Source organism: Dioscorea cayenensis, unplaced genomic scaffold (genome assembly GCF_009730915.1).
Source record: "Dioscorea cayenensis subsp. rotundata cultivar TDr96_F1 unplaced genomic scaffold, TDr96_F1_v2_PseudoChromosome.rev07_lg8_w22 25.fasta BLBR01001573.1, whole genome shotgun sequence".
Classification (NCBI taxonomy): domain Eukaryota; kingdom Viridiplantae; phylum Streptophyta; class Magnoliopsida; order Dioscoreales; family Dioscoreaceae; genus Dioscorea; species Dioscorea cayenensis.
In genome coordinates, this window is record NW_024087964.1 from 99402 (window position 1) to 222196 (window position 122795).

A 122795-nucleotide genomic window follows, 5' to 3' on the forward strand; every position below is an offset into this window, starting at 1 on the left:
CCTTCATCTATGCATATAATGTTTTAATCTTTGCTTGAGGACAAGCAAAAGCTTAAGTGTGGGGGAGTTTGATAAGTGCTTGTGCAATAATAATATGGGTGTATTTATATTACTTTCATACAGGTAGGGTTGTAAGGCCGATTATGAGAGAAAGAAGCCAATGTGGGTCGTAATGCACTAATTTGGAGGAAATCTTGCTAAGGTTCAAACGTGAAGACATAGGTCGGGTTCCAAATGCAGGAATGTGTGCCAATCTCCTCGTACTCGAGTTAGCACAACTATTTGGAGGGGCACAAGGGCAGTCACATTCAAGCATTCTGACTTGTGCATATAAAACAAGATCTCCACCAACATGTCCGTTATTAAAGAAGCAAGGCGATCCACGACGTAAATGTGTGCCTGTTTGCGTTACCTCGATGAAAGTATGGATTCGGGAGTATTTCAGGCCAATACTGTAGCATGATATTGTAGAAAACACTGTAGCAAAAGTATGTGTGATCTATCCTACCTCCACGTTCCAAGAGTTCTTTGCGGCCATAGTAGAGTTAATGGGCTAAGGGATGACCTCCCGCTAGGGCTTAGTTGCGAGTGCAACGGAGTAAAGCGTTAAAGTGATTTTAACACCTAGGGGTTAATTGTGGCTAGGGATCTTCAACCTAGACCACAAGGTTAGGTCTATACATAGGAATATGGTTTATCACTTGGAATCCCTAGAGCTTATTGCAATTATATGCGAGTGCGAGGTTCAGAGGTTATTCAATCTCTCCTCCGGGACATGTATAGAGTTAGGCATGGTTGACCTTAGATTTGGGATTATGTAATTAAGGATTTCCATGACTCATTGTTGTATCAATTAGGAAGTATAATAGAGGGTTCTTGCACTTGAAACGATTATCCTAGGCGGATCAATGTCTGGGTACGCCATCTTTATCGATTGCCTTACTTTCTCCTTTACTTGTGCTCTCTATCTTGTTGCTTGTATTTTTGTTATTTCATATTTTATCATACTTATCACTATTCATCTTCCACATTAGTTAAGAAACAACTTAAGTGTCTTTATTCCCTACTCTCTATGGATATGATACCCACTCATCTGGGATTATTACTTCGACACCCATGCACTTGCGGTTTACACTCATATACGGACGTGTCAGTCCCTGTGTGATGGAGCGTGCGACAGGTGCTTCTGAACATCCCACTCTACAGTGGATTGCCGGCACCAAGTTGTGTGCCTTACATGCTCGGGGGTAGGTCATGTTGCTGCGCGGTGCCCGGTTGAGGATAGGAGAAGCCGGAGAATGAGAAGAGTTCATGTGAGGTCTAAGCTAGTGGGTAGTAAGGTTGCGGACTCGGAGAGGACTGAGGTGAGGCTGGCCAAGGTTGTTGTCCTCTCCTTGGTAAGTGGATTTGTCAATGAGGGAAGTGTTCTGGAGGTCATCCCTTCAGTCCTCACCATCAAGATGGCTGGTCCTATAGTGTCGCTGAATGAGACCTCCTTCATTATTCCTTTTAAGAAGCGGAATGAAGTGAGGGATGTGGTGAAGCTTGGGACGTTCGACATTATGGCAAAGGATGGTTAGTGCACGGTTAACCTGGCTCACTGGACAACAGAGCTTGGGGTGCTAGGTCATGATGATAGAGATGGACTGTAGGTGATGATATGCAACCTCCCCCTCCATGGTTGGTGCTCGAGCATCATCGAACGAGTTCTGAGACCTGTGGGGGAACTGATTACCCTGTTTAAGCTGTCGAAGCCACATAAGAGGTTTATGACGGTGCTAGTGTAGTGTCGTCGGGGGATGGTGTTGCCACTTGAACTGGACTTCTTGTTCGGTATGAGAAGGTACCAAGTGTTGATCATAGAAGAACAAGGGTCATTCCCGCCGTTTGTTTGAGCAGTTGGGAAGTATGTCCTGCCGGAGGTTGCTGAAGAGGTCGAGGCCAGTCGATGGTGTAACGGTTCACACATTCGGTCGCTAGGGCTGAGAAAGACAAATAGCCAGAGGTCTCAGCTCTGATAGAACGGATGGCAAGGGCTGTAAGGAAGCGGGAAGTGGCTATTAATAGCTCGGTGGAGTTGCAGAGCAGAAGCGTGTAACGGTCGAAGAGTGGTGGTCGTGTTATCATTCTTCAGAGACACGAGGAGGAGATTAGGGGGAAAGGAAGGCTCTTATGTCCCAGCCACCGTTGGTAGAGCGTAGCTTCCATGGAAAGGATCACGGCATCCTGCAAGGGGTGTTACTGCTGGTTGTGCAAAGCTCTCGCGGTGGTTTGTCGCAGGGAAGCCCCCAATGATTAGCAAACCAAGCTCAGACCGGAGGTCTATGCAGGTTGTCTGGGTCGCAAGGAGGGGCTCAGATATCCAAGAGAGTTAGAATAGAATACAGTGACAAGGCGAAGGTGCTTGGCTCGATGGATCGACATATCAATCGATGGCGGGTCCACACTCTTGCGTCACATGTCTCTGGTCAGGTTGATACACGTGGTAAGCCAGGAGTGGTCAAGGTTGTCTCAAATGTTGAGGCTATCAGGTCCAAGATTGATGCAGTTGTACCAAAAGTGATGGTGGACCAGGATCAGGTTAAGCTGGCTAGGGTGAAACAACATGGCCTGGGCCATACTGACTCGTTGGACAGGATGTGGGATGGTGGTGGGTCTTCTATAGGGCTTGAGATGGAACCAGATGGGCCTCCAGCTGGGCTTGAGAAGGACCCTATTGCTAATGTGGTGGGCCAGCAACTGGGCCTGGGTCAGGATGCCATGCAGGCTGATGAAGAGAATAGATTTGAGGATCCAGTAATTTATGAGGTGAACTCTGTGCTTAATGCCTCTCTTACATGCAGCGGGCCTAGGGTGGGCCGGGAAGTGGGCTTGGGCTCTCAAGTGGATCAATCTAAATCTGGATTGGACCCTAAGGTGGTGGATGGGCTTGGTGTTATTGATGTTCCCTCCCATGTGGACTTTAGTGATATTTCTGTACAACCAGACGTGATACCGCCAGCAGGTTTTGCATGGAAATTCTCAGAAGGGATGTGGGCTCCTTTTTCCTATGGTGAATGGACAGAGGGTTGTCTCGAATAGCGTGCCAAGTAAACTAGAGCAGGGGGACTCGCATTCTGCTGATAAATTATCTTCGAATCTGGAAGGTGACTCGGATGAGTCGGTTTCAAAATTTGAGAGAAATCTTTGAGAACTAATGCCGGGTTTTTAGAGTAGCAGCCAATCGGGTCATCATGATCCTCCTATGGGCTCTAGGAGAAGCGAAAGACAGAAGAAGCCATCGTCAAGATTTAATGAAGAGGCAGGGTTTATTCCTGAACCGCCTAGATCTACAAAGAAGAAAATGCTTCAAGAAGGGTCTTCAAAAGGTACTATTTCCAAACCTCTACTTCTATCAGATTGGTCAATGCTCAACTTTCTAGCTATTGTAATGCTTGTGGTATTGATTTCACCGAGTTGGCTAGTGTTTGTCTGAATATTCTACATATGTTAGAGTTAGCACGATCTACCAAAGTGCTAGGCCATGCGGAGACCTCTACTGAGGTCCGCATTTCAGATCAGTATTCATGAATATTATCTCTTAGAATGTTAGGGGTCTGGGGAGGCCCGTAAAAAGATTTCTTGTTAAAGATTTCCTTAGTCTCCAATTTGCTGAGGTGTGTTGTTTGCAAGAGTCCAAATTAGAATCGATTTAGCAAGCTATGTGGAGGAAGATTGGAGGCTCTAAACTGGATCAATTTTTGTTCGCGCCAGCTAAAGGGACTGCTGGAGGTTTAATTATTGGGTGGAATGGCGCCACCTTAGTAGGAAAGTTAGAGAAGGTGAGGGCGTTTAGTCTCACGGTGGAATTCTGTGACAAGCGTGACACTTTCCTCTGGAGATGCACTGCGGTTTATGGCCCTAATGTTGGAGCTCTTAAACAAAGTTTCAAGGAGGAGCTTAAAAGTTGTGGGGGTGATCCGCTGATACCCTGGATAATTTGTTAGTATTTCAACGCCATCTTCTCTATTTAAGACAAACCATTTGAGAACCCTAATCTTCAAGAGATTCGTGCTACTAACCGGTTTAAGTGGGATTTTCGCCTATGTGAACCACCTACAGTAGGAACAAGATACTCTTGGACAAATGGGCAGGCGGACCCTATATGGGTGAAACTGGACAGATTCCTTGTGAATAGCCCCTGGTCTGATTGGTTCCCATGTATGTTGCAAAAATGCCTTCCTCGACTGGGATCTGATCATGACCCTATTCGGCTAGAAGTGGGGGGATATTGTTCTACTCCGAGGTCATTTAAGTTTGAGCTAGTTTGGTATATAGCTGAGGGCTTTAGGGATCTGGTTCCACAGTGGTGAGGAGAGATGGCACCTGTGGGCTGCAAGGCTTTCGTGATATCCAAAAAGCTGGCAGGGCCAAGAAAACATCTATGGTTGTGAGCTATGGATAGCTTTGGATCTATCAAACTCAAAAAATTAAATTTGTTGCAAGAGGTGGAGAGCTTGGACATTCTTAAGGAATCTTGGAACCTTATGCCTAATGAATTAGCCCTTGAGCAACATCTCTTACAATCATTGGAGACTGTTCGTAAGAAAGAGGAGATCTAATAGCGCCAACAGTCCAGGCTTCAGTGGTTGAAGGATGGTGACGATAATACAAAATTTTTCCATGTGATGGCAAACAGAAGGAAATGTGACAAAATTTTTCCTAGAATTAGTCAGGATGGGAGGCTGATTTAGGATCCAAAAGGAATTGGGAGGATTTTTGTGTTTCGCTTCCAGCAGCAATTCGGCAGTAAGCGGTCTTCACGCTTTAAAGTGGATCTTTCCAAGCTCCTGGCATATAAACCTCAAGTGGAATTGGCTAACTTGGAGCACCCCTTTACAAGGGAGGAGATCAAAGATGCGGTCTTCAGTTTAGGGGGAGACAAAGCTCCAGGCCCGGACGGGTTCCTGATACACTTCTTTAAACATCCATGGGAGATGATCAAGGAGGATATTTTCAAGCTGTGTGAGGATTTCTATTTTGGTAGGGCTAATTTGAAAAGGATCAAGTGGGTGGACATTGGGCTCATCCCCAATGTGGAGTCTCCAGAATGCCCGGGGAATTACAGACCAATCAGCCTTATCAATTCATCCCTTAAAATTGTCTCTAAGATTTTAGCTTTACGGCTGGGCAAAGTAATGGATGAGCTAGTGGATAATGCTTAATCTGACTTTTTGAATGGCCGATGTGTTCTGGATAATGTGGCTACGGTGGAGGAACTGATCTTTAGTATGAATTTGAGAAGGCTGCCTGGGTATAGTTTGAAAGTTGATTTTGCGAAGGCTTTTGATCTCGTGGATTGGGAGTTCTTGTTGGAACTTCTCAAAGCCAGGGGATTCGGGGCTAAGTGGCTAGCTTGTATCGAGAATATCCTTTCATCCACTAAAGCTAATGTGTTGGTTAATGAGTCGCCAAATGGTTATATTCGCTACCAAAGAGGATTGTGTCAGGGGGATCCGTTATCTCCGCTATTGTTCATTTTGGTTACGGATGTGCTTAGTGTGATGTTCAATCAAGCCCTGGAATCAAGGGTTCTAGTGGGTGTGTCGTTGGGCCCTTTTAAAAATAGATGCAATCTCCATTATGCGGATGACCTGCTAATTTTGACCTCAAGAGGACTGGAGGATCTCAGAATTGTTAAACTTATTTTATATCTCTTTGAAGGTCTGTCGGGCCCGCAAGCTAATTTTTCCAAGACATGTCTGTACTCAGTCAGAATGGGAGTTTTACAGATGAGGTAGCTGCCTTAACTCTAAACTGTGCAATTGGACATCTCCCGATAACATAATTGGCCATACCAATATCTGGTGGTAGGCCATGCAAGCAAGATTTGGAGGGGATTATAGCGAAAGTGAGACAGTGTATGTCCTCCTGGAAATGTAGACATCTGTCTATTGGAGGTCGGCTTATGTTGGTTAACTCTGTTCTTTCTGCGATTCCAACATATTGGATGTTTATTTTCAAATTGCCTGCTTGGGTCATCAAAGCGATTGATCAAATTAAAAGGGATTTTTTATGGTCGGGGCCGGATATTAACAAACCGGGTTGTAGATTAGTGAGTTTGAAGATCCTGAATAATCATAATTGGGGAGGGACTGAGGTGATCCAATTTAACTATGGAGGTGCGAGGTGTAATTTATTTCCTTGCCTACGCAGGTAGTGGTGTCAAATGGGTGTGCCGGCACGGCCCGGCACGAGTTGGGCCGTGCTTGGCCCAAGCACGGTGCTACAGTACCGTGCTCAGGCCAGGCACGGCCCATACCCCGGGCCGTGCTGGGCTAGGGGTTTGCGGCCCGCTTCGGGCCAACATGGCCCGGCACGCCAAATGTAAATTTTTCTTTTTAAAATTTTTTTTTTGGTATATTTTTTGTTTTTATAGTCAATAAGGCTTTTAGTTCTATGTTTTTGAATTTTAGTATATATTTTTATATTTTTTTTTAGCAATTTTAGGGTGTTTTTTTTATATTTTTGGCTTTAAAATAAAAAATATAAATATAATATAACTGGGCCGGGCCACGTGCTGGGCCGACCTTGGTGGTTGGCGGGCCGTGCCGGCCCGGCATGATTTTTAGACGGGCCGTGCCGGCCCGAGCACGCATAGTGCATGGGCCGTGTGGGCCCGCGCCGGGCCGGCCCGTTTGACACCACTACGCAGGAGGGTGTCATTTTTCTGGAAAGGTGTCTTGAGTATGCTCTCCCTACTTTAAGATGTTGCATTATTAGTGAGGTCTACTCAGGCACTGAGACCCTTTTCTGGAAAGACCGATGGCTTAATAGTAGGGCTCCAATGAACGTTTAGCTAGATCTTTTTAGTAGAGGCAGGCAGCATGATGTAACCTTCAATGAGCTGGGCCATCTGCTAGAGGAGTATCCTTTCTATGAGGAGGCAGACATGGTGCAAATCTGTGAAAGTTGGAGGGCACAAGGGCAGGATGAGAAGGATATAAAAAGATGGTCCATCATTGGTAATGGTGTGTTCTCGGTGAAATCTCTTTACAATTTCTTAAACGATGGGGGTTTGAGGTGCGAAATAGCGAAGTTCTTTTGGAAAAGCAAATGACCCAAAAAGATCAACACTTTTAATTGGTTGGTTTGGAAGAATAAAATCTTATCGCTAGAAAACCTGGAGATCAAGCATTGCAACAAACTTCCAACTGCTACGTGTGCGATGTGTCATGCGGACGTCGAGTCTGTTGACCATTTGTTCCTTAGGTGCTCATTTGCTAGAGAGGTATGGAGCTACTTCTGCAGGATGCTGCTTCTACCTGAACCTCTGAGCTCGATTAGTTGTTTATGGGTTGATTGGAGATGTTCTGTGAGACCGGTCCTTAGGCTTGCTATGGATTTAGTAATCAAGGCGTTAGTTTGGAATATTTGGCTTGCGCGCAATGATAGAATTTTTAATGCTAAAATTCTTCCTGCACATTACATTGTCCTAAGTATTAGTCGTATACTTCTGTCATGGTTCGATGCTCTTGCAGATAACATCAAGGTGAAAATGGAAGATCCATGGCTATTGTCAGGCACAGCCTTGAGTTCCTTGATTCAAGGAGCCAGTTGGACAGGGATGGCACTACTGCTGAGGAGGCACCCTACCGTCAATTGGGGTAGTCTTTTTTCTTTTGATATGGTTCGGACGATGACCTTTATCCTCATGTGGTATGTTTTGTTCGCTCTTGAATCACTTCTGGTAGTGTGAGCGGTTTTGTTGTATTTGTGTTTGTGTCATGTATGTGATCTTTTCAGTTAATTGAAGTGGTTTATTCATCTTTTTAAAAAAATATATATTATATATGACTATTGTAGCTATTTATCACCGGTTTTTTTACTTAGTTTGTTCTCATCCACACATTTCAGGTGGACCACTAGTGTTATTACAGTATGTGATTTTTGTTTTAGTTGTTTTTTTTTTTTCTCATACAGTAATGTTCATTTTTTTAATAAATTTTATGATTTATTCGCATTTAAAAAAATTGTATGCCTATATATAAGTCATCATGTATGTAAGTTATAAATGACTACAGTAATTTACGCAGGCGAGTATGTAATTAATAAAATTATCAATTAATTTCCTATTACCACAAATCCAACAAAGGAGCTTTCACCCATCCCTAGCTCTATATATGTATGATAGTGTTGCCTATTTTTAGAGCGCGCCCAGAGAGAGAGAGAGAGAGAGAGAGATGGGTGAATCTGTGGCCTCACAAGTGCTGCATAAACTTACAGAGTTGGTGGTACATGAAGCCATCTTCATGTTTGGAGTGAGAAAGAAGTTTGAGGGGATGAAGGCAGAGCTCGAGTATATCAAGTGCTTCCTCAGGGATGCTGATGCCAAAAAAAGGAAGAATGAAACGATCAAGAAATGGGTGCATGATATCATTGACATGTCCTACCAAGCTGAGGATGCCATTGATTCATTTCTCCTCTTGGTCCAGCAGCCCACACAATTCCCCTGCTTCCTTGACTGCATCACTAGGTATCTTTTTCTTTTTCTTCTTTTTAAATTGTTTTCTTTTTTAAATATGTTAAGTATTTAATCATATTGTCATTATACCTTTTCAAAAATAAAAAATAAAAAAAAAATATAGCTAAGCAATTAAAATACTTGACTCTCACATTGGAGGTCCAATTTGACTCCTTCCTAATACAGAGTGGTTCTTAATCTCAAGTTTCAACTTTTGATTTGAGAAGAGAATAAAATATCAATTCACCTGTTGTAGTTGTAGTAGTGACAGTATTGACCATAAATGTGATAAAATTATGCAAAACTTGGAATATAAGAAAAAACAAACAAAAAAAAAAAACACTTCTGGACGCAGCGAAAATTTTAATAAAGCCTAAGGAGACGTTATAAATTTAAGATAATCTCGCTTTCTCTCAAGACCCTTATACAAGTTTCCAGTGAATCTTTCTGGTCCTCACAGTTAAGAGAACGCTCTACATACATCTTAGTGATAAACTCCAAATTATAATTTTAATCAGATTGAAAATTTTAAATGGACTACTTCAATTAGATTTTTGGAAGAATTATCATAAATCTTTATCTTTACATGGAAATTAATACTCTTATAAGTTGGGATTACCACATAAATTCAAGCGGCACTAGCGTTATTTATTCTTCATGTCATATAGCATACATACTTATTTCTCAATAGTTGAAGTATAGCAGAAGAGGTAGGCAAAAATGGTTTTAAAAAATTTTATTTTAAACCTATAAGTTAATGGAATATTGGAGAATTCATTTTAATAAATGCAACAAGCACAATAGTTAAGATGTGCGCAAGAAAGAAATTGAACATCCAGCCTTGTGCTCTCACCCAGCGGTAAGGGATTGGGTTGCAAATTCCCTCCCCCATCGGGGATCCCCCAACGTCATATAAAATGAACCCTAACTTATAATGTTTTGGGTGGAATGTGTACACCAAACCACTCACATGAAAGCGAATACCTTCTTTATTGAGCTAGCCCAATATTAGTTATATGAGAGAATTTTCATTTTGTCCTATATGTATGCACACACAATTATGACTATATATATGTGTAATTTAAGACATACAAATATAAAACCCTGACATGGTGAGTTACATTATGGCTTATGAATTAGTTAGCCATCAATCTAGAAAATTAGATTCTGTTAATTGCAATTTGAATTCATTTGGTTACAAATTTATCAATAGTAATATTTATGAATTTGATTATGTTATGTGTATCTCTAATCTTACTCTAATTAACAAATATCTTGGGATCATATATGCAATAGTTATTATGCCTTTCTTTTATTTCACTTTAATTAGAAAGTATACTAGGGTTATATTCACATACTTTTGTATTTTCTCTTTTGTAACAAAAAAAATCATTTATAATATTAGAATCTTCTATAGCATGGACAACAAAATTAAATTGTGGTGTTAATGATCGAAGTGTTTTTTTTTTTTAATAATAGTGACATCATTGGTCATATTTCTATAGATTAACATATTGGTTACAATTATAATCACCCAAGAAAAATAATCCAGAACATGATTCTCTTGATCCCATTCAAAGAATTTCGAATTTTAAACGCAAAGCTTGAGGCTACTATATCTAGGCTTTTAATAATTCGTTTTGGTAGAGTCCTATATTTGTTTTGAAGTTTTGTTGTGAAGAATAATATCCAAATTCAACAATCAATTGCTTGAATAGTTTTTAGCCTTTAAATCCTTCAATCTTAGATATTTTATTTCAATTTTGTCTCTGACGTGTCAAGATCCATTCTACTAACTCCATATGAGAGGACTTAGCAATAATCTTTAGATTTCAAGAAGTTCATTAATATGATTGTCATAGGGTTTCTTCGCATGCTCGGGAAGGTCAGTGCCTTATCGAAAGAAGATGGCCAAGGAGGTCAAGCTACACCAAAATCCAAGTCCAAAGAAAGTTGATGTTCGTACGATCATCCAAGCGGTGCGAGAGAGGCACACATGATCGAGGATCCTAGCCAGGAGTGCCGAGCAAGCATCACATGGGCCAGTGTCACGTGTGATAGTGTGCTTATCGAGCAGCGCCCAGGGAGTGATGCATATGGCAGAGGGACCTTGATCGAGAGTGATCATGATCGAGGGAAAGGCCGAGGGGCCAAAGACTGGCTAAGTGTTGGCCAATCAGCCGGGTCAATTATAAGTACCGATATTATACGGTCAATTATCTTGATCATGCTGGCGTGAGAGGGCTCTCGCCCAGCCATAAGCCAAGATAACATATATAGGTGTGACCTGGCCCAAGATATGGGCAAAGATATGGTGTGGCATGGCCTAAGAAGTGGGCAAGGCATGGCACGACATGACCCAAGGCGTGGTCACAACATGACGCGGCATGGCCCAAGGCGTGGGCGTGGCATGGAGCGGCATGGAGAGGGTCACATCGGTATGACGCAGGTGGCAGGCTGACGCAGGAGGGGTGATGCGGGATAACGCTGGCGGTATGGCCGGTATGGGCAAGAGAGGTTATCTCTTTGCCTTTGTCTATAAAAAGGGATGAAGAGCAAGTGAAGAACATCATCTTGGGCTTCCTTGGAGAGACGGACTTCTTCCTTGGAGTTCTTGATCCTTTGATCCTTGGTGGGTCATTGGGCATCCCTTGGTCCTTAGTCTTAGGGAGGTTAAGACTTTGGGCTACCTTCATCCTTAGAGGGAGTGGGGGTGAAGGGCTTGGCCGGTGTTGTTAAGGCTCATGGTGTAACCTTGACTTCATTCTAGAGAGTTTCAGTTTTTCTCTCTTACCTCTAGTTCTCCTCTTTCTTGTTTCCTTGTCTTGTGGGTGTGGTTGCTTGTATCTTTGCTTGTAGGGGCATGGAAGTGTGATCCTTGGGCTTAGGCTGGGTTGGTGCACGCAGTGCGTAGCCAATCGCCGCACGGGTCGAGTGACACTTAGTCAGTCTCGTGACAATGATCCCATGATCATAATGACCATCAAAATGAGAAATCACAAGCTGTACAAAATTATCTAATGCCATATCTGCTGATATAAGAAAAACAAGATTACAGCCTTACATTTTCTCCATTAAAACAAGTAAAGGCAATATTATTGGATATGTGGAAATGAGGAGGTAAGCAATGAATTTATTAATTACATACTAATATATTGAAAAAAGTAATAAGCACTCAGCTAGACAAACTTTCCATAGTCGATAAAAAGTTGTAGAACCCGCCACCACACCTTCACACTTAAACATACTAAATTAGTTTTTTCTTGTATGTGCATGGTTTGTACATACAGTGTTTTATATAGAATCATAGACCATATAAATTAAGTCGTACTAAGACTGAAATATCTAATTTTACTTAAACTTAAATTAATAACTACACTTTAAATCATAACTTTTTTTATAACTCAAATTAATCATTAAATTTTTCTTGTTTAATAAATCAGTGATTTATCTACTTTATTCAAAAAAAATAATCATTAAAAACTAGATAATATGAACTTGAGTTAATCTTTAGCTTTAACACATTGTGGCTAGCAAGCTTGCTTGGATGATAGAACAAAGGAAAAAAAATATATTGAAAGAAGAGATAACATGATAATTTTTTAAAAGGAAATCATTTTTAGGTACATTTTATTGGATAAAATTGTTATACTAATAATCTTATGGGTTCCATAAATCCTTTGAATCTTACCAATGATATGCATGTCTTTTCCTTAACTTTTAATTTTTTATGATATTTTAAAAAAAATTAATTTAATGCATTTATGACTCTTTAAAATAAATGTGTCACTAAGTGAGGGGTCACCCCCACATGGTGAATTCCTAAAAGATCATTAAATCATCATTATTAATGCACCTATGTACTTATCCGTCCATTTGACACCTTTAAATGAACTTTACGTGCTGGGAATTAATCATCCAACCCACAGACCTCAGCCGAGGATGAGGGATTTAGGCTATGAGTCAGAACCCACAACGGGTGACTCGTTACCATTATTGCTTCTAATATGAGTTTTGAACTCGAGACTTTTTGAAAGTCTCACCCTTGATTTTCAAAATAAGGCCAAGTACCATTAGGCTATGAGCTCTTTGTCGCACAACTTAATTTTATGTAATTTTATTCGTATTTATTTACTATTAATATTGTTAATTTAGCTTATATTATTATGGAAGCAGTATCACACCTTGTCAGTTGATGGAATGGCATAGGAATGGTGTGGATATTGACAAAATAAAAGAAAGGATCAAAGAGATAAAGTCCCTTACAGCGGAGTATGGCATTCAAAGCTTAGGGGATGATGCGGAGAATGTGAATACATCACTGAGGAGAAGACACTCACCATCCGAAGCTGAGAATGTGGACATGGTTGGTCTCCATGCAATGTAGATGAAGAAATATCAAAGCAAATGATTGATAAGTAGAAACTGCAGCTTTGTGTAAGATGCATTTATGGGACTGGTGGGCTCGGCAAGATGACAGTTGCAAGGAATATCTTTCAAAATAATGTGGTGCTGACAGGATGAAGCTCACCGGAAATGTGAATCGTCTAGGTGTTTGACAAAATGCTCAAGAGAATAATCATTGTTTGATGAAATGCCTGATAGTTCTCTCCACTTGGTCAAGGGGTCAAAGAGAAAACCGGGTGAGAGAAAAGTAATGAGACCCAATCAAAACACAGCACTTCCATTTACTTTATAATAAACTATTACATACCAGCAGACACAAAGCTAGCATTCCATATAAGGGTGGTAACGGGGCAGGGCTGGGGCAGGGATGCCCGTCCCCGTCCCCGTCCCCGTCCCCGTCCCCGTCAATGGCGGGGACAGAGATTCCCCATCCCCGATTCCCCGACGGGGGAAATTCTCTTCCCCATCCCCATCCCCACGGGGATTCTCTAGTTGTAAAAATATTATTACATATTGGAACATAAAAATAACTCAACATAAATATATACATTAAATTATGTTAAGATCAAAACTACTTAATATGGGGCTCTTATATCTAATTTTAATTGTTATTAATTTAAAATAAATAGTTTATGTGATTAGCGCAATTAAATTAAAATTAGAGTTTTTTATATTATTACCTAGGCCATTGAATTTTTTAATGTTGGAAAAATTATACATATATATACACACAATATATATATATACATATATATGTATTTTAATCGGGTCGTGATCCCCATGGGGCGGGGAGGGCATTCCCCGTCCCCATCCCCATTTAGGAAACGGGGACGGATTGGCCCGTCCATGCCCCCATGGGGGAGGGATTTGGGAAATCCCCATCTTCGTCGGGTCGGGTCCCCACGGGGATCGGGGATTCCCCGCCCCATTACCACCACTAATTCCATTGGCTAATACCAAATCTAGACACCCGTTGGTCACAGCGTAACCTTAATGTGTGCCAGCATTGGTCATTCACTCACACTGAGAGATTAACCTAATTTAAATATACTTTTCTCCAAAAAAAAGCTCCAACTGCTTCAACTTCTATTAATTCACACGCCATGCTTTCCTTCTCTTTTCTTTAGAGAACCCCCATGCTGGACCGGAACAGTGCCATCCCAGCATCCATGCTGCGCGTCCTTCTTCTCACCATGCCTCAACTTCATCCCAACCACGCTGTGATCCCCCATTCCATGTATGCCCACATACGCTGCCATCTTGCCAACTTCAATCACATCTTTAACAGGTGCGAGGACATTTTCCTCTGCGCATTTGGATTGTTGTCACTCATTTCAGTGGACCAGTTGAGCTTTTGGCAAAGCTAATTCAAGATGTTACAGGTGAGGAAATAAAAAAAATTGGAAGGAATTGAAGTAGAGAATTTTATTGAGAAGATTAAAAAATCATTGGGTGAAGAAAAGAGGTGCCTCGTGGTACAGTATTGGATGATGTTTGGGAAGAGCATAAGTATGTGTTCTAGTGCGAAGATTGTTTGGGTTTGTGATGAACAGAAGCAGAGTCTTGGTCACCACCCGGTTTAAGGATATTGCCATGCAAGAAGACCCAAACCCTTGTGAACTCCGTTTCTTGAATGACGATGAGAGTGTGGAGCTTCTTCTCAAAAAGGCATTTCCGTATCAAAATGTAGAGACAAATTGTCCTAAAGAATTGATTGATCTTGCACCACAGCTAGCAAAAAATGAGGTGGCTTATCTCTTGCTCTATCTGTTCTCGGCGGTCATCTCTCTATCAAGGAGAACACTCCGTATGTATGGAAGGATCCGGAGAAGACAATGGAGTGGGCATCACAGGGAAAAGAGTGTCAAGACATTCTAGCCTTGAGCTATGATGCTCTCAAGTATGATTTGAAGCCATGCTTTCTGTATTTCAAAATGTTTATTCAGGATCATGTGATATCAGTGACCATGTTAGTCAAGCTCTAGGTTGCAGAAAGGTTCATAAAAGATGAAGATCAGGGTGAAGGTGTACTAGAGGCATTGATCCAAAGGAGTTTAGTTCAGGTCCATGAGTGAAAACCTAATGGAAGTGTCAGGACATGCAGTGTTCATGATCTATTGCTTGAACTGGCAAAGAATGAGGCAGAAAAGGATGGTTTCCTCAAAATTTATACTGGTAGAGCAAGTTCTTATACAAATGTTGGTCGTCTTACTATCTACTATAGTAGAGACAACACTGATGTGCAGATTCATGATCAGAGCTAAACGATCCTTCCTGGTTTAAGAACCCTGATGCAAATCCCTTCAATTTTCAAAGAAGGTGGTTCTCTCTTGTTTCACTCTAAGTTATTGACAATGCTTGAGCTGTTCGTATGGAGAGTGTGAAGGTGGAGCTAAAGAAGAGGGGGTAGAAGATGAAGTTTAGGAGAAGCACTAGACTTGATATTCAAACTTCTTGAAAATACAATACCAGTCTCTCATATAGAGAGAGCAGACAACATAAAGGAGTTAACCGGACAAGGTAGACTGACACAACATAATTAACATAAATAAAGACCTGACAAGGGCCATAACATAGCTCAAGACTTGACCAGTTTCTATTCTCATGCAACATAAGTACGTAGCATTCTAATACCCACACATTTACGTGACCAGCATGCACTCTGAGTATTCTCCAATAGACCAGCATGTATTCTGAGTATTCTTTAACACTCTCCCTTACTCAGAGACTTTGACTCTGAGTTGCTCAGTGAAATGAATATGTTTCTTAACTGACAGTGACTTAGTAAGAACAATAACAACTTGTTCATTAGTGCTGCAATGAAGCAGCTTGATCTCTTCATCAGCAATTAAACCTCGGATGAAATGGAATCTTGTGTCAATGTGTTTAGTCTGGCCATGCATGGCCGGATTCTTAGCAATTGCTATAGCCGACTTGTTATCACAGTAAATCACGGTTGGTTCCAATTGCTTCTCATTCATGTCATCTAGAAGTCATCTCATCCATATTGCTTGACACACAGCTGAAGTTGCGGAGATATACTCTGCTTCAGTGCTTGACAACACAGTGATTTCTTGTTTCTTCGAACTCCACGCAACAGCAGTCGAACCAAGATTGAACACCCAACTGGTGGTGCTTTTTCGGTCATCAATCGACCTACCCCAATCACTGTCTATATAACCCATAAGTTTCAATTTATCAGTACGCTCATATAACAGCCCGAGATTAATAGTGCCAGCGATATGATGCATAATGCACTTCACCGCTCCAAGGTCATGCATCGAGGGACAGTGCATAAAACGAGCTACAGCAGAGACATCATACATGAGATCAGGTCGGGTGTGCGTGAGATACAGTAGACTTCCCACTAGAATTCTGTATTTCCCAGCATTTGCATCTCCAGAACCATCATCCAAGCTGAGTTTTTCATTAGGATTCATAGGGGTTGGTTTTGTTTTACAGTCAAGCATGTTGGCTTTAAACAGAAAACTTTCAGCATATTTACTTTGAGAGACAAAGATAAAATCTCTTCCTTGTTTCACTTCCAAACCCAAGAAATATCTCAATAGTCCAAGATCAGACATCTCAAACCTTTGCATCATGGTTGCTTTAAAATCACTTATCATTTCTTGAGAAGATCCCATATAGATGATGTCATCCACATAGATGCATAAAAGTAGTATGTGAGATGAACCTTGAAGCTTTGTAAGTTTGGTATAAAGAGTGGGCTCGTTAGAGCTTCGTTCAAACCCCATTTCTAAGAAACATTGATGCACCTTGCTGTACCATACCTGAGGTGCTTGGCGTAAACCATACAAGGCTTTCTGAAGTTTGTAGACCTTCATTTCCTCTCCTTGGACTACAAAACCCTGAGGTTGGGAGACGTACACTTCTTCTTGTAGATCACCGTTTAAGAAAGTGGATTTGACATCAAGTTGGTAGATTGGCCAGCCTTTATGCATGCCAAGGGCAAGGAGTATTCGAATGGTCTCCATACGAGCCACGGGTGCAAAGACTTCATCAAAGTCGAGCCCTTCCCTTTGAGTATAACCCTTCGCAACCAACCGAGCCTTTCTCCTATGTAGAACTCCATCAGCATCATACTTTGATTTAAAAATCCATTTGACACCAACAGCTTGCTTCCTATTTGGCAATTCAACCAATTCCCAAGTCTGGTTTCGTTCAATGGAATTCATCTCCTCTTGCATGTCCATTTGCCATTCATAAGTTTTAGTAGCTTCCTCGAATGTGGTTGGATCTAGGGCTGTAATGACAAAGGAGCAAGTATTGTAGATGTCGGAGAGAGAGCGATACCTGGTCAGAGAGTCATCAGCGGAGTCTTCTTTCAAGGTTGGCATGGTATTATTTGGTGATGAGCTCTCAAAGATAACAGATGTAGTAGTTTGAGTGAGTTCTGTTGACTTTTCTCCTAACGTATCAACCACCACAAACTGAGGTTCTAAGCTGGATGAAGCTGCCCAATTCCATGCAAGATTCTCAAAGAACTTTACATTCCGATTGATGGACACTTTTCCAGTGGTGGGGTCAAGCATTCTATAAGCCTTCGTGTCTTCACAGTAACCTATCGACACACATCTTTTTGTTTTCGAATCCAGCTTTTGACGAAGATGTGAGTCAATCAACACGTGACCAACGCACCTAAACACACGCAGATGGCCAACCGATGGTTTTTCACCTTTGAGAGCTTCAAACGGGGTTTGGCCTTTTACTGCACTGGTGGGTGATCGGTTCAGGATGGTAACTGTAGCAGCAGTTGCCTCAGCCCACAGAGTCATCAGAAGATTCATCTCCTTGAGCATTGAACGCGCCATCTCAACAACTGTTCGGGTTTTTCTCTCGGTGACTCTGTTGTGTTCAGGTGTATATGGTGCCGTCAGTTGATGATTTATACCGTGAGTCTCACAATATTTAATGAACTCTTGTGAGAGAAACTCCCCACCTCTGTCGGTTCGGAGAGCTTTCAACGGTAAGCTCAATCACTTCTCTTGCATTTGCCTAAACACCTTGAAGGGTTCAAAGACGTCGGACTTCCTCTGCATAAAGTATGCCCAAGTATACCGTGAATAATCATCAGTGAGGAGAAATATATACCTATTGCCACCCAATGATGGTGTCTGCATTGGTCCAACTAGATCTCCATGCACAAGTTCAAGTGGTGCCATTGCTCGTCGTGCTGGTTGATGGCATGTTTGTTTTCCCATAGCGCATCCTTCGCAGGGACGCACGACCGCACCTAGTGCAATATTTGGTAGATCCTTTACAAGCTGGGACTGAGCTAGGAGAAGCAAACTCCTAGTGTTCAGGTGACTGAATCTTCTGTGCCAAAGTGTAAACTCATCATCTATGCTGAAAACAGCATTAGCACATGCTATGTTCCATGCATCAAGAAGGAAAAGTCGATTCACAGTCATGCGCACATGAGCCAGGATGTTGTTGTTGTTGTTGTTGTCATCAATGATTGTGCACACACCATGGGAGAAGTTGAGAGTGTATCCAGTCGTCATCAACTGGCCTACACCAAGAAGGTTACGTGCCAGCTGAGGCACATACAGAACATTAGCAAGTTTGCTTACATGTCCATCTTTTGATTCAATCACAACTAATCCAACACCAGTGACTTTCAGCTTTTTATCATCTTCTAGTCGCACCATTTGTTGAGAAGAGAGTTCAAGTGTTTCAAATAGCTCCTTAGCTCCAGTCATGTGATTTGAACACCCGCTATCAATAAACCATGTAGCAACATTGGTTTCTTTATTGTCTTGAGTAGCCATGAACAACTCTCCTTCAGTTTCTTCATCATTGCTTGTGTCTTCATCAACTAGAGCAGCCATAAACACCATTGCATCCTCACTCTCTTCGCTTTCTTTAACTTATTCTTCTTCTTTGGCAAAGTTAGCTTTATTGTACCAGCACTGAGATTTTGTATGTCCATATTTTTTGCAAATATAGCATTGGATTGGAGGTCTCTGCTTATGCTTAAAGTCTTCTTCACCAAACCTTTGTTGCTTTTGTTTGGAGTCTTCTGGTTTGTATATGGGTGTCACGACCCTTCTCTTGCCTCGACCACGGAAGCAACCACGAAAGAAACCATGCCCTCTGTTTTGGCTTCCTCGAATGCTAGTATCACCAAACTCACTGATCATAGCTTGAAAAGTTGCGTCCTCTTCTCCTGAGGACATGGTGAGTATGGTTTCATGTCCCTTGAGTGAGCTACTTAGCTCTTCAACAGTGAGTTTTCCAAGATCTTTGGCTTCCACAATGGAGGAGACAACATGCTTGAAGGTTGGGTTGAGACGTCTTAGGATTTTTCCAACCACTGTTGTCTCTTCCATTGATTCACTAAGAACTCTCAGCTGATAAACAACATCCAAGACTCTAGTTATGTAATCTTGGACCTTTTCACCATTGTTCATTCTCAATGTTTCCAACTACGACTTGAGGAAGTAGAGTTTTATAGAGAGGATTTTAGAGCATCCTTGATACTCTTTTTGTAGAATATCCCATGCTTGCTTGGCTGTTTGGGCCTCTGTGATCCAAATAAGGATTTTCTCATCCACTCCTTGTTGAATGAGATACAAGGCACTTGCATCAGCATCTCTTCTCCTTTCAATAACCTCTTCTTCTCCTTCTTCACTAAAGCCATTCTCAACAATACTCCAAAGACGTTTTGACCGAAACATAGTCTTCATTTTAAGACTCCAAAGGTTAAAATTCTCACCTTTAAAGATAGGAACACTAGTTTGGGTGGAGCTGAAGTCAACTGTGTTTTCTATAGCTCTGATACCACTGTTCGTATGGAGAGTGTGAAGGTGGAGCTAAAGAAGAGGGGTAGAAGATGAAGTTTAGGAGAAGCACTAGACTTGATATTCAAACTTCTTGAAAATACAATACCAGTCTCTCATATAGAGAGAGCAGACAACATAAAGGAGTTAACCGGACAAGGTAGACTGACACAACATAATTAACATAAATAAAGACCTGACAAGGGCCATAACATAGCTCAAGACTTGACCAGTTTCTATTCTCATGCAACATAAGTACGTAGCATTCTAATACCCACACATTTACGTGACCAGCATGCACTCTGAGTATTCTCCAATAGACCAGCATGTATTCTGAGTATTCTTTAACATGAGCTGGGGTATGTATTTCTGCTATCAAGATTCTCAAAAGAGATTAAGAGCATGAAGCATTTATGATATTTAGGATTACGAACAACTAGAGTGGTAGAGTTGCCAACATCCATATGTGAGCTTTAGAATCTACAGACCATAGACTTGAGGAATTGGTGCAATAGTTGCGAGATACCAAGCACATTGTTCAAGATCAAAACTTTGAGGCATGTACAAACTGATGCAATTTTGAGGCCACCTTCAAAACTTGTGCTACATGATCTCAGGACTCTTCAAACAGTGGCAACAAACTAGATCCAAGAATGGAAATTCCCCAAACTTCAGAAACTTAGTCTGGCAGAAGTTGACAGATTCCCTGTGATAGCACTAGTTACTCTACTTGCCGAACTTAACCAACTTGCCGTCTTAAAGATATCTTCGAGTGAATGAAGCCACATTCCTTCTAAGGTTGATCTCATGGCTTTTGAGTTTCACAACAATCTTCGATCGTTGAACTTGGAATGGAATATGGCCAGGAGGAGATGCATTCACCTTCCTGAAATATCTCACAAAGTTATATCTCCAAGAAACTCAGTAGGAGCAAGACCCAATGCCGAAATTGGAGAAGTTGCCTTATTTGGGTTGCCTCGTACTAAATAGATATTCATACGCCGGAAAAAGTATGATGTGCACTGCCGGTGGTTTTCCTCGCCTAGAACTTCTGTTCATTGTACAGCTTCACGCATTAGAGGAGTGGAAAGTGGAGGGAAACACAATGCCAAAACTTAACCTAGGAATTGTGGATTGCCGTAAGCTAAACAGACTTCCCGAATTGCAACATGTGACTAATCTTCAAACATTGGAGATGGATGAAATGCCAAAAGAGTTCTGGGATAAGTTGCAAAATGACACTGGAGAAGATTGGTAAAAGATCAAACATGTGCCAACTGTTAGTACTATATTTACTTAAATATTTTGAGTGGTACTTAATTATGGTCGTTTTTTATTTTAAGCATCGAACTTCAATTTGTATCATTTTGATTATTTAACTTTAATTTGTGTTCACCAAGAAGGTAACAAGAGGATTCCAAAGAGAATTCGATGACATTTACGCCGGATTTATTATGTTAATACTAATTTAGTGTACCATCTGAATACATAGATATGATATGCCATCAAAGAAGGCCATAAGGTCACTGGTCATGTGGCTCTCCATGTGGCTCTCCTTGGTACCCTCCCAGTGAATACAAATTAAAAATGAGTAATCAAAATGATACAAATTGAAGTTTAATGCTCAAAATGAAAATGACTATAGGACGATGCCCACTCAAAAATTTTAGCCTACTATATGTGTTGCATAGTGTTGCTTGTAAATATATATATATATGGTGTTCTATCTGTATTTTATAAAATAAATATTATTTTGTGTTCGGCTGGTTTATATATATATATATATATTGAAAAAATTGTGTTTATGTTGTCTGTAATTGTTTTGTGCTCTATCTGTATTTTGTAAAATAAATAATTGTAAATATATTGTGTTTGATATGTACTTTATAAAATAATTATTTAATTTTATATCAAATAACTTTTCAATTTACATTTATATGTGTTCAATTCCAAAGGAAAAAATTGATGGATGGGGAATCCTCAACATGGGTGGATGGGGAATCCTTAATCTTAAAGAGTTCAACTGAGCCTTTCTTGAAAAATGGTGGTGGAAAATCTCCTCTAATCCAAACAGTTGTTAGGCCAAGATTATGAAAATCAATTACTTGAAAAGAAACCCAACTAGACTCTTGTTCCTATCACCACCAAGAAATAAATCTTTCTTTTGGACAGGAATTCACCCCACTCTATTCCCTTTTATTGCATGTATCTCCAAATCAGTTAAAAATGGCTCTGATACTTTTCTCTGCTTTGATAGATGGCACTCTGGGCGAACTTTGAAAGATCTTTGGCCATCACTTTTCAATGATTGCACCTCCCCTTGGATAATTGTTCAACAATTTTTCCAGCAAATTCACTCTCCAAAGAATCTCTTTCACACATCCACTTTAAATGATTTATCCTCACTTTTAGGAGCAATTCCAGACTACTCTAGTGATCATGAGGACTTTTAAACTTTGACATTGGAAAAAAGTGGTTCCTTCTCGGTCAAATCTTTTTACAAGTTTCTCATCGATGGTGGCATGCGTAGTCCGCTTTACTCTCAATTTTGAAAAACAAGATGTCCATGTAAAATTTTTTTTATTCGGTTGGCTAGCTTGGGAGGATAAACTTCTTACCCTTACAAATCTCTTCAAAAAAGGATGTAATACTCAAAATGCCACAGATACATGTGTTCTTTGTCACAGAGCCTCAGAGACTGTGGGCTACCTATTCCTTGATTGTGATTTCTCAAAACGAATTTGGTCCTTCTTCTTACAACTTTTTGAAATTCACTCATTTTCTTATTCCACCTCTGAGGTTTGGACAACTTGAATTACTTCCTTTCACTCTTAGATTCAAATTCTTTGGGACCTCATTTCAAGAGCCATTATGTGGAATCTATTGCAGGAATGAAATAATCGCATATTTCAATGTCTCTTATTACCTTCTTTTTCTATAATGATTAAAATCGCTAATATTCTTTTTTCTTAGTTTTCAGCAACGGCAGACAATCATGAGGCTTCCTAAAAGATTAAGTGCTTCCTCAAATTCATAAGTGCTAGGGTTTCTAACCAAACCGGCGATTCTGATCAAAATCTTGCTCTAGAGTAGGTTACTCCTCTTGTCAGCCTGAGTAGGCATGTGCTCCCAGACGGTGGCTTTCGTCAACTAGGTTGTTATCTTCTTTTCCTATTTTTGTTGGTTTGCTTTTTTTGGTTGTTAAGAGCCTCACATCTGGTGAGAGCCTTCTGACTTTATCTTTTCCTTTTTTGTTTCTATTTTTACTATCTCCTTTTGAATAAATTTATGGTTTATCCACTTTCTTAAAAAAAATTGATGAAGCATGACAATAGCTTCTAGAAGACTCTTGATTAAAAGTTTAAGTTTTATTAGGAAACTTATACTATGTTTGGATTGAGGGCCAGCGAGGGAAAGTAAAATAAAATGAGGGTTTTGGAGGATCAGAGTCGGCCCTTCCCTCATTTGGATAGATATTTTTAATTTCACGAAGGGAAAAAAATGGGTTAACTTTGACCCTCTGAAACCCTCCGAAACCCCACTATTTCTGGCCCCCGATTTGGGGTGCCAGAGGAGGAAGAACCTCCTAATTTTTTTTAAAAGACCTTAATACCCTTCATTTTTTAAATTAATTATATAATGCCACTTCATAAGTTTCTTCTTTTACTTTTTTTTCAATTTAATTTTATTTTAATCAAGCATTCACATGACACTCATCACAGATCCTTGTTTTTATGTATTTTTTTATTTGTTTATTTGTTTATACGTTTGTTTATGTTGTGTTTTTTATTTTTCAATTCATTCTTAAAAGAATTTATCTCAATAGAATTCTTTGATATTCAAATTTTATTCAAAGTTCAAATAAAATTAAAATTTTCTTTGAGTAAGAAAAAAACTAATAATTATCAAATTCAACATAATTATTATGCTATGAATTAAAATATTAGAATATATTTACTAACAATATGATAAAGTGATCTTGTGATGATCCAATATAGCTGTAGGAGAAATTGATCTTCAAATAATGTATGATATACTTCCAAAAGAAAAATAAATTGTAGTATTTGAGAAGAGAGAAAATTAAAGTATAAAAATTAAAATAATAATGATAATTATAATATTTATTAAAAAAAATTATGCTTAAAGTGTGAATTTATCTAAGATATTCATAATGCATGTGTTTAAATAGAAATAAGTAATTTTTATTTAATAATAAGGGTATAATTAGTAAATCATATTATTATGTCATTTCCTTTCCTTTCCCTTCCGTAACCAAACAAAGTTTAAGAAAACTCTCTTTTCTTTTCCCTCTATAAAATTTACTTATCCAAACAATGATTGAACACGTCCTTACCTTTCCCGTACTTTCTCTCCCCTTACTCTCCCTCCCCTTACTCTCCCTCCAACTTTTGAATCCAAACACTATGTTAAGAATTTTTATTTTATTTACTATTTTTCAATTTTTCTAGACCTATAGCAAATTTGATTTTTAAGGCTTGAAAATTAATCAATCTACTAATACTTTGAGCTATTTCTCTCTAGAGCCCTATTTTTAAAATTTAATCATCTAAATGGTATAGAGTTGTCAAATCAATGGCCACTAGCACCTACATGTTAATTGGGAATTTTAAAATATATATTAAAAAAATATGACATTTTTATATTTTAGCACTTTTTAAAAAAATTATTAAACTAGCTTGTTTTTAGTTTTTTTTAATTTAATTTACTTTTGAAATTATCATTGTTTTATTTTAAACATATCATATCTTAAAAACTCATATATTTTTAAAAATATATGATTATTATTATTATTATTATTATTATTATTATTATTATTATTAAAATATAAGTATTTAAACGTTTATTAATTTAAAGTGGCATGTTTTTTTGTTTTTTTTTATTTAAATTTTTTCAAAAATTGTTATTGTTTTTTAAAAATTTTACCTTTTAACAACTTATTTTTATTTTCGCATATTTTTTAAAACAAGCAAAACTTCTATCCATGTGCTTACCTCTGCATTTGACTTTTGGTCATCGAGTAGTGTGCCATCCTACAAGTAAAATCGTTTTTAATCCAAACCATAGAACACCAAAACATACCAAAACTGTGAGGTCAATGTTCTAGAATTTAAAATAAAATAAAATAAATTTAGAATTTAAAAAAATAAGGTTTTAAAATTAAAACACAAATAGGTTTTAAAAAACATGTAAAAAATACTTTCCATTTTGATAATAATAAACTTTAAAAATAAATTGATTTTTTTAATATTAAAATCTTTAGAAAGATCAATAAAAATGGATTTATTTATTCAAAAAAATAAAAATAAAAATAAAAATGGATTTAAAACGTTTAAAAATGCCACTTTAAAAATGAATTAAAAAACCAAAAACTTGCCACTTTAATAAGTTTAAAAACGTTTAAATACTTTCTGTTTTTAAATTTTTAATAATAATATATGTTTAGAAATATGTGTTTTAAAATTTTAATTCGCTTTACATAAAACAATAATAAATTTTAATAAAATTAAATTAAATCGAAAAAATAAAAACAAGCTAGTTTAATAATTTAAAAAAAAGGATTAAAATAAAAAATTATGATATTTTTTTAATATATTTTAAAATGTCCACTCCGAGTGCAGAGTGGACATTTATTTGATTGTTTTAGAGTTATTTTAAGAAATAAAATGCATGTAGTGCCATTTAGATGATTAAATTTAAAAAATAAGACCATCGTGGGAAAAGGCCCAATATTTTGAAATTAAAAGCCCAATATTTTCCTTCAAAAAACTTTTTGCCACGAATGCTTTTTATTCAATTTTAAGTATTAGTTCTTAGATTAAAACTATTTTTAAATACATACTTATTTTGCTATAGGTTTTTTTTTTTTTTCACTCAACGTCGAAGAAATGGTAAGATGCCACTATCGGTTTAAATCATATTTTATCAATAGATTATTTGCATCCATTTATTTTTTTTTTTTACATTTTTATTTTTGTTTCCTCCTTTAATGCCATACTTTGTGGTTCACTGAATATTCATGTATTTTTTTTTTAATTTCTAATGATTAGTTTATCTGGCCAATTACTTTTTTAAAAATAATACAAGCATTTGTATAACAGTTTTCTAATATTGTTTAATTGAGTTGTTCAGTTTTTGTCTCATTTTAAATTTATTTTTAAAATTTACTTTTTAGTAAGACATAGTAATCCTTTTTTTAGGATTTAATAGGGTTAGAGTTTAGGATCAGTCTTTTTTTGAGGATTTAGGAGGACTAAAATGGTTAAATTAAAATAGTAAAAAAACTAAAAAATTTACAAGTTAATGATAGACTATTCAGGAAATTACACCATTTTTTTTTCTTTACTTTTTTCCCCTATTAAATTTCTTTCCTTTTTTTTCCTGCCAAATATTTTGCCCAATCCAAGCTCAAACCCTAATTTATGTTCACTTTCAATAATGCCAAAGTGTTTGGTGTATAAAAAATAACCAAATCCAATGAAGTCACCATCCCTTGCTCAATACATAATTTTGCTTTTGCAATTTATCCCCAATTTCATGCATTTCAAAGTAACTAGTAAATAAACAAAACCCTAATTCAAACCCTAAAATCAACAAACCTGTTCCAGCTTGTTCACAACAAACAAGCAATAATTTTTCAATTAAAGTATCCAATTTCAAGAGTAGTTCCAAAGAATTTGATGGATAATCAAAACCCTAATTCAAGAAACATGTCTTTGCTTGGTGGGATGTCATGGTCCATAACTGAAACTGGAAGCCATTAATGACCTACATTTAATGCTCACCATGTCCACCAACCATTCCATTTCACTTTAATTTTAATTAATTTTTCCATTAATTTAATCCCCCACACCTTCACCACCACCCCTCTTCTTCTCCCCCAAACCCTAACTCCTGGAAATCTGCCCCTTTTTTCAAGAAATCTGAGATCTCCATTGCCAGGTATTCTTTATTATATTAAATAATCAACATTGTTGATTTTTTTACTATTTTACTTTGTGTTTGTGTGAAGTGTTTGCTGCTTCCTTGAATTCTTTATTTTTTAATTTTTTTTTTTTTATTTTTAGTCTTGTGATTTGGTTGGAGTTGACTATGGAGGTAGTGTTTGAAAACCAGTATGAATTTGATTAGAAAATTAAGTTTAATTTTAAATAGGTTGGATTGATGGCCAGGAGTGAGTTTGGCTGGATTTGGTTGTCATTTTGAATCATTTATGCTTGAGTGCAGATTAAGTGCTTGATGAGATGCCATGTTTAAGGTCTTGTACTCTGTGCTGTGGTTGATGATCTCTGCTGCAATGCATTGTTTTCAGTTTTGACGATGTTTGCGAATTCTTGTTCCTTTTTTGACTGGTAAGCCTTTGCTAATTCTAAAATGTTTCCATTTCTATTGAAATGGTGTTTATTCCTTCAATTTGGCCATTTTGCTTAATTGTGACATACTTTATAAACCATGCTTAACTTTGCTGTTGAACCTTCAGAGGTCGGGAATTTCCATAGTTGTAAGCTTGTCTTGAATATGGTGGTGCATCGTGGTAATCCTTTTCGGATGGATATCTCGAAACCAGATAATGAAATGATAAATGGAGGGAAACATGGCCTTATCTCTTCCATGGAGGAGAACTCTGAAGATACCACTCCATTTAGTTATGGCTTCGGGGAAAATAGACTTGTAAATGATGAAAATTTCATGAAGGATGACCAGAAGGAATCAAAATGTTCTGTTCTTGCAGATGAATTTGATACTGAATGGAATCCTTTTCTGGTTGATATGTTGAATTTGGATAATGAGACTGCAACTACTGAAGGTAACATAGAGAATGGTCATCACATGGTTGATGGTTTGGAAGCCATATGTTCTATTCCTGCTTCAGAAAATGTGTGTTGTATTGCTTACCAGAATAACCCTTTTCTGATGGATATATTGAAGTTGGATAATGAGAATGTAATTGAAGGAGAACATACTCTTCCTCTGCCGACTGAGAAGAAAATCTTCGATGGTGAAGAACCCTGCAAAGATTTTGAGCCAGCTCAGTCTAGTCTTGGGCATGCAAAGGATGATGGATTTGCAAAAGCTCCATATTCTGGTGTGCATCATGGTAATCCTTTTTTGGATGATGTCCCTGAACTGGATGATGAGAATGTAACTGGGGGACACAATGGTTTTGCACTGCCTATGGCAAATGACATCTTTGAAGAAGAAATGCAACTGCCGGCTCAATGTATTTGTGATCTAGGAGAAGAAAGTTTTAAAAGCAATGAAATTAACCTGAAGAATAATCAAACTGAAGATGTGCACATTGAAGTCCCATGTTCTATTGCTAGTCCTGAATTTGATACTGACTTTGATCTTGACAAACTGGTTTCTGAATCTGAAATGGATGTTTGCAAAACAGGTTCCTTTTCTGATGAAAAGGTCAATTCTCCTGAGAAAATTGAAACAGAAATTAATGGACGAACGAGGAGTATTTCTTCAGAACTCAACCATTCTCAAGAAGATAATGATAATATTGTGATGGAGGGAGTAGCAACCGGCGGAATTCCTAGTTCACCTGACATAAGGGAATCACCAGTAAATGGGAATTCTATCTCTGTTTTTGACAAGGATGCTGAGGAGAAATTATGTTCTGGGAGATCTGAAGCAAAGGAAATTCTGGATTCCACTCACCAGGTTGTACATCATTTTTTACCAAAATTTATTTACAATTTTTTTTTCCATTTTTTTTCAGAAAAATGACGAGCGAAGCCTAGAATAACTGTAGGCATCTCAATCTGTAGTTATGCATGCGTGGATATCTTCTCGATAAGTAGAGTATTTTAACGATGCCTGTGATTTCAAATTCTCATGTTCAACATCTGTGTTTGTTGCTATAGGACAAGCAGGGGAGCTCTATATCAATACTTGTCTTCGATGTAACAGAGTCCAAACCAAATCATGGATTGGGAGGAACTACTGCTGATAACTCTGTGAAAAGTGAAGCCACTACGTTCAATTTTGACTCTGCAGGAACAAACTCAAGTAACACAGAGGAAAACAAGGAAGACAAGGCTCACCAGTCATGTAAATCTGATGTGTTAAATCGAGGGATTGAAGACACCGCAACTGATGGAGCAACAGCTTCAAATCAAAATTCAGTTCTTCATCCTAGCAGAGGAGAGTCAAGTTTTTCCGGACTTAGTTCTTTGCCTGGACCAATAATCGCATCAGGACGGATACCATTTTCAGGTAGCATATCATATCGTTCAGACAGCAGTACGACCAGTGCGCGTTCCTTTGCATTTCCCATGTGAGTACATTGTCTTCGTTCTTTTCTGTTCAATTCATCTATAGTCCAACTGAATGAAATAGCTTTCTTGCATCTGTAGTGTATATATAATTTAGTTATGTTTGGTTCTTATGTTAACTGTTAAGGTGATTTTGAATTTGGGATTCAAGGTAGAAGTTACTTCTTCAGCCAATCTGTGATATTTAAATATTTGATTTGATTAATACTGATTCAAAGTAGATACTGCAGTTATCAAAAACATGAGTGAAAAGCCAATGTATGCACTTTTAGTTCATATTAGATCCAAATTTCCTAGTTTTCTAGAAATTAACTTCAAATACTACACAAGAAAGGTAGATGTTTATTAATGGTTTGGTCCAAGTTGATAGATGACTTGAATGCCCTTTAAAATGTCCTCACATATTATAATTTCTTGTTCTTTATTCCTTTTTAATTTCTTACCAGGACAGGGACATTTATAGCCTTGAATCGAATTAACCATGTTATTTTAGCAAAAAAAAATTCAAGCTCATTAAGCTTCAAGCGAAATATTCAATTCTCGAACTATACTGTTCTGCCAGATTAACTGTGAATTCAATTTAGAGTAATATTCCTGCAAAACAATAGACATAAGTGTCAGTTGGATGTTTCAAATAATATAGGTTGATGTGCATTGTCCTGCAGTTGATAGCTTGGTACATTTTTATGTAGACGGAAGTTTACCATTTTCTTTAAATATTAGCTACTGATTAAACTAGTTATTGTCTGATTGTTGTAATGGGTAAAAAAAAATAAAGGCAGAAAGAAAAAACATTTACAATTGACTGTTCTAGCAATAGAAAATACTCAAATTTTTTTCCTTCGATGGACAGCTTGCCGACAGAGTGGAACAGTAGCCCAGTGAAAATGGCGAAAGCTGACCAGAGGCAGTTAAGAAAACAGAGGTTCTGGAGAATCTTGTTCTTTTGCTGTAGATTTTGAAACAACAGTTCTTTTTTACTCAACTGCCTTATCAGCTCCATTTCATCATACAAGATCAGCATTGGGCAATTTATTAACTTCGCCATCCAAATCATGTGTTCAGCAAATATTGTCTTGAGGAGTTGATACCTTCTATTTGAAACTGGTGTACATAATGAAATATGAGCAATTTAGAGGTGAATGAAATCCTGTTTAGTTTCGTGAGTTGTGGAGACATTCTGTATAAATTGATCATTATCTTCGTCGTAATTCAATTATTTGTGGAATATGAAGATAATTCTGATTTATACATGTCTGATTTTGCGTCATGTGAAATATTATTACTCAAACAGGGTGAGTTGGTGGACCTTTCACAAGATAATTTTATCAATACAACAGTCTCCACAATGGAGGCTTAATCTTTCAGTTCTCTTTTTTGATAAAGTCTGCGGGTTCGAGTTCGTCTCATTTACAGTAATTTGTAGATGTAAACATCATGATCAATTGCGAGTGTAACAAGGTATTGTAACCCTTTCAATTTTTACGGTGACTCGTCTTCATTTCCGTATCTTCATGCTAAAATCAAAGAAATAAAAACCATGTGAATTATGTCTAATTTCAAAGCATGGTCAATCAAACACAAGGGCACCATCTATAACTTTCTGAACATTTTCCAATGTTGTTATTTGATAAGAAGTTCATCATATCACTGAGCTACAAATGGGACAACATGAGCATTAATCTCACTACAAAAGCCACTCAATTGTTTCACATTAACAGGAAACACATTTGGTGGTGATCCATCAAAGGCAGTGCTCACAAGTAACTTGGCAGTGGCCTCTGTTTGACGCCAATTATCCCAGAATACATACTCTGTTCTATTGGAACAATATGAAGACAAGGGATTGCAAGGAATTTCAGCTTTCAAGAATCCCATTCCACAGCATGCAGCCTTGGCCTCCTTAAACCCTGCAGTAACCATCATCATTCATCAACCATAAATCAAACTAGCCAATTATGTTTTCATGTATTTATATATATATATATATATACCATAAGTCTTGGGATAATTGATGTAGTTGTTGAGTTCTCTGTAGGAATCAAAGAAGGAATAGTTCATATCTGCAAACTCTGACTGCATTTTCTGCAGTAAAACAGCAGCTTGCTCATTGAACAAAAATGAGAGTTGATTTGCTTCTATGTTGCAGTCTCCATTGCTCTTGTTCATAGCTCTTAAAGCTGGCCAGCAACCAACTGGTTCAATCCCCATGAACACAAACTTTCTCGCACCGAGATCGTATATTCTCTTCAGAAAAAAGAAATCAGTTATACGAAAAGGCATATGTATGTACGTAAAGGAGTTGATAATCTCAGTTAATTACTTTCAGTTGACCTTCCAATGTAGATATCAATAAACTGACATAGTTTGATGAACTAGTTCCATTATAAACCAGAATGTCAACGCTTCCAATGTTGATCATAAATATAGATCTTGAGATGAGCCATTGAGTCTGAGAAATGTCCATCTTCTCCACCAGAGCTTCAAACACTGAAGAATAGTAGTCTATCTGAGTATCCATTGATATGCAAAGACCCTGCAAAGCAGTAATTAGCATTGAATATATAAGTTCTATTAAGATATCAATTTGATCTTACTTCATAAGTAGAGCTGAGAATTCCAGCACCACTAGAGGCAAAGTTAACTCCTTGGAGAAATTTGTGAGTTTTTCTGGTTTCCATCAGGCTAAGGTAAGGTTCTGGTGATGCTATTCCAAGTTTATCAGCTATTACAATACACATTAGCATAATTAATATATATGTCACAGATACACAAAGAAATAATACAGCTTGATGTATAACAAGATATATTTTACCAAGAAAGTCGGCGACATTCTTGCCGTTGTTGCATCGGCCGTTGGCCACACCGCCGGGATAGTCAATGCCATAAGGAGGGAAATCACACTTATCAGTGGTATGAAGATAGTTATTGTTTCCAACATCTGATGAGCAATCTCCAAATACAAACATTGCAGGAGATGATCCCTGGACATGGTTACAAGAAAAGAAGACCATAAAGCAGAATGAAACAAGCAACATAACTACATAAGAAAGGGGTTGAAGAATCCATTAATGACTTAATGTGAAGCTTGTTTCATGTACTTAAGCTGGTCTTCTTCCTTGGAGGGAGGTGGGAATGAGCTTTTCTAAGCTGATCTTGCTTTATTTTTAGTCATCTCTTTAGAATAAAATAATTATGATGTGCTGTACAAGATTCACTTTTAAAAAAAAGAAAGAAAGAGCTACTCCCATTAATAACAAGTAGTGCGAATATGTCATTTAAAGGCCCTGTCCTCATCATCATCATCATCATCATCATCATTGTAATATATATATCTATATATATTTGCAAATGTTACTAATACACAATTAAAAACGTACACACAACAAAAAATTAATCATCCGATCATGCAACATCACTCCATGATATAAGACATTTTGGCATTCCCATGCCAAAGACATTTTGGCATCACTACGTCCAATAAGTTTTAAACGTGGGTAATGAAAATCTTAAAAATCAAACTTTACACAGTGAGTCACTAGCGTTGGACCAAAAACTCTTTAGCTTATCTTATATTAAGATCGGTTCCTATGAAAAATTATTTTTGAAATACATTATAAAGCTTAATATAAAATTATAATGGCAACAATTTGTCTGGATTTTTGGCAATCACACCTTCCAAGCCCCATCTTTCACATTCAGAATGACCTAATGTTCAGTTTTGTATTTGGATTATCTAATCAAGGTTTGGTGGGGGAACCAACACCTAAGGGATGCAGGGCCTACACCATGTCCAAAAAATTGTCATGACTCAAGGACCAAGTTGCAACAATGGGTCAAAGAAAATATTGTATCTATTATCTTGCTAGAGAAGGCTATTCTCTAAGAATTGGAGGCCCAAAATATCATCAAAGTGAATAGATGTCAGAGTAAGTATCTTTATTGGATACCAGGTCATTTTGTATTTTGAGTATCAAACTTCGATTTTTATCATTTTAGTTATTTAACTTTAATCTGTACTCACCGGGAGGGTACAAGAAGACTCTAAAAAGAATTTAGTGATGTTTATGCCCAATATATCATATTAACACCAGTTTTTTGCATTATTTGTATACGCAGACATGACACATCATAAAAAAAAACCACGTGGTCACTTTTATTGACACATCACATGGCACGTCGACCTGGCAAACTAGTCTATAAGACTGGCTATATGGCTTTCTTTGATAATGTAGCATGCCTGCGTATGCAGATAATGTAGCAAATTGGTGTTGACATAGAAAATATGGCATGCATGTCATCAAATTCTTCTCGGAATCATTTTGGTACTCTTCCAGTCAACACAAATTAAAGTTGAGTGACCAAAATAATACAAATTGAAGTTTGATCTTCAATATAAAAAAATGTCCATAATACGGTACCCACCTAAAAAAATTTACCCACATTTCTCATAGCAGACAAGTTGGGAAAAGAGTTAACCTTGTGCTTAAATCTTGGCTTCATACTACAATAGGGAATACATTACTTGAAAAAGCACTCCTGTCTCACTTGATTGAAGGATGAAGATTCCAACACCTAGTTAATACACTCAGGGGCTGTTTGGTTGCATGTAAATAGGTGTAAATGACTGTAATGTAAGTTGTTTTACATGTAGAAGGGCTGGTTGTCTATAAAACATCACTTACATGTAAAAGTAATTACATCATGATAGTGTTTTGTTGTATTTTGACTTACAGCCAATTTGGCTATAAGTGGAAATGGAGTAAAACAAAGGGTTACCATCACCCCTTCAACTTTTCCCAATGACTCTCCATCAACAGCATCCACAACGCACCACCCACGACCTTGCCATCATCTCCATCAATGTCGCCACCATCGCCGACTCCTTCACTGCCGATTCCATCTTCTTCGCCTTCCTCTCACCAAACTTCGACTCCTCTGCTTCTTCTCCCAAGCCCTAAGCTCCAGATCCGCAACCCCTTCCTCTCACGCTCTTCTTCTTCTTAAGATGGCTTTGCTATGGTGGAGTTTCTGGCATTGTATGCTATCAGGAAATTTCTTGAGTAAAACCAGCAACAACATTAATGCTATTGTAGTATGCAGCTTCCTTCTAGATGGCTAAATCTATCGCGAAAGTCCCCCTTTCTTCACTTGTGCAAATGTAATATTATAATCTAACAACTGGTGTATGTATAATGTTTTATGTAATATGTAGGAGGAACATTAATTCTTCATAAGTTTTTCTCTTCACGAGCCCCATGTACTTCTTTTTCTGTATTTTGGGGTTCCAGTAATTTTCTAGGTAGCTATTATTTGGAAGAATGTTCAAGGCAATCAATTTGTAATTTAAAGAGCATGATCTCTTTCTTGTTTGACCTCTTTTGTGAATTGTGTAACTTTTATGGGGGGTCTTCTTTTTTTTAAACTGAATTAGATCAAAGGTAAACTTTTTTTTTTTTGGGGTATTATTTTGCAGCAAAGGTATAAGGAAGAGAAAACCAATCTTTCTCAAAATATTGACTAACTAATGGATCAGCCTTGGATATTTTTTTCATTTTTGAAATAAGAGACTTTATTTTAAGAGTAAATAAACCCATCTTTTGAGCAGTATTAGCATATACTAATTTGAGGAATAAGGTTTTCCATCTTTTTAATATTTCCTATTTTAATAATAATTTTTCCAGCTGCATAAATTGTGTTATAGATAGAATTCTAACTAGAATTAGATCAAAATGATTACAAAAAATAGTTATTAAACCTAAATTAATTAATGAGAGTTAAAGTAATTAATATTAGTATTAACACTAAATTAATTAATTTTAAATTAGTATTAAGCTTAAATAATGAGAGTTAAAGTAATTAATAATTTTTAAAGATAAAATTGAATTCTAGTATATAATTAAAAAGAATTATAAATAATATTAAATAACTAGTGTTAACAACTTGTGATAGGGGTAATCTTACCACTTCACTTACATGGTAAGTATACCCCTCAACTTACATCAAACTAAACAAACAATAAACAAATACAACATTTCAAATTACAGCAAACCAAACAACTGTGATGTAAGTTAAAATACAGCATTTCCACTTACACTGTAACTTCACTTACATGTAATTTTACTTACAAACAACCAAACAACCCCTCAGTCGCGAATGATAATCGCAACTATTACCATATTTCAAGGGGAAAAGTACAAAGAAAAAAACACATGTGGTTTAAAAGTTTTGCAAGATAAGGAATGTGGATTTTTTTTTCGATTATATTAGGTGTGTAATTTCCCATCTTTGCAAAAAGATTAAAAAAAACCGTTAAAGTTATTAACGGTGTTAACTCACATGGACAATATCATCATATTACTATATTTATATGACATAAATATATCTATATTACTATATATGTATATTAAGTTTATTTATCTCTCTTAAAATTTCACTAAATAAAAAAAACTTAAATGCCAAAAACCAAACAAAATCATGTTGAAAAATCGTGTTTTTATGGTAAGTGGCAGTTTATTACATAAATAGTCAATTTTGCCCCTGCCAAAAAATAAAAAAGTTAACACTGTTAGCGGTTTTTCACTTTTTTACAAATCTAGGAAACCACACATTATAGAATCAAAAAAAAAAAAAATCCACTTTACTTGTTTTATAAAATTCAGAAACTACAAAGGATTTTTTTTATACTTTTCCCTATTTTAAGAATCCAATATAACAACATCAAGCCCAAAGGCGATGACAAAATTGATAAGGCCTTCTCAACTCATTTTCGTACAATAGAGCTCTTTCATTACCCACAGCATTCCATGCATTACCATATCAAAACCGTGATCCTCACGTTAAACAAACTGGAAATTTGGGGTTGTTTAGCCAAACAACAGTGGGATCTATGGCTATTTGCAACTCCACATGTGAAAAAAAAAATTAAGCTAGAGAACTTAGTCTCCACTTTAAATCAAATTTTAGAGCTCCTTGACTCTCACTCACCAATGATCCCTAAAAAATGATAGCCAATACATGACCCAAGTAAACCTACGCTTATTGTTTCCAAGGTATCACCTGTGACTGGTAATTTTTTTGGTTGAGCACTAACCTTTGGTCATATTTCAATTTGAGCACCAACATTCAAAATTAATCAAAGTGAGTACTAACATTTAATTTGGTTACACCGGTGAGGCTGTTGGGGTTTTTCGGTGAGAATTCAGTGATGTGGACGCCAGACTTCATGTCATCTTCAAGGGTGAAGGCTGCCACATCAACAAATAGGGGAGAAAAGGGGAAGAAGATGATGAGAACAGGGGGTGAAGAGGTTGTTGTGGCAGCTAACATGGAGAAGAAGTGCACATGTGGAGAAATTACTGATGTGGCAGCCTCCACGAGTTAAGATGACATGGAGTCCAATGTCCACGTCACTGAATTCTCACCGAAAAACCCCAATAGTCTCACTGGTGTAACCAAATTAATTATTAGTGCTCACTTTGATACATTTTGAATGTTGGTGCTCAAATTGAAATATGACCAAAGGTTAGTGCTCAACCAAGAAAATTACCCCACCTATGACTGATGCTATCCTCCTAACTTAATAGATTTTCTCCACCACTGGTGATCCATATCTAGGTAACCTGGCAATACTTGTCCGGGCTTGCTTATTTTTTTGTCTGGTTTGAAATAAAATACATCTGCATATAATTTGTGCTAATAGGGGCAGGGTCTGGATATGACTTGGTTGTTCGGATTTAAATTCTAGCTGGATCTGAACAAGGAAATTTCAAACGAGTGGATCCTTAATTTTAAACTCTCAAATTTTAAAAACCCACAACTTTAAGCCCAAATGTTTAAAGCCCAATCTTCTAAAAACTTCATACTTATATTGTTTTTTAACTTTTTTTTTTATTAAAACTTGGATTTTTGTATGATTTGATTTGGATTTTTGGTTGTCAGGCATTATTTTCTTGCATTCAATATGAATTAAATTATTTTTGTATAGTTTAAATTCTAGTGAACTTAAATATAACTTATAGTATTCTAACAAAACTCAAATATTCGGACAACCCGATTTTAAAAGAAGACAAATTAGATCTGTTCGGATTTAAAACAGGGCCAGGTCTGGACAACAAGTTTATCTATTAATAGTAGTAGTTGTTTGGACTCAGTTTTATCTGGACTCTTACATTATCTTATTACACTAACATCACTTGATAATGTGGTCATTATTAATTATTATAAGTTAGTCATGAATGCAAGATTTGGATTTGTAGTTTATTGTGATCTCGGAATGACTATATATATATATATATATATATATTATACATGCATATCTACATACATGTAACTTGGTTTAATTTGATTGTTCATGGATTTCATTTTGATTAATTGTTATTGACTTTAATTCTCTTCATGTTAGCCTTTTTAGATTTTTATGATGATGTGGTCCATGTGTAGACGTGGCCATTTTGAACCAAAACCGTGGAATCGAATCGAAACCGAACCGCCAAAAACCGGAACCGGAACCGGAAAAACTGGAACTAGAACCTTCATATAAGGTTCGGTTCCGGTTTCAAAATTTAAAAACTGTGGAACCGGCGGTTCAAACCGCTGTTCCACTTGAATCAAAAGATTCAAAATATCAAATTACTTAGTTACATATATATTATTATATTATGTAAAATAATATTATGAGTTATGATATCTGATTAGGTTTAACAGTTTAAGACTTTGAGTCGTGTGAATCATCTGATTAGGTTAGGCCTAAACACTTGAATTAAACCAATTGATTAAGTTTTTTTTTTGTTGATTTGTTTACTCTTTTGGCCGGCCCTCTCTTCAAGACTTGAAAATCCTAAATCTACTCTGATGAAATCCTAATCCTAAATCTCTATCTGAGGTAGTGGGCCGGATCGATCTACAGATGTGGAAGCCTGACCTAATGGTGGAGAAGGTGGGAAGGAGCAAGCTCGAGCGGCAGCGAGATGGTCGGCAGTTCATCTTCGATGGATTACTGGAGATGATTCTTCCGTAGCTCGAACTCTGATATCTTTAAAGTGATAGAGAAGGCGATCATGGTTGCAGCCTCCGATCATTCTGATTTCTAAGGAGTTCCCTCTGAGACGGAATGGAATTGTTGTGACTTTCTTCGCTTATCGGACTGTGAAGGTGAACGACAAAGCCGCTAGAACCGGAACCGGAACCAAACCGGAATTGAATAGCCAAGAACCTTGCCTAGGCAGTTCTATTACGGTTCAGGGTGTGTTTGTTTGGGTGTATTTGGTTTTACATGTAAAACCAAATACTTTACTTTATGAAATTCATTGTTTGTTTTGGTGTATTTACAAATCCTGATGTAATTGGGATTGCATGACAATAGTTTTTTTGGTGTATTTGGTTTTACGCCCAAATTGGGCGTAAAACCAAATCCCGAGAGTTGAAAACCAATGTATATATATACACATACATGCATACATATATAGAAATATATATACACATATACATTTACATATTTATATAAACATATGCGGGTATTTTTACACATGCATATATATACTCATATACATATATGTATATATACTTATATATATACATATACATATAATATGAGTATATACACTTATACAGATATATATACTTATGCATATATACTTATATATATATGTATATACTCATACTATATGTATATATACATATATACATGTATACTTATATATATATATATATATATACTCATATACATATATGTATATATGTATATATGCATATATGCATATATGCATATATACACACATATACATACACATATACACATGTGTTTTCCAATTCTAGATTTACAAATCTTTTCAAACAAACATAAAATTTTATAATACAGTAATTTCAATTACATCCAACCAAACACAAGATTTGACTGCACTGTATTTTGAAAACCAAAAAGTTTCAGTTACATTATAACTGAAAATTCACTGCATTTAGAATTACATCCAACCAAACTCTACCTCAAAGTTTTTTGAAACCGGAACCAGTGGTTCAGGAACTGTAACTGGCTGTTCTTGAACCATGGCCATGTCTACATGTGCACGAGTCATCCTATACACACCCAAAATTCGGAACGATGGTATTTTTTTTTATTTTGTTAATTTTTTTTAAAATTTTTAATTTGTCTTTTTCCTTACTTTTTATTTATATCTGGGTTTATTTTTATTTTTTATTTTTTTTGTAAAGAGCCGTTGAGAGTACACAAAAATTCGTTGAAATTATAAATGTTTGGTTCAATTGAAGGACCGTATATCAGGAAGATGCTCCGTAACAGTGGAGAAAATGAGATGAACGGTTAAAGTCTTGTTGCTTCTAAAAACTTTATTCCAAAATAATTTGATAAATTTATAACTTCAAACTAAATTAACAGAGTATTACATGCATGCCAAACTTGCCTCTCTTATAGGTTTAAGAAGACAATGGATAAAAATTCAAATTAATTTTTGGATAATCAACTAAGTAATTTATTTGCTAGTAATGTGAATTTTACTTTTCAAAATAAAAAAAATAGCATTCACTAACAATTTTTTAGGCTATTAACACGAAAAATCCCATAGCTCATGGATGATAGAAGATCAAAACCCCACATCAGTAAAGTGAGGGCGAGTAGAATATTTAAAAAACCCATGCCTTCACATGTGTTAAATATTTATTGCACTGTAGCCATGTGGAGCACTATAGCTTGCCCATTTCATATTAAAAATAAAACTCCCTGTAATTACTTGTTCATAACTACATATTAGAAGTTCATCACATGATGAAAGACATTGCAACATACAGAACCACTGGTATATTGGTGTACAACTGTACAAGCATCAACAACAACAATAATAATAACAATAGTCCCTCTTAACTTCATCTGCTGAGCAGTGATAGCATGAAGATATGTAGTAGCACTAATTAATTTTACAATTAGTCAGTCAATTTCTCTGTTATTTCCCAAAAATGAAAGCCACTGAAACCCATTAAGATAAATAAATTAATAAAATTAGCACATATTTTCCTCAAAGAAACAAGAAAACACAAATATGGTTAATGGGTAAATTACACCTATTGTCACAAATGTTTTGGGTTTATAACACTATGGCCAAAAAACTATTTTTTTACACAAAACTATAAACTTTGCTCCAAGCACGAGTAAAACCAAAATTTTGATGAGTGAACACACGTGGCACTGACCTACATGCCGAATCAAATAATGATTTTTACAAATATTGCACATCTAGCATGTGGGTTTTGTGTTAAAAAAAGTAGATTTAAACCTAAAATTTTTGTGGTAATTGGTGTAATTTATCCCCTTTTATTTATTTCAATCACATGAGCTCATTTACAAGGTCATCAGTTCCACGCATGCTCGCTCATCAAAAACAATTCGTTTCGCTTTGTGCGTTAAGAATGAAATTTTATAAATTTTGTATTAAAAAAATAATTTTTTTGGCCTAACATTATAAATCAAAAACTTTTGTGGCCATCTAATTTATCCGACTATTAGTCCATTCCAATTTAATATTTCATAAAATAACCTAAAAAACGAGGGCTTTGAAGCATCCATAATATGGAAGCCCAAATTAAACCTCAGGTAGACCAAACTCCTTTCATAGACATGGGGTAGTTAGAAAAACGGAATATATGCTTAAAAGTTACAGGTTAATTGGTCGTCAAATTTTGATTTAAAAATTTAAAGATATATATATATATATATATATATATATATATATCTAGAAAATACAAGAAAATTTGAGTTTTTTTTACATACATATACATCCTTCCTTAATTATTTATAATTAGCTATTATATTAAATTATTTAATTTTTTTATATAAAAATTTCCCTCCAACTTAGACAACAACATATTAAATCTAAAAATATACCACCTCTGTAATAAAATAATTGGTATTTCATTCTCCACTGTACTCAAAAGTTGAGAGTTTAAAACCTAGTTGTTTATTCACAATTTTCAAAAATAACACCCAAGCATCTTAAAAATATTTACAAACTTCTTTTAAAAATAAGTTAACCGAGAAATTTTCCAAAGCCAAGTCTTTAGTTTTCTTTGGTAGAAAATTACCAATCTTAAATCAAAAGCATATCCAATATTCCAACCTTAGTTTTGTAATTTCTCAATGAAGCTATTAGTTTTTTTTTAACGAATAATGAAGCTATTAGTCTTCTAATAACTTTTGTTTTTTTCTAAAAAACATAATAGACAGAGAGACAAACAAATGGGGTTAAGGGAGAGCATAAACAATAGAAGAGTCCATTAATTATGAATAATAACCGGCAAATAATTCACTACAAATAAATTGCCATATAGTGACGGTGTAAAATCCGTTGGTAAAAGTCAAAAATCCGTTGGTAAAGGTCCCAAAACCCTATACCGACAGTAAAAATAGCTATTCCAACACTTATTTTACCGTCGGTAAAAGCCTTGTAGGTATAGACCTATACCAACGGATATAGCGTTTGTTGGAATAGATTTATTAGTTTTACCAACGGAATATGATTGTAACTATTGGTTATACTGTTGAGATAGCACCGTCAAATTACTTATCCTATACCAACAATAAAAACACTTATTCCAACAATTTTTTCACAATTAGTAAAAGTCTTGTGCACATACATCTATACCAACGGTTATAACTTCTATTGGAAAAGGTTCATGGGATTTACCAACGGAATTTAACTGTAACTATTAATCTCACCGTTGGTAAAGCATCTCATATTTATTTACCTTATACTAATGATAAAATGTATATTCCAACATTTTTTACCGTCAATAAAAATCTCATAAGCATAGACCTATACCAACGGTTACAATATTTGTTAGAATAAATCCATTTGATTTATCAATAACTACAACATCCATTGCTATAGATGTATATTCAAAAAAACATGTCTAGCTTTAGCAACGACTATACCGCCGATAAAAATTTTTATATTAATAATTAATTCGTCAATAAAACTATTATTGTTACCCCTGGAAATATATTATGAATAGTTTAATAACTCATACACAATTAAATTAATTTACAATAAATTAAAACAATCAATGCCATTAAAAAAACACAAAAACATTCCACTAAAAATAAAAAAGAAAAACTATTACATCACCACAAACATATATTTGTAAGGTATATGTCCAAAAATAAACCACCATTCAATCTTGACAACCAAGAGTTCTTCCCTCAATTTCAAATCTAACACAAAAATAAACTACTTTCATTTCATGTCTAACAACTCAATAAAGCAACAAGAATTTTCTCAAGTAGAACCGATGTCATCTTCTAAACAGCATCACCTACAAAAACCATTTTAAAAAAAATTACAATTAATAAGATGTATGTAACAATAAAACACTAATATAAAAACTTAAAATAATAAGCTGAATAATATAAAAAAATTATAAGTAAAAAATATACAACATGTCATGCCTTCTTTTCATTTGGAGACAATAAGAGCTTACTTGATGCATTTGGATTTACTTGATGACTTGATTCATGAGAATGATTATTCCCACGCGGCGTTTGTTGAGCACTAGAAGCATCAGGTACCTACAAATTATATAAAATAGAAGTTAAAATTGTTTACACAATAATAGCTAAAAGGATTTGCAAACTAGTAATAACTTGTAAAGATTAAAAACAATGATATATATCAAAGACCATTAAAAATTTACCAACAATACCATTAAAATCAAATGCATATCATGGTATTGCTTAAAAACTAGAAAGAGTAAATAAATATATCAAATGAATCTGTCTCTTTTTAGATGAGAGACTTACAAGTGATTGTTAATGAAGAGCAATTACTGTTCAGCATATCATGGTATTGCTTAAAAACTAGAAAGAGTAAATAAATATATCAAATGAATCTGTCTCTTTTTAGATGAGAGACTTACAAGTGATTGTTAATGATGAGCAATTATTGTTCATCATATATGATAAGTGAAAAGAAATATACACAATGAATGATATATAATTGAATATGCTATACTAGCCATCCATGCAAAGGGTGTGTACGTGGGAATATAGACAGGTCTTTGGAGGGTGAGGCTGCCTGCTCTTAAAACCCCTAGTTCTAGAAGCCATAGCTACAGAAAACCTAGATGAGAATCCTAACAGCAAAGAATCAACAAAGAACACGACAAATAAAAAAACTGTTTGATTAACCCTCTTGACTAATTTGGCGCCATCCCTTTGGAGTAGTACCCACATCAAACTAACATCTATTTATAATTAATACTTTATTTTACATAAACCAATAAAAATTCATCCTATTGACAGGGAAAACTCATTGTGCACACATGACAGTACGACACATCTTCTTGGACTTGGATGCCACTTTTATAATTATTATTATTATTATTATTATTATTATTATTATTATTAGTAGTAGTAGTATTATTATTTTTATTATTATTGAACTAATATTCTTTGGATGGAATATCAAGGCAACAATGGACACCACAAAATGAGTCAAAAAGCTCCTTTCTAATTCTTTGTCTTAATGCTCTTACATGTTTGTGAACCTCAATTAATTGTTTAATTAATTAGTGAATTAATTATTTAATAATTTTAACTTGATTCTTCTTCTCATTGGATTCTTGCTTTCTCTCTCTTCCTCTCTCTCAGGACATGTTATTAAGAACTAAAAAATATCTAAAACATTCACTATTATGGGTAAAAAAATTCTTATAATCAAATATTCTTTTTGATAAGGGAAAACCAAATATAAGATTTGGTCCCTTTCATTAATTAGACAGCCAAAATAATGCATGCAAATTAAGTTATTGGAAGCTCTTCTCTTCTTCATTTACATTTCTTAACTAACTTAACTCCTCATCATATCATCACCCCAAAATATATATATATATATATATATATATATATATAAGCTTCTCATGTTAACATGAAACAACATGAAGAAACAATTGATCAAAGTGTATATTTATATAAAAAGCCTACAAAAAAAAAAACCAAAACTATATATATTAATGACCAGCTCCTAGACTTGGCACTGAATTAAGGATTCTCATGACCTTCTCTGAATGATCTTCAGAAGGAACCGGTCTCCGGCCAACAACGACGGTGATCACCGTAACATATTGCATTAATAAATGACAATCATAACTACTTTGATATTGACCTTATAATTTACTGCAATGAGTACCATACATGTACATATATCTATATCATAGCATCCTGTGGATTTATATTAATGTCTCTTTGGTAATATATGTATATTATAATAATATTATAAATGAAGTAGATCAAGATGTTATATCTATATATCTATATATAATATATCTCAGAAAACAAAGACACCAAAAAAGGCCACAATTCACCACCATAGGCCCATAACTGATCAACTACAGAAATTCCACATGTAAGTAAGCACTTGTAAATAATGGCATATATGCAGTTGAACTAGGTTTTACTTGGATACAATATTTAGATAGTATTTAGCAGGGAAGGGTTATAAAAGCAAAGTGGATGGATATATCTCACAAATCCTATATCCCTTGACAGGAATGAACAACTACCTCTTGCTCCACTGAAGGGCGCAGTAATGGCAGAAGAACATATGATCATTACTATTTTTCAAACAAGTAAAGGATAAAATTATTCCTGTTTAGTAAAGTGATAACCGAATCGAAACATGAAAGAGAAAAAAATGACTTGGTAGAGAAACACGTAAAGGATAAAATGATTCCTGTTCAGCTAGGGTGTTTAACTTAATCATTGTCTCTGCCGTTTCGCAGATCTAAAAATTTCAATGATATAAAAGCTGATACAAAATCCATTAACACAAATAACAAAGGAAAAAAGTCCACTTTCACCATTTGGCTGCAATATTAATTTCAAATCCTTAAAAAAAACCTCAATCATCGAACTGCATACACAATTAAGTATCAAATCATCATTAAATCCCCCAAATTCTAAATTAAAAAAAAAAACAGTAAACCGCGTAAACCTGAGAAAAACCGAGCCATAAAACCAACAAAAATGAAAATCCAACAGAAAACAACTAATAAAAATAAAATTAAATACATAAATTAAGAAGCAAAATTCCTCGCAGAAACCAAGTTGCTAGCTCTAAAATAATCAAATATAAGCAATCAAAGACGAAAAATTCCGAGAATCACAGAGTCCTCACATGATATTCCACTCTATTTGGATGTCCTCAACCGCGATGGAGGATCTCCAAGAGCTCTTGAATCGATCGGCAGCGCCAGTGACTGTAGAAACCCTAGAGATTTGTAGCTATATTGTCTGCAGCTTTATCACGAGTCCATGACTTGCCACCATTCATCGTTCTCAGCAAAATACCACTCCCTCCAGCAGCCCATGCTTCATCCTGTTATTGAGAATTCAGTGAAAAAGGGAAGAAAAGGGTCAAACAGCATACTTCTCTGAAGGTGCCTTCTATAAAGACCAATTAATTCAAGAGCCACATTTCAATTCAAGCACTGAATGTAATGATACTGCTCATGTTTAACTTAATTATAACACAGCAAAAACTATGTATCCTATAAACTATTTGAAATCACAGTTTGTACAACTTACTGGTGAGCGATTTCCAACATCAAGAATACCAAACCCATGGCTTTGAACAGGAACTTCTTCAAAATCCTCTGTGATCTGCAATGAATAATTTCCTCTTAATACGTAGAAGAACATAAAAAAGATGAATTTGGAATACAACACCCTACCAGATAACGAAGACCGCAACCCCTCCGCCTTCGTCAGAGATCACCACAACCTGAAGCAATGCAAATCAAAACCTAAGATCATCTAGCACTTCCAAAATGAGCATCAATTGAACAGATCAAATTCTTAAAACGCAAAACCCAGATCAAAACCTCATCCAAAGGAAAGACCAACAACCAATCCACCATTAATCGAAGAACAACATTGCACATCAAACTCCACACTGGCCAAATCGACGAATAAATACCAACAAAAATTAAGAAAACACTAGGAAATTCTCATTGCCTCACGTTTTTCAAGCAATTTATAAAATTTAGAAAAGAAGGGCAGAATCAACGAGAAATTAGATGAAAATAGAGCCCCAAAAAAAAAACTTTCGATCAATTCATACCTGTAACGCAATGAAATAATCAGCGATCGAGACAAAGGGGAGGGTATTGAGATCGCCGTAGAACGGATCGGAGATTCTAGGGTTTGCAAAGTGGAAAGAGAGAAGCAAGAGAAGCCAGGTGAGGTTAAGAGAGAGAGAGAGAAGAGTCTCTGAGAAAGTAGAACTGTTCTGATAAAGGCAACAAAACTTTATTTTTTTATTAATATTCTGATAATTAATGTAATATTTTTATAAACCTTTCATTCTTGATAAATTCGGACTTAAGTTTTAACAATAATAGAGTTTATATATATTGTGTATTGGTTCTCACTTTATTTAGCGACTTCAATAAGATTATATAAATATCATAAAAGAGAGCATAAATATCAAATATATCTATAAATATATATTAAAGTAGAAAGTGTATTGCCATATGTCAACCTTTCATTACAAAATTTTCAGCTATAATCATATAATATTATAATAATATTATAATATTTATAATTATCTTTAATTTTGTACCAAAATTTTAAAATCAAATTATAAAAGAAAATATATAAAAGAAAATTTAATTCTGATAATATTATTATTATTAACCCATGCTCTACTAAACATAAATATAAAAATTAAATAAAATTCAAAACATATAGCTCTACCAAGCGGAATGATTTCAAAAGTCACTAAATGTCATGTACATTCTAACACTTTTTAAAAGATTCATTGGTATAAATAATATATAAACTACTACGATTTAACTATTCGCTATAGATAAGGGCTGATAAGTATAAGTATAGAGTAGTAGTTATACTAAGTGGAACAATATCTGTAAGTAAATGTCAGTATCTATTACGACAAATTGAATGTTCCGTTGGTATAAATAATCTATAATTTACTAAATTTGGTATTACTTATAGATAAAAAGTCTACCTATACCAACAGATTAAAATGCGTCAATAAATATCTTATATATAGTGACAGTTTTAAAGTATCGTTAGTAAAAACCAGTCTATAACTACGGAATTTAATTGTTACTATTGAAAAGCGTCAGTATATGGCAATTTTTTTGTAGTGTAAACTGCATCAACAACGTAAAAACCGTGGATAATAAGAAGAAAAAAAAATCAAACAAAAGAACAACATACCCTAAAAGGCCCAAGGGAGAAGAATGTAGGAGCACGCTAGGTTAGCTAGCTCTCTAAAAATCATTTGAGCTGGATCTCCTATAATGATAGTATGATCTAGGAACTCCAATTTATATTTACCAATCACAACTAAGTGCAATTACAATTGAATTGTCTATTCTAGCTATTTTTTAACATCAGAAGCTGTAATAATCTATATAATAGCAATATAGTGATGATTTTCATAATAATGTTTTTTAATAAAAAATATATCTATTACGTTCAAACCAAATATTCTGCAATATTTGGTATTCTAATAATAACAACAACAATTGTACTGATAATTGTTCAATATATTACTATTTAAAATGCTTATTTATTTAGTTTTCAAATAATAACTCAACTAACTTTTAACTATAAAGAATTTTCTAAATGCATTAAAAAAAATTAATTTTTTTTTAAATATACAGATAAATTTAAACAGAAGATTTTTTTTTTTTTTTTGAAAATTTTATCCATACAAATATTATCCATACAAATATTAGCACCATAAACTGTTGGATTGCATTTACATATATAATAACAAACTTCCAAATCCGTTGCGAAGGTCGCCGTTTCACACGTTAGTCCAAACACTAGGTCCCACAATATCAAATCAAAACCCGTACATATCTTAAGAGCACATGGGTGTGCATCAGTGATGGTCCCCACCGCACCACACGCCCAGTGGGCCCCATACTCCCTGTTTCTTCTCAAACCTTCTTGACGGGCCCACCTCAGTCCAATCTCCATCCGCCACGTGCGCCTTTTAACCTGTGCCGCATCGCAGCGCAGCGCACACACCAACAACTCTGAGCTCATCGTGGGCCCCATGATGTGGAAACGTGTTCACGCGCATGGGTCGGTGGGACCCGTTACCACGTCAGCGCACTCCAGCCATTATCAGCTGATTATTTATTGAATAATTTTTTGAATTATTTTCATATTGTGTTGTGACTGGATAATTATTAGTGGATCACACAGGCATTCAATTTTTTGTTCGTTTTTCTTTGTTTTTAGCGGTGAAATAATAAATTACGTTTAATTGATAAAAATCATAATTAATCCTGTCAAAGCCGTTGATCCATAATTTTTTAAAAAATAATAATATTGATAAAATTAAATTTTTTTAAATCCAGGGCACACATCCGTGTATATTCGTTTATAACATTTATTAAAAAACAAATAAATTAAATCCTAAATATTAATTATTTTAGACATAAAAATAAATATTTTAAAATTTTCATTTTTTTTTTAAATTTTGGATACATATGTGATAATTAATGGCTTTCAAAATAAACCCCGAACAATAAGAGTTAATTTTTTTATAAATAAAAAAATTAAGGGACAAAAGAGGCCGTGCTATTTTTAAAAAATAACAACAAAAAATTTCGATTTTTTTTTTCTTTGAAAAATATATAGTAGGCCGATGGAAAATTGAATTGTTTTTCCAATTTCAATATTTCAATATGCAAATAATATGTTGGATAATTAAATAAAATTATCAAAAAAATCTATGAGTTCATGAAAATCAAATAGATTTCAGGCAAGTAAATACAAGACACACACAATTAATCAGAAAACTAATTATACATAATTATAATCAATACGAGGATTTAGAAATTAATCAAGATTAAAGTTCAAATCATCAAATATATATTCTTAAGATTAGAAATATAAAAAAAAAACATTTAAATTTACATTACATCAAAGGAGGTCAGACTAAGCCCATCCCAATTCCCATATAAACAACAAAAACAAAGAAAATGGTTGAAATTATATATAAAATTCTCACATAATTATAAGATTAGAGAAAACTAATTAAGTAATTAAGGGATAAAAAGAGAAGGATCAGAAGCAACTCCCCAGTTACCACAGCTCAGAGTGTTCCAAAAAGCCGGCGGATCAACGGCGTACGTTAGATCAAAGAGTCCTGGATCGATATCACCACCGCCGGTGAACATACCGCTGGGAATCAAGTCCTCTTGCACCGCATCATGGTTGAACCCGGAGATCCTGATCTCATATCCGGCGATCGGCGCCGGATCGAAGACTTCGGGGAAGGAAAGGATCGAAGGGACTGCGCCGGGACCTATCACGTCCTCCGGCGAGGCTTGCGGATCGGCGATTGGATTAGGGTTTGGCTGCGAGATTGGGGATAGAGATGGAGATGGACATGGAGACGGAGATGGAGATGATTTCTTAGAAAAGGAGGAGGGTTTCTTAGAGGAGGAGGAGGAGGGCTTACGGGAGCCGCCGCCGACGGGGACGTTGCGGAGGACGCCGCCGCGGGTCCAGTAACGGCGGCAAGACTTGCAGAAGTGGCGGGGTTGGGAGAGGTTGTAGTTGTTATAGTAGCAGAACTTGGTGTTGGAGGAGCCGCAGCGAGGGCACTTGAGAGGGGGTTGCTGGTGAGGGGCCGGAGGGAGGCCGCGGAGTTGCCGGTGAACGCCGGATCCGAAGACGAAGCCGGCTCTGGCGCCGGCGATCGATTGGAGATCCTGCATTCCTTCTCGAAGGTTCTCGAAGCGAAGAAGAGCTCGTCGGAGGTATCGGTTCTCTCTGATCTCTTGATCGCTTTGGTTTGTTGGGGAGCTTGGGTTTAAATAGCTCGTCGTACAATGACTTGAAATGACTTAATTGGTCCTGGATATATTTAGAATTACGGGAATGCCACTAGATGGTTATTTTGGTTGAATACCCTCGGACAAATGAGTAATCATTCTCAACTGCCTATTTATTTTTTTTAAGTAAATATAAATTTTATTTATTTATTTATTTGTTATTATTATTATTATTATTATTTTAATAAAAATTAATAAACCTCAATTTATCAGGGCTGAAACTGAAAAAAAACACAGCTAACATCAGAAGAAAGTCAAAAAAAAAAACATAAAACAACATTAATTTTTTTTAAAAAATTGATAAAAGGAGAGAGGGAATAAAAAGATAGAGAGAATAAGGTTAATTATTATTTTTTTTTATTTTAATTTTAATTTAATTTAAAATAAATAAATAATTTGATATTTTATGCGGTATATATGCAAAAATGGCTTTTACAAATGGATATAAACAAATTTAATGCTTCGTTAATACCAATTAATTCTGGACAAATTTGATTTTCATTACACAGTTAATTTAATAATCATGGTGGACAAATGGAATTAGTCAATTATAATTTAATTTTAAAATTTTATTTTTTTTGTCATTCTCATTCCAATTGTTGAGTTTATATATGTTGTGTGACTTAATTCCATAAACTATAAGGTTGACCTTGATTCAATGCTTCATTAATCAAACATGAAACTTAGTAAACCAATGTCAACTCTTATGGATGAGAAATTTAATTAATATAATTAAGGTCATGATTATTGAAATATTTGACTATGATCCAAGGACCGCCGTCTTGACAAATAAATGATTCCTAGGTTTCTAATTTTACTAGCTTTAAATATAGGACAGGCCTGCCAAATGTTGCTAAATTATGTATTAGTGGACCCTATATTAAGGTTAATGCAAAATATGATCATTCACTTGGTATTATGTTAGTTTTGTCCTGAGATGCCCCCAAAATAATTTATTTAAGAGATTAATACCTTATTAAAAAAAACATTAGAGATTTTACATAAGAAACTAAAAATTTAAAGTTTTACTCTTGCAGTGTTGTTTTTTCGGACAGATGAGCTCAGTACTATAGAGTACTACTGTTTATTAACTATATATTGAGTCTTATTGAGGATCGATTGTGAAAACAGTTTGTATTCTCCACCCTCTAGTATTGCATGGTATTACAGTTGAGAGATAATAGTTGATAAAATATCATCTTGGCCCTACATGACAAGTCTTCATTATCTTTCATGTTAATCCGTCCCATATGATAAAACTTAAGGGTAGCGTTAAGCCATTAATGCACCATCAAAGCTCTGTTTTCTCACAATACTGGCGGCCTTGGGGAAAAAAGTGATTTTAAAAAATATATATATTATAAATAAATAAATACTCTCTCTGTTCTTTTTTATCTATCGTGATTAACCGAATCTCACATACCAAAAGAAACTTAGTTATTTTATAAAGTTTTATAAAAAATTGCTTATCTTTCCAAAACTACCCCTAATTTATATTTTTATATTTCTTTCTCATATTTAATTTTTAAAAAAGAATTAAATAGAGTGTTAAGGATAATTTTAGAAAAATGTTAGAAAAATGATAAATAAGAAACAACATGGTTTTGTGACAAATAAAAATAAAAAAAAAAAGGGTTGAGTAAATGAATTCTCAAATATTAACAACTATAGGGTAAGGCAAGACATATAGAGAGGGGTAAAAGGGTAATTTTGAAAGGTCAGTGTCCTATCCTTATATTCCTCCACGGCTTCAGAAGCCGACCAGGGACCGGGCTATGTCGTACGTCCGTGGAGAGGAGGTGTAGGACGGGGCCTGCCCATGGGAAGGCGACACGTGGACCAATGGGCAGGCTCTGGCTGCTTCGCGGAGCATATGACGCTGTCGGCCATCTGTTCCCCGGGGGCTCAACTTAATCGTGGTCCTCATCCCGCCACGTTGCGCTTTGTCATTGGTCGGTGGTCTGAAATCATTGGTCTCATTGACCTCTGCAGTGACAGTGCGCCCGCTGAAAGCGGCTTATGTTTCCTGGTTGGGTTGGACCAGTTCATCCCAGTGATGACTTGAAAAATGGGCTTCATTCCAACTCCCAACCACCACTCCCGCCATGCCCATGCCTTCCTTTTTTATTTAAATTATTATTTATTATTTATAATTCATATTTACACACATACTTCGGTTAAAAAATCCTTTAATGTTGTCAAACAAGTCAAAAGAAAAAAAATAATAATAAATTATTTAAATAGTCATACAAATATTAACACACTTTTATTTGAGTAACTAAATTATAAAAAATTTTAATTGGATACTCTTAACTTTAAATTCGCGTTTAATTAGATCACTTGGGCTGACTACGTTAACAGCGCGTTGACGTGGTATGCCACATTATGCCCTCTTGACATATCAACAAGCCACAATAGCAAAAAATTAAATTAAACAAGAGACATTGCTACAATCTATTTGACTAAAAAATTCAAAATCAAATTACCTTTTGTTTATTTGACACGAGAAGAACTATTTATATGAGTTGATTATCTCCAAGGTAAAGAGATTTTTTATCCACATAGCATGTTGTAGCACACCCTGTCAGCACTTTGTTAACGGAGTTAGCCCGGGTGACCTAAATGAACACAAATTTAAAATTAGAATATCTAACTAGAAGTTTTTAAAATTTGGTGACTCAAATAAGAGTAGACGAATAATTGGGTGACTATTTAAATAATTTTTACCTCAATAAATATTGGTCCCCTTAATGCAACCGCTTGGAAAAACAGTTAAATTACATGTCAATCCTTTTTTTTAAAAAAAAAAAGAAAAGAAAAGAAAAAAAAGAGTCTTTTTTATATTAAATATAATTCTAAATCAAGATATAATACTAAAGAGCTTTTGGTCCAGCACCATTAGCCCTATTGCGAAATTTGTTGCATAGTAATTTAATTGCATAGGTTTGAAGTAATGGTGGTAATGGATTATCAGTTATTAGTTACGGCTTTAAAGCTCAAACCCATCTCAATCGAACAATGACACACAAATCAAGGAATTACTTTCTATTTATGAGCATGTTCTTGGTTGTATATGTGCTCTTGATTGTATATGCACTTGACATATTTATCAATCAAAAAAATATTATGTATTTTTAGAAAATAAAAATGTGGCAAGAAATTTTTTTAAAGGTCGTAATTAAAATAAAATTCAAATTCCATTTAATTCTTAAACTAGAATAAATATGTTTTTTCAAGAACTAAAATAAAATATGTGGTGTACTTATTCTTTAAATCCTGATTATGTTTCATCGCAATTATTTTTTTTAAAAAAATTAGTATTATTCATTACTTTTATTTTTGAAAAAAAAAAACTTGCAAAATTTTCATATTAACATAACAAATATATTTTTTTACTTGTTATTTTTTTTGTTTGAAAAAAAAAACTTCTAAGTATAGATATTGACATGAAAGAAGTTTGTTTTTATCTTTATAAAATAAAGTACTCGAAGGGGATTTTAATTAAATGTATATATGCTTATTTGTTGACGAAAGAAAATATTTGATAAATATTTCATTTGTGAAAATATTTCATTATTTTGAACGTGAGATGCACTATGTCTTAATTTGGAGAACATTCATGCATGCAATGAGATTCAAATTTGGTGCAGAGGAACATAATATATGTCAACGACTAAGTCTTGGCTTCACCAATTCCCCTCATATATATATATATATATATATATTAATATATATAGTCTTGAATTAAATTCTAATTAATTAGTATAAGGTTTAAGATTGATGAAAATAGTTAGAGAAAATTGCTTGCATACACCACCTGTAACACTGACTAGTTGCTAATATAACCTCTTAAAATCATATTGACTTATAAAACCTTATATAAATTTTTTTTTTGTTATATACTAGTATGCTTTTGTGGTTGAAAATCAACCTGAAATTATATATATATACACACATAAAATCTATTTTTTAAAATGAATAAAAAGAAGATATTGAATAAATTGTATTTATAAAATTGTTTAGTTGATTTTTTAGGGACCGTTTGGACTGCCATTTTTGAGCTTTTCTTTAAGTTTATTTGAAAATTTTGTTATATATAAACTAAAGGTATTCAAAATTTATTTATTGAAACACTTTGAAATTATACATGTATCTATTGAAAATAATGCTTGCGGTTTATAGTATTTAAGATTGGAAAGGTTTTGTCCCATTCTTCAAGGATATTTAAATGATTGAAAGCAATCAAAACTCCTTCAACAAAAGAGTTGCCCTTTTTTTTTTTCTTCTTCAAATATTAGTTTAGAAAAATAACTCATTTTCTCTTTTTTTTTAATGGCTTTTTTTTAAGAAGCTAATCCAAATAAATTACCAACAATTAAAAGACCTTAATTAATTAATTAAAAAAAAGCACTCTTGACTTCCCAATACCCAGTCCAATGTAAGGAATATATAAGCAAATAAAAATAATTTGTGGAAGTATATTGATATGTATCTTTTTTGTTAGGGTATATGATCAATTTCCTATTTTTGGAGGCCCATGCAAGAGCACACAAACAGTAAAATAAAATAAAATAAAATAAAATAATTTGTAGAGGTTATGGGGAGACTGATCCTCTTAATCCCTCAAAATTTTGAGGAACACCCATTCTAGCTTAATCCTTGTTTTGAGAAATAAAAAAGGTTAATCAAAATTCAAAGGTACAGATAAAATTCTCTATTTTTCTCACAGCATCTATATATATATATATATATATATATATATATATATATATATATATATATATATATAACCTCTATGCACCGTTCACAGATTTTTAATCTGTAAACGTTACTTTGGACCGTTAGATTTCGATCCAACGGTCGGACACTATTCAATGAACAGTATTACTGTGCTTATAACCAGTAACACAGTAAAAAATGGGATGCACAGTAAAAATAAAATTAAAACATTAATCTAGGATTAGCTCTCACTGTAGCTAAAAGTTAGCATTACTGTAGCTCGTTGTGGACGCCTATACACATCCACAGAGAACCTTTTTCTATATATATATATATATATATATATTTCGTTGTGGTTTAAAGAGTAGAGAATATATATATATATATATTTTCTCTACTCTTTAAACCACAAAGAAAGCATTTGAAACCAGAAATTACTTGTCGTTGTCAAATAGTTCATAGCCTAACAGTCTTTTTTACCTGTTCATTTTATCTAATTCACATGGATTAAAAAATTTAGTTGAAGTTAACTGATAATATATATTTTATAAATAATTTTATTAACTCTCAAAATTTACCCTTATTTAAAATATGCTTTAAAAAATATGTTATTGAATATAATGTATTGAAAGTTGTAAAGATACATAAAATATTAAAAACTTAATTTAAAAAAATAATATTTAATACTTCACAAAATTTTTAAATAAATAAATAAATAAAATCTTAAAAAACTTCTCAATGTGACAAGTAAAAAGAACCGTTGAGAGTAAATTTTTATAAATTTTAGATAATCAACTAATTTAACCAAAATTTTTAATAAATCCAAATTAGTTAAAATTGAAAAATAAACAATACTGAAGAGTGAAGAGTAGGAGAGAAAGAAAATAGAGAGTTAGTGCAACCTCACTGCTAAGTCTGCTATGCACACTTTGTTATTCAATAGGAAACAAGAAAATAAAACTTTGTGCCTCATATAAAGGCTTGCAACGAGGACACGTACACTCAAAACAAATTAAAATTAAATTAAAATGCCAACAACTTATTAAAAGCCAGCTACTTTCCCTGAAAATTAGGTAGCTACCCTGATTTCAACACTCCCAATCAGCAGCCACGTATGAAGCTGAGAATCATCCACCAACAATAATCTCATTTTTTACAAAAATACACAAGAAAACTATTTTTAAGATAATACCAAAAAATTAATTTAATGTCATTATTGTTTGGCATAAATAGCATAAATTGAAGGGAAGATGATGTAAATTTACTATGTTTTCTATTCAACTCCCCCTCCTCCAAGGAAATTCAATAAAAAACAAATATTTTATTAATAAAATAAATAAATCTTAATTTATTTAAAAAATTATATAAAAAATAAGAAGGATTAATAAAATAAATCAAGATATTTTTTTTATATCTTTGTTTTTCTTCCACCCCTGAATTAATAATTAATATTTTTATATTCTCTCCAGTTCTTTTACTCGTCTTATAATAAAAGAAAAGTTTTCTTTAATCTTTTTATTTGTCTATTTTGAAATTTTTAAAACATTGAACATTATTTTTTAAAATTTATTCTTCATATTTAATATATTTATGTAATTTTCAATAAATTATATTCAACTACACATTTTTTTAAATATATTTTAAATAAAAATAATTTTTAAAAATCAATGTAATTTTTATAAATTTTAGATTACTTATGATTGCAAACCTTTCTTCAGCAGCATGGCTGAAACCATTATACTAGCGCGCCTCCTACTTTGCCTTCACAACCGGCCTCTTTTGCTACCACGGTAGCACCTAGTGTGGTCAGCACCAATCGTGTTCGGGCAACGAAGCTTACACTCATTCACATTGGTTCATCCAATTGTAGTAGTAACAAGTAATAACGTCTATGTCAAATCGGGTTGTAAACATTTGGTATCGGGTCGGATCTAAACCCGAATCCAATAAGCTACTATCGGATCCGAATCTTTTCTTTAGACGATTCAAACCCGTCGCGATCCCGACTTTTCTTTCGTTCGTCCAAACCGAAAGAGAAGAGAGATACAAAGGCTTCGAAGCTCTCCGATCTCTGATCCTCCGCCATGGATCTCTGGCAGAGAGCTCGGGTGTTCGCCGAGGAGGCAGCAAAGAAGTCGCAGGAGATCTCCATTGAGGCCGCCAAGCGCTCCCAGGATCTCACCAAAGGCGCTGCCAAGTTCTCCCAGGAGTTCGTCTCTGAGACCGCGAAGAAGTCTAAGGAGTTCGCCGCCGAGGCCAGCAAGAAGGCTGATTCTATCAAGATCGAAGCATTGAAGCGTGCTGACCAGATCAAGGCTCTCGCTGGTGAGATCCCCCTCCCCATCGGTTCCTCAGATGGATCTGGATCCTCTGTTGCACCTGATCCGCAGGTGGATCTTGAGCGCTTTGGTGTTACGGATGAGCTCAGGGAGTTCGTTAAGGGTATCACTCTCAGCACGTTTCGTGATTTCCCAATGGAAGGTGGATTGCTCCATCCCGCGCTTTTTCTTATGCTTTTGTGAATTCTTTTGATTTACTGCTTGACAATTTTGCACATTAGATGAAGTACAGTATGGATGTGCTTATTGTGTGTAATGTGTGTAGATGAACCTGAGATGCAAGAAGTCCGAACTTTGTCAAACGTCCGGCAAGATCTTAGTGAATGGCAAGCTAGACATGCTACTCTGGTTTTGTCCACTGTTAAGGTACTTGAGCTCTTCCTGGCCATTTATGTAGGCATAGCTAAAAAAATGATTTTTTCCCAATCTCTGTATATGTTTCAATTAAAGAATCCATTGAAATTTCAGTTTTTGATCAATTTTTTTGTGCTTACTTCCCAAAAAGATTGCTTTTTTTGTGCCCAATGTAGACCGGATGCTTAGAAGCCTTTTCACAAATGTGAATGTGATTCAATGAATAAATAGTAGCGGTTTGCTGTAAGACAATTTTGTCCTATTTTGCATCTGAGTTTTAGTGAATTTGTATTTGATATCTCCTGTTATGACTATTCATATAAGACAGTTAAGTTTTCTAGAGGTGGTACGAGTTACCCTTTTTTATTCTTGCAGGAGATATCAAAGTTCAGATATGAGTTATGTCCTAGATATATGAAAGAGAGAAAATTTTGGCGAATATACTTCATTCTTGTGAGCAATTATGTGGCACCGTAAGTATTGATTTGTCTTTGTGACTGCCGGTTTATGCTGGATTTTTTTAAATTGTTGTTAGAAGCTAAATCAATTATATGCATAGGCTGCATTCTAGAAACATTCTATAAAGGGATTGGATTCTATCTTAAAATTGGTTTTCATGAGGAGAATGGGTAGCAGTAATACTACAATTAGCTTCATAAATTCAAGTGCACACTATATGGTTAGTTTTAGATGGGAGATGCATTACTAACTATTGTAACAATGTTGATGTATGATGCCCAGGCTTTATCTTGTCGGGAGAATATAATAAAATTGTCTGAGATGTCAAATGAAAAAGATGCTTTGTGAGGCAATTGGCAATTGATTGTTAATGCTTGCAAACAAGACTGACCCCAGCTGGATAGGAATGAAGGGCTGGTTATTGGTTGTAATTGTGACTCTGCCTTACAATATCATTGTAGGCTTACCAAGTGACCAGACTACAATACCTTGATATGTTGTCAATTGAATTTCCGTGCGTGCACGTCTATTTGGTGTCTGAACTTAGTTCTTGTGTTTTTTGCCTCTTTTATTCCATGTCAACTGTGTGAGTTTTTCGGCGAGTAATAAGGGATTATTGATTGGAAAGTCTTATCTTCCTATTATATTTCCTTGTAAAATGAATCTAGACCATTTCTTTCGTTATGTTGATTTCTTGTTTTGACATTTCCAACGCGTAAAGGGATGATTTTGTTACCATATTTCTGAAGAAGTAAGATTTTTATAATGGACATTGTTTTGCCCTCGGTTCTTCCTGACAAGCCTGTTGTTCTGCCAATCAGTTATGAGAAGCGGTACGCAGAGGAGGTGACCATGAAAGCAAATGAACAAAGTTCAAGTGATAGACTAAGGGAAGCCTCCACTGCTACACCTGTTTCTAAGGATGAAGTGAAGGAAACTAAGTTAGAACCTAAGGGATCATCATCAAAAATAGAACAAGATTTGGACGTTTTTCTTTTGGGTGACCTTGGAAGTGAGGATGATGGCCCAGGTGTGCTACTCAATCCTATTTCCCCATGTTCATGGTGCAAATTCAATTGTCCTTGGCATATTCATATTTTACAATGCTCATCTCTGTATTTTCCTCATTGGATTGTTGGAAAAATTGTTTTTTTCCCCTTCTCATTTTGTTCTACTTACTGTATTTTCAGATGGAGGTGATGGATTTGATGATGATTTTGATAAGAATGAAAAGATGGTGAGCACTCAATGTTTTGACAATGACTTAATTGAAGTTCATAATTGCAGAGTTTAGGCAACTGAAAGAAATCTGGCATATTAGCTATTATTAGTTTATAACTCTCTTCAAGTTGAAGACAATAGTTTCTTCTTAGAGACAAGATTGATAATCTCCGAAGACTTAATTTCAAATGCTAGGTACTGCTTGGTTGCTAGTTCGTACCATTTTTGCTGTAGAAGCTAGCACTGCATTGACAGGGTTAAGTTAGATTCTTTGTCACTTTTCAACTGCCATTTCCTATCTTGTCAATGAAAACTATTAAAAGATTCAATCACTGACCACCTGTGTCTGACTATTTCTCATTTGGAAGGCTTTGCACTAATGATTGAAGGGAGGAGAGATCCTAAGCAATATAATATCACAAATTAGTCAAGCGTTTGTTCTTTGTTGGCCTGATTAGATTCTTATTCCTCTTACCTTTATCAAAACATCATAACCACATTCACCTTTTTCAAAAATATATATATTTATATATATTTCTGAATTCTTTTGTTGGGAACATTCCAGATGTGTCTTGATGATCTTATTTTCATTCCTGTGTAAATATTTCATGCCAGCATGTAGGTTCCAAATATGAGATCCTATCTGAACATTCTCAAGTATTCTAAGATTAAGGCTTTAATTAAGTGGGGGAAGTGGGGGATTGGTTCTGTGGAGTCTAAGTCCTTAAACTGGGTGCTAGTTACCAGTGCAGCATTCCAAATAAAAAGGACCTACTAAGTTTATTCTTTTCAAGTAGATTATCTCATTAACAAAATATAATGTTTTTCTCAGATATTTAACTAGGGACCACTAATATGAATTTGTGAACGCTCTGGTTGTAAGTAGGAATTGCTAATGTGGATTCCTGAAAATTTCCTTTTATGTTCTTGGTAGGGTTTGGAAAGCGATGAAGATGGTGAAGGTGCGAAAAAATCTTGAAAGGTCTGTCTATTGCTGGGAGTTTTTCACATTGTTTTGTTTTTGTTTTTAGAGTGATAAACAAATCTGCTTATATTTTTTGCACTAGTCACGCTCAGATGGTGGGGGACCTAATGTCCGCTGTAAGTGTCATTCTATCTAATTGTTTTGTATTTAAAAGGAACCTAAATGACCTTTTAATGCACAAGAAATTCAGTGAATTTCAAATTTGAAAAAATATGCTGCATTTTTTTTTACAGTTCGTTTACTTCAAGGTCAGATAAGTTTGTTTTATTCTATTGAATCTGTGAAGGAACTGTTAGTCTTGTTCTTTTTGTTATGTTATTTGGATCAAGATTTAAGCATTTCAAAAGACCGTTATCACTGTATTTTGTGTTCATTTATAACAACATATTCATGCCAGAGTGCATAGCGAATTATGTTCTCCTTGAATCTAATAAGAGGGGTTTGAATTTTTTTTATTTTTTAATAATAATTTTTTTTGTAAGGTTTTTCTGTTCCTTTAGTCTTAATAAAAATCAAATTACATGTAATTACCTAGTTTAAAAAAAGTGAAGCAAGTATGAAATTTCACCATGTGGTTGCCAATGGCCGCAAGAACCTTAATCGTATCCCTAGTGTATAGATACATATTTGTATATGTATATATATACAAACATATATATATATATATGTATGTTTATAATATATATATATATATACTTATACACGCTTATACAAATATATATACATCACTTAAGGATTTTAATTTTCGGGATTTCAACTTACGCCCAGTTTAGACATGGGTCCAAATATATCTGTGGGATTAATTTGGTTTTATCTTGGCGTTTTAAAATTTCTCAAATCAAATAAAAAAAGATTTTTGCATTATGTAACTTCAAATATTATAAAACAAACACTTCTTTCTTTCGTAAAACTTAATTGTTAAAGAATATTTAAAATAAAAATAAAAAATGCCTTAAAGTATATATATACTCCATTGCTTTCTTTATTCTTTTTTATTAAATAATAATAAAGGTGTTTCTTTAAATAAAGAAACCACCAATGATTAAAGCACCCCATTATTCCTTCCTGCTTTTCAAGATGCTGCCTCAATTATTTCCATTGTTGATTTGATTGGATTAGCACAATCATAATTGATTTAATTAGCTTAATTTTTTTTTTTGAAAAAGTGGATAAACCACATGCATTAACTGAAAATAAATCCAAACAACATCCACTAGAAGTGGAGCAAGAACAAAGTACAGGAAAACAAGGTCGAAACAAAATAACATAACTAGACCCCTAACCCACCCAAAGGTTAGGGTCAAAAAATCACTGACTACTCAGCTTTGTCTTCTTCGCCGGATCCTGGCTGGTCAATCAGGAAGTCCAGGCTGCGTTTAGCAGACACAGCTGAATCCTCCAATCTTGGCTTCTTTTTATCTGGTACTGCATTCAACCAAAGTAGAAACATATGAATACATTTGCATAATACAGATTTACATGCAGAGTATGTATCCCTAAAAATGCGAGCATTTCTTTCTAGCCAAATGTTCCACATTAAAGCACGGATAATGAGGTCCCCAGCATCTCTCACATGAGAAGAGAGTTTGGGCCTCCAAGATCCCCAAAGAGCATGAACCGACTGTGGAGGTGACGGTAATCGAAAAATTGGAATGAGAGAATTCCAAATAAACGTGGCAAATGGGCAGGAAAAGAATAAGTGATCAACAGTTTCAATGCCTGCGTTACACATAACACATGTCGCAGTGGGGAGTCTGTTACATCCTCGTGCTGCTAGCTTATCTAGAGTGAGGATACTATTGTCCCAAGCTAGCCAACTAAACACACAAATTTTTTTTGGACAAGGACTTTTCCAAATCAAATTGGTGGTCTTACACATGACCCCCCCGTGTCTAAGAAAACCGTAGAACGATTTGACTGTGTATCTTCCATTTGCCGTAAGACTCCATTTTTTGCTATCTCTCAAACCATGTGTGTTTGGGACATTGCTACTTAAAAGCCCAATTGTAGAGTGAGTCCCGTCTACGAACCAAGGAGATTGTAATAAATGAGCCAGATTTTGAACTGTATCAAAGGGGCGATTGGAGAGGATGAACTGCTCTGGCCAAAGTAACATTGGTGCACGATTCTCCACCCATTTATCAAGCCAAAAAAGAGTGGAGTCCCCATTGTGTACAATTGAAGAAATACAATTTCTAAAGGCAGGAAGACATTGTAAGAGGCCATTCCAGATAAACGACCTTCTTTGTGGGGGGCGATTATGGAGATTCCAAAGCGGGGAATTTTGGAAATAATTATAAAGAATTATCTCTCTTCCACACCAAGGTACTCCGGTGGTAAATTTCCACCACCATTTCCCTAAGAGTGCAAGATTGAAGTCATCTAAATTTAGAATTCCCCAACCCCCATGTTCTCTGGGTCTGCAGATACGATTCCAACTGACTAAATGCATCTTAGGTTTATCAATTTCTGCACCTGACCAAAGAAAATCCCTCCTAATCCTATCAATAGCTTTGATAACCCAAGAGGGAAGTCTAAAAATTGACATCCAATAGGTTGGGACGGCAGAAAGAACAGAGTTGACGAGTGTTAGTCGTCCACCTAGAGATAAAAGCTTGGATTTCCAAGAAGTTAATTTAGAACGAATTTTTGCAATTAGAATCTCCCAGTCTTGCCTACGAGGTCTTTTGCCAGAGATAGGCACACCGAGGTAAAATACTGGAAGAGTACCCCTTGTACAGTTGAGTGTCCTTGCTAGATGGTCATCAGGTAATTGAATACCTGAGGATTCAAATAAACATGTTTTATGGAAGTTGACCGCTAGCCCAGACATGCCTTGAAAAAGCAACAGAATGAGTTTAATGATTCTCAAGTCCTCAACACCGCCTGCTGTCACGATTAGCAGGTCATCTGCGTATTGTAAATTGCACATTTTGCCCCAATTCCCGATAGGTACTCCATACAAAATCCCTGAGTTCAAAGCATGATTGACCATAAGGCTTAGGACGTCAGTAACTAGGGCAAAGAGAAGGGGTGAAAGTGGATCTCCCTGTCTCAGCCCACGAAGGTATCTAACATATCCATTATGTTCGCCATTTATAATAAAGTTAGCTTTTGAGGACAGGAGAATTGCTTTGACCCACCCAATCCACTTTGATCCAAAACCATAAGCATGCATAAGTTCCACTAAAAATTCCCAATTTACCATGTCGAAAGCTTTAGCAAAGTCAACTTTAACTATATGTCCTTTGATGCGTCGCTTTTGTAGGCTAAAGATGAGCTCTTCCGCCGCCATGATGTTGTCAAGAATGCATCTTCCTTTGATGAAAGCGGATTGGGAATGATCAATGATGGAGTCGATGATCTTGCTTAGTCTATTTGCCAAAATTTTGGAGAGGATTTTTAGAACAGAATTTATAAGACTAATTGGCCGAAAATCACTTGGGCTTTCCGGGTTATCAAGTTTAGGAATTAGCGTAATGCTCGCCCAATTGATTCTTTCCAGGTTAGCCGTTCCATCGTAAAATCCAGCACAAAGATTGAGAATGTCACTTTCTACGATGGACCAATATTTTTGGAAGAAAGAAATCGGGAAACCATCTGGTCCCGGGGCTTTGTCTGCTCCTAGATCGAATGTGGCTTGCTTAATCTCTTCTCTTGAGAATGGGAATTCTAGAGGTGTGAGATCTACCCTCTGTTTTCCTCTTAAGAGCGTGTTCCAAGAGAATAAGAAGCGGAACCCCTCATTTGATCCAAAATAAGATCGAAAATGATTAGCAAAGGTTCGCCCTAACTCCTTTGATCCTTCTACCAAATTGTTGTTAACTAGAAGCTTAATTATAACAATTATCTTTTATACAAATTAGCCAAGATAAATAGATGTTTTTTTACAATACAATTGAAAAAGAATGAAACTATTCTTCTCACTACAAGAAACATGACTAATTTCTACGGTAAACATTCGTAGGGAAATATAATAACATCGTAGGTAAAACTTATTATTTATAAAAAAAAAATCGTAGAACCAAACGTAGAGAACGCCCTGTAGGTAATAGTATTTAGCTACGATTTTCTATTTTCGTAGCCGAAAGTTGAAACCTTTCTCTACGTTATTTTCGTAGAGAAACGTAAACGAAATTTGTGGCTAAATTTAAAAAATCATGGAGAGAAAAATCATTCGCTACGAATAAAATTGTAGGCAATGGCTTCCTTAATTCTCTACGAAATTTAGTTACAAAAAATTTCGTTTAAGAATAGTGGATTTGTCTTGTTCCATTATGCTTTCTCTACAATAATTTTCGTTGAGAATTGCAAGATTTGTCTACAATTTTCATATTCGTAGTGACTTTATCTTGTTTTATCATGCTTTAGCTACAATTATTTTTGCAGTCAATGTTTAACAAATTGTAGGCAATGGTTTAAATTTTCACTACAATATTAATATAAAAATCTTGCTAATAATTCAATGTTAATATAAATATTTGAATTCAAACATATCCATTACAAATATTACTTTGCAAACATTGAATCCAAAAGTAAAATATTAATGTTCAATATAACCATTTGTCTACAATCATTCCAAAAACTAAGTTACCATCCAAATACAAAAGCATCAAAAGACTAAAGTATCAGTACTAAGTTGTCTCTACCACTTGTACCATAAAAGAAATCCATGCAAATTTGCGTCCCACTCCTTTGTCAATACTTTTGATGCAATAAATTATAAAAAAAATTACTATATATATCACATATAATATTTCATAAAAAAAAACTTAAATTTTTATTTAAGAGTTGCTCTTAGAATAAGTTTATTATCCAAGTAAAAAGAAGTAAATACCAAAGATATCAAACCTGAGAAAATTATAACAACCATACAGTGATTAAACTTGGTGATCACCTTGTTTATCTTCACTGCACAATAAATAAAAAATGTCAAATAAAAATTATTATTAAGTTGCATCATAATGTGGTAAACATAATCATATAATACCTTTGACTATTTTCTTCATGCTCATCATATTTTGTTCCTAATATCTGCCTTAACATTTTTTCATTCTTTGTCAATTGAGCTCGATTGGTTTTATTTTCAAGAACTTCAGCTTCATATTTCTCTTTCCACATATTTTTTTCTTCTTCAAGATCTTTAATAGTCTTAGCATGTCCACATCTTGAAGCATTTGCTTTGGACCATAACCTAATCCTTTAATATACCTAGATCGAGTGCCAAGAACCCCATCACAAATTTTGTCAACGTCAACATCCTGATTCTCATCTATAGCTTTCTTAAACTTTTGCTGCATTGCACACTAAATTCACAAAAAAAGTATACATCAAACTTTCAATAATATAAATAAAAATCTATGTAGATATTCTTCTTCTTCACTTATTCTTCTAATAATAAGAATAAAATGCAAGCTCTGATTTGCAACGTATAAGAACTAGAAGATATATATATATATATATATATATTCAATTGTGCATATATTGCTCACGACATGAACACATTCGTCTCTTGCTCATCCTTATCATTCTTTGATCGCATCTCCGTCACCTTTTGCTTAGTGGCTTCCAGTGCATGCTGTTGAGTATTTCACCTCCGATGACCGATGCTTCCTCTCAATCTGTAAGAGAGAAGAGATGAAGGGAGAAAGAAAACAGAGAAGAAAAAAAGGTCAGTCAAGAGAATAATCACTTGAGAGACAAAGCTATTCTCATTAGTTGTTCAGCCAATCGCCATACAGTCCACAGCTACAAATATATAGTCAAAAGGTATAAGTAAACATAACCTGATAACTTAAACTCCCATTGGTTAACACAAACACACTAACTTTAGCTTGATTGGGCAGTAACCTTAAACTAGATACTGTTCTTTATATATTAACCAATCAAAAGTATTCATATTCAAAACGCATGCTTCTGCCATGCTTCATTGCAGAACTCTATGCTCAAACCCATACTGATTATCTCAACACCATCCCGCAACCATATCCACAAGTAATGTTTCCATTCCCTGAGAGTGAACTGGAGATCGTGCTGCTTCATGCTACAATCACGAAGACTGGTCAGCGCCAACACCCTCCCTTGATTGAAGCATCCTTACTCCCAGCCGATCTCTCATCTTCTGATGCTTCTCCGCAGGCAGAGGCTTAGTGAATATGTCAGCCAATTGATCTGCAGTGTTGCAGTGTTTAATTGTTAAAGCTCCTTCGGTTACAAGGCTGCGGATAAAATGAAATCTAACGTCTATATGCTTAGTTCTTTCGTGATAGGCAGGATTCTTAACAATGGCAATCGTGGACTGATTGTCACACCAGAGAATTGAAGGTCCTTCACACTTCTTCCCACAATCAGTTAGAATTCTTCTCAACCATATTAACTGACAGGCAACCGATGTAGCTGCAACATATTCTGCCTCCGTTGTTGAAAGAGCAACTACATCCTGCTTCTTTGAAGACCAACTCACTGCGCAGGTGCCTAGCCTGCATATCATGCCAGAAGTACTCTTCCTGTCACTCAGAGAGCCACCCCAGTCGCTGTCTGTGAATCCCTCTAAGCGATCACAGCTTTCCTTTGAGTAGAGTAACCCATATGTAACAGTCCCTGCCAAATACTTCACAACTCTCTTGACTGCTTTCAGATGCTCAACGCATGGTTTGCTCATGAATCTCGAAAGAAAATTGACTGCATAACAGATATCGGGCCTTGTATGTACAATGTATAAAAGCTTACCAATAATACTTCTATACATCGTAGCATCCCCCAATTCTTCATAACCCTCAGCTGATAATTTCTCATTTACTCCCATTGGAGTCTCAGCATGCTTGCACTGCACCATGTTCATTTCAATCAAGAGATCTTCTATATATCTTCTTTGTGAGATGAAAGTGCCTTCACTCGCTTGATAAATCTCCAGCCCAAGGAAATACTTTATCTCTCCTAAGTCAGACATACTGAATGTGCTCAGCATCTCCTTCTTGAACTGCTCAATTAGCACTTGAGAACCACTCGAATACACCATGTCATCCACATACAAACTGATCAATATACAATTCCCTCTGTCATCTTTCTTTCTATATAAGGTATGCTCCGTGTCATTCCTCTTGTATCCGTGTCCTCTGAAGTGAGCATCAATCTTCTCATACCAAGCTCTCGGCGCTTGTTTAAGACCATAAAGTGCTTTCTTCAGTCGATACACCATATGCTCCTTCCCTTGTATCTCATAGCCTTCAGGTTGATTTACATACACCTCCTCAGAGATTTCACCGTTGAGAAATGCAGAACGAACATCAAAGTGATACACTGTATACCCTGCTTGAGCAGCCATTGCTAGTAAAAGCCTCACAGTTTCAAGCCGGGCAACAGGTGAAAACACCTCATCGTAGTCTAACCCAAATTGTTGAACATACCCTTTGGCTACTATCCTTGCCTTGTGCTTTTGTATCTTCCCATCTGCTCCAAACTTGGTTTTATATACCCATTTGAGACCCACGGCCTTCTTCCCGGATGGCAGCTCTGTTAGTTCCCAGGTATTATTACTTCGAACTGCAGCCATTTCAGAGTCCATGGCCTCCTGCCACTCTCTATGTTTCACAGCATCTCGGTACACTTGAGGGTCACCAACATGTAAAGCATAGGTGCAGGAGTTGTATACCTCATTCAGAGTTCTCGTCTTCCTGGGTGGTGTCGCATCACTACAATCTTCTGAGGAGCAAAAATCACGTGCATCCTCACTGGTGCTTGATAGGTCTCCACTTCTTCTTGTCTCTCTATCATCCACATTATTCTTGTCTGCGTCTTCAGTTGCACTTTGATCATCCACCAGCATTACTGGCCCACCTTCACTTGTTTGCCATTTCCATCTTGAGCTCTCGTGAGAGATTATATCCCTGCTTTCAAACACTTTAGAAGTTACTGGATTATATAACCTGTAAGCCTTCGAACCTGAACAATACCCCACCAGTATACATTTCAAGGATTTATCATCCAGTTTGCTGAGCTTCTGTGAAGGAATCAATGCATAAGTGACTCTACCAAACACTCGGAGATGTCTCACATCGGGCTTTACTCCATGCCACAGCTCATACGGCGTTTTCCCCTCCAATGCATGAGTAGGTGATCTGTTGATTAGATAGACTGAGGTAGCAGCTGCTTCTGCCCAGAAAGGAGTAGGCAGGCCTCCATCTTTGAGTAGACATCGAACCATTTCGATGATGGTTCGATTCTTGCGCTCCACTACCCCGTTTTGCTGCGGTGTGTAGGGGGCCGAGAATTCTCTCCTAATTCCGAGCTCCTCGCAATACTCCTTGAAGGCTTGTGATGTGAATTCCCCTCCATGATCGCTTCTTAATGTCTTCAGCTTCCTTCCTGTCTCTCTCTCCACCATTGTGTGGAATTTTTTGAAATAACTGATAGCCTCACCCTTGCTCTTTAGGGCAATAGATCCGAGACTTCCCGCTAAAAATCGTCAACAAGAAGAAGGAAATAATTATTACCTCCTAATGAAGATGTGCTCATTGGTCCACGGATGTCCATGTGCACAAGTTGTAAACGACTCGAGCTTCTTCCCGATCCTTGTAGCGGGAAAAAGAGCCCTTTGCATGCTTACATGATGCACATTCTTCACACTCGAGACACCAACTTCAGCTTTTGGCGCCCATGGACTCCCTTCTCTCGTGCAAGCTTTTTCCAAGCTTCGTAATTCATATGCCCGAACCTCCTATGCCATAGTTCGAGAGCAGTATCTTTGCTCACGACTAGATTCAGTCTCTCTATTCTTGAGAGGTCGACTGGAAACATATTGTTACTCAACTTTGGAATGACAACAACTGACTCTCCCGAACGGCCATCCTTGATGATGCACTCGTTCTCACGAAATAAGACTGAGTACCCCTTGTTAAGCAATTGCCCCACACTGAGCAAATTGTGAGCCAGTCCTGAGACTAACTGAACTCCCTGAAGTTGCTTGGCTTCTTCATTCTTTATACCAACTGTAACTGTTCCTACTCCAAGTACCACCATCTCCTTGTCATCTCCAAGGCGAACAATTACTTTCTGAGTTTCATCTAAGCTGGTAAACATGCTTCTCTGGCCTGTCATGTGATTCGAGCACCCTGAGTCCACAAGCCAAATTGAGTTTGAGGTTGGGACATCATTGATGCTGGCCTTGAGTACATTCATGACTCCCCGTTCCTCCATCACCAACGATGCTCCCTTCTCTATGGACTTCGCTCTCTCCCGGCACTCGGCCTTTACATGTCCATACTTCTTACAATAAAAACACTGGACATGGGCTTTGGAATCACTTCCCTGGCCTCTTGACCATCTTCCTCTACCCCTTCCTCGAGAGAATCCCCTCCCTCGACCTCTGGTTGGACTCCAACCAGCAGATGAAGTAGTAGTACACTTGTCCTTAGTCTGTGGCCCCGAGCTCTCAGCTTTCAAGACTAGCGCCTTCTCGCTTACCTTCCCTGCAGACCGATTCACCCTGATCTCGTGTGCTTGTAGAGATCCGGTGAGTTCATCTAGCGTTAGCTTAGACAAGTCTCTAGACTCCTCCATTGCTGCAGCAACATAGTCAAATTTAGGAGATAGGCTTCGCAGTACCTTTGAAACCACCTCAGCCTCACTAAGCTTTTCCCCAAGACCTTTCATTTGATTTACTATTGTCACGACCCTAGCACAGTAGCACTGAATGGTCTCCCCATCCTCCATTTGTAGGGTTTTAAAGCTCTGCTTGAGAGCTTGTTTCCTCACTGTAACCATCCTGGACGACCCCTGGTAACCATTCTTGATAATCTCCCACGCCTCGTGCGCTGTCTCAGCGTCGGCGATCCGGTCAAGAATCAGGCCATCCACAGCCTGTTGGATGAGGCACATGGCTTTTGCGTCTCTCTTCTTACTCTCTCTAATCTTCATCTCGTCTTCTCCTTCAGGCATCCCTTTTTCTACCAGCTCCCAGAGTTCTTGAGACCGAAAAACGGTCTTCATTCTCAAACTCCACCTCCCGTACTCATCACCTTTGAAGACGGGCACACAGTGCTGTGTCAAGCTCACCGGACCATCACTCGCCATGTCACCAGGCTCTGATACCAGATTGTTGAGTATTTCACCTCCGATGACCGATGCTTCCTCTCAATCTGTAAGAGAGAAGAGATGAAGGGAGAAAGAAAACAGAGAAGAAAAAAAGGTCAGTCAAGAGAATAATCACTTGAGAGACAAAGCTATTCTCATTAGTTGTTCAGCCAATCGCCATACAGTCCACAGCTACAAATATATAGTCAAAAGGTATAAGTAAACATAACCTGATAACTTAAACTCCCATTGGTTAACACAAACACACTAACTTTAGCTTGATTGGGCAGTAACCTTAAACTAGATACTGTTCTTTATATATTAACCAATCAAAAGTATTCATATTCAAAACGCATGCTTCTGTCATGCTTCATTGCAGAACTCCATGCTCAAACCCATACTGATTATCTCAACACCATCCCGCAACCATATCCACAAGTAATGTTTCCATTCCCTAAGAGTGAACTGGAGATCGTGCTGCTTCATGCTACAATCACGAAGACTGGTCAGCGCCAACATGCATGGCTCCACCTTAATTGAACTCCGAATTGCTGTTTTTATTCTTTCATATTAAATAATAATAAAGGTGCTTGGATGAATAAAGAAATCACCCATGATATTAAAGAACTGCTTTATTCCTTCCTTCCTTCCTGCTTTTCAATATTCTGCGTTGATTAGAAGCCATCATCAAATGTACTATCTTCAAATTAATAGAAAGAAAAACCTGATTTTCATCTCTTGCAATCAGTGCATCAAGAGAGGGAGATGGCTGAATCCGCTGTTTCACAGGTGGTAACCAGGCTTGCCGGGCTCTTGTCTCAAGAATTTTGGTTGTTGTATGGATTGCGTGATGAGGTGGAGTGGATGGAAAGAGAGCTCCGTTGGATTAAATGCTTTCTCAAGGACGCTGATGCAAAAGGAAAGACAGATGAAAGGGTGAAGAACTGGGTGAATGAAGTAATACATGTTGCTTACCAAGCTGAAGACGCCATTGATACTTTCCTCATTAAGGTGAATCATCAATCCCATGGTCGGTTGAGTTGCATCAAATACTGGTAAGAAAAAAGTAATTGTGTTTTCACCTATATGAGTTTTGGGTTTGATTTCGGATTTTCTATGAAAAGATTTAGAATTCGTTTTCAGATGTTCTATGAAGCAAATACATCACATGTGGATTCCTTTGCAATAGAAAAAAAAGCCGGTTGGTAAAATTTTTTTATTTTAATTAATGTGAATAATAAAGAAAAACACTTCAATCAATTTTAAAATATGGAATAGGAATAAATTGATTGAAAACAATTCAATAGTGTTGGAGTATAGGCTGACAAAAACATACAAATATATATATATATATATATATATATAGAGAGAGAGAGAGAGAGAGAGAGAGAGAGAGAGAGAGAAGAAAGCATTTTAGAGAATTTATTACTAACCAATATTTGCTTAGTGTAAGTAGTTATGTACCTATAATTTTCAATAAACAATACATTATACTTATATATAAAGTATATTACATATTATACGTAGTGTACTTTGTTTTTTTTTATTCAAATTATTCTGGAATTTGAATTTATTATGTTAATTTTTTTGTTTTACCTTTCCTCCTCTCTTAAGAATTTCTCCATCCATGGCTCGACTTTCACATGAACCATAATTTTCTATTTTTGATTTAACACTTTTTTTAATAGGTTTAAACCAAGCGCGTTGGTAGCAAGGCGTAATGTTGCTGCGGAGATTGGTAAAATAAAAGAAAGGCTTAATGAGATCAAGGCTAGTAGAGAAGCGTATGGGATTCAAAACTTGAGTGAGGATGGAGATGCTTCCAACTTAATATCCATAATAAAAAGACGCCATTTCTCACCTCAATATTCTGATGATGCTGATGTAATCGGGCTCTTTAATGATCATAAGATCCTACTGGGACGACTGATTGATCAACAACAACAAAGGCTTTGTGTCATTAGCATATTTGGCATTGGTGGTCTTGGCAAAACCACCCTTGCACGGAAACTCTACCGTGACAATGCTGTTAGCAATCATTTTCGCAAGTGCATTTGGGTAACAGTCTCTCAAGAAAATAGTTTAATGGAGCTTCTCAGAAAGATGCTTGAAGAAGTTCGGAAGATTGAAAAAGAGAAGTTGGAGAAAATGACAGAAAATGATTTCATAGACATGCTTAATGACTCACTAAGAACACAAAGGTTTCTTATTGTATTGGATGATATTTGGCGAGAGGATGTGTGGAATCAGATGCAAAGAAGTTTTCCAGATGTGAAGAATGGGAGTAGGGTCATGATCACCACTCGGTTTCTCAACGTTGCAAAGCGAGCAGATCCAAGAAGCACTCCATACCAACTTCAGCTTTTGAATGATGATGAGAGCATGAAGCTTCTTCTTAATAAGGCCTTTCCTTATGAAGATGCTGAGGCAACTTGCACCAGTGAATTGCTTGATATCGGCCGTTGTCTCATGTACAAATGCGGTGGCCTACCTCTGGCTTTAGTTGTTCTTGGAGGTCTCCTATCTATAAAAGACAAAACACCTATTGTGTGGCGAAAAGTGTTGGAGACGATGGATTGGGCGGCAGAAGGAAGACAATGCCAAGAAATACTTGCGTTGAGCTATGAAGATCTTCCATATCATATGAAATCATGTTTTCTTTATTTGGGTGCTTACCCTGAGGATTATGACATCACTGGCAATGTGTTAATCAGGCAATGGATTGCGGAAGGCTTCATACCAAAGGAAGAAAGGAAGACCATGGAGGATACAGGGGAAGCTATTTTAGAGGAGTTGATTCAGAGGAGCTTGATTCATGTAAATACCAGGAAAAACAATGGGAGTGTGAAGAGATGTGGCGCCCATGATCTACTACTGGATTTTGCAAGATCTACAGCAAAGAAAGATTTGTTCCTCACAGTTTGCTCCAATGAAAATGATCAACCAACTTATTTGGCGTCGTCTCGCCGTGTGGCTTTCCACAACGTCAATATCACCAAGATAAATGAAATCTCTAGAGTCTATACAATGCATGGACTCAGGACTTTGATGGCATTTGGTCGAGGCTATTCTTCAATTTATGATTCTCCAATATTTAGATTTGAGCTTCTAAGGGTGCTTGATTTGACTGAGTTAACTTGTGTACGAAGATTTCCAAAAGAGATCAAGCTCATGATCCATTTACGTTATTTGATGCTGGGGGGTGCTGAGTAGGTACCATCGTCCATAGGAAACTTTCAATCCTTAGAAACTGTACGGGCAGTAGCAAGGGTCCCAATCACACTATGGAAGATAAAGACACTAAGACATGTACAAATCCGGTTGTCCAAACCACCACAAAGTCTTGAGCTAAAAAATCTCCTCACACTTAAGAATGTGGAATTCGGATCCTATAAAACAATAAACTAGAGGATTCCCAACCTTAGGAAGTTGAAAGTGGAGATTAATAAGGAACACCAAGGAACAATGCTAAGCCATCTACTCTGTGGACTACACCATCTTGTCAGCTTGTGTATAGAGGGTGCAAGAGATAATTGCCCTATAGAGATCAACACCAAGGACTTTCCATTTCACAACCATCTCCTTTCATTGACGTTATTTGGATTTTGGCCAAAGGGGGGCGCCGTATCTGAATTCCCAACTTATCTCACCAAGCTTAAACTCCTTGATTCTAGATTGGAGCAAGACCCAATGCCCAAATTGGAGAGGTTACAATACCTTGTCACTCTTAAACTCTTTCAAAATGTGTATCTTGGGAAAACCATGGTATGCTCTACTGGTGGATTCCCTAGTTTGAAAAGTCTGTTCATTGACATAATGCCCAATCTTGAGGAGTGGAGGGTAGAGAGAGGTGCAATGCCCAAGCTTGCTTGCCTACAATTAAGTTCATGCGAGATGCTAAAAGTGTTTCCAGACTTGCAACATGTGATGAGCCTTCAGGAATTGGAGTTGTGTTACTTGTCCCAAGAGCTCATGCTAAGGTTGCAGAGGGGAGCAGGGGAAGATTGGTACAAGATTCAACATGTGCCAAAACTCACCCTTGTAAAATAGTGAGTGTTAAAGGCCCGTTAGTTATCCCTTGTTGGTGTTGTTTATCTTGTTCTACTTTGTAATCTTTGTTATATTTGTTACTTTGTGTAATTGTTTTTCATTTCCTTAACTTGTATGGCGTCTATAAAGAAAGAAAAACTTTGAGGTCAACGTGAGGCCTTTCATTGATTTCATGTCACTTGATGTACTCTTTTTTCTTTTTTCTTTTTTTAATTTCCTTTGATATCAAAGTGTGCTCTCATTATGTACAGTGATTATGAATAAAATGTTCCTCTCTGGTTTAAACATAAAATCAGGATCAATGGCAAATTTTAAGGCACATGCATTTTTCATGTCAGCTTGGCTAAGCATTATCATCTTTTGGCATTTTCACCTGCCTTTGGATTCTCATTATGTGTACAATGATTGTAAGTAACGGAAATTTCTAAATTTTTCATAACATAAGATGATAACATATGTTTAATCATTAATTTAATATTCATGATCAACGTGTCTTTCACCAGGTTAATTATATACGTATAATTTTCCATATATTTACAGTTAAAAAGAAAATAATATATAATTTTCTCTTTATTTGTTTATTTATTTATTTATATATTATTATTATTTTAATAAAAATAGATAAACCAATATTTTATTAAAGAAAATTGATTTTTTTTTTCTTTTATCATTATTCTCTTCTCAATGAAAGGAAAAGAAAAACTATCTTTTCTTTTTTATAATTAAGTTGCATCGCATATATTCATTCTTTGTTTATAAAATTTTAGTTTTCTCATTTACACATCATTCATAAAACTAAGCTCTGCTAACAATAGGTGCCAAGGTGGGAAATCTTAATTTATCTACTAATAGGTATTGGTTTTTCCATTTAGTGATGCTATTAAAATATTATTAAAAGAGGGAAACAAATAAAAACCAGTTCACTAATTAATAAAATACTTAACACTAATTAAACAAATGAGACCTGTTAACCAGTTTTTATTCCCTCCCCACTTTTTTAAATAAAATTTTTATAAAAAAATGGTATGCCAACTTTTGTTTGTTGGTAGATTAAAATTTTCAAACTAAAATAATGTAAGTGTTCGTGTAGCTAAATTCAAATAGGAAAACTAAAGGAGTAATCTGACTTAATTAGAGGAACCAAATAGAAGATTAAATCTATTCTCAAAGATCCTTAGAAAGATAGACAAATAACTTTGTGACTTATTTATTACAGTAAAAGCTCTCTATAAAATGAAGTTTTAATATTTTATACAATTAGAAGGAGCAATAAATCCAAAAATAAATAATATATTGGATGCTATTAATTTTATCAATAAGGCTTAGAACATTAATGGGAAAGTAACAACTATTACAAATTATTTTCAACATTGCAAAACCTAAGTAGAAGAAGGAATGAATTTTGAGCAAGTTAGTAAAAAAAATAAAATTATTTCTAGTCAACAATAATAGATGAAAAGATTATTGAGTAGCTTTTGAATTATTCTAGTGAAAATAATACCGTGATGGAATCATCAATAGATAAAAAAAATTATTCAAGGGCAATGAATACATCAATTGATGTTGATTATAGTTGTGTTATACTACTAAATATTTTTCTCAAGATGAAAGCATTGAAGCGCGCTGACCAGATCAAGGCTCTCGCTGGTGAGATCCATCGGTTCCTCAGATGGATCTGGATCTTCTGTTGCACCTGATCCGCAGGCGGATCATGAGCGCTTTGGTGTTACGGATAAGCTCAGGGAGTTCGTTAAGGGTATCACTGTCAGCACGTGACTTCCCAATGGAAGGTGGAATGCTCCATCCCGCGCTTTTTCTTATGCTTTTGTGAATTCTTTTGATTTACTGCTTGACAATTTTGCACATTAGATGAAGTACAGCATGGATATGCTTATTGTGTGTAATGTGTGTAGATGAACCTGAGATGCAAGAAGTTCCAACTTTGTCAAACGTCCGGCAAGTTCTTAGTGAATGGCAAGCTAGACATGCTACTCTGGTTTTGTCCACTGTTAAGGTACTTGAGCTCTTCCTGGCCATTTATGTAGGCATAGCTAGAAACTGATATTTTTTTCCCAATCTCTGGATATGTTTCAATTAAAGAATCCATTGAAAATTCAGTTTTTGATCAATTTTTGTGCTTACTTCCCAAAAAAGATTGCTTTTTGTGCCCAATGTAGACCGGATGCTTAGAAGTCTTTTCACAAATGTGAATGTGATTCAATGAATAAATAGTAGCGGTTTGCTGTAAGACAATTTTGTCCTATTTTGCATATGAGTTTTGGTGAATTTGTATTTGATATCTCCTGTTATGACATTTTTGAAAAAAAGTGGATAAACCACAATAGATTAAGATAACGTGACAAGATACATAGGGTGTACCACAAGAAGTGTTACACAAAATCAGACACCAAAATACAAAACAGAGGAACATATGGCCTCCTCAGAGCCAACAACCCTGTTATGACATTTCATATAAGACAGTTTAGTTTTGTAGAGGTGGTACGAGTTACCCTTTTTTATTCTTGCAGGAAATATCAAAGTTTAGATATGAGTTATGCCCTAGATATATGAAAGAGAGAAAATTTTGGCGAATATACTTCATTCTTGTGAGCAATTATGTGGCTCCGTAAGTATTGATTTGTCATTGTGACTGCTATTTTATACTGGATTTTTTTAATTATTATTAAATGCTAAATTAATTTTATGTATAGCCTGCATGCTAGAAACATTTTATAAAGGGATTGGATTATATCTTGAAATTTGTTTTAGTATGGAGAATGGGCAGCAGTAATACAACAATTAGCTTCATAAATTCAAGTGCACACTACATGGATAGTTCTATATATGGGAGATGCATAACTAACTGATGATGTAGTTCCTTGTTTCTTATGGGGAAATATATATAAGCTATTGTAATGGTGTTAATGTGTGATGCCCAAGCTTTGTCTTGTGGGGGTAGGATAAGAAAATTTTCTGAGTTGTCGAATGAAAAAGATGCTTTGTGAGGCAATTGCCAATTGATTGTGAATTCTTGCAAACTAGACTGGCCCTGTTGGATAAAAATGAAGGCTGTTTGTAATTGCAACTCTGCTTTATAATATCATTATAGGCTTACTAAGTAACCAAACTAAGATACCTTGATGTGTTGCCAATTGAATGCCCATGCAAGCACGTGTATTTGGTGCCTGAACTTGGTTCTTGTGTTTTATTTCTTTTTTATTCCATGTCACCTGTGTGCGTTTTTTTGCAAGGAATTAGGAAAATTGATTGGAACTTCTATCTTCCTATTTTATTTCCTCGAGGAATGAATCTAGGCCATTTCTTTAGCTATGTTGATTTCTTATTTTGACATTTTCCAATGTGTAAAGGGATGATTTTGTTACCATATTTCTGAAAACGTAAGATTTTTATAATGTACATTGTTTTTCCCTCAGTCCTTCCTGACAACCATGTTGTTCTGTCGATCAGTTATGAGAAGCAGTATGCAGAGGAGGTGACCATGAAAGCTAATGAACAAAGTTCAAGCGATTGATTAAAGGAAGCCTCCACTGCTACACCTGTTTCGAAGGATGAAGTGAAGGAAACTAAGTCGGAAACTAAAGGATCATCATCAAAATTAGAACAGGACTTGGATGTGTTTCTTTTGGGTGACCTTGGAAGTGAGGATGATGGCCCAGGTGTGTTATTCAATCCTATTTTACAATGTTCGTGATGCAAATTCAATTGTCCTTGGCATATTCATATTTTCCGATACTTATCAGTATTTTCTTCAGTGGATTGTTGAAAAAATTATTTTTCTTTTCCTTCTCATTTTGTTCTACTTACTGTATTTTCAGATGGTGGTGATGATGGATTTGATGATGATTTTGATAAGAATGGAAAGATGGTGAGCACTCAATGTTTTGACAATAACTTAATTTCTGTCAAGTTCATAATTGCAGAGTTTAGGCAACTGAAAGAAATCTGGCATATTAGCTATTATTAGTTTATAACTCTCTTCAAGTTGAAGACAACAGTTTCTTCTTAGAGACAAGATTGATAATCTCTGAAGATTTAATTTCAAATGCTAGGTACTGCTTGGTTGCTAGTTCGTACCATTTTTGTTGTAGAAGCTAGCACTGCAATGACAGGGTTAAGTTAGATTTATTGTCACCTTTCTACTGCCATTTCCTATCTTGTCAATGAAAACTATTAAAAGATTCAATCACTGACCACCTGTCTCCGAATATTTCTCATTTGGAAGGCTTTGCACTAATGATTGAAGGGAGGAGATATCCTAAGCAATGTAATATCACTAATTAGTCAAGCGTTTGTTCTTTGTTGGCCTGATTAGAACCTTATTCCTCTTACCTTTATCATAACATCATAACCTCATTCACCTTTTTCAAATATATATATATATATATATATATATGTATGTATGTCTGAATTCTTTTGTTGAGAACATTCCGGATGTATCTTGATGATCTTATTTTCTGAATTCTAAAATTCTTATTGTAATAATCCTTGCCCAATGCAAGGCTTCAACTCGTAGGAGATTGGTTTTGTGGAATCAAATCCTTAAAATGAGGTCTAGTTACCAGTTACCAGTGCAGCATTACAAATCAAAAGGACCTACTAAGTTTATTCTATAAGCAGATTATCTTATCGAGAAGATATAATGTTTTGCTCAGATACTTGACTAGTGACCACTAATGTGATTGTGAACGCTCAGATTGTAAGTAGGAATTGCTGATGTGAATTCCTGAAAGTTCTTTTTATGTTCCTGGCAGGGCTTGGAAAGCGATGAAGATGGTGATGGTGAGAAAAAATGTTGAACGGTCTGTCAATTCCGGCAGTTTTCACATGGTTTTGTTTTCTGGAGTGATAAAAAAATCTACTTATATTTTTGCATTCGCTACTCTTAGATTATTGGGGACCTACTGTCCGCTGTAAGTACCATTCTATCTAATTGTTTTGTATTTAAACGGAACCTAAATGACCTTTTGGTGCACATGAAATTTCAAATTTGAAAAAATATGCTGCTTTTTCTCTTTTTACATTTAGTTTTCTTCTAGGTTAGATAAGTTTGTTTTATTCTATTGAATCTGTCAAAGAACTGTTAGTTTTGTTCTTTTTGTTGTGTTATTTGGATCAAGATTTATGCATTCCAAGAGACCATTATCAGTGTATTTTGTTTTCATTTATAACAACATATTCATGCCAGATTGTGTAACGAATTATGTTCTCCTTGAACCTATAAGAGAGGTTTGAATTTTTTTTTAATAATAATTTTTTATAAGGTTTTTTTGTTTCTTTACTCTTAATAAAAATCAAATGACATGTGATTGCCTAGCTTAAAGGAAGTGATGCAAATACGAAATTTCTCCATGATGTTGCCAATGGCCGCAAGAACCTTAACCATATCCCTAGTGTATAGCATGGCAATACTAGACTTGTTGGTGATGAGGAGGTAGGAGTGGTGTTCATGTAACTCTTCCTATCACAGTTCGGTGCGAAGTTTTAAATTTGTTTCAAATTTAATTGGTATAAACTTTTGGAGGTCCTTTTCACCTTGGAAGAAAATTAAAGTTGCAATGTTTAAGTTACGAGCTAGCAAAGCACCTAGGCATGATGGCTTCCCAATCTTCTTCTTCCAAAAGTACTAGTCTATAGTGTGTAACAATATTCTCAACGTTGTGAGGATTTCTATAATGATACCACCAACATGGAAGTAATTAAATGGGTGAGCATTACACTTATTCCAAAGGTTGATACAATTACACAAACTTCATACTTTTGCCTAACTAGTTTAATAAGTGTATCTCTCAAAACCATTTCTAAGGTATTTTCAACTCGGCTTAGCAAAGTAATGGACTACTTGGTCAATCATTCATAAACCGCCTTTATTAAAGGTCAATGCGTAATGGACAACATTGCCATAATGGAGGAACTAATCTTTGACCTACACAAGCATAGGTTCTTTTAATGCATTATCAAAGTAGATTTTGCTAAATGTTTGGCATAGTGGATTGGGATTTCTTACTTGATCTACTCATTGCGTGAGGGTTTGTGGCTCGTTTTATGGGATGGATCTAGAACATCATAAGCACTTCTAAATCCTCCATCCTCATTATGTCAAGTCCTAATGCAGCGTAAGATAGGGAGGTCCTCTGCTTTCCCTATTGTTTGTTTTGGTAGCTATTGATGGCCTTAGCATGATATTGTATATATATTTATTAACTCTGGGATCGGGTAAGTTTCATTGGTGACCATAAATGTTTTATCATTATAATGTTGTGGCCACAAATGTTTTTTTTATAACGTTGTGGCCACAAAACTATTCTCCGGTTGCACTGATGACCACAATGGCTTGTTTGGGGGCTATTTCCGGTGAAGTTGATGGCGTGGCCACAAAATACAAGATCCATGTAAGAAGCTTTTGTGGCCACAGCGTTATAATGATGAAATATTTGTGGCCACAACGTTACAAAAAAAAAACATTTGTAGTCATCAGTGCAACTGGAGAATAGTTTTGTGGCCACAACGTTACAAAAAAATATTTGTGGCCACTAGTGAAACTAACTCCTCTGGGATCCTTTACACGGTTTTGCTTGGGAGTTTCTAGAAAATGTACCACCTACAATATACAAATGACTTAATAGTCATGATAGCTAGGGTGGTGAAGATCTTAGGACTATCAAGCTAATTCTTCTCCTGTTTGAGGACATCTTGAGCCTGTCTATTAACTCCCGAAAAACTAGTTTTTATTCCTTAACATTTGGCTATGATGTAGGATCCTACTTGCTTAAGACACTTAATTGCTCAACGGGTCTTCTTCTTCTTATCTCTAAGTTCCTAATTCAGAGAGATACCCTTGCATTAGGATTGGGAGAAACCGATCTCGGCGATTAGAGATAGGTTTTCCTCGTGGAAGTCTAAACTTTTATCTCGTGGCAAACTCACCCTCATCACTTTTGGTTCTTTATGCTATTTCCTTCCACTGGATTTCTATCTTTAAGCTGCCAACTTGGTAGTCAAATCAATTGATCAAAACCTTTTTTAGTGTGGGCAAGACATTAATAAACCCAAATGCTGGCTCATCACTTGGATGCATTTATAAAAGTCCCAAGATCAAGGTGGGTAGAGTATCCTATGCTAGAAGATCAACAATGCCTTTCTTAGTAAATGATGGTGGAAGATCATGTTAAGTATGAATTGTGTGGAACTTAAGGTATACATTCTAACAATCTACACAATAGACATGATTGGAACCTATTCCTTAGATTTTCCAGAAAAACATCTTTTTTTTAAATAGGGGATTCTATATGTTACCTCGATCCTTGCATTTAGGGCTTGCATTACTCCTGTAATTAAGGTTGGAACCTCTACTCTATTTTGGTTTGAGTATTACTTCAATAGATGGGCACTAAGGATCTTTGGCTTGAGGCATTCATTAACTTCCAATTATATGATATGAGCATCGTCAAGGATTTTTTTTTCCCTTTTTCTAACTTGTGCTTTCTACTCCTATTCACTCCTCCAAGAATTACATCTAAGGATCATGGTGCCATCTTCTATTCATGCTAATTACAAACAGTGAATCTTTATCCTAATGGTATTTTTACAGTCAAATCCATATACAGTTTCATCAATGATCGATGGCGGACAACATTGTCTAGTTGCCTTGCTCATTTGGAAGGGCCCCTACCTATAGGATTAAAGTTTTTAACGGGAAGGCCTAGGAAAGATTCTCACACTTGAAAATCTCATCATTTGCGGTTAAATAGACTTTCACATGCTAACGGTTTGTTATGTCACTCATACATTAAAATAATTGACCACCACTTCCTTATATACACATTTTCCATATGCATTTGAATCCATTGTCACAGTATATTAGGTCCAGCATGTTATCTTATTTCTTTAGTGACCTCTAGATTCGTGGAGACTTAACCTCTGTTCCTCATATATAGGAATGCATGGGACATTCTATTCAGAGTGATCACCCAGGATATATGGCTAAAATGAAATGCATGAATTTTTGGCTTTGAAGACTCTGTCAGGGTGGTAAAGAGTAGCATGGAATTTTTGGCGTCTCATGGGAGCAATCTTAAAGGCTTAATGATCACGTCAGGGAGTATCTCTTTGTCTCTTCTCTTCATTTGAGAAACAATCTCATCATGAATAATTTCACTCATGCTGATGGTCCTATTCTAATGATAGCTTATGCCTATAATGTAGAATTATCCAACGCGAGAATTGGCTTTATTGTCTCTGATTTTAAATCCAACATGATATGCTCTAGCTGTTGTGGCTGTCCTGCGATCACTCATAATGAGGCTGCAGTCTTTGCTATATGTTTGCTTTGCAGGCTATCCATAACTAGAGTTTGAATAGCAATGTCAAGACAATTTTGTCATCAAGCGCAGAGCTCGGCAAGGCAATCCAACTAGAGACCACATTAGAAGACTGGAGGCTTGCTCAGCAGATTCTAATCATTAAAAATCTTCTTGCTGAAATGGGTTCATCTTCTCTCCATTCTATTCCACTGAGTTGGAACAGGGTCCCTTATGCTCTAGCTTTATATGGTCTCCAACACCATGAAGTTTCCCTATTTCACAGAGGAAGGGAACTACCTAAATGGTTGATGAAGGATCTCATATCCAATGGTTTTGTTAGTTAATTGGTCTTTTATTTGTGTCTTGTTGCTTTTGGTTTTCTGTTCTTCTGCTTTTGTATTTTTTATTGTGGAAATTGCTAAAAACACCCCCAAAGTTTGCAATATGCACATATTCTCCCCCTAAATTTGAATATCCATAAAAACCCATTCCTTTTGAATACAATGATTTTTTAAACCCCCCAAGCATCTAACAGTGATTGATAGAGTTAATTTGAAATTTTTTTGACGAAATTGTTCCTTGTGTGGGAAGTTGTGGCAAGTGTGACAAGGTTTGACTATAATGCCTTTGGGTGCAATGAGTTTCTATTTAAAACATGAGGCTTCTGTTTAAAATATAAGGTTTCTATTTAAAATATGAGGTTCTGTTTAAAAAATTAGTTTTCTGTTTAAGAAATGAGTACATGCATTACTCTTCATGCTAGCCTAAATTCTTTTGTTTGTAGTTATAATGTAATCATGCTAACCTAAATTTTTTCCCACAAATTTATTAAATTTTTAATGTAAATATCGTTATCTCCATATAATAAAGAACGACCATCTTTATGCTTGTTTGTTTTTATTTAACTATCGATGTTTTTGTTTAATATATTGCGTTTACGTTTAAAAAAGTGCTTAAATATCATTGTTTCTATTTAAATATGTATGAGTGGCCAAGATTAATTGGTTTTTATAACCAGGATTAATTTGTCACGTAAATATTGGTTTTTTTTGTTTAAATATCAATGTTTCTGTTTAAAAAATGAGTTTTCTGTTTAAAAAAATGAGGTTTTTGTTTAAGAAATGAGTTTTTTGTTTAAGAAATAAGTTTTCTATTTAAGAAATGAGTTTTTTTGTTTAAGAAATGAGTTTTCTGTTTAAGAAATAAGGTTTCTGTTTAAAGAAATGAGCTCTCTGTTTAAAAAATAAGCTCTCTATTTAAAAAATGAGTACATGCATTACTCTTCATGATAACCTAAATTCTTTTGTTTGTAGTTATAAGTTTGTTTGTAGTTATAATGTAATCATGCTAACCGAAATTCTTTTTCACAAACTTATTAAATTTTTAATGTAAATATTATTATCTCCATATAATAAAGAACGATCTTCTTTATGCTTGGTTGTCGTTGTTTAACTATCAATGTTTCTGTTTAATATATTGCGTTTACGTTTAAAAAAGTGCTTAAATATCGTTGTTTTTATTTAAATATGTACGAGTGGCCAATATTAATTGATTTTTATACCCAGGATTAATTTGTCACGTAAATATTGATTTTTCTATTTAAATATCAATGTTTCTGTTCAAAAAATGAGTTTTCTGTTTAAAAAAATGAGGCTTCTGTTTAAGAAATGAGTTCTTTATTTAAGAAATGAGTACATGCAAAAAGGAATGCAAAAAGAATGAAAAAATGTATGCAAAAAAGTTTAAGGGTAATGATGGAATTTCATAATGCATGGGGCAAAAAGGAAATGAAACAATAAAGGAAAAGCTGCCTGAGGTATTCAAAACTCACAGGGACTGTTTGGGAAGTTTTGAAATTCTTGAAAGGTAAACAGTAATTTTTCCTTTTTTATTTAGTGTTTTGGTTTGTAATCTAACTATTTGTAAATAGTTTTTTTACTATTAATAAAATAGCTCTCAGAGCTTTTTCCCTAATAAAAAAAAAATGCTCAGTATCTATTTTTTTGGCTTTGCCAAGGAAGAAGATAATGTCTCTTATCTTTTCTCTAGGGCATTTACCTATCTATAAGATCTATTGTTGGTCTATTTCTTCTATGTCTCTTCACATCTAGTGGAACTTATGTATCGTCATGTTTATTAGACCTCTTGTTAGTATTTTGCTCTTTGTCCAGTTTGTTTTGGGCCCTCTTTACTTTCCTTTTCTCATTTAAATAAAAATATATGACTTATCCACTTTATTAAAAAAACAAAAATCAAATCACATGTATGCTTGGAAATATTGTTTGTGGGCATGTATGTAAGCATGTTTTCCATATCCTCTTTTCAAACTAATAAAAAAAAAAAATCCTTTTATGGAACTAGTAAAAAACAAATAAAATGTGTTATTTAATTCTGTGAAAAATTATAAAAAACAAAACTAAAATTTTGTAAGCTTGACACCTCTAATAGCCTCATATGACATTTAACCAATTTAATAAATCCATAGAGGAGTATTAAGCCACATAATTGGTGCACCACAGTACTTGCCAATCGCTTGTGGGCGGTGCTTGTTGCTTTAGTAAAAAATATAAGTGATTTGGCAGCTTTACCAGTTTAACTATATACATATAAGTGTTTATGTGTTTCTAGTAAAAAGTTGAACAATAGTCGAGCTGTTAAGATATTTGACTTCTATACGAAAGGTCGAGGATTAAAAGAATTTATTATTTCACTCTTTTGTTCTCCTCTCAATTAGAAGAAATTGAGTAAATATTACTGTTGATCACCAAATTATAGCCAATTATCAGTTTGGGTACCACATTTTAATTTGTATCAAAATGGTCCCCCCATTTTCATTTTGTTTCAAAAAGATGGTACCCAAAGGATTCCGGTGAATTTATTCTGACGTGGACGCCGGCAATCCAACGTGGCTGCCGGATTTCCACGTCACATGTCCAGTGGCATGTCCACGTGGATTATAATGCCACATGTGCCATCTTAACACCACGTCAGCCCCTTCTTCTTCTTCTCTTCTTCTTCTTTCTTCTTTCTTCTTTTCATCTCTCAAATCCGAGAATCCTGAGACTTCTTCTCCTTCTTCTTCTTTCTCATTTTCATCTATCACGTTCAAGAATTATGAGAATATAAAGCAAGTCCATTGAAAGATCAAAGAAGGAGAGGAAGGTACTAAAATGTGAGTGATCATTCTGTCAAGAGCGGGTGTATGCTGGAAGGAAGGAAATCGCATTCGACTACCGGGGAAGATAGATAGGGAGGAAGAAAGCCCTATGGCTCCAGACTGGGAGATCAGGATCCCTGAGAAGAAAGCCCCAACATATAGTAAGTAGTGTTTGACTTATGCTCAAAGTTAGGGTTTTATTTGTATATTTGGGTTTATAAAAGAAGCCTGCGTTATTTTGTTTTGATTTAAGGTTTTTATTTGTATATTTGGGTTTATAAAACAAGGTCGCAATATATTGATTTGATTTAGGGTTTGAAGAAGAGGGGTTATGCTGAACACCTAGGTCTCTTTTTCTTTTACCTTTTCTTATTCATGTATTATTGTGTGTTTATGTCTAGATTTTTTTTTTATCACATTGGTTATTAATTTATTGATTAGCTTTGATTGTGTATGTTGTTATTTGTTTTTCCCTCATTTATATTTCTTTAGTTTTGTTTGTTACTATCATAATTGGCTTGTAGTCTTGTTTCATATATATATATATATATATATATATTCAAGGAACCCACTAATCTTGGTTATTGATAGCTTTGATTTGTTTGTTACCTCTGTCCTGTTAGTTACTAAATATTTTCCTTTAGATTACTACAACAAACCCACTAATCTAAATTCCAAATTCAAGCCACCATGCCCTTATAGAATTTTGGTCACCACTCTATGGAAAAAAGAGATTCCTATTGTGTGTTTATGTCTAGATTTTTTTTTTATCACATTGGTTATTAATTTATTGATTAGCTTTGATTGTGTATGTTGTTATTTGTTTTTCCCTCATTTAGATTTCTTTAGTTTTGTTTGTTACTATCATAGTTGGCTTGTAGTCATATATATATATATATATATATATATATATATATATATATATTCAAGGAACCCACTAATCTTGGTTATTGATAGCTTTGATTTGTTTGTTACCTCTGTCCTGTTAGTTACTAAATATTTTCCTTTAGATTACTACAACAAACCCACTAATCTAAATTCCAAATTCAAGCCACCATGCCCTTATAGAATTTTGGTCACCACTCTATGGAAAAAAGAGATTCCTATCTAATTCAAATAAAAACTTGCACAGAATGTTGTTGTTTGCTACTTGCTTAATGTTTGGTTTATCTTTGTTTGGCCATCCCGAATAAGAAGAGGTTTCCTTGGAATTGAATGATATTCTTAATTTTTCCATGTGTATTTTATTAACATTGTTAAGCAATTGTATTCAATGAAATTGCTTACTTTCTTAATAGTAGACGATTGCTATAAGGTCACAACATTCTTGCAAACATACAATCACCTCCTAAATCCAACCCAAGATAGTGTTTGTTGGCCTAAAAGTGCTGAAAACCCAATGATTCCACCTGAGCTAGCAAACAAGAAGAGAGGTAGGAAGCCCATGTTAAGGAGGAAAGAAGCAGGTGATGAAAATGTTGGATTCTGCAATGGAAGGGTAAGCAGAAAGGGTGCACAAAAAAAATGCAGCATCTGTGGTGTCCAAGGCCATAACAAGAGATATCATGGGTTGCAGGTATGCCCACATTGGTTCCTTTGTCTCTGTTATATCTAGTGAATGTTTTGTATATTGACAATTTGTATTTCTATTAATTTTCAGGGAAACAATAGAATGGAAACTACACAGGAGGTTGAACAAATAGTTGGAGAAGCAAATGTTAATGATGTAAGTTTTATCCATTGATTAAGTATAGGATCATTTTAGAATAATTACTAATCTGAACAAAACTTTGTTGCTTTTACTGTCTATGTTAGGATGACACAAATTGCCCAATGGAAGCAATTGACCCTCAGGTTCTTGGTGAACATTTTGCATATGTATGATTACTGTCTTTCTTTCTTTTTTTTTTAATTACAACCTCAACCTCTTCTGAGAAGCAAATGTTAATGGCTATTATTGTTGCTTGTGCTATTTATATTTAAAATTATGCTGCAGGTTGATCTTCTAAGCAAGAAGATTGGAAATGAGGAACCTGTAGCTGAGAGTAATGTTTCAGAATCAGTGTCACAGGTATGTATAGTATAAGAAACAGAACAATGCACACTCATTACTTGAACTGAACCATGTATTTTTTTAACTACTGCAGATGGTTAATATCTCTGTGCAAGCTTTTCCTGGTTTAGCACCTGAAATCCAGACTAAGGTAAAGAGGACAAAATTAGACACTAGAGGTGGAAAAAAGGATAAACTCAATGAAAATAGGAGCAAAGATGTACATGATGCAAGAGACACAACCTCAACAAAGAGGCCCCCTCCAAATTTAAGGATACCTTCCTTGCGGTCACAAATGAAGAACAAGTCTGTTGAAGATAGGAGCAGGGAAGAAATTGGTGCAAAGAAGAAAAAAAATATGGGTTTCACCTGGTTCTTCATATGGAAAGAACCAATGAAAATTGTTGTATTTTCTTTTTTTAGATACATAAAAACTAGCTTATGTGCTTATTGTTTTGTATAGCCATGTTTTGGTCTGACTATGGCTAATTTTGTATAAATGGCTAAATTATAAGGACAAACTTATTGTAGATCTTTTGTAAATTCTGATCTGAACAATGAATTCACAGTATTCAATGGGATGGAAATCTTTTAAACTACTACTTGTACATTGCATTGCTTTGTGGTATTTGTGTATATATATACAGATAAATTTCTTTTGTTGTTTTTTATCAACACCAGGTGCTATTAATTTTCAATCAACAATTACTCAATAATAGATACAGTTAGTGTTCTTATGTATATTTGTATAGATTATTTTCTGCAGGTTTTTTATTTTGTGCTCTTAAATTTCAGTAGTTACTAAGGTTTATATGAAGACATTAATATAAATTTTAATGTCTCTGTAACAACTTCACAACATTCTCACTGAAAAACAAATGTCACACAAATAATTAGGATATTATTAGATCGTTAATCGTGCTAAAAGGATATCAACTACATTGAAGTAATTTTACAGAAAAAAATAGACACAATGAGCAAAAGTAAATGCAAAAACAAGATATATAAATGATGTTGAGACATCTTCATTACTTTGATTTGTGATTATTTGCGCCTAACTCCCACTGAATCAAAGCAAGCTATGAATACATAAATCTGAAACCTAATGAAAAACCAATCTTTGAATACAAGCTCTGGAGTATCACAAATCAGTTGCTTTCATACTCGGGATCACACCCTCATAGAGCACTCACAGTTCAACATGCTCTGGATTATCAAGATTCTCGAATGTGAGGAAGAAGAAGGAGAAGAAGGATTTGGATTCTCAGAACGTGATAGATGAAAATGAGAAAGAAGAAGGAGAAGAAGTCTCAGGAATCTCGGATTTGAGAGATGAAAAGAAGAAAGAAGAAAGAAGAAAGAAGAAAGAAGAAGAAGAAGGGGCTGACGTGGTGGCTGACGTGGTGTTAAGATGGCACATGTGGCATTATAATCCACGTGGACATGCCACTGGACATGTGACGTGGAAATCCGGCAGCCACGTTGGATTGCCGGCGTCCACGTCAGAATAAATTCACAGGAATCCTTTGGGTACCATCTTTTTGAAACAAAATGAAAATGGGGGGACCATTTTGATACAAATTAAAATGTGGTACCCAAACTGATAATTGGCTATAATTTGGTGATCAACAGTAATATTTACCCGAAGAAATTAAGCACTTTCTTTTCTACAGTTAAGTAGCATCACATATATTCCTACTCCAATGGAAGGCAAAGAATAAAGTTTCAGTTTTCTCATCTGCATCTCATAAAACTAGAATTCTTGAGGGGTCCAAATCACTCTCTTTATTCTTCCTTACTAAAGAATAATAAAAGTGCTTTGATAAATGAAATCACCCATGATCAAGGCACCCTCTTCATTCCCTCCTGCTTTTCAATATTCTGCCTTGCAACTAGAAGCCATTCATCAAATGTATTCCTCCTCAAATTAGTGCAAAGAAAAACTTGCCTTCATCTCTTGCAATCAGTCAATCAAGAGAGGGACTCTGAGAGAGAGAGAGAGAGAGATGGCTGAATCCGTTGTTTCACAGGTGGCAACCAGGCTTTCAGGGCTCCTGTCACAAGAGTTCTTGTTGTTGTATGGAGTGCATGATGAGGTTGAGTGGATGGAAAGAGAGCTCCGTAGGATGAAATGCTTTCTCAAAGACGCTGATGCAAAAGGAAAGAGAGATGAAAGGGTGAAGAACTGGGTGAATGAAATTATACAAGTTGCTTATCTAGCCGAAGATGCCATTGATACTTTCCTCATCAAGGTTCATCAGTCAAAAGGTTGTCTAAGTTGCATCAACAGGTAAGAAAGAAGATAATGATCAAAATCATTATAATAGTGTTGGAAGATAGGTGGGGAAAATGCACAAGAAAAAGCATATAGAATATTAGAAAGATTTTAGAAAATTTTGTCACTGACACCATAGATGAAAATGATGAATAGATGATTAAAAAATATTAATTTTTAAGTTTAAAATAAAGCAAAAATAATATCTTATAATTAAAAAAAAAAACTATTTTGTGTGAGTATATATATTGCTTGTAATCACTTTTGCAATATAAGAATCGTAACTACCTTCCTTCTTAAGTGAGAGATCAAAGGGAGAACTCCTTCCCACAACAGCTGAGGTGAGTGGTTTTATATATATATATCTATATATATATATTTATAAAATATTTAGATATATTTAATTTGTTAATGTTAGTGTTCAGTAATGCATTTGTGTATTAGGTAGTATTATGATTGAGTAGGGTTTATGTAATTTAGTTTATATATTATTTTAGTTCAATTTTTCCTTCTTTCTCCTGTGTTTCTCCATTCATGGCTCTGTTTATAAAGCGAACAAGCAATGTTAGGAGCATGTACAGTAGATAGACATAGAATTAATATCTTAACATAACTGTATAGCGGTTTGCCTACATACTAATTATAATATTCTATTTTTAATTTAATATATATATATATTTTTTTAAAAAAACATAGATGTAAACCAAGCACACTGGTAGCAAGGCATCATGTTGGTGTGAAGATTGGCGAAGTAAAAGAACGCCTTAATGAGATCAAGGCCAGCAGAGAGATGTACGGCATTCAAAACTTAGGCGAAGAAGGAGATGCTTTGAACTTAATACCAATAAGAAGACGGCATTTCTCATATCAATGTTCTGATGATGCTGATGTAGTTGGTCTCTTTAATGATCAGAAGATCCTACTTGAACGGTTGATGGATCACCAACAGCAAAGACTTTGTGCCATTAGCATAGTTGGCATTGGTGGACTTGGCAAAACAACCCTTGCACGGAAACTCTACCGTGACAATGCTGTTAGCAATTATTTCGACAAGCGCGTTTGGGTAACAGTCTCTCAAGAAAATAGTTTAATGGGGCTTCTCAGAAAAATGCTTGAAGAAGTTCGAGAGATTGAAAAGAAGAAGTTGGAGGATATGACAGAAGATGAATTGATAGAGGAACTCAATAAATCACTGAAAACACAAAAGTTTCTCATTGTATTGGATGATATTTGGCGAGAGGATGTATGGAATTAGATGCAAAGAAGTTTTCCAGATGTGAGCAATGGGAGCAGGGTCTTGATCACCACTCGGTTTCTCAACGTTGCAAAGCGAGCAGATCCAAGAAGCACTCCATACCAACTTCAGCTTTTGAATGATGATGAGAGCATGAAGCTTCTTCTCAAGAAGGCCTTTCCTTATGAAGATGCTGAGGCAAATTGCACCAATGAATTGCTTGATATCGGCCTTCGTCTCATGCACAAATGCGGTGGCCTACCTCTGGCTTTAGTTGTTCTTGGAGGACTCCTATCTATAAAAGACAAAACACCTGTTGTGTGGCGAAGAGTGTTGGAGACGATGGATTGGGCGGCAGAAGGAAGACAATGCCAAGAAATACTTGAGTTGAGCTATGAAGATCTTCCGTATCATATGAAATCATGTTTTTTTTATTTGGGCGCTTACCCTGAGGATTATGAGATCTCTGGCAATGAGTTAATCTGGCAATGGATTGCAGAAGGCTTCATACCACAGGAAGAAAGAAAGACCATGGAGGATACAGGGGAAGCTATTTTAGAGGAGTTGATTCAGAGGAGCTTGATTCATGTAAATATGAGGAAAAACGATGGGAGTGTGAAGAAATGTGGCGTCCATGATCTACTACTGGATTTTGCAAGATCTGCAGCAAAGAAAGACTTCTTCCTCACAGTTTGCTCTAATGAAAATGATCAACCAACTTATTTGGCGTCGTCTCGCCGTGTAGCTTTCCACAACGTCGATGACACCAAGATCAATGAAATCTCTAGAGTCTCTACAATACATGGACTCAGGACTTTGATGGCATTTGGTCTACATTATCCTCCAATTGATTCTCCAATATTTAGATTTGAGCTTCTAAGGGTGCTTGATTTGACTGAGTTAACTTTTGTACAAAGATTACCAAAAAAGATCGAGCTCATGATCCATTTACGTTATTTAAGGATGGGGCATGTTTCATGCCTACCATCGTCGGTAGGAAACTTTAAATCCTTAGAAACTGTTATTCTAAGGCAAGGAACAGCGATATCAATCACACTATGGAAGATAAAGACACTAAAACATGTACAAGTCGGGTGGGCCAAACCACCACAAAGTCTTGAGCTAAAAAATCTCCTCACACTTGAGAATGTAGAATTCGGATCCTATAAAACAATAAACTGGAGGTTTCCCAACCTTAGGAAGTTGAAAGTGTTCATTGATAAGGAACACCGGGGAACAATGCTAACCCATCTGCTTAGTGAACTAGACCATCTTATCAGCTTGTGTATATGTGCCGCAAAAGATTTCCCTATAGGGATCAACACCAAGGACTTTCCATTTCACAACCATCTCCTCTCATTGACGTTATTTGGATTTTGGGCAAAGGGGGACGCCGTATCTGAATTCCCAACTTGTCTCACCAAGCTTGAGCTGATGAATTCTAGATTGGAGCAAGACCCAATGCCCAAATTGGAGAGGTTACAATACCTTGTTACTCTCAAATTCTTTGGAAATGTGTATCTTGGGGAAACCATAATATGCTCTACTGGTGGATTCCCTAGTTTGAAAAGTCTGGTCATTGCCAGGCGGTCGTTTAAAGACGGAATGCTCAATCTTGAGGAGTGGAGGATAGAGAGAGGTGCAATGCCCAAGCTTGCTTTCCTAGAATTAAGTTCATGCAATAAGCTAAAAGTGTTTCCAGATTTGCAACATGTGATGAGCCTTCAAAAATTGGAGGTTTTTGACTTGTCCCAAGAGCTCATGCTCAGGTTGCAGAGGGAAGCAGGGGAAGATTAGTACAAGATTCAACATGTGCAAAACTTAACCTTTGAAGAATGGTGAGTGTTAAAGGCCAGTTAGTTATCCCTTGTAGTTGTTGGTGTTGTTTATCTTGTTCTACTTTGTTATCTTTGTTATATTTGACTTGTTCCTAATGTTTTGTATTACTTTTTATTATGCTTTTACTCTAATACCAGTGTATGTTTGTATTAAGTGTTTAGAAGATATGGTTGTATGAACTGTACATGATGCTTGACTGGCATGCACATCAAGTGTTTGTTTAAATATCCAGTTTATCAATGAATGAAGTATGAGTTGATTTCCAGTTTACAATCTCATCAGTTCTTTTTCTTATTGTGAGTGTTTTACAATTCAGTGAGTGTGAGTAAATCAATTGATACTTCATCCGATCCTATCAGATAAGAGTATAAATTGAAAGAGAAGAAGTTTGGGAGGGATTAATTGGAGAGTTTGGACTGCAAAGGAGTAATGGCAGTGGTTGTTGTTTCAAGTAGTGTGGCTTTTGTAGCAATTCAAGCACATAAGCGTATTCTTTCTGATTTCATGGACAAAGTCCATTTACAATTTGGTATTCTTCTTCTCCTTCTCCTTCTCCTTATTCTTCTTCTTCTTCTTTCTTTCTTTCTTCTTATTCTCTGTTTAAGTTTCTTGTTTATTTTTTTTTTCCATGCCATATTGTATAAAAAAATAAATAAAAAAATAATAAAAAAAAGCTAAAAACAGTAAGGTGCTTATCATTTTCAGTGCAAAGCATTGATCACTGAAAACGGTAAGCATATTACCGTTTTCCTCTAATGCCATGCAAAACAGTACCTTTATTACTGTTTTGCCTAAAAATGGATTTTTTTAAAGCTTGCTTAATTTGGTAATTAAAAAAAATTTGTAATATTTTAAAAAATAGCCAAATAAAGAACCAAGTCAGTAGTCCAGGACAACATTTGAAGCTCGAGAATTCTTAATATACAAAGCATGATTGTTGCTGTAACTAATCCTTAACTCTGAAGTAACAAAACAGTTGTCTAGGGTTGGTTTTTCTATAGTAGGGTTTATTTTATTTCAAACTTCTTAAATACTATGTAAAGAACCAAGTTCAACCCATTATCGTTTTGTTTAATATGTACAACAGTTATGAAGAATAGATTGTTGCTTTTGTAAATTTCATATAATCAATGAAATTTAAAGTTTGTTGCTTCTTATCATAATTTTTTTTGTATTTAGTATATTCAATGGAATTAATGCAATTAATGCAATTATTATAATCAGGAAATAGAAAATTCATGCCAAATAAATGAATTTGGCATTGGCTGCACTAATTGGAGATCAAGAGCACGTATAATGTGAATGTTTTGATGAAAATTATCAATTGAGTACAATGCGGCTGATGTTTGATAATTTTGCTCAAAATGTGATTGTTTTGTTGCTAATGGTTTGAAAGTCTACTTCTAGTTAACTGATTGTTTTGATTGAAAAGATGAAACTATATATGTCACAATACATTCTATTTAGATGAAAATTGAGTACATTGTGACATTGATATAGATTGTTTTGTTTAATATGTGATTGTTTTGTTTAATATGTGATTGTTTTGTTGCTGATTGGTTTGTTAAACATAGTTTGAACATGCACATCAAATTAGCTATAATAGGCGCATCCTCATAACTTGTAAAAGAAAATTATCAATTTCGATTAAAGGGTTGAATTGCATCTTGCTTAGATTGGAATTGTCTACAATGTACATTGCTATTGATCAACCATCCATAATACAAACACTAATGATAAATAAAATAAAATTAAAAAAAACACATACCGTGCTTCTCTACCTGATTGGGCTGAGATAGAAGGCAAGTTAGAGGATCACAAACCTTGCCATGTTTCCCTCATCACCCAATTTGGCAATACTTTTGACTTATTTCTCTAGCCCAGGCTGTTCCTCTAGTTTGATAAATTGATTAATTTATTAAATAGAGAAAAAAATAGTAGTAGTTCTGGAAAGTTTTCCAGAAGAGGGACTAAAGAGTAATTTTGTTATAATAATAAAAAAATAATTAAAATAAAATAATTAAAAAAAAATGAACAAAGATAATACATCATTCGCTTGAGCCCCAACCAAACCCTGCCGCCTTTGTGCTCCAACCCCAGCGATCTCTCCCTCAGCGCCTCCTTTGGCGGCACCGTTGCCGGTGAAGCCCAGTGGCGGAACCAGGATTTACTAGTAGAGGGGGCTAATTCAAAATATATATGTAAAAAATATATCTAAATAAGCATTTGTCTGAGATATAAATATTGAGATAATAATTTTTTTTATTAAAACAACCACACTTTGAATACATAATTAGGAAAAAAACATACAATAGGCATAAACCTGTTTAACATAAAAGGTTCGCAATCATGAGATGAGCTAATAAAAATAATGAAATGAAAAAAAAATCAATGAATTTCATGCTACAGTTACATACCACATGGCCATTAGCTCACTCAAGTTTGGCCCTTGGTGCACCAAAAAGCAGAATACGAGATTTTGTTAGCACAATAATATTGAAATTTGTCGAATAATGGCCATGATAATTTTCACTAACCTTCAAAACTTTTATCCAAACTTTCCGTCATTTTAAAAAGTTGATCATAGTGGGGTTTGCAGTACAAAACACCTTCAAACAAGCTGTAGTTGTTGAACTGCAGTAATTGAATTACAAGCAAACATTATTACATTTGTTAGAAAAAGTAAAATGAAAGTAACATGGACTAGAGTCTAAAATACAATGTTGTTCTTTCGTATAAATCATCAGAAAAACTTTTTTATGCAGGCATAAATTTTTAATTATTGTAGATAGTGAATCGAATTCAATTGTTCAGTTGTAGAATCAGTGTGATTAATTTCAGAAAATACTGAAAGCATGAGAGGTTTCATATAAACCTGAAAATTTAGTTGTTAATACACAAAAAAGCCTTTTCTGATAATTTATCACATTAAGTAAGAAAAGGAGAAAAGTTTAACAGTATAATTAGGAAATAAAACATTGGGACAATACAATAACCGAACAGTAAACAAAGATCCATGGTTGTTGAAAGCTAAGTAAAAAATATCAAAAAACAAAAAAAAAACAAAAAACAAAAAACACCGTTAATCACAAATGGGATGTTTCTTGTAAAACAAATAGAATGATCCAGACGCGAAGGTAAAAGTATCATCTAAATCTCAATTGTAGAAGAAACAAAAAAACACTTGAGAAGAGGATGTTCATCAAAAAATAATAATAATAATAATAGAATCATCAAGAGGATGTTCATCAAAGCAATATAGGAATAGATTCATTAAAACAAAGAAAATTTTAAAAGAAAAGCACAAAAACATTAATTGTAGAATAAGAACAGGAACACAGAACCACCACAATCAATCCATCACCGACAGCATAAAAAAAATAAAATTAAAAACTATGTGGATAACATGATCCACTTTAAAAAAAAAATCCATAAAAACAATATACCAAATGATCCATCACCAACAACTAATGGAACATATGAAAACCCAAATGGATTACATGACATCAAAGGAAAAGAAAAATAAAAGTCATCAAAACCCCCATTAAAAAAACAACCTATATATAAATATCCTTGCATCAAGCAGAATCAATACATCACCAGCAACAAACAGAGAACACAAAACTAAACAATCAGAACAACTGAAAAAAACACATAAAAGAAAAGATAAATCAAAATACATGATAAAGAGAAACAGAAAAAGGGTAAACCTTAAGGGTGCCTTTGCAGTGATGACATCTGATTTGAAGCAAGCCCTGTGATAGGCCTTGTTATTAGCAGTCAACTGTTCAACAGGGTATACAGTCTTCTCAAAAGCCTTGCACACTGGCTGAGGCGAGTCCTTTGCCCATCAGCGTCTGGCGTCCCGCCCGCCATCACCCGTCAGCGATTGGTGACTCGATGGAGATTCACAACCATCAACCATGGTCCATGGCCCAAGGGGCTGAACTATAAGTCTATAATTCCTTGAGATCGAGGGGGGGCCTTCCCTCTAGGGCAAGCTCCAACCAAAGCCAACCTCACAACAGCTTTTCCGGAGCCAAGGGGGGGCTGAAGCCCCCGCTCGCCCCCCCTTGGTTCCGCCACTGGTGAAGCCACGGCCGGCGCTGACGACGGCATCCCTCACGGGATTCTTCTCGATCGATGCTTCCCAATCCCATCACCGATCCCTTGAGCTTCCCATCACCGACAAGCTCGAAGCCATTCGCGAAGAGAACGCCGAGCTCCGCAGAACGACTTCGCCAAACTCCTCTCCAAAATCGCCATCACTGGAGGTACACCTCGATTCATGCCTCCGATTTCAACTTTGCCCTTATCTTGCATCTCATTCTTGAAGAAACTGAAGAAGCTGATGGCCGCCCAAACGGGAACGAGGGACGACAAGATCCGCATCCAGAAGTGGTACAACATCTACAAGGACCATATCACTCTCAAGGACTACGAGATTCACGACGGCATCGGCCTCGAGCTCTACTACAATTGATCCATCATCTCAATCTAGGTTTGCCCCTGCTTTTTTTTATGTGTTTAGATCGCTCGGATTTCGAATGGGATTGGTGTGGGTGTGTACTTCAATCCATTTGTGGAATGGAGGGGCAAGGTCTTATTTAGTCCTAGTTGGTTTGCTTGTTTGGTTTTTTCTTGTTGTAAGATTAAATTTTATGATGTATATACTAAATTCATATGCTTTTTGTGTGTTAAACAGAAGATCAAATATGGTGTGGTGAGCATGCAAGATTTAGCTTGGGATGTGTTGACTTGGGAAAAGTTTTACCTGAGTGGCCGCTTGCAAAAACCTGTACTTTGAGGTGTGCTAGTTGTTTATTGTTTATGTTGTGTTATATTTTTCCTTTTTTTCATCAATAGGTTCATATTCACTTTATAGTAATTCATGTGGGATTGTTATCTTGACAATTGTGCCCTATTTTAATCATGTTATGAGGAAGGAGGGATTCAATGGCCTGATTTTATGCTTCTATGTATAACATTATACTTATCGTCAATCAGTTTTAAATGAAATCCTAATAGCTTTGGTTGGTGCTTGCTCGGTTGATATATGTCTGATTTTCAATGTGACTTGCTTGGATGAATAAAGAAATCATCCATGATCAAAGCACTCCTTTATTCCTTCCTGCTTTTCAATATTCTGCGTTGATTTGAAGCAGTCATCAAATGTACTATCTTCGAATTAATGGAAAGAAAAAATTGATTTTCATCTCTTGCAATCAGTGAATCAAGAGAGGGACAGTGTGAGAGAGCAGTGGAGAGTGTGAGAGGGAGATGGCTGAATCCGCTGTTTCACAGGTGGTAACCAGGCTTGCCGGGCTCTTGTCTCAAGAATTCTGGTTGTTGTATGGATTGCGTGATGAGGTGGAGTGGATGGAAAGAGAGCTCCGTTGGATTAAATGCTTTCTCAAGGACGCTGATGCAAAAGGAAAGAGAGATGAAAGGGTGAAGAACTGGGTGAATGAAGTAATACAAGTTGCTTACCTAGCTGAAGACGCCATTGATACTTTCCTCATTAAGGTGAATCATCAGTCCAATGGTTGGCTGAGTCACATCAAATACAGGTAAGAACAAAATACTTTTTTTCCCATTAAAGTAAGTAAAAGAAACAATTATATCTTCAACTTGTATGAGTTTTGGGGTTTAATTTTGAATTTTCTATGAACAAAGTTTAAAATTCGATTTCAGATTTTCTATGAAACAAATGCATCACATGGGGGATTCCTTTGAAGTAGACAAAAAAGGCGGTTGATAATTTTTTTTTTAATTCATGTAAACAATAAAGAAAAACACCTCAATCAATTTTAAAATATAGAGTAGGACTAAATTGATTGAAAACAATTTAATAATATATATATATATATCGAGAGAGGAAAGATTTTTAGAAATTTTATCACTATCCAATATTTGCTTAGTACAAGGGGTTAGGTTTATATTAAAAAAAAACTAGAAAACAGCGGGTTAGGTACGTAGCCAATGTATGGGTAGGTGTGAAGTTGAAACTCCATTTTTATATATTGTATAAGTACTATTTATGCATTTTCAGTGGGTTCCTAGTGGAAGAAATTTTATTTTTTTTCCTTTTAGGGTTGTATGGTAGCAATTTACTATCGTGGGGTGATCATTAAGTCATCGTAACTGGTGCACATTTGGATTTGTTAATCCCTTAACGACACTTGTCATTATCGTAAAAGAATAAATCACAAGTAATTGAGATAAATGGAGATGATTATTCAAAATTATCAAATTTAAAATTTAAAATATAAAATAGAAACAACTCATCCTATTATTTTCAATAAAGAATGCTTTATATATTTATATATAAAGTAATATTACGTAATATTATCATTGAGGAATGTTATATATATATATATAACCTAGTTTGAATATTTGAATTTATTATTATTTTTATTTTTTATCCTTTCCTCTTAAGAATTTCTCCATCCATGGCTCCACTTCCACATGAACCATAATTTCCTATTTTTGATTTAACTCTTTTTTTAATAGGTTTAAACCAAGCGCGTTGATAGCAAGGCATAATGTTGGTGTGGAGATTGGTAAGATAAAAGAAAGGCTTAATGAGATCAAGGCAAGCAGAGAAGCTTATGGGATTCAAAACTTGAGTCAGTATGGAGATGCTTCCAACTTAATATCCATAATAAGGAGAAGCCATTTCTCATATCAATATTCTGATGATGCTGATGTAATCAGGCTTTTTAATGATCACAAGATCCTACTGGGACGACTAATGGATCAACAACAACAAAGGCTTTGTGTCATTAGCATATTTGGCATTGGTGGTCTTGGCAAAACCACCCTTGCACGGAAACTCTACTGTGATAATGCTGTTAACAATCATTTCCACAAGCGCATTTGGGTAACAGTCTCTCAAGAAAATAGTTTAATAGGGCTTCTCAGAAAGATGCTTGAAGAAGTTCGGAAGATTGAAAAGGAGAAGTTGGAGAAAATGACAGAAAATGATTTGATAGACATGCTTAATGACTCACTAAGAACAGGAAGGTTTCTTATTGTATTGGATGATATTTGGCTAGAGGATGTATGGAATCAGATGCAAAGAAGTTTTCTGGATGTGAACAATGGAAGTAGGGTCTTGATCACCACTCGGTTTCTTAATGTTGCAAAGGGAGCAGATCCAAGAAGCACTCCGTACCAACTTCCGCTTTTGATTGATGATGAGAGTATGAAGCTTCTTCTCAAGAAGGCCTTTCCTCATGAAGATGTTGAGGCAAATTTCACCAATGAATTGCTTGATATCGGCCTTCGTCTCATGCACAAATGCGGTGGCCTACCTCTGGCTTTAGTTGTTCTTGGAGGTCTCCCTATCTATAAAAAGACAAAACACACTGTTGTGTGGCGAAGAGTGTTGGAGACGATGGATTGGGCGAGAAGGAAGACAATGCCAAGAAATACTTGCTTTGAGCTATGAAGATCTTCCGTATCATATGAAATCATGTTTTCTTTATTTGGATGCTTACCCTGAGGATTATGAGATCTCTAGCAATGAGTTAATCTGGCAATGGATTGCAGAAGGCTTCATACCACAGGAAGAAAGAAAGACCATGGAAGATACGAGGGAAGCTATTTTAGAGGAGTTGATTCGGGAGGAGCTTGATTCATGTAAATATGAGGAAAAAAACAATGGGAGTGTGAAGAAATGTGGCGTCCCATGATCTACTCTTGGATTTTTGCAAGATCTGCTGACAAAAGAAATACTTCTTCCTCACGGTTTGCTCTAATGAAAATGATCAACCAACTTATTTGGCGTCGTCTCGCCGTGTGGCTTTCCACAGCGTCAATGACACCAAGATCAATGAAATCTCTAGAGTCTCTACAATGCATGGACTCAGGACTTTGATGGCATTTGGTCTACCTAATCTTCAAAAAGATTCCCCAATATTTAGATTTGAGCTTCTAAGGGTGCTTGATTTGGTCGAGTTAACTTCGTACAAAGATTACCAAAAGAGATCGAGCTCATGATCCATTTACGTTATTTAAAGGGTGGGGGCATGTTTCATGCCTACCATCGTCGGTAGGAAACTTTAAATCCTTAGAAACTGTTATTCTAAGGAAAGGAACAGCGATACCAATCACACTATGGAAGATAAAGACACTAAGACATGTACAAGTCGGGTGGGCCAAACCACCACAAAGTCTTGAGCTAAAAAATCTCCTCACACTCGAGTATGTAGAAACCGGATCCTATAAAACAATAAACTGGAGGTTTCCCAACCTTAGGAAGTTGAAAGTGAAGATTAATAAGGAACACCAGGGAAGAATGCTAACCTATCTACTCTGTGGAATACACCATCTCATCAGCTTGTATATAAGGGCCACAGGAGATTGCCCTATAGATATCAACACCGAGGACTTTCCATTTCACAACCATCTCCTCTCATTGAAGTTATTTGGATTTTGGCCAAATGGGGGCTCCGTATCTGAATTCCCAACTTGTCTCACCAAGCTTGAGCTGAAGTATTCTAGATTGGAGCAAGACCCAATGCCCAAATTGGAGAGGTTACAATACCTTGTCACTCTCAAGTTCTTGGGAGATGTGTATCTTGGGAAAACCATGGTATGCTCTACTGGTGGATTCCCTAGTTTGAAAAGTCTGTTCATTGACAGCTTGTGGGATGACGACGCAATGCCCAATCTTGAGGAGTGGAGGGTAGAGAGAGGTGCAATGCCCAAGCTTGCTTTCCTAAAATTAAGTTCATGCAAGATGCTGAAAGTGTTTCCAGATTTCCAACATGTGAAGAGCCTTCAGGAATTGGTGTTGTATAACATGTCCCTAGAGCTCATGCTCAGGTTGCGGAGGGAAGCAGGGGAAGATTGGTACAAGATTCAACATGTGCCAAAATCACCCTTCAAGAATAGTGAGTGTTAAAGGCCAGTTAGTTATCCCTTGTTGGTGTTGTTTATCTTGTTCTACTTTGTAATCTTTGTTATATTTGTTACTGTGTATTTGTTTTTCATTTCCTTAAATGTGAGGCCTCTCATTGATTTCATGTCTCTTGATGTACTCCTTTTATTTTATTTTTTTTTAATTTCCTTTGGTATCAAAGTGTGCTCTCGTTATGTACAATGATTATGAATAAACTGTTCCTCTTTGGTTTAAACATAAAATCAGGATCAATGGCAAATTTTAAGGCACATGCATTTTTCATGTCTGCTTGGCTGAGCATTACCATCTTTTGCCTTTTTCACCTGCCTTTGGGTTCTCATTATGTGTACAATGATTGTAAATAACAGAAATTTCTAAATTTTTAATAACATAAGATGATAACATATGTTTAATCATTAATTTAGATTCATGATCAACGTATCTTTTACCAGGTTAATTATATACGTATAATTTTCCATATGTTTACAGTTAAAAAGAAAAGAATATACAATTTTCTCTTTATTTTTTATTTTTATTATTATTTTTTCAATAAAAGTGGGAAAATAACTGTTTTGTTAAAAAAACTGAATTTTTCTCTTTTATGGTTATTCTTTTCTCAATGAAAGGAAAAAAAAACTTTTTCTTTTCTAGAGTTAAGTTGCATCGCATATATTTATTCTTTGTTTATAAAATTTTAGTTTTCTCATTTACACATCATTCATAAAACTAAGCTCTACCAATAATATTTACCAAGATGGGAAATCTTAATTTACCTACCAATAGACATTGGTTTTTCCATCTAGTATGGCTATTACAATATTATTAAAAGAGGGAAAGAAATAAAAACCAGTTCACTAATTAAATAACTATCATTTTTTAATAAATCAATGATTTATCTATTTTTATTAAAAAAATAAAATAACTAACACTAATTAAACAAATGAAATCTTGATCCAAATTGGATCTGGACCTGAAATCTAAACTAATCTTCCTTTACCCGTGTGCCCCAACCATTGCTAGTGATCATGTGCCAAATCAATGCATGTAGCCCTAGGCCAAGAAGCCACATCCGCTAGTGAGGGAACAATATCCACCAATCGTCCTTCTCCCATGCACTTCTCGCTCCACATACATGAGGCCTTCTCGTCTACCAGTCCACTTGCGTTGATAGGAGCCCTTCTCACCATCTAAATCCCAACTAGCCAAAGCAGGTCATCAACTCTATCTGACAGGTGTTACAAAATGAAAAAGCTCCATCCTGCGAAACCCCTGCTGAAAACCCCGCCGAAACCCCCTGATCTGAACCTTTTCTCTGCTACCTTGCCAGGAGTTTCCTGGTCTAAGGTTGTGAGCTCCTCCTCTTCTGCTCTTGCTTTTGAAAATCCCCTCCACCTTCAGAAGCCCCACTTTGACCGTCTAAAAACTCTGTCAAATCTTGCATCACTATTGATCGTGATCAATGGCACTCGGCCAGGGATTCAATGCAAACTGTGCTATACGCCAAATTTCTGGGAAAATCTCTCCCTCTTGACCAAGCTAAGCTGGCTTTGTCTGATGCTTGGAAGGGACTTGGTGATTTTTCTATTTCCGATCTTCCAAATGGGTTCTACTTTGTTCGTTGTAGTTCTCTTGATATGCAGGCTAAACTCCTCTGGGACGGACCTTGGACCGTTGATGGGCGTATCCTTCAGCTCTTTGAATGGAGGGAATCTTTCCAGCCTGCATTTGAGAAACTTTCAACTGCAGCTATCTGGATCCAGCTTCATCATGTCCCTATTGAACTTTGGAAGGGCGAAATTCTGGATGTCATTGCCTCTCATTTTGGAAGGGTTCTCAAAATTGATGAGCACACTCTTCAACTCTCTCGCTCAAAATTTGCTCGTATTTGTGTAGAAATTGACCTGGATCTCCCCTTGCAGAAGGGGACATGGGTTAAGTATGGTGAAAATTCTGTCTTCATTATTGCTTTATATGAAAAATTGCCCGTCTTCTGTTTCAGTTGTGGTCGTGTTGGTCATGGTGACTCAAACTGCACCTTTATTAGCAGCCGAAAAATGGCAACTGATCTACAACCGCCCACTATCTTCCCCGAGCGGGAGATGGAGGTTGATGATCATTGCCAGGCTTCTGGTGTCACGCCCCGAACCTAACCGGGCACGTGGCAATCGCCACGATGACAAGAAGTGGGTCCCACAGCGACCTCACATTCAGGTCGCCGTAAGGCTCAATATAAACCTGTTATCACAATTATATAACTAAAAGACAACATAATAAAATATCACAAATAGGGTTCTCTAGTACTAGGAACCCTAAACACAAGTAGCAACAATAACTGACTAAACCGGGGGTTTTTAAGATACAACCCAAAAAAATATAAATACAAGAACCACATATAAGGTCAAGTCTAGTGGATCCATAGAGGATACATGCATACTATAACAAACCTAAATAAGAAATGCAGATAAACCTCTCTGCTGCTGACACGACAACTCACGTCAACGTCGCGATGCGAAAAAGATAAAAAAATGGGAGTGGTGAGTACATGAGGTTACCCGAGTGAGTGGTGTCGAGCATAGATATAACGAGTGATAAAGTATTTCAAATGGTAATTCAAAGAAATAATAATAGCATATAAAAATCGGGTTCCAAGTATTCAACATATTAACAAATAACACAAGATTCATCAATAGTAAAATCAAATAACATTTTTAAACATAATGAACATAGCTCCAAAAATACAGGCTGGCCTAAAACAGTTCCCACACTAATCGTGGGCTGCGACTAGTCGTGGGACCACCAAGGAGTTTTTAAAACTTTTTAAAATTTAAAAAGGGTGCCTTTCCTTGGTGTTGGCACTTTGAGATCCCCGTGTGGTGACCCGGGTTTCTCACATAACGAACCCCCGTCAATGGCTCCGCGCACCTCTTGACCGGGGTAAACCCGGGGAGTTAACCACGCCGCCTCCCCATCGGGCGGACCATGGAACCCCACAGCTGCGAGTGTCGGACTAAAAGTCCAGCTGTCACCATCAAAACTAAATGCCACAACATAATTCTTTCTAACTTCCAATTCAAATAATCCATCATACAATGTTTAAATACGGAAATGTACATCAAACCATATCTCATTTGCATATAAATACGGAAATGCAAGTAAACATGTTTCTTTCAAATAAATAGGTATAAGCATTCTAGTTTTAACCATTTCAAAGTAAATTCAGTACTCAAAAAATATATATATCAAAAGAAAGTCAATTTATCATCAAGTTTATGTAATAAAACACATGAAGAAATACTTTTAGTACTCTTATTAAATCTATGCAATTATAAATTTAACCACTCACGAACCCGATCGTCTCAGATCACGAGGGCGCACTCACTTGATCAGCGAGCTCCTTCCCCTTGGAGGGACGCCGCCACCTATATCAAGCGAGGGAATTCAAATTCTAATGAACATAAGAATGATAATCACAAGAAAATGTATAAGAATACGATTATACATGTCTAATACAAAACATTAGGGTTTTAAGGCAAAACATCGTCATTTTGGATCCAAAGCGATCTCGAATGGAGTAAAAACTAGTTCCAATGAGTTCGGGGTAAGAAGAGCTTCAATGTGGACCAAAGAAATACCGAGAAAAGGCTCAAAATTTTTCGAGTGCTACAGTAATTTCGAAGTTGCTACTGATAGCTTGAACCTTATACTATGGATTTTCTCCCCAATTTACAACTCTAAATCGAAAATTTTTCTTCTACAACATCCTCATACATGCATTATAAATCATTGGCTTCAATTTAAGCCTATGGATCATCATATTCATGGAGAAATCAAAAATTTTTTTATATTTCTAAAAAAACAAAGGAAATACGGGTGAAATACAAAAACAAAAAAACATTGGATATAAGGCTTACGGATTCGGGAGTGAGAGAGGAATGAGTTTGGTATTGAAGTTCGCGGAAATTCTCACGGAAAAATTTTTTCTTCTAGGGGTATGCTCGGCCGAACAAGAAGAACAAGAAGCAAGGAAGCAAGAAGTGAAGAAGGAAAAAGAAGGTTCCAGGTTTTTTTCTCTCATTCATTTCATTTTTTTAAATAGGAAATGACCTAATTGCCCTCTTAATAGAAAAATCATATAAAATGGATCCAAATGACGGAATTGCCCCTGATTTTTCACATAAAAAGCTACCATGCAAACATGCAAAAAAATGCCACTACTACTAAATGACCATTTTATCCCTAATGCAAGCATAAAAAAAATCTAAATAGGCCCGAGGTCTAAATCAGGACAGGGTACAACATCTGGCGTGGCTACTGAAGGGTCGGATCCTCCCAATCTGGTCGAAAATATGGTCCCGGATCCTCCGCTGAATCAGGATGTTGATTCTCAAAACTTCGGAGTCTGGCTTAAACCCCGGAGCCGCCGTATCAGCAACCGTGGGAGGGGTCGCGGTGGTTCCCGACTCCTTCGATCGGACCGCCATGTTGGGGACGATGGCCAGGATCCAAACACGTGTCACAACAGTTTGGAACCGCCTTCGTCCTTCCCGACACGTGGCGGTCGCTCGCGCCGCGGTGCTGCAACGGTCCACTTCTCGAGCACTTCTGCTTTTCCGCGTCTCGAGAAAAATAAAAATCCCGTTGAATTGATCCCAGCCGTTGTTGTGGGAGCATCTCTTCATCCCGAGGCGGGTGGCTCTTCCCTCTCTTCGGGTCCCGAGAAAAGTTCTGACATGGGCGGCCCTGTTGATACACCCTTCCACTGCTCTGACTTATCCTTGGCTCCTGTTTCTGCTGAGCATCATGGCCTGGGGTTTCCCACCACTCACAATGGCATTGGAACTCCCACTGGCCCGTCACCTCCTCTCACATCATCCCACCCCACTTCCTCCTCCCCTCCTCCTTCACGCTCTTCACCAACCCAACCTCTACTTCTCTCCTCAGTCCCTTTTGGAGATACTGATCCTAATCACTCCGCTTTGGTTGACAGGGTAAAGCTGGCGCTCCTCCCCCCTCCTCAACCAGAACTCCATATGGACGACCCTGGTGACTCAGGCTTTGCTCTGGGCTCTGATGAGTCTGGGTCCCATTTTGAGCCAGATGACGATATGCTTCTCTCAAACTATCAAAAAGATATAAAACTGGAGGCCCTTGCTCGGCGCGCCCCCTCCAAGAACAACTCCCGCCCTAAAAAAGGGAGATCAACCTCTACCTCTTAAAGCCCTTACTTCTCTGTTCTTCTCCTCTTAGTTTTTCTTATGATTATGCGAACTAATATTAAGATTCTTTGTTGGAATTGTCGGGGTGCTTCTAACCCTCGTACTATTGATCGCATTCGTGACCTCATGCGTCGCCTGAATCCTACTATCATTTGCCTTGTTGAAACAAAAACTGACTCTGATCGTTGTTTCCGTTTTTGTAGTTCTTTTGCTCGCACTTGGGAGTGGGCGGCTATCCCGGCTCAGGGTTTCTCCGGGGGTATCATCGCCCTCTGGTCCCGAAGCCTTGGACAGGTTACTCCGATTGCGGCTACCCGCATGTCCCTCAACCTGGTTATCTCTTCTTCTGGGGGCTCCTGGGTCCTTTCGATTGTATATAACTCTCAAATTTTAGCTGCTCAAAAGCTCTTATGGAATACCCTTGCTGGCATCAGCAATACTCGTCTACCCTGGATTCTTGCAGGGGATTTTAATGCTATCATGTCTGATCTTGACTTCAAGGGGGGAAGTTACAGATCTTATTCTTATAAATCCACCTATTTTAATTCCTTTATTAATAATAATAATCTTGTTGACATTGGTTTCGTAGGCTCTCGTTTCACCTGGTACAATAACCAATCTGGGCTTGCCTGCCGGTGGGCGAGACTTGACAGATTCCTTGCTAGTCATGATTGGGTGGCCTCTTTTGCTACTATTGTGAATCAACATCTACCTCGCGCGTGCTCAGATCATTCCCCGCTCTTGCTCACTGCCAATCCCTACACTCCCTCTAAAAATTTTGTTTTTCGGTTTGATAATGTTTGGCTTGATTATCACAGTTGTCATGATAACATTATCAAAGCTTTTCATTCTATTGACATCTCTTCCCCCTTGCATTCTTTTCACCATTGTATTGTTAATGCTAAACGAAACATTCTCTCTTGGAAGACTGCAGGTTTGCGTCCAATTGATTCTGAGATTGCTAACCTGGAATTGGAAATCAAAGAGGTTGAGGAGCGAGATATCTTATCGCCTGACCCTTGGCATTCTGTTTGGCTCCGTGCTCTTCGTAATAGGCTCTCTGCCCTCCTGCGTCAAAACACTATTTTCTGGGCTCAGCGTGCTAAAATGCTTTGGCTCTGTCATGGCGATACTAATTCTGCTTTCTTCCACCGTAGTGTCAAAATCCGTCAGGTCAAGTCCTGAATTCACTCCATCAGAGACTCTGCTGGTATCATCCTTACTTCTAATGATGATGTGGAGCATGAATTTATGAACTTCTATCGCAATCTTTGGACGTCCTCCTCCTCTGTCTCTTTGGATCACGTGTTTGCCTCCCTTCCGGATGACTTTCCCTCGCTGGAGTCTGATGACAAGGACGACTTAGTCAAGCCTGTCACCAAGGGGGAGGTCTTCCGAACCCTTAGGTCCATGCCGCGAGGTAAGTCTCCTGGTCCAGATGGGTTTAATGTTGAATTTTACATTTTCTATTGGAATATCCTGGGTGAACACATTTTCAATGCCATCTCCCACTTTTTTATGACTGCTAAAATTCCCAATTCCTGGGGTAAAACCTACGTTGCTCTTATTCCCAAAATTGACCATCCTCAAAAAGTTTCTGATTTTCGTCCTATTTCTCTTTGCAACGTTTGTTATAAGATTATCACTAAAATTTTAGCTGAAAGGCTCAAAAAAGTTCTCCCTAAATTAATTGGCAATGAGCAGTCTGGCTTTCTTGCGGGTAGGTCTACCTTTGATAATATCCTAGCTGTTCAAGAGATGGCTCACTCTTTGGAAACTGAGAGATCTAACCCCCCTAGGATGTTAATCAAGGTAGATATTGAAAAAGCTTTTGATACTGTTGAATGGAATTCTATCCTTGCAACCCTCCGTAGAATGTGCTTTCCTGAGATTTGGATCCGCTGGATTGGGTCTTGTCTATCCTCAGCCTCCTTCTCCTTCCTTATTAATGGCAAACCTAGTGGTTGGATCTCTAGTTCTAGAGGTGTGAGACAGGGAGACCCCATCTCACCTCTTCTATTCCTTCTGGTCACTCAAAATCTTTCTATGATCCTCAATCATGCTCTTCGCATAAACTTCCTCTCTGGTTTTGACCCCTCTCTACCTAAAAATGTTAATCACCTCATGTTTGCTGACGACTTAATCCTTATTTCCAAGGCTTCTAGAACCTCTGCCAGAAACATTCTTTTTTGCCATAATCTCTATGGTTCTCTTACTGGGCAAAGGCCGAACCTCAACAAATCTGCAATTTACCTGCCTAGTTGGTTCAGTAAGCATGTCTCACACTCTATAGCTGCCATTTTAAACATTAAACTTGGGTCTTTCCCTTTCACTTATTTGGGAGCCCCGATTGCTCCTTCTCGTCTTTCAGTGAATCATTTTCAGCATCTGGTCTTTAAAACTACTTCTTCTATCAACAATTGGAACCACAATCATTTATCCCAAGCCGGTCGTATCATCCTCCTCAATTCTAATATCTTTTCCCTTCCTATTTATTATCTTTCCTTATTCTATATTCCTGACTCGATTCTGGATTCTATCTCTAAGTTGGCTCGCAAATTTCTATGGGGTAGGCAGGGCACGGATACTGGTTTCCATTCTATTGGTTGGCACTCCGTTACCCTTGATAAAGCTGAGGGGGGTTTAGGCCTCCGTAATCTTAGAAAGGTCAGACTTGCTCTTCTTGCCAAACACATTTTTTCTATTGCCAACAAGGACGACAAGGTCTGGGTTTCTATTTTTACTCATAAATATCAAAACTGGCATATTTGGAACAATGTTACATTACCTGGTGTTTCTAGTTTTCACAAAGCTATCTCAAAAACTTTAAATATTCTTAAACCCAACTTTCAGCTTGCTGTTTGTAATCCTGACCTTACCAATGCTTGGGATGATCCCTGGGTCCTGGATCTCCCGCTTAGTCACAAACCAACTTTCTTCAATATTCACTCCATTGATAATCTTTCTGTTAATTCTCTTCTTTCCAATGGCACTTTTAATCGTAGATCTTGCATTGATTTCTTTGGAACTGATTTGACTCGTATTGTGCTTAATAATGTGGTTTTTGACACTACTGGGAAAAATGATTGGGTTTGGGGCCCTTGCTCCAACAATCCTTCTACTGCGGCTGCTGTTTATGGCTTTCTTAATTCTGGAGACCCTCTTCATTGTGCTTGGCCTGGCTGGTCTCGCATCTGGTCTCTTAAGGTTGCCCCAAAAACAAAGGTGTTCCTCTGGAAACTGGCTCATGGAAAACTTCCCACTGGGGATTATTTATACAACTTAAACATTGGCCCTGCAACTTTGTGTCACTTCTGTGGCATTCACTCTGAGAATGCAAATCATTTGATCTGGTTATGCCGTTATTCTGCCAGCTGTTGGACCACTATCCTCAGTTGGTTAGGCATCCATCACCTGTCTTCTTCGCAGCTTGCAAATGGCTCTTGGCTCACCTCTGACTTCCCTCTTCACATTAATGCTTTGTTTGCCAGAGCCATTATTGCAACCACTGCTTGGCAAATCTGGACTGCCAGATGTTTCCTAGTCTTCCGCCATCAACCCCCAAATTTCAACCGAATCCCCCATTTGGGCTGGGCTAGAGTGCTTGACTACTTCAATGCTAATGCTTTGCTTGGCATGAAAACTTTCATTTCCTCTCGCAGGCCCAGTTATTCCATTATTGTCAACACTGATGCCGCTTGGGATGCTTTGTCAGGTATGGTTGGCTATGGATTTATCATTTATACTAATCAAATGTTTGTCTTTGCTTGCGAGTGCTTTGCTTTGGTGACTCGCTCTGCTCATCTCCCCTTGAAGCCGAATTGCGAGCCATTCTTCGTGCTTTAGAACTTTGTTCTGCCAACAACTGGATTCCTTCCACGCTCTTCTCTGATTGCTGTCGTGCCATCCAGCTTGTTAACAACTTCAATAACCTTACTGCTTGGAGACTCTCAGCCGTCATCAGAACTATCAATTGCTTTGCCAACTCCTGGGAAGACTTCTCCTTTGACTTCGTCCCTCGCGACCTCAACTTTGTTGCTGATCGGCTTGCCCACTTTGGCCTTGCAAATCCTCAAGTTCCTCTCTTTGCTCATGGTCGCGACCGAGCCCTCGTTGGCTCGAAGATTTATGCTCGGCTTCCCACCTTTCCTTCTAAGCTTGTTTTTGTTTTTCCTTAGCTACTTGTAGCTCTTCTTTGCCAAAAAAAAAAATTCTATTGTCAAAGTTGCAAGGTAAGCATTGATTATTTGGCATATGTTTCTACATTTTATGTTTAAATTTGATTTCATTGAAGTTTTGTAACTAGTTTAGTAATGTGATGTATATGGAATTGAATGTTGGATTTGTTTTGTTAGTAATAATATGTTATCCTTTAGATTGGCAACTATTGAGAGCTTTGCATTTTTAAAATTTTTCTTTTTTTTTTACACTGAGACTAACCTAATCCATTCTTTTTTACATTGCAATTTTCCATATCATCATGTTCAATCATACATTGTGGCATGCTTATACTAGTGAGAAAGTGCATTGCTAAATAGGTTGTGCTGATTCTTTCATATTTCTATCACATACTTAAGTGTAATATGATAGAGAAATTAATGCATATATATATATCTTAGGAAAGTAATATAAATGATTAGATTACATTATAAACCTTACTTATGTGATAAATTATTATAAATTTTAAAATGATGATAGATTTGGACCACCGAGCTATTATTTATATTCTATATAATAGCTTTAGTCCAGTGAGCTAACTTGAAGATTCCATAACATGAACTATTTAATGGATATAATGCAATGTTAATTACTCTCAAATGTGATTCACCTGGTAAACATAACAATAAGGGCCGCCATACATATATTATCTTGAATAAATTTGCAATGATGTCCTAGTTACAAAATGGGGAAATTTGTTTCTTATATGTTCTACAGTGCTCAATCTAGTGGAGTTAATGTTGGAAGGGAAGTTCAAATTCTACCTCATTCATCACTTCCAGTTAATTGATAATAAGATCTATTTAAAGTTTAATCCCAGCTTAGCATATCATTGATCTGTTTTGTTAGTGACATTTATTCTTTAGTGTTTGTGATGGTCAGGCAAGAAGGAATAATAGGCCATTGAAGAGAAAAAGTAGAAGCAAAATAAAGAACCAAGTCAGTAGTCTAGGACAACATTAGAAGCTCGAGAATTCTTAACATAGCAAAGCATGATTGTTGCTGGAACTAATCCTTAACTCCGAAGTAACAAAATAGTTGTTTAGGCTGGCTTTTCTATAGTAGGGTTATTTTATTTCTAACTTCTTAAATACTATGTAAAGAACCAAGTTCAACCCATTATCCTTTTGTTTAATATGTGCAACAGTTATAAAGAACAGATTGTTGCTTTTGTAAATTTCATATATTCAATTAAATTTAAAGTTTGTTGCTTCTGATCATAATTTTTTTGTATTTAGTATATTCAATGGAATGAATGCAATTATTATAATCAGGAAAAAGAAAATTCATGCCAAATAAATAACTTTGGCATTGGCTGCACTAATTGGAGATCAAGAGCACGTACAATGTTAATGTTTTGATGAAAATTATCAATTGAGTACAATGTGGCTGATGTTGATAATTTGCTCAAAATGTGATTGTTTTGCTGCTAATGGTTTGAAAGTGTACTTCTATTTAACTGATTGTTTTGATTGAAAATATGAAACTATATATGTTACAAAACATTCTATTTAGATGAAAATTTAGTACATTGTGACATTGATGTAGATTGTTTTGTTTAATATGTGATTGTTTTGTTGTGATTGGTTTGTTGATCATAGTTTGAATATGTACATCAAATAAGCTATAATAGCATCCTGATAGCTTGTGAAAGAAAATTATCAATTTCGATTAAAGGGTTGAATTTTTGTTACAATACATCTTGCTTATATTGGATGGTTCCCCTCTTGGGGGGACCATTACCCATTCCCATATTTGGTAGACATTTCAAGATAATAATCATTATCTTGGGGGGTTATCATTAACCACCACAAAGTAATGGCTTACTTTCCCATATCGGGGGGGAATGAAGAGGGATGGAGGGGTAATGAGTGTAAATTATTTTTATTTTTTATTTTTTTTTGAAAAGGTGGATAAACCACATGCATTAAACAAATTTACAAAAGTACAAAACCCCTCCTACTAGCTGTGGAAACAAAAGAGAAAGCAACAAAGGAGGAACAACGGATCTCCTCCTGACCCAAACACACAAAAACTACTCCTCACCGCCACCCAGATCAACCTCTAGAGTGGGAATCGCCTCCATCCCCTCAACACGAGGTCCTACGAACTCTAAGCTACGCCTGATGGAAACGATAGGATCATCAAGCTTTGCCCTCAGACCATCAGGAGCTGGAGTTGAAGCAACACCCGCCTCCACCCCACGAGACTCAAAGTACTCCAAGCTTTGGTGTAGCTCAGAAGTAGAATCCTCCATCTTCTCACGCGCAGCCTTCTCCACTGAGTCGAACCAAGATAGCAGCAGTCGATCAATTCTCAAGATGAGGGTATTCAAAGACATACAATTGGCATTAAAAATAGTCTCATTTCTAGTAAGCCAAATAATCCACACAACTGCTTTCACAACCAAGTCATCCACATCCTTACAGTTCGAGCGCACAGAAAGTCTCCAGGTACCCCAAACCTCTTGCAGGAACCCTGGCGGATCCGGGAGTCTCAGAATTCTCACAAAGTATTGCCACACCTGCCTAGCAACGTTGCAATGTAAGAAAATGTGGTCTATCGTCTCAATAGCCGAGTTGCACATGACACAAGTAGCAGTAGGGAGCTTATTACAACGTCGTTTAGCCAGCACCTCCATTGTGAGGATCCTATTCTTCCACGCCAACCAGTTAAACAGATTAACTTTCTCAGGGCACGGCTTCCGCCAGAAAAATTTCGCAATGGGACATCGCAAACCACCATCATTAAGGAAATTGTAAAGAGATTTGACCGTGAAGGCCCCATTGCCCGTAAGAATCCATCTTTTGTTATCCCCCAGCAAGCTCACAGGAGCACGCAATCTATCCCTGTAGATCAAGCTATCTCCCCCCAAGTTGAGGGTGCACGACCTAAGAGAAATCGCAAATCATATACAGTGCCATTAGGAGCTTCCGAATCCTTGAATTCCTCAGGCCAGATGAACATCGGTGCACGACCGTTAAACCAATTATCTTTCCAGAAGAATGTCTCCGTGCCTGCAACGACCTCATGATGAACACATCCCCTAAAAGCAGGCAAGCTGTTCAACACCCCTTTCCAAAAAAAGGATATCCTGCCCGTTTGCCTTGGAAACATATTCCAGCGGGATAGATTGTAATTAAACTGAATGATATCCGCCCCACACCACGATGGATCTTTCATAAATTTCCACCACCACTTACTCAGAAGCGCCTGATTGAAGCTCGAGAGGTCTACGATACCCCAAACCACCTTGGTCACGCGATCGGCAAAGATTTTGCCAACCCACCAGCCTACAGCTCGGGTGGTCAATGTCCGGTCCAGACCAGAGAAAGTCCCTTCTAATCCGGTTGATCGCCTTGATGACCTAACCCGTAAGCCGAAAAAGCGACATCCAATAAGTAGGGATCGCTGATAAACCGAGTTTACCAACGTGAGTCGTCCCCCCAAGGATAGATGCCGCATATTCCAAGAGGACACCCTCCTCCTGATTTTTGCCATTAGACCCTCCCAGTCTTGTTTCCTTGGCCTTCTACCAGAGATTGGAATACCCAGATACATAACCAGAAGCAAACCCCGACCACAGCTTAAAGTGTCCGCAGCCTCCCTAGCCGAGAGTTCCCCCGTCGTGATCGAATAAAGACAAGTTTTTGAAAAATTTGCCTCTAAGCTTGATAAACCTTCAAAAATATATAATATAAGCTTAACGATCCTCAAATCTTCTAGGCCACCCGTAGTCAACACCAGCAGGTCGTCCGCATAATGCAGATTACATTTGCTACCCCAAGCCCCAAGGGGTACACCCACCAAAATCCTAGATCTTAGAGCATTTGAAAACATCGTACTTAGCACATCTGTGACTAACACGAACAAAAGGGGAAAAAGCGGATCTCCCTGCCGAAGACCACTAAGATATCGAACATAACCATTTGGAGATCCGTTCACCAGGATGGTAGCCTTGGAAGAGAGTAATATGCATTTGATCCACCCAATCCATTGGTCGTCGAAGCCCCTAGCTTTTAGCAGATCCAAGAGAAAGTCCCAATCAACACGATCAAAAGCTTTGGAGAAATCAACTTTCAGAATGTGCCCAGGTAATTTCCGCCTGTGAATGCTAAAAATAAGTTCCTCTGCCGTTGCTATATTATCCAATATGCAACGCCCTTTCAGAAACGCAGATTGCTCAGCATCCACAAGGGAATTAATCATATTGCTAAGACGCGCCGCTAACAGCTTGGAGATAATTTTCAAGGATGCATTAATTAAGCTGATAGGTCTGTAATTGCTCGGGGACTCAGGCGAATCAATCTTAGGGATAAGAACAATATTGGCCCAGTTGATCCTTTCCAAGTTGACTCTATTCCAGTAAAAGTCCTCATAGAGTTGGCAGAGATCAGATTTAATCGTATCCCAGAACTATTTAAAGAAACTCAACAGGAAGCCGTCAGGACCAGACGCTTTATCCCCCCAGCTCGAAGACAGCTTTTTTAATCTCCTCTACCGAAAAGGGAATTTCCAGGGTTGATAGGTCAATGGATGACTTGAAGTTAAAGAGTTTCTGGAAGTCAATCTTGAATCTGCTGTGGCGCTTGCTGCCAAACAGCTGCTTGAAGTGCTTAGTGAAAGCTTTCCCAATATCCCGCGAGTCCACAAGCATTGTACCACCTAGAGAGAGACAAGGAATAAAATTCCGATTCTTGCGGCCGTTGGCCGCTGCATGGAAAAACCTCGTATTTTCGTCCCCTTCCTGCAACCATTGCAGTCTCAAGCGTTGCTTCCAGTAAATTTCCTCTTGATTCTGAATCTTCGGAATCTTCCCTAAGAGCTCCTGCTCCTTCCGGGCCTCCACAACAGTCAACTTCCTAGATTCCTTTGCAATATCCCACACCTCCGCCTCCTGCAGTAAAGCAAGTTTCTTCAGTTTGATCGAACCAAAGCTAAATTTTGCCCACTGACGCAGGTGTGCCCGAACGTGGGCAAGCTTTTTAGAGAAGACAAAAGCCCCGCAACCAACCGGTGTATGCTCTGTCCACCATTGATGTACCATCTCATAAAATCCCTCAGTAGTGGACCACACAATCTCATACCGAAATGGTCTTAGTCTAGCTGAGTGAAGGCCCACTTCTAGTCGGATTGGGACATGATCAGAACCGAGTCGAGGAAGACTGGTTTGAGAGACTCTCGGGAACCGATCTAAACAGACCCCATTGACCAGGAAGCGATCAAGTTTAACCCAAATTGGGTCCTCTTGCCCGTTTGTCCAAGTGAACTTCCTACCCACGGAGGGTGGCTCATATAAATTCAAATCCTCACGGAGTGTAAATTATTCATTTGACCTCTCACTAATATATATATTTGGGTATATTGATATAACAATATATTAATATATTAAATAAATTTAAATATATTGATGTTAAAATAATTAACAATTAATTATAATTATCATATAATAATTATATTAAATAAATATTTATTTCAAATATAAGCTATAAAATAATTAATAAGTAATTTAAATAATTAATTATAATAATTAAAAATTATTTAAAATATTTTATAAACAACAAAATTTATTTATTTATATTAAGGGCATAAAAGTACTTTACATCATATTTTTTCATTACTTTTTCAATTCCTAATATATTACTCTTCTACTTTTCTCATTCCTAATGAATTACTCCCTCCGTTCCTTTTTATCTGTCGTGAATAACTGAATCTCACATACCAAGAAAATTAGTTATTTCACATAATTTAATAAAAAATTAGTTATCTTTCCAAAATTACCCTTAATTTATATCTTCATATTTTTCTCTCATATTATATTTCAAGAAGAGAATTGAATAGAGTGTGAGGGTAATTTTGGAAAAAAAATAATAAATGTTTCTTGATGTTTAAAAATGACAGATAAAAAAGAACGGAGGAAGTACCTTTCCAACCAAATACCTTTTTCATTACGGTCCCCTACCTATTCCTTTCCCCCTTTTTTTCATTATCTCATTCTATTACGGTAATCCAAACGCACACTTAAGTGGGGGAAGTGGGGATCGAATTGGTTTTGTGGAGTCTTAGTCCTTCAACTGGGGGCTAATTACCAGTGCAGCTTTCTAAATCAAAAAAGACCTACTAAGTTTATTCTTTTCATGTAGATTATCTTATTAACAAAATATAATGTTTTTCTCAGATACTTGACCAGTGACCACTAACATGAATTTGTGAACTCTCTGGTTGTAAGTAGGAATTGCTAATGTGGATTCCTAAAAATTTCCTTTATGTTCCTGGCAGGGGTTGGAAAGCGATGAAGATGGTGAAGGCATGAACAAATCTTGAAGGGTCTATCTATTGCTGTGTTTATTCGCATGGTTTTGTTTTTGTTTTTGTTTTTAGAGTGATGAACAAATTTGCTTATATTTTTTGCATTAGTCAAACTCTTAGATGGTGGGGGACCTACTGTCTGCTGTAAGTGTCATTCTATCTAATTGTTTTGTATTTAAAAGGAACCTAAATGACCTTTTACTGCACAAGCCAGTGAATTTCAAATTTGAAAAAATATGCTGCATTTTTATTTTATAGTTAGTTTTCTTTATGGTCAGATAAGTTTGTTTTATTCTATTGAATCTGTGAAGGAACTGTTAGTCTTGCTTTTTTTGTTGTGTTTTTTCAATCAAGATTTAAGCATTTCAAGAGACCATTATCACTGTATTTTGTGTTCATTTATAACAATATATTCATGCCAGAGTGCTTAGTGGATTATGTTCTCCTTGAATCTAATAAGAGTGGTTTGAATTTTTTTAATAATAATTTTTTGTAAGGTTTTTCTTTTTTCTTTTTTGAATAAAGTGGATAAACCACCAATTTATTAATAAAGAAGGGAACAGAGCAGTACAACAGGAAAGATCGCAAACAAGAAAAGTCTAGAAGAAAATAACATACTGAAATCCTCACCAGGGATGAGGAAAACATTGGGCAAAAGTAAAATAGAAAGAAAGAGAAAATGAGACAAGCTGGGACGACGAAGTCAACCGTCTGGAGACACAGGCCTGCCCAGCTACAAGGATAGGAGGACTACTCCTGATCAGCAGTGTGCACCGAATAGCCGATGAAATCAGTGGATCTAGTGCCCAGGAAGTTGAGGGAGCGCTTGATCCTCTGAGTGGCCTCAGTGGTATCCTGATGAAGGTTCTCTAAATCTGTTGAAAGCCAAGAAAGCAACATATTAACAGACTTGTATAAAATTGAAATAATAGGTAGGTAAGTAAGGTTAAAAATGCGATTATTTCGTTCAAGCCAAATATTCCAGATTATGATTCTAGAACAGAGGTCCCCCAGGTTCCGACGAGAGGAAGTTAATGAGGGGATCCAAATGGTCCAAATATTAGATATTGAGGATGGGGAAGACTCAATATCAAGGTTCTGTCTGAAGAAGGACCAAATACGCTCCGCGTATTTGCAATCAAGAAAAAGATGTTCCACTGTTCCGAGTTATTATGACAAAGAATGCATGTGTCAGTGGCATTAGGATTACAGCCTTTTTTGAATAGATTATCAAGAGTAAGAATTTTGTTTTCTCTGACCAACCAGCAGAATAAAGTGATTTTGCTTGGGGATTTGGATTTCCAGAAATGAGAATAAAGTTGACTTCGAAGCCCTCCGTCAATTAAGAAATTGTAGAATGATTTGACAGAGAAAATACCATTTTTTTCGAGAGGTCAGGAATAAGAGTCCTCTTGGTAATTTATGCATGTTCGGAAAGGAGTAAGAACGGTGTTAATCCCAGCCCAGAAGAAGGATTTATTTCTTGGTGGATGTTGAAATAGGTATCCAGGTGATCCATTAAAAGAGTAGTTTGCGTTTAAGATCTTAGACCAACAAGAATTCGATGTAGTAGTGATCGTCCACCACCATTTTCCAAGTAAGGCTTTGTTGAACTCCTGAAGATCAAGAATTCCCCATCCACCCATGAGACGGGGGCGGCAAATCCTTTTCCAAGCAACTAATCTGATACCCTTAGATCCAAGATCAGGCCCTTTCCATAAAAAATCTCTTCTAATCTTGTCGATCTCATGAATAACCCAAATTGGTAGTTTGAATACAGACATCCAGTAAACAGGTAGGGTAGAGAGAACAGAATTAATAAGGGTTAGACAACCCCCCAGGGAAAGGTATAAAGCTTTCCAGGGAGTGAGTCTAGATCGGATAGAATCAATAAGTTTTGTCCAATCTTGTCGTCTAGGCCGTCTTCTAGAGAGGGGAACTCCCAAGTATGTAATAGGAAGACAATCCCTATTGCAATTTAAAATTCTTGCAGAAGAAGAGTGAGGTTGAAATCCAAAATTTGTGGAGTAAAGACAGCTCTTCGAGAAGTTTATTGAGAGTCCAGAACAACCTTCAAAGAGATAAAGAATTAATTTGATTATTTAAAGATCATCATGCCCTCCAGCTGAGAAGATTATTAGATTATCCGCGTATTGTAAATGACAGATGCTATTAACATGGTCAATTTGAACTCCTGCCAGAACTTTGGAATTAATAGCGTGATTGAACATAGCACTGAGAGCGTCAGCCGCTAAAGCAAAAAGAAGAGGTGAGAGGGGATCACCTTGTCTTAAACCTCTTTTACAGCGTACATACCCTTGGGTAGTACCATTGATGAGAATTTATGTTTTTGCAGTACTGAGAATGGTATGTATCCAATTAATCCAGCGACTGCCAAAGCCTCTAGCCGCTAGAATCTCAAGAAGGAAATTCCAGTCTAGTGAATCAAAGGCTTTCGCGAAATCAACTTTAAAAACAAATCCGAGTTTTTTCTTTTTTTGAAGATTAAAAATCACTTCCTGAGCAGCAATAATGTTATCTGTGATGCATCTGCCTTTAATAAAACCAGATTGAGAATTATCGATTATAAAATTAATCACTTTACTTAACCTAGAGGCGAGGATCTTGGAAATGATTTTGCAAGTAGAATTGATGAGACTAATAGGTCTAAATTCTGAAACCTCAGTAGGAGCTTTTGTTTTGGCGATAAGCGCGATGTGAACCCAATTAAGGCGTTCAAAATTAATAGAACCATTGTAGAAGTCACCACAAAGCTTAATAAGGTCTTCCTGGATGAAATTCCAGTGCTTTTGAAAACTCTTTATAAAAATCAAATTACATGTGATTATCTTGCTTAAAAAAAGTGATGCAAATACGAAATTCCTCCATGCGGTTGCCAATGGGCACAAGAACCTTAATCGTATCAATAGTGTATAGAATCATAGATATATATTTGTATATGTATGTGTATATAAACATACATATGTATGTTTATATATATACTTATACACACTTATACAAATGCATACATACACATACACATATGCATGTATGTATGTATATACAAACATACATGTATATGAGTATATGTGCATGTAAACATATGATGCATAGGTATATGTATATGTGTGTGTATATGCATATATGTATATGTATACATGTATATATATATAGATGTGTATATATGTATATGTATGTATATATATGTAAACATACCTATGTATGTTTACATAAATATGTATATGTATATATATGTGTATAAGTATATGCATAGCACTATATATGTATGTGTATATGTATATATATATATTTCTATATATGTATATGTATATATATATTCACATATGCATATACATTAATATGTATATGCATATGTAAATATATATATATACATATATATATCAATTAAGAATTTTCAACTCTAGGGATTTTAACTTACGCCCAATTTGGACGTGGGTCCAAATATATTTGTGGGAGTAATTTGGTTTTGGTATTTTAAAATCCCTCTAATCAAATAAAAGATTTTTCAATGTGGTATTTAAAGTTACATTATGCAACTTCAAATATTATAAAACAAACACTACTTTCGTAAAACTTAGTTGTTAAAGAACTTTTAAAATAAAAATCAAAGAAGTGCCTTAACATATACTCCATTGCTTTCTTTATTCTTTTTTATTAAATAATAATAAAAGTGTTTATTTAAATAAAGAAACCACCCATGATCAAAGCACCCCTTTATTCACTTATTCTTCTAATAATAAGAATAAAATGCAAGCTCTGACTTCCAATGCATAAGAACCAGAAGATATATATATATATATATATATATATATATATCCAATTGTGCATTGCTCACAACATGAACACATTCATCTCTTGCTCATCCTCACTATTCTTTGATCACATCTCCGTCACAACTCCGAGCTCTGAGCCGAGATAAGGAACTCTTTGATCAGTGAGAGCCACACCGTGCAAGTCATCGTGCCGAGAAAATTAAAGATGGTGAAGGGTACAAGCGTAAATAAAAAAATGACTTATTTTTAGATATAAGAAACTTTGTAGCCATTTGTAAGTAGTCTAGTTGTTCAGGGAACTTTTAAAAAAAATGCCTTAACTTATACTCCTTTGTTTTTTTTATTCTTTCATATTAAATAATAATAAAAATTGTTTGGATGAATAAAGAAATCACCCATGATCAAAGCACCCCTTTATTTCTTTCTGCTTTTCAATATTCTGCGTTGATTAGAAGCCATCATCAAATGTACTATCTTCAAATTAATAGAAAGAAAAAACTGATTTTCATCTCTTGCAATCTGTGAATCAAGAGAGGGAGAGTGTGTGAGAGAGAGTAGTAGAGAGTGTGAGAGGGAGATGGCTGAATACGCTGGTAATACCCTTCATTAGGACCTTGTGGGAGGAACCATTATTAGGTGTGCATGACAAAACATCATTAAGCTACCGGATTTATGTACCACTATATTTGTTTATTTATTTTACAACTCTTGCATGAAATAACACTTGTCACTTTTGCATAAAAAAATCATCCTATATTCTATCTAAATTAGGAAGGCGTCCTAAGCTAGTGAAAATTAGCTTTTGACTTGTATACAAATATAATAAATCAACATGGAGCAAGACGGAGATATAATTTGATCATCTTAGGTGTTTAACAACCATCTTATTAATCATCTCAGTTGTCTAACAACATATGTATATATATATATATATATATTCTCCTCGAATTAATTATTATATATTAACAAAAAAACCACTCTTAGCTTCATTTCGGACAAGTTGACTTTTTCGCACCACATGGCCACACCAAAATTTCACATGCCTTTGGGGCCCTTTCTGCGTAACAAAGAAAAACTCAAAGCACCAAGCTTTATTCAATTCCTTTATGTTTTTTATATTCTGCCTTGCAATTAGAAGCCATCCTCAAATTAATACAAAGAAAAACTCAGCTTCATTTCTTTCAATCAGTCAATCGAGAGAGAGAGAGAGAGAGAGAGAGAGAGAGAGAGAGGGAGATGGCTGAATCCGCTGTTTCACAGGTGGTAACCAGGCTTGCGGGCTCTTGTCACAAGAATTCGGTTGTTGTATGGAGTGCGTGATGAGGTGGAGTGGATGGAAAGAGAGCTCCGTTGGATTAAATGCTTTCTCAAG

At 36.1% G+C, this 122795-nt stretch overlaps 9 protein-coding genes, 1 long non-coding RNA gene and 2 pseudogenes across 12 annotated transcripts; 8 read left to right on the plus strand and 4 right to left on the minus strand.

Annotated features, from left to right (window-relative positions):
* Positions 1 to 8222: 8222 nt before the first annotated feature.
* On the plus strand, positions 8223 to 15174 carry LOC120256710 (putative disease resistance protein At1g50180). Its single transcript, XM_039264392.1, has 7 exons — positions 8223 to 8515; positions 12680 to 12869; positions 14038 to 14130; positions 14199 to 14292; positions 14433 to 14717; positions 14857 to 14906; positions 15046 to 15174. The coding sequence occupies exons 1-7, from the start codon at positions 8223 to 8225 to the stop codon at positions 15172 to 15174; spliced, it is 1134 nt and encodes a 377-aa protein (XP_039120326.1).
* An 11409-nt stretch (positions 15175 to 26583) lies between these two features.
* On the plus strand, positions 26584 to 30181 carry LOC120256705. Its single transcript, XM_039264386.1, has 4 exons — positions 26584 to 26673; positions 27212 to 28401; positions 28605 to 29017; positions 29869 to 30181. The coding sequence occupies exons 2-4, from the start codon at positions 27250 to 27252 to the stop codon at positions 29975 to 29977; spliced, it is 1674 nt and encodes a 557-aa protein (XP_039120320.1). The 5' UTR covers positions 26584 to 26673; positions 27212 to 27249; the 3' UTR covers positions 29978 to 30181.
* Positions 30182 to 30588: 407 nt separating this feature from the next.
* LOC120256706 (GDSL esterase/lipase At5g55050-like) lies at positions 30589 to 32138 on the minus strand. Its single transcript, XM_039264387.1, has 5 exons — positions 31831 to 32138; positions 31613 to 31740; positions 31339 to 31551; positions 31010 to 31262; positions 30589 to 30925 (listed from the first exon to the last, which is right to left on the minus strand). The coding sequence occupies exons 1-5, from the start codon at positions 32051 to 32053 to the stop codon at positions 30663 to 30665; spliced, it is 1080 nt and encodes a 359-aa protein (XP_039120321.1). The 5' UTR covers positions 32054 to 32138; the 3' UTR covers positions 30589 to 30662.
* A 9985-nt stretch (positions 32139 to 42123) lies between these two features.
* On the minus strand, positions 42124 to 46316 carry LOC120256709. Its single transcript, XR_005535391.1, has 6 exons — positions 46139 to 46316; positions 45750 to 45799; positions 45604 to 45678; positions 45194 to 45394; positions 42501 to 42588; positions 42124 to 42335 (listed from the first exon to the last, which is right to left on the minus strand). It is a non-coding gene; the product is annotated as an uncharacterized LOC120256709 (long non-coding RNA).
* Positions 46317 to 48916: 2600 nt separating this feature from the next.
* LOC120256708 (dof zinc finger protein 4-like) lies at positions 48917 to 49866 on the minus strand. The gene has a single exon (XM_039264391.1). The coding sequence runs from the start codon at positions 49782 to 49784 to the stop codon at positions 49107 to 49109; it is 678 nt and encodes a 225-aa protein (XP_039120325.1). The 5' UTR covers positions 49785 to 49866; the 3' UTR covers positions 48917 to 49106.
* A 6770-nt stretch (positions 49867 to 56636) lies between these two features.
* LOC120256707 lies at positions 56637 to 60205 on the plus strand. Of its 3 annotated transcripts, XM_039264388.1 has the most exons (6): positions 56637 to 57101; positions 57225 to 57325; positions 57689 to 57786; positions 58594 to 58802; positions 58963 to 59009; positions 59928 to 60205. In XM_039264388.1, the coding sequence occupies exons 1-6, from the start codon at positions 56705 to 56707 to the stop codon at positions 59970 to 59972; spliced, it is 897 nt and encodes a 298-aa protein (XP_039120322.1). In that variant the 5' UTR covers positions 56637 to 56704; the 3' UTR covers positions 59973 to 60205. The 3 variants fall into 3 exon arrangements, with proteins under 3 accessions (XP_039120322.1, XP_039120324.1, XP_039120323.1); XM_039264390.1 differs by lacking the exons at positions 57689 to 57786; positions 58963 to 59009; positions 59928 to 60205 and having other exon boundaries at positions 58594 to 58672; XM_039264389.1 differs by lacking the exons at positions 58594 to 58802; positions 58963 to 59009; positions 59928 to 60205 and having other exon boundaries at positions 57689 to 57790.
* A 10609-nt stretch (positions 60206 to 70814) lies between these two features.
* Positions 70815 to 74147, plus strand: LOC120256712 (probable disease resistance protein RF9). Its single transcript, XM_039264394.1, has 3 exons — positions 70815 to 71104; positions 71738 to 73190; positions 73458 to 74147. The coding sequence occupies exons 1-3, from the start codon at positions 70815 to 70817 to the stop codon at positions 74097 to 74099; spliced, it is 2385 nt and encodes a 794-aa protein (XP_039120328.1). The 3' UTR covers positions 74100 to 74147.
* Positions 74148 to 74400: 253 nt separating this feature from the next.
* Positions 74401 to 78097, plus strand: LOC120256713 (annotated as a pseudogene).
* An 11410-nt stretch (positions 78098 to 89507) lies between these two features.
* Positions 89508 to 93227, plus strand: LOC120256704 (annotated as a pseudogene).
* Positions 93228 to 96501: 3274 nt separating this feature from the next.
* On the plus strand, positions 96502 to 100431 carry LOC120256714 (putative disease resistance protein At1g50180). Its single transcript, XM_039264395.1, has 5 exons — positions 96502 to 97252; positions 97315 to 97479; positions 97684 to 97786; positions 98208 to 98548; positions 99492 to 100431. The coding sequence occupies exons 4-5, from the start codon at positions 98259 to 98261 to the stop codon at positions 100429 to 100431; spliced, it is 1230 nt and encodes a 409-aa protein (XP_039120329.1). The 5' UTR covers positions 96502 to 97252; positions 97315 to 97479; positions 97684 to 97786; positions 98208 to 98258.
* Positions 100432 to 103128: 2697 nt separating this feature from the next.
* Positions 103129 to 104036, plus strand: LOC120256715. Its single transcript, XM_039264396.1, has 2 exons — positions 103129 to 103458; positions 103527 to 104036. The coding sequence occupies exons 1-2, from the start codon at positions 103129 to 103131 to the stop codon at positions 104034 to 104036; spliced, it is 840 nt and encodes a 279-aa protein (XP_039120330.1).
* A 9319-nt stretch (positions 104037 to 113355) lies between these two features.
* LOC120256716 lies at positions 113356 to 116367 on the minus strand. Its single transcript, XM_039264397.1, has 3 exons — positions 115822 to 116367; positions 114307 to 115736; positions 113356 to 114211 (listed from the first exon to the last, which is right to left on the minus strand). The coding sequence occupies exons 1-3, from the start codon at positions 116365 to 116367 to the stop codon at positions 113356 to 113358; spliced, it is 2832 nt and encodes a 943-aa protein (XP_039120331.1).
* Between the last annotated feature and the right edge of the window lie 6428 nt (positions 116368 to 122795).

Bases quoted from the DNA above. Each gene is read 5' to 3' on its own strand.
- LOC120256710 (XM_039264392.1), top strand. From the start codon at position 8,223: ATGGGTGAATCTGTGGCCTCACAAGTGCTGCATAAACTTACAGAGTTG. The intron at 14,718-14,856 runs GTATGTATGGAA...ATGTTTATTCAG, and splicing joins TCTATCAAGGAGAACACTCC to GATCATGTGATATCAGTGAC. The intron at 14,907-15,045 runs GTTCATAAAAGA...GAACTGGCAAAG, and splicing joins AAGCTCTAGGTTGCAGAAAG to AATGAGGCAGAAAAGGATGG.
- LOC120256705 (XM_039264386.1), top strand. From the start codon at position 27,250: ATGGTGGTGCATCGTGGTAATCCTTTTCGGATGGATATCTCGAAACCA. The intron at 28,402-28,604 runs GTTGTACATCAT...TTGTTGCTATAG, and splicing joins TTCTGGATTCCACTCACCAG to GACAAGCAGGGGAGCTCTAT. The intron at 29,018-29,868 runs GTGAGTACATTG...TTCGATGGACAG, and splicing joins CGTTCCTTTGCATTTCCCAT to CTTGCCGACAGAGTGGAACA.
- LOC120256706 (XM_039264387.1), bottom strand. From the start codon at position 32,053: ATGTTGCTTGTTTCATTCTGCTTTATGGTCTTCTTTTCTTGTAACCAT. The intron at 31,263-31,338 runs GTAATTAACTGA...TTTTTTCTGAAG, and splicing joins CATTGGAAGGTCAACTGAAA to AGAATATACGATCTCGGTGC. The intron at 30,926-31,009 runs GTATATATATAT...TGGTTACTGCAG, and splicing joins CAATTATCCCAAGACTTATG to GGTTTAAGGAGGCCAAGGCT.
- LOC120256708 (XM_039264391.1), bottom strand. From the start codon at position 49,784: ATGCAGGATCTCCAATCGATCGCCGGCGCCAGAGCCGGCTTCGTCTTC.
- LOC120256707 (XM_039264388.1), top strand. From the start codon at position 56,705: ATGGATCTCTGGCAGAGAGCTCGGGTGTTCGCCGAGGAGGCAGCAAAG. The intron at 57,326-57,688 runs GTACTTGAGCTC...TTATTCTTGCAG, and splicing joins TGGTTTTGTCCACTGTTAAG to GAGATATCAAAGTTCAGATA. The intron at 58,803-58,962 runs GTGTGCTACTCA...CTGTATTTTCAG, and splicing joins AAGTGAGGATGATGGCCCAG to ATGGAGGTGATGGATTTGAT.
- LOC120256712 (XM_039264394.1), top strand. From the start codon at position 70,815: ATGGCTGAATCCGCTGTTTCACAGGTGGTAACCAGGCTTGCCGGGCTC. The intron at 71,105-71,737 runs GTAAGAAAAAAG...TTTTTTTAATAG, and splicing joins TTGAGTTGCATCAAATACTG to GTTTAAACCAAGCGCGTTGG. The intron at 73,191-73,457 runs GTACGAAGATTT...ACAATAAACTAG, and splicing joins ATTTGACTGAGTTAACTTGT to AGGATTCCCAACCTTAGGAA.
- LOC120256714 (XM_039264395.1), top strand. From the start codon at position 98,259: ATGGCTGAATCCGCTGTTTCACAGGTGGTAACCAGGCTTGCCGGGCTC. The intron at 98,549-99,491 runs GTAAGAACAAAA...TTTTTTTAATAG, and splicing joins CTGAGTCACATCAAATACAG to GTTTAAACCAAGCGCGTTGA.
- LOC120256715 (XM_039264396.1), top strand. From the start codon at position 103,129: ATGAAAAAGCTCCATCCTGCGAAACCCCTGCTGAAAACCCCGCCGAAA. The intron at 103,459-103,526 runs GTGATTTTTCTA...CTTGATATGCAG, and splicing joins TGATGCTTGGAAGGGACTTG to GCTAAACTCCTCTGGGACGG.
- LOC120256716 (XM_039264397.1), bottom strand. From the start codon at position 116,367: ATGGTACATCAATGGTGGACAGAGCATACACCGGTTGGTTGCGGGGCT. The intron at 115,737-115,821 runs GTAGAGGAGATT...TTCTTTAAATAG, and splicing joins CCCTGGAAATTCCCTTTTCG to TTCTGGGATACGATTAAATC. The intron at 114,212-114,306 runs GTTTAACGGTCG...GATTTCTCTTAG, and splicing joins TTCTTCTGGAAAGATAATTG to GTCGTGCACCCTCAACTTGG.